Below are 144179 nucleotides of genomic sequence, written 5' to 3' on the forward strand. Positions count from 1 at the left end.
AATACTCTGGTCAACTGGTGATGAATTCTTTGGCAATGGCCATCCATGAAACAAAGAAATTACAAAATGGATCTCAGTCTGGTGTAGTTTTATCCCCCTTTGCAGTGACAATGGCAGAATGGTCAAAAAAAAGGCAAGGGTGGCAAGGATAGTATAATTTTTATTAACATTAACTTGGCCATTGGATCCTTGGCCAAAGACCAACAAGCATATACGCTACTGGAGAAATGGATTATATCAATCTTGGCATTGTTGCTATAAATAAAATGAGACCACAACTCTAAACTATCCTCCTCTTTTGAATTCCTACCCCCCCTTATCATATTACTGACTATGCCCAGTCAAGCCTCAGATCACTCCCATCATTCATTGCCTTTGTGCTTACACTGAACAAAGGTGGAGAAAATCAAGGCACCATTCTGACTGGGTCCACTACAAATTTATGCTACATAACCACAACTGGGCTTTCACTACTGCTCAGTAATCCTACTATACCTCTTTTATCAACTCATTATCCCCTTTCCACAGTGGCTCTTCCAAACCTTTTCATCCATACTTAAACCTCCCATTCCTTCTCTTCCCTCCATTCTCTCAGCTGAGAACCTGGCTTTATATTTTACAGAAAAAAATGGAGGCCATTCACTGTGAACTCCCTTTTCTCTCCTCTTCCTCATCTTCTACCATGTTACTTTTTCCTCCTTCACCCTTGTTTCACATGATGAAGTGGCCTCACTTCTTACCAAGTGTAAGCCCTCTACTTGTTCAAGTGATTCCATTCCATCTCATCTACTCCAGTTGGTTGCCTTCTGTGTTATCCTCACGCTTTCCTTGACTTTCAGCTCTCCTTCTCTACTGATTCATTTCCTACTGCCTATGAACATGCCCATGTCTCCCCCATTCTGAAAAAACCCTCGCTTGATCCTTCTACCCCTGCTAAGTATTGTCCTATATCTCGTCTGCCTTTTGTAGGTAAATTCCTTGAAAAAGCCACTTGCGATAGGTGTCTCTACATTCTGTCCTCTCACTCTCTTCTTAATTCCTTACAATCTGGCTTCTGACCCTATCATCCCACTGAAACTGCTCTCTCCAAAGTTACTAATGGTCTCTTAGTTGCCAGACCCAGTGGCTTTTTCTCAATCCCCATTCTCTTTGACTTCTCTGCAGCCTTTGACCCTGTTGATCACTCTCTTCTCCCTTGATACTTTCTCCTCTCAAGTTTTTTGGGACATTCCCTCTCTCCTGGTTCTTTTCTTACCTCTCTGACTGCTCCTTTTCTGCCTCCTTTGCTGGGTTCTCCTCTAGATCATGCACTCTGAGGTGTCCCTTGGGGTTCTGTCCTGGGCTCTCTTTTCTTCCTCTATGCTACTTCATTTCATGATCTCTAGCTCCCATGGATTTAGTTACCATCTCTGTGCTGATAATCCTCAGATCTACCTATCCTGCCCCAATCTCTGCTGACTGCCAGTCTCGCATCTCCAACTGCCTTTTAGATGTCTTGAACTGGATGTCCAGTAGATATCTTAAACCCATGTCCAAAACAAAGCTCATTATCGTCCCCCCTAAAGCTCCTCCCGCCACTCTCCCTATTACTGTTGAGGGCAATGCCATCCTTCCAATCCCTCAGGCTTGTAGCCTAGGAATCATCTTGGATTCCTCACTATCTCTCACCTCCCCATGTCCAAGCTATTGCTAAGGCCTATTGATTTCACCTTTGCAACATCTCTCAAATATGCCTCCTCTCCTCTGACACTACTACTGCTCCAGTGCAGACCCTCATCACCTCACTCTTGTATTATCACAATAGCCCGCTGGAGGCTTTGCCTACCTTAAGTCTCTCCCTATTCCAATCCATCCTCCACTACAGTGATTTCCCTAAAACACAGGTTCAATCATGTCACCCTCTGACTCAATAAACTCCAGTGGTTTCCTATTGCCCCCAGGAGCAAAAAGAAAATGCTCTATTTAATATTGAAAGCCCTTCATAACCTAGCCCCCTCCTATCTTTCCAGTTTTCTTACACCTTATTCCCTAACAGGTACTCTTCAGTCCAGTGACAGTGGCTTCCTGGCTGTTCCATGGACAAGACTTTCCATCTCTTGGTTCTAGGCATTGTCTCTGGCTGTCCCTCAAGCCTGGACCACTCTCTCTCATCCACTCTGACTACTTACCTTCATGCTTACTTTAAGTCCCAACTAAAATCCCACCTTCTACCGGAAGCCTTTTCCAACTCCTCTTAATTCCAGTGCCTTCCTTCTTTCAATTATTTCCTATTTATTCTGTATATGGCTTGAGACATGTGTATATATGTACACACACACACACACATACACACATATTTGTTTTTATGTCTCCCCCATTAGATTGTAGGCTCCTCGAGGTAAAGAACTGTCTTTGCCTCTTTTTGTATCTCTAGTATGTAGCACAGTGTCTAGCACATAGTAGGCACTTAATTAATGTTAATTGATTTATTGATTGATAAATGGAAAGATGGCACTTACTTCTTGATGAGACAAATAAAGGAGTTGGTGGAATTGCCTTTATTGTGCATACAAAGACAATAAGAAATATCATTTCATGGGACATTTGGTCATCTCATATTGCAAAGCTCATTATAATTATTTGCAAAAAGACCAGTCAATCAACCAAAAAGCATTCATTAAGGGCTTACTAGGCATCAGGCACTGTGCTAAGCCCTGGGGATACAAACAAAACAAAACAAAACCTGGCAAAAACAGTCCATCTCCTCAAGGAGCTCACATTCAAATGGGAAAGAGACAACATTTAAATAAGTTGTTGTCTGGATGACATATACAGATTATAAATGGGAGGTAATTTCAGAGAGAAAGGTGCTCATAGCTAGGTCACTGGCAAAAGGTCTCCTGCAGCAGGTTGTATTCCAGCAGTGACTTGATTCTTGAATTTCACTAGGCAGTGAAACCTAGAGACAAAGCTAAGGAAGGAAAGAACTCCAGGCATGAGGGACAGCCGGTCCAAAGGCACAGGCGTATCATGTTCAAGAAACACCGAATAGGCCACTGTAGCTGGATCACAGAGTGCATAGAGGGTTGTGAAGTTTAGGAAGGGGCCAGATTGTGAAGAGCTGTGAGTGCCCATGGATGGTGATTGAACTCATATGAGCTAATAAGATCACTATCTTACTGAAGACCTAGGAAGGTCCAGAATACCAAAGTTTCTCATGAGGAAACATTGAACTCACAACCAAGCAGTAAAGCAAGCTAGCTTTATTGAGGGGACATGCATACAATATGAAGTCAGGGAAGATGAAGGAAACTGGTAAGTTCCACTAGACCTCTGGGTAGAATTGAGCACCATGGTGAGCCCTGGAGAAAGTGGAGGCATTATCTCTCTCCCCAACCAGTAAAAACTCTGGTGGGTTTTTATTGGGTTCTTATCTGGGTCTAGTAGGACCAAGCATTGGGGGAAGGGAGCAAGGATTCTGGACCTTGAAGCTGTGTGTTGACTTGTGTTAATGAGAGGAAGGAAGACTCTTGAGGAACTGCAGGCTAGTTTATATTCAAACTATCCACCAGTGGAAAGTAGATTTGGGCCATTAGTGGGTTGAGAAGGTGACTATTTCCCTTGTACTAAGTAAAATAGTAGAGGAAAAAGAGAAAAAGGCTCAGGACAGAATGCTGGAGGAGACCCAAGGTTAGTGCCCCATTATATGGATGAAGAATAAGCAAAGGACCCTGAGGAGTGGTCAAAGAGATAGAAGGGGAAGCAGAAGAGAGAGAGAGACAGAGAGAGAGAGACACACACACACACACAGAGAGAGAGAGAGAGACAGAGAGAGAGAGAGAGAGAGAGAGAGAGAGAGAGACAGAAGCAGAGAGACAGAGAGAGAGACAGAGAGAGAGACAGAAAGACAGAGAGAGACAGAGACAGAGAGAGACAGAGAGAGAGACAGAGAGACAGAGAGAGACAGAGAGACAGAGAGAGACAGAGACAGAGACAGAGAGACAGAAACAGAGAGACAGAGACAGAGACAGAGACGGAGAGCAGTGTCATGAAAACTACATAGTATCTAAAATGAGAGGGTGCTCAACTGTCAAATGGTTGAGAGAAGGCAAGTAGGATAAAATTGAGAAAGGCCGTTAGACTTGGCAATGGAGAGATCATTGGTAACTTTTCAGAGAACAGTTTCAGTTGAAAGACAAAGTTGGAATCCAGATTGCCAGGAGTTTAGAGGACAATGAAAGGAGGGGAAGCAGAAGCACCTAGTATAGATGGCTCTCTCAAGGGGCTTATCTGAGAAGGGAAGGAGAGACATGGGATGATAGCTACCAAGAATGATAGGTGAAATGATGATTATTTTTTAAGAGTGAGGGGAAGCATGGATGTATTTGGTAGATAGTAGAAAAGAAGCTAATAGGTGGGGAGAGATTGATGATAAGTAAGTGGAGATGATCGAGGAAATAATCTTTTGTAAAAAGTAGGAATATAATTGCAATTTATGTGCAGAACCAAGGTTACAGAAAAACTATCAATCTGTAAAGATTTCTAAAACAAACTTTTCTATCAATAGCAAAGAACCTTTTCCTTTTTCTTATAATAATAATGTCATAAAGAAATTTATTTTAAAACAATTCTGTGGTATACATATAATTTTACCATTTATTTTTTTCTTTTCTTTCTTTTTTTTGATATTTTAAAAATTTATTTAATATATTTAGTTTTCAGCATTGATTTTCACAAGAGTTTGAATTACAAATTTTCTCCCCATTTCTACCCTTGCCCTCACTCCCAGATGGCGTATATTCTGGTTGCCCTGTTCCCCAGTCAGCCCTCCCTTCTGTCACCCCACTCCTCTCCCATCCCCTTTTCCCTTCCTTTCTTGTAGGGCAAGATAAATTTCTATACCCCATTGCCTGTGTATCTTATTTTCTAGTTGCATGCAAAAACTTTTTGAACATCTGTTTTTAAAACTTTGAGTTCCAATTCTCGCCCCTCTTTCCTTCCCACCCACCCTCCCAAAGAAGTCAAGCAATTCAACATAGGCCACATGTGTATCATTATGTATAACCCTTCCACAATATTCATGTTGTGAAAGACTAACTATATTTTGCTCCTTCCTAACCTATCCCCCTTTATTGAATTTTCTCCCTTGACCCTGTCCCCTTTCGAAAGTGTTTGTTTTTGATTACCTCCACCCCCATCTGCCCTCCCTTCTATCATCCACCCCCCCCTTTTTAATCTTCTTCCTTCTTTCCTGTGGGGTAAGATACCCAATTGAGTATGTGTGGTATTCCCTCCTCAGGTCAAATCTGATGAGAGCAAGATTCATTCATTCCCCCCTTACCTGCCTTCTCTTCTCTTCCTACAGAACTGCTTTTTCTTGCCACTTTTATGTGAGATAATTTACCCCATTCTATCTCTCCCTATCTCCCTCTCTCAATATATTCCTCTCTTATCCCTTAATTTGATTTTATTTCTTTTAGATATCTTCCCTTCATCTTCAACTCACCCTGTGTCCACTCTCTCTCCATATATCTATATATCTATACACACACATACATATATACATACATACACACTCACTTATATATATATATATACACATAAACATATATATATATATATATATATATATATATATATATATATATATATGCATATTCCCTTCAGCTACCCTAATATTGAGGTCTCATGAATCATACACATCATCTTTCCATGTAGGAATGTAAACAAAACAGTTCAACTTTAGTTAAGCCCCTTGCAATTTCTTTTTCTTGATTACCTTTTCATGCTTCTCTTGATTCTTGTGTTTGAAAGTCAAATTTTCTATTCAGCTCTGGTCTTTTCACTGAGAAAGCTTGAAAGTCCTCTATTTTATTGAAAATCCATATTTTGCCTTGGAGCATGATACTCAGTTTGCTGGGTAGGTGATTCTTGGTTTTAATCCTAGCTCCATTGACCTCCGGAATATTGTATTCCAAGCCCTTTGATCTCTTAATGTAGAAGCTGCCAGCTCTTGGGTTATTCTGATTGGGTTTCCACAATACTCAAATTGTTTCTTTCTGGCTGCTTGCAGTATTTTCTCCTTGATCTGGGAGCTCTGGAACTTGGCGACAATATTCCTAGGAGATTTCTTTTTGGGATCTATTTGAGGAGGCGATCTGTGCTTTCTTTCAATTTCTATTTTGCCCTGTGGCTCTAGAATATCAGGGCAGTTCTCTTTGATAATTTCTTGAAAGATGATATCTAGGCTCTTTTTTTGATCATGGCTTTCAGGTAGTCCAATAATTTTTAAATTATCTCTCCTGGATCTATTTTCCAGGTCAGTGATTTTTCCAATGAGATATTTCACGTTGTCTTCCATTTTTTCATTCCTTTGATTCTGTTTTATAATATCTTGATTTCTCATAAAGTCACTAGCTTCCACTTGCTCCAATCTAATTTTTAAGGTAGTATTTTCTTCAGTGGTCTTTTGGACCTCCTTTTCCATTTTGCTAATTCTGCCTTTCAAGGCATTCTTCTCCTCATTGGCTTTTTGGAGCTCTTTTGCCATTTGAGTTAGTCTATTTTTTAAGGTGTTGTTTTCTTCAGTATATTTTTCGGTATTTTTTTTGGGTCTCCTTTAGCAAGTCATTGACTTGTTTTTCATGGTTTTCTTGCATCCTTCTCATTTCTCTTCCCAATTTTTCCTCTACTTCTCTAACTTGCTTTTCCAAATCCTTTTTGAGCTCTTCCATGGCCTGGGACCAGTTCATGTTTTACTTGGAGGCTTTTGAAGTAGGCTCTTTGACTTTGTTAACTTCTTCTGTCTGTATGTTTTGGTCTCCTTTGTCACCAAAGAAAGAATCCAAAGTCTGAGACTGAATCTGGGTGCGTTTTCGCTACCTGGCCATATTCCCAGCCAACTAACTTGACCCTTGAGTTTTTCAGTGGGGTATGACTGCTTGTAGAGTTTAGAGAACTATGTTCCACGCTTGGGGGGATGCACCAGCTCTGCCACACAAGCACTCCTCCTTCCCCAAGAACCCCCAACCCGGACTGGACTTAGATCTTCAGCAGGCTCTGCACTCCTGCTCTGATCCACCACTTAATTCCTCCCACCAGGTGGGCCTGGGGCCGGAAGCAACTGCAGCTGTACTTCTGTAGCTGCCACATCTTCACTGCCCCCGGGGTGGTAGCCTAACCACGAACTCTTTCCACTCCTGCAGCTTTTCCCACTAACCTTCCCTGTTGTATTTGGTGTTTGTGGGTTGAGAAGTCTGGTAACTGCTGCAGCTCACTGATTTAGGGTGCTAGGGCACACTCCGCCCAGCTCATGTTCTCGTAGGTCTGTGCCGCTCACGCTGGGCTCTGCTCTGCTCTGCTCTGCTCCCAGCTCCCTGCCGGATAGACCTCGCCCAGAGACCATTCAGGCTGTCCTGGGCTGGAGCCCTGCTTCCCTCTGTTCTTTTGTGGGTTCTGCAGTTCTAGAATTGGTTCAGAGCCATTTTTATAGGTTTTTGGAGGAACTCAGCGGGGAGCTCATGCTAGTCCCTGCTTTCCAGCTGCCATCTTTCCAAAGAACCCTTTCCATTTGGACCTTAACCTCAAAGTACCCAATATGCTGCATGAAGAAATAGAAAAGGCATGCATATGCATACACACATACTCACATATACCCACATGCACAGACAAAGATGCTAATAGCATCTAGACTAGATCAGGTAGAGGAAGTCTATGCTGGAGATGACATAATTTTTAAGGCATTGAAGGATCAGTTCTCAAGGCATCTGAAAGAAGAGTGGGATTTTTAGGGGAAAAAATCTCAGCTCTGACTATTATCAAAACAAGACAAATAAGAAAATATAACCAACTACTGATGCATGTATCTACTTTCCCAGCTTTACACATTTTTAATAATAATCATCCATGTGCATATTGAGGGCATACTTAAGAGGCAGACCTTTAAAAATTGTATTCTTTAGAAGATTGCCTATTCAAATTCACATAGTTGACTGGAAGGTACGGAGTATCTAAGACCCCACCAACAGTACCTATTAATGAACAAACACAAAAAGCATTCACGTTATTAGAGCAAAATGTTATCTTAAAAGCTTTCCTCTTACAAGGTCTTTCCATGTGTCAAAATTATGTAAGATTCCTTGAAAGAAGTAACAACAGAAGCAACTTTGTTGAGCCATCTGATGACATATCAAACAAGACATAAAACAGGATGTGTTTGTTAACAGTGTTTGCAATAGGTGTGGAATACATCTAGTGTAAAGACCAAATGAGAGAGGATCCCTAGAGATGGTGATGTCCTCCTGATGCTTCTGTGTATGACATTGTGTATACTTACTGCATAGAGCCCCAGAACATCATAGGACTTCCCAATCAGGGATGGGTAACCTTCGGCTTTGAGGCCCCTGTGACCTAGACTATATCCATAATCTCTCAAAGGAGTTCAACTATCCAAAAAGGAAAAACCAAATGGATGAAGAATGTTTTTTGCATATTTTGTATTGCAAATCGTATTATGAAGTTTGATGGACAGCCCGTATAGGTCAGCACGTTTATCTTGGTCAGATATTGTTGTGAGACAATGAACTAGACCCAGAATTGAACAGCAAAAAAAGATTAAGTTGGATTGCTTAGGGGGAATTGTTCAGCGCTTTTAATGGCCCTCACTTGTCCCTGAAGCAAAGGCCCACCTTTCTAAGAATAATACTTTTCTGGGTATGTTGTAAGATGTGGAAAACAACAATTTTTGAAAAATTAAAGTTTTGTTTTAGAAAATAACTTATGGAAATTATATTAAACATTTATATAAATAATGATACTTGCTTAATAATTATTTATATTTCAATTGATTTCAATGCTTAAAGTACCATTTATTTTCAGTTTCTCCAACTAAGTCCATGTTATGAACCTTTGTCCAATCACTTTCTCATTTAATGGTAGTGTGTTATCTATCTACCTGATTTTGTTTTCATATTATTTCATAATGTTTTCCCCCCAATTTTCTTAATAATCTGTATATTTGTCATCTTAATCACTTTATATGTTATGCTTTTATGTTACTATACCACGGTGGAATTAGGCATTCTCTTATTGTTGGACATTTGGTTGCTTCAAGTTATTTACAGGTACACCTATTGAAAATACTTTACTTTTTTATTGTTTTTGATGCTGTTGGAATGTGACTGACAAAGGAATTTTTGGGTCAAAGGGCATAATTATTGGTAACTTTTACTGTATCATTGTACAGTATTACTCCTCATAAATATTCTACAAGTTTAAAATATCACCGGTATTAGTTTTACTACAACATTGCCAATATCGAGGGTTTTTTATTTTTAATTATTCTTGCCAATTTGATGAATGGAATGTCAAAGTTATTTTGAGGTTCACATTTCTTTGGTTACTAGTGAGGATAAGCATTTTTCAAGTGGCTATTAACAATTTGTTTTCTTTTTTTGAAAATTATCTTCATGTCCTTTGATTATTTATCTTGTATGGACTAAATGACTTACGATTTTTAAAAATAGTTCCTTATAGATGATGGACATCACATTCTTGTTATTTATATTTTCTATAATCCTTTTCTCCAGCTTCTTGTTTTTCTTTCGTTTAATGGTTATTTTTAGTTCTATGGAAGTTTTTATTTTACTATAGTCTAAAACATCATCTTGTCCCCAGAAATTTTTCTCATCTGTTGAATTGAAAGAAATTCATCTCCTTTGCATGACTGACAAAAATATTTCATTCCATTTTCTTCCATCTCTTTAAGAGCTGGCTTTCTTAAGTTTGATTCTTTCATCCAGCTGGAATTCATAGGGGCATATGGTGTTAGATGGGGGTCCAACTTCCTTCTCCACCAAATTGACAAGCATTTTTATCAAGAATATTTGTTAAATAATCAACTCGTTCCACCACTTTTTATTTTGGAAGGGGTTGTAAAACACTATTTCTTTGTATAAAATAGGTTGGATATCTATTGTGAACATTATATTCAATTGAGCCATTGCAATTTTTTTTTTTTTGCTAGCATCAGACAGCTTTGATAGTAACTGATTTGTAATGTTTTAAATTCTGAGTGTGCAAGATCCTCTTCATTAGCTCTTCTTTTTAGTATGTTACTTAATAATCCTTCCTGATTGTTTTTCCATATAAATTTAATTATTATTTGTCAGGTTCTTTAAAGAAGTTTCTTATATTTTGATGGGCATTACACTAAATATGCAATTAATTTGGGCATCATTGTTGTTTTTACTATTTTAGCCTGACCCATCTATGAACACTAATATGAACATGAACTGAGAGACAGACACACACACATACAGACAGAGAGACAGAGACAGAGAGAGACAGAGACAGACAGACAGACACATGCACACACAGAAAGAGAGAGAGAGAGAGAGAGAGAGAGAGAGAGAGAGAGAGAGAAGCATCAATAAAATAATAATAGTAAGAAATATACCTAGATGAAACAAAAAATTTTAGAAGGGGAATCAAAGTGGGCAGTTTTGTTACTATCTTATTAAACTTAATATAAACTTTAAAAAGTTACATATATATTACATACACACATACATGCCATTTCTTGATGATTTGTCTTATTTCTTCTCTGGAAATCAGGCTATTTAAATGATCAATTTCTCATGATGTAAGTTTTGGCAATTAATACTATTGGAGATAATTATCTCCAATATTTCTTTAAATTCTCTGATTTGTCAGAATATATCTCTGTAAAGTAATCCCTAATTATATTTTAAATTTCTTTTTTGTGTTTTTTTTTGTTGCTTGTTTGTTTCCACTTGTAATTTTAATGATCTGAATTTCTTTCTCTTTTTCTCTCGATTAAATTTGCTAATGGTTTGTCAATTTGGTGGCTTTTTCAAACAGCTAATTCTTGGGTTTATTTGACATTTTAGTTGTTCCTCCCTTTTCTATTCTATTAATTTCAGTTCTTACATTAATAATCTCTCTCTTTCCTTTGGCTTATTGCTTTATTCCTTTCTAGTGTCATTAGGTACAAACCTAATTCATTTATTTTCTCCTTTTATATAGGCATTAAGTGATATAAATTCATCTCCAAAACTGTTTTGACTAAATTTCTTAGTTTTGAACATATTATTGTTATTGTCATTGTCTTTTAAAGAACCCATTATTTTTATTTTTTATTTAACCCAATAATTATTTAATAAATTGTTTTTCCTATATTTTGTCTAATGTTATTGTTATTTGATTCTAATTTTATTGCATTCCAATCTGAAAATACAACCTGGATAATTTTTGCCTTGGGTTTTCCTAGGATTTGATATGAAATCAGTTTTTGTGAGCATTCCATGTTATACTTTAAAAAATGTATATTCCTTGGCTCACCCATTTAATTTTATCCATTTATCTGTTCCAATTACGTAAGCAATTAAAATCTGTGATTTCTTTATTATTAACTTTTAAACAAGTTGTCATATTCTGATAAGAATGTTGAGGTCTCTTATGATTTATTATTGTTTCTATTTCCTCTCATATAGCTCATAATATTTTATTGATTTAACTATCAAGTTCTTTGGTGCATATCAATTGAAAATTGTCAAAAATTTGTTAGCTATTTTTCCATTCACTGTTCTAGAATGTCCTTATTTGTGCCTTTTGATAATTTCTAATTTTAATTCTATATTTTCAGATATCATTACGGCTACTCCTGCTCTTTTGAACTTTAATTGACCTGAGGGTTTTAGATCACCTTTTTAATTTTAATTTAGGTATTTTTAGAAATTTTTTGATTAAATGTCTTTCTGGCAAGCAACATATTGATGGATTTTGTTTCTTGGTTCATTTTGTAATTCTTTTTTCTCAATGTAAAATTTATACCATTTGTATTTAATGTAATAAGTGATGTGGTTTTGGTCATTTTCTTCTTATTGTTAAAGATGTAGTTCAGAGAAAGTGAAGCCTACCTTAATCTTCTATAATTGTTTCAACTGTTTAATGCTAGCAAGTAAACAAGTAATATTTATGGTTTTTAGATATATTTAAATCTTCCTTGAGGTTTAATTTGATTATTATAGACAGAGGAGTTTTACCTTTGGCATTGCCAGATGTTTTTTCCTCTTCCCCCTCTCCTCCTTTTAAAATTGTTTTTTGTTTGTTATCTCTGTTAAATATCCATTTTGGTAAATATGTATGTATTTTAGTTTTCTTTAAAAATTTAGTTACCCATATACTTTAAAAATTAACCATATATTTTTGTCCAAAACAGTAGCTTGCTTTGTTTCTACTGCAATTAATAGATTTTGCATGCCTTAGTCTTACAGCTCTCTATATAGGAAATACACATGCAAAATCTTAATTTGAAGGAATTGTATAATGAAAAGATAATTGGATTTGGAAATATAGGACCTGGGTTCAAATATTAGTTCTGCCACTTACTACTTATGTAACTTTGGACAAAAGCTCCTTGAATATCAATTCTTCATCCTTTAAAGGGAGGGCTCTGGACTAGGTGGTCTCTAAGGTCTCTTCCATTTCTAAATCAATCACCCTTTATGGATATAGGGATATCCTTTATGGCTTTATGGATACAATCAGTTTTGTTGATCACTTATCATTTAGTCAGGTTGGATTTCCTTTCATGGTGCTTATAGGTGTCTCTTTAGTCATCAATTTTTATTAATGAATTCAATTAGGCTTACAGTTGAAAAATTAAAATTGAGGGTCACCCAAAGAGAAATGGAAATAAATGGTTATGATGGTCATAGATGGGCTAAAATACACTATCTAGGAAGAATTGTGTAAGAGAAGTGCCATGATGTAGGGTATCAGCAGAGAGATTTGTGTTGGAAAAGAAGGTGGGCTGATCATGTAGTGAGATTGAGGGATGATCAGTGGACAGCCTGAATCCCGTACAATGTCAAGGGCAGTTGCATAGACTATCAGTGAAGGATTATAAGAGTGTGTTGATAAGAGTTGCATAGGGTGAGCAGGCATGAATGTAGCTTTGATCCTCATTGATGGATGGGGTATCCATGTAAATGACATTACAGATTCACTACAGATGAAAACATAGATTATTGAAATATCAATGTATTTAGAAAGATAGAACATTAGATTTCCTAATTCTTTAATTTCAAATAGTGCTTTTAACATCTTCACAGGTCTTTTTATTATCTTAATTGATCACACAACAACCTTCTAAGGTAGTTATGATAACTCCCATTTAAATGAACTTTACAATTTACAAAACATTTTCTTCATAACTAGGAACATATGTGGTATAACATGTAGTATGTTTTACATATGTAGTATAAATATTTTTATATTTAACATTTGTAGTATAAATATTATTACCCCCATTTAAAGATGTGAAAACTGAGGCTTGGAGAGGTTAAGTAACTTGCCCAAGGTCTCATGGTCACCAAGTGGCAGATATGCCTCAGCTAACCCTTTTGTAATATTGGGGTAATAATACATTATCTATCTCAGAGTTACTATGAGGAAAGCTCTTTAAGGAACTCAAACTCTGAATAATTGGTTAACCAATACTGGTCCTGGAGAGCAGGCAATGAACATATCTCCCTCCTCTCAGGAGTGAGATGGGAAGCTATGAGGGCAACATTTTTCATACCTTGTCGGAGATGGTTAATGTATATTTTTTCAATAATTTTTGTTTGTTTGTTAGAGAGGAAGGCTCTTCAGTTTTGGTTAGGGGCTTATGGGGGCACATCCAAAATAACTGACTTGAAAAATCAAAGTGATCAAGAAACCTTTTTGTTTTTTTAAAGAAAGCACTTCACAATTTAGAAAGAATTGTAGAAATGAGTTATCATCATGAGTCAAAGAGCAGTGTCCTTATCCCTATGCCATAATTTATCCCATTTCCAAATGAGGGGAGGGAGTTAAATGGCCTGAGGTTAAATAGCCAAAAGAGAAGAACATTTTGGAACTGGAAGGATCATCTGTTCCTTAATGACCATCTCTGTCAACTTCTTATTTTTTAAGAGGGGTACCTTGATGCTCAGGGAGGTTACAGAACTTACCAAATATCTCACAACTAATTAGTGGGAGAGTCTGATTCTTAGTTCAACACTCTTTGCATTGCTTCATCTCACAGGGTTCCATGATTTCCATTAGTCTTCCTCTCTATTCTGGCTGTGAGACTTTGGTCAAGTCATTTCATTTTTTTTTTTTAACGCTTTGGTTACCTCATCTTTCAAATGAAGGGTTTAGACTAGATGATGATCTCTTGGGTCCCATCCAGCTCCGGTTTTAGACTGCTTGTGAGGAAAGCACTTTGTAAACCTGACAAGCACTATATCAAATATGAATTGTTTTTATAGCACGCTGCTAATCAGTGTTGCTATAGCATCTCTACACTAGCATTCTAGCCTCCTTCCTCCAAGCCCCAAACTTGTCAGTATGTTGGTAATGGAATGTCATTTTTGTTGGCAAGATGAAAGATGCAAATTCTCTGAACCATACATCACTCCAAAGGTAAGCAAAAATGAACCAAAAGCACATTATTTATCATGATGCTGAGAATATCGAAAAATTTTCATTTTCCTTCTGGGGAAGAAATCCCAGGATCTGACAAACATCAGTATGAATCTTGGTTATCTCTGAAATGACTTTACTCTTGGAAGCCGCCAAGTGTTTGGAGTCAGCTTAAGACTCAAACATCTTCTCAAAACAGTACAAAGCACCAGACCAGTGGAGTTGGGGATGGGGGAGGAAACACCTCTGGGCATTACTCTCTCAGAAATTCTTACATAAATAATTGCTGTACTGCCTTCAGGATAAGAGAATCATAGATTTAAAACTGGAAGGGATCTGACAGAACATCTAGTCTATTTTATTTACATTTAGGAAACTGAGATCTGGAGTTTATTTGGTTTGCCCAAGGCCACATAGGCAGTAAGTGGCAGAATCACAATTTGAACTTAGGTTTTAGGATTATAGTTCTGGACTAGGATGGCCATCAGAAGCCATCTCCAGGGGTTCTTACACTGGGCTTTGTGAACTTTTTCTTTTTTAAAATTACCCTATTTCAATAGAATGATTTTCTTTGTACTCCTATGTGATTTATTTGATGCATTTAAGAACATTATTCTGAGAAGGGTGGGGTCTATAGACCAGGCTGCCAAAGGCATTGACATACAAGAAGATTAAGAACCATGATCTAGCCCAACTCATCAATTTATAGATGGGGATGCCAAGGCCTGGGGAGGGTCACATGATTTGCCCAAGGTCACATAGGTACTGTTAGAGGTAGGATGTGAACCTAGATCCATTCACTCCAGAGCCTCTTTCTACTGTACCAGAGACAGCTGTTTAGTGCAGTTGACAGAGGAGTACTGGGCCTGGAGTCAGGAAGACAGCAGCTCAAATGATCTCAGGTGAGATATTTGTAAAAAGCACTTAGCGCATAGTAGGCATCATATAACTACTTATTCCCTTCCTTTCTCCTTACCATACTATATCCCCAATTTCATACTCTTAAGGATGGTTCCTTGTGCCCTTACTTTCTCCAGTCTGAAAGCTTAGGGCTTGTTTGAAAGGCTCCTTTTGATAACTGCTACCAGCAGAACTATCTGACCCTGGGTTTCTCTCACAAAGGCAGTGAGACATTGTGTATTTACCATCAGAAGATATAGATTTGAACCCTAGTAACTATCCATTTGATATTAAGCAATCCATTCCCCTGTCTGGCTCTCATTTTCTTCATTTATAAAATGAGAGGTTTAGACTAGATCAAACCACTACTAGCACTTTGGTACTGGGGAAAGAAGAATTGATCATGCCCTTCAGTCAATTTGTTATTTATGATGTGAAAACTCAAGAAGCAACTATGACAAATTTAGATGAGCAGAGGGGAAATTGGTCACTATAATGGTGTCTATGTTGCTGAAATAGTGCACATGTTAAATTTTGCACGCTTTAAATTTTGGTGCCCTGGATAAAGCCTCCAACTGTTTCACCCTAGTTATGGCTCTGGGATTAGATATTTTCTAAGGTCCCTTCCAACTCAAATCTGTGATCCTTTGACCTGGCTCTTTCCTGTGGAGAAAGGGAAACCACATAGGTCTTTCCAACATGTCTCTTATCCTGCTGACTTGAAATAAGCACACAACCTCTTTAGGTTTTAGAAGTGTTTTTACTGCTAGGAACTACAGGAAACCATGCAGGGATGTAAAATAAACAAAAAGGAAAAGTTACAAAGTCTTAACAGTTAGCTCTGCACTTTCATGCAAATGTAAGGAAGTTAAGCCTCGACTTTTTTTTTCCCCTTTAGCTTTCTCTGCTTTACTGGTTGAGTATTTCACTGAGCTCTGAAGTAATAGGGGAAAAAAGCATTGAACTTAAAATCAGAGAAGTGGATTTAAATGACAGCTCTGTTACTTACTACCTATATGTGACCCTTGGCAGAACACTGCATCTTTCTACAACTCAAGTTTTCTCAACTTGAAAACGAAGGGATTGAGTTAGATCACCTCTAAAACCCCTTTTAGCCTTGAATCTATGACCAGAGCTCTCCTTGAAGACTGCTGGCCGCAGTCCTGTCTGGGTTGAGTGCTGGATCTCAGGATCTCAGCCTGAAGGAAGATTTGGTTTGGCAAGGCTATTAGGTTTCTCAGTTCTTTCCAAAACTGCTCCCAATCTTATGCCTGGGTGTGTGGCATTGGCTTTGCCCAGGTACCCCTTATCTATTGCTCTCTCTGCCCTACTTGGTTCACCAAGATTCTTCCCGTGTATTGAGGACAATTGAAGTTGTCCCTCTCTCTCTTTTTGAAAATCTCAATAACTCTGGAGCCCCTTTTGAAACCCTGCCCTCACCTTTATCTCCTTAGACCCTTCCTTTCTGGCCTCCACATTTTCCTCAAATGGGTTTCTGCTTCACTTTCCAGTCACCCTCTTCATCCTTATTGGAGATCTCTGTGGCTGTGGCTCTTTTCAAGTCCTATCTCTTCCTTGCCTCATTCTTCTCTCTCCTGGTTAGAAAAGCAACATATACAGGGAACAGAGCACTAGATTGGAATCAGGAAGATGTGGATTTGAATCCTGACTCAGGTACTTATTAGCTATGGGAATCTAGGCAAGCAATTTCATTTTTCTGAGCCCCATCTGCAAAGCTGGGACAATAATTGCTCCAAACTTACGGGGTTGTTGTGAGGATCAAGTGAGATGATGTCTACAAGCCACTTTGCAGATTTGAGAGTAGTATATACACCCAGATCAGCTTTTTTTTTTTAACCAAGAAAATGCAGTAACTGACTCTTATGGTTATTTCTAGCCTTCAGGTAAAACTTGTTTCCTTCCCCTTTTATTTGTAGCTTTTGTTTCTCAACCCAAACTATGTCGTGAATGGCTAAACTATCTAAATTCTTTATTCCAGACCACTCTCCTCTCAGTGGCCTTAGCAAGCATCTCTTGGCAGGGCCAGGGGCAGAGGCAGAATGCCAGAGAGAAGGAGACCTTTAGTTGAGAGGAACAGGCTGTAAGGGTCTCCTACTTTTTTTGTTTTAAAGTTTATAGGTCTTAAGAAATAAAGATCTTTGGTAACAAAAGCTTTGTGAATCAGTGAATATTTGTCCTGGACTGTTTCTGGGCTATGGATTGGCAGTTAGGAAACAGTACTGTTTTAAGCTAACCCTTAAGCCTGTCTCCACTTGGATTGTTGGTGTTTCATTAGATGCCATTCTTTAATGTAAGCTTCTTTTATGTTTTCAAACCTATCTTCCCTGGGATCACTTTTTTATAGTAGGGACTGAATAAATGTTGATTGATTGACTGATAGATTGGTTCTCCACTAGGGGCAGCTAAGTTGTCTGGTGAATAGAACACTGGCATTGGAGTCAGGGAAAGCTACGTTACCTTGAGCAAACTTAAGCTCTTATCCTCATTTTCCTAATCTGTAAAATTAAGTATATTAATAGTGCCTCTCATCAGATAGTTGTGGGGAGCAAATTGGATAAGATTTATAACATGTTTTGCAAACCTTAACTAGCAACATAAACGTTAGCTATTCCCAGTTCTCATCTGAGGGACCCCTCTTCCTCTCAGCTCATTTGCAGACCAAAAATGATCGACAGGTCTTAGGTTCAGCATGTTTGTGTGGCTAAAGTCACCAGTTCTACACATTTGCCAGGCTTCATTGAAAGACTTCACTGAGGTGATCTTCCTTCTTCCACTCCTCTCCTCTCCTTTTTTCCTTCCTCTTTTTTCACCCATCCTCAGCATGAGACAGAATTCTCCGAGTTTCAACAGCACAAGTTTATGTGAGAAAAAATGTAATGGTCAGAGTAATAATAGGTGTTTCCCATTGATGGCAAAAGAAGGTCCATTTTCCCACTCACCATATTTGCCAAACCATCTAGGAGCTCTGACACTAGAATCCAGAGAGAGACTTGGATTGTGATATCAGTCGATAGCTCTGAAATCCACTACCCTTTCTCTTTTGAAAAAGCCCAGCTTTATGACTCTTTCAGGAACTATGGTAGAGGAGGTAATAGAACTTAACTGGGGGATGATTGAGGAAAGTTCTTATGTTTTTGGTTCTTGACTCCAAGTCAATGTGTTTTTGTAATTGTGTCTTTAAGCTTTTCCACATGTGCCCCAAGGCCTATCGGTGAGTGCATTTTATAAACTGGAAAAATGAATAAAAAAGACCCAGAAGGGAAACACCAGAAGTAGTGTGAAGGGAAAAGTGTTAGTTCCCCTGTACCTCCCAGCTAGACCTGACCTCCATTTGTGGGGGTCCCAGGGTCAGGTTTATTTGACTTTATGGGTAAAACATGAAATCTTCTGTCATAGAAGGTTTGATTGGATTCATATTTATGCTGCTCCATTCAGCATTAATTAACTTCAGGAAGGTAAAAAGTGTTCTTTTTCCTCCTCAGCTATCCGGCTCCGCAAACCCCGTCTTTGACATGCTGACCTGTAGGTGCTGGATTGATGAAGCTGAGAATGTGTAAGGTCTCATGCACAAAGGCCTCATCAGCCGTTTCAAAAATACTTTTTGCCAGAAACAGTGCCGTAACAAGTACAGGGTGCTGGGGCCAGCCTTGTTGGGTTTGCAAAGCGAGGAGTATGGACCCTGGACTCCATATTTTAGTTTATAATGTAGGGCATGAATCCTGAAGCAAGGCTCCATTTTCGTCTCTTCATGGTTTTGTGCCAAGCCAAATGATTTCGGGGGAATGGCGCTAATGGAAAAACAATCACTCCAAATTGTTTTAAAATCATCATAGCAGAGATGCAAAAATATGAAAGGTGACATATATAGGAAGGATTTCTTCCAGGAAATGATCACGCGGGCTGATTTAGGTGAGAGGAAGGGAAATGGGGTCTGATGGAGTTTTCCAAGTGCATGGGAACATTTATGCTTGTAAGGTTCTCAGACTTTACAGACCCTCTATAGGCAGCACCTGTAGACAAATGGTCAGCCTGGCGAAAGGATGCCCACTCTCCTGGCTCCACTGAGTGGGAATGTAGATGGCTCTTAGGGATGAAGCTGTAGCTGTGGATGATAGAGCTGGACTAATGGACTGTCTCTCCTACCAATACAATCTTGAACGGCGATGTCTGGTCATTCCCCTCGGGTTGAGGACAACATGAGCCCACAGGTGGGTTCCTCTTATTTTGTGGTTAGCATGGTTGCATGACTCCAGCCATCTCCTTGAAGAGATCCAGTGTTTGGATGCCAAGCCTGGTTTGTGGTCATGGTGTGATTATTTTGAGGACCCCAGACCCTTTATAACTTTCTCACTCCTTCCTGATCAGACAGCTGAACGGCACGCTGGAGCCAACTTGAGCCAGCTTATGAGAGCCAATTGTTCAATTTTTAGTGTGAGCATTTACACTTCGGAAACACTACAAATTGGGGTTTGATTTTGTTTTGTTGATTGTCTAGATTTAGAAAATGATGGAGAAAGCTTTAATGGGCTGATTCAACTTAAAAGTGGAATGTGCCATATTGCTCACCCTCCCCCAGATGGTTGTTAATGTTAGCCACCATCACACCCTGCTGAAGGCACCTTGGAGACCAGAGGATCTCTCTAGAGGTCTCAGAGAGCTCTCCAATTCAGGGCTGTTTCCTCCATACCATTCCATTTGTCATCTACTCCAGTCTTTTCAGAGAAGGGTGATGAAGCCTAGAAGGAGAGAGAGGATTTGTTTAAGACATAAGTAGCAGAATGAGCACTGAAAGCTAGGTTCTCCTGATGGCAATCTAGCTCTCTTTCCTCTAACCCACTTTACCCACTTTATCCTTTCTGTCCAGTGAACAATGGAAACAAGTGGCCGGGGAAGTGAGGTGCAAGGCAAGGACCAGCTAGCATTAAGCAGACAATCCAGGAAGACTTCCCAAAAAGAGTGAGCCTTGATTGGATTTGGCAGGCAGGGAGATGAGGGCATGCCCATGTAAAGCTGAGGTTTACGCATAGAAACAGTCAGTTCAGATTAAGGGTGTCCCTGAATCTGGTGGAGGCTCTGATCTTGCAGGGTATCTAAACTCTGCTCAGAGGGGTGTGAGAAAGTTCCCATAAGGAAAAAGGAATAATATCCATTGAAAGTTCTTGAGAGGGTCTGAGAAAAGTGGGAGTGGGAGCCCAAATCAGGATTTATCCTCTCTCATAGGATCCAGATTTGGATGAAATCTGAAAGATCACCTTGCCTGACCTGAAACTCAGAGAAAGGATTTGCTCAGAATCACAAAGGCATAGAGTGAGAGGCTTAATACTAAGTAAATGGGAGTTGTTATCCTGAGGTCACTGACTTACAACAGGGAATTTTCCTGGGATCCCTGGAATATGAGGTTTTATTGTGGGGCCCCTTTATGTCTCCAGAACCAGAATTACCATCGGAACATCAGAAATTTGCCCCAAGGCACCAAAATATGATAAGCATGCTACCTCTTCCCGGGGCTAACATGTGATTGTGGGAAGAAACAAATACTTCCTCCCCATGGTGGTTACCCTGAGAGGTCTATGGAAGACTGAGTTGCAGAAGACTGGGAAACGTGCCATTTGAAAGTCTGAGAACTAGGAGGAGAAAATGCAGCCATCAGCCCTCATCCAGCCTGGCCTGTCACCTCTCCTTGCCCATCAGGGTCGGGTCACTGTCATTCCTCTTTCCCTGGGGCCAGGCTTTCCTCACTGCTACATTGGTATAACTATACCAGACAGGGCAGACTGCTGGTATATTTCCTGGCCTGGGGATTGCATCAGGCAAGATCCCTTGGACCAGAGGCAGTGGTGATCTAGGACTTCTCTCTTCCTCCACTCTGCTTCTCACTGAACTGAATTTTCCCCTGGTGCTAGAATTCCTAGTTATAGCTCTGTGCATCTGCAGGCTTGGGGCCTGTGACTCTCACCAGCTATTTTGTAGCTATCAGAGGGAGGAAGGGCAACATTCTGTGATGAGCTATGACTCCCCAAGTTTTGTCTGAAATGGAGCGATCTGAATCCTTACCTTAACTTGAGAACAGGTGGGTGTACAATGGAGAACTAGAAAATTAGCAAGCTATTTAGCTCTTCTCACTCCTTTCTTGTTCCTTACATTCCTTATCTTTTTCTTGTCTTGTGACCTGGAAGACACTGTCAATATTTAGGACCTTGGCACCAGCTTGGAAGCCCCTCTCACCATAACTTACAGCATTGTTACTGACCTCTCAGGAGGTGACTTGCCTTAGGGAATACCACATGCCAATAGGTTCTAGCCTTCCTAGGTAGGTTTCCAAAGCCTGTCTGACTTCAATGATTTTTTTTCTTAATTAAACTTTAATAAGAAGTTTACATTCAGTAGGATGTAAACTTCTTCCTTTAGGGAAGATATGATTTTTTTCATTGTGTTCCTAGCATCTACTGGTTCTTGCCTGTAGTAAATGCTTAAGAAGTGTTTGTTGAGTTGAGTTGAATGTCCCTTCCTCAGACCCACATTTTCTATTGCCAAGCAGTAAGAATTCCATTTCCCAGTTTATGGAATTCCTTTCTTGCCCATATCTGGTCTAATTCCTTTTAAACTCTGGGCATGAAGTTGGTGCTGTGTTGCTTGTGTTCTAAATGGGTATTAATGATGAAACTTCTCTTTAGCAGAATGAGAGGCTTCTGAAAAAAGGGGGACAGAAGGAGTGTGGCAGGACCTCAACACTGGATTCACTTCTCTGGCATCAGTAGAGGTTAGGGATAAGGAGAAATACTAGTCAGGTGGAGGGATATCTACAGGTTGGGTTTAGTGCCTTATCTCACATCAGGATTAACTACTTAACCTTGGAGTATGTTGAATTATGGAGATGAAGAGAATATAGTTTAAAGAGCACTGTGCCTGAAGTTAGAGATATGGGTCCAGATCTAAGCTCATGCTTCTTTGGTCTTGGTTTCTTCATCTGTTGAATAGGGTTAAATTATACCCTCACTATTTATTTCACTAGTGTGTTGGGAGGAAAAAGAAGGAATGTGTGAAAAGCATTGTGTAATTCTTGAAGTGCTATATAGTAACGATAATTGCCATTTCTAAAGTGAGTAAAGCTTGCAAAGGGCTTTACATATGTCATCTGAACTTCATGGAAATCTTACAGGTATTACTGGCCCCATTGTATAGTTGAGGAAGCTGAGGTTGAGAGGCCTCAGACTTGGCCAAAGGCAGCCAATAAGTGTCAGAAGTAGGATTCTAGCCCAAGTCTTCCTAACTTCAAAAACATTACTCATCCTTTCTGTTCTGCTGCCTTTCTCTCTGCCTATCCAATCTTTGCCCTCCTTCATGGGCCAGTTCAGCCAATTCATCTTCTCTGGGGTGCCTTCCCCAACACTTCCAACCCATGTTAACCTCCTTCACTAGAACTCTCACAACATTTATTACCTATATCATTCATCTTAGTACTTGTGTTGTTAATTCAATGTTTTATGGGTACCTTTTGCCTTCTCAATTCCAGGGTGAGCCCATATCTTGAATTTCTTTGTATTTTGCATAGTGCCTAATTGGGCAATTTGTACACGGCTGGAACTCAATAATATGTATTTTTTAGTGAAAGTAGTTATGCCCTGGTGTTTCTTTCTCTTTTTTCTCTTCCCTCTCCTCTCTCCTCTCACCTCTCACCTGTCTCCTCTCTCTCTCTCTCTCTCTTCTCTCTCTCTCTCTCTTCCTCTTCTCTCTCTCTCTCCTCTCTCTCTCTCTCTCTCTCCTCCTCTCTCTTCTTCCCCTCTCTCTCTCGCTCTCCTCTCCTCTCTCCTCTCCTCCATCTCTCTCTCCTCTCTCCTCTCCGCTTTCCTCTCTCTCTCTCTCCTCTCTCTCTGCTCTCACTCTCCCCCTACTTTCTCTTTCTCTCCAAGTCCACTTCTTTCTCTTCCCCCCCCATCCTCTGTCCCTTGCTTTTTCTATCTCTTGCCCCCTCTCTTCTTGTCTCCATATCTATCTCCATCTCTATTTCTCTATTCTCTTCTCAAAATTATTTTTTAGACAGAACTTGTGACTTCATTCACTGATATAGGTCACTCCTATAGGGAGAATCCCTCTACCAATGCAGGTCAACAGGTACACTACAATTGATAGTGTTAGCGAACTGTCTGGGGCATTGACAAGGGAAATGATTCTGGATCATAGGTTACCATTTTAGAGCTACAAGAGACCCCAGAGGCCATTTAGTCCAATCCTCTCATTTTACCGAGGAGGAAACTGAGACCCAAAGAGGTTAAGTGGCTTACTTGCCCAAGGTCACCCACCACTATGTGTCAGAGTTGGGACCTGAGGGAGGTGATCTTGACTCTGAGGCTGGATCTCCGCCCATTATGATATGTGGCCTCTTTGTTGCCAACAAAAGTCACCATTTTGCTTTTCTTCCACATTCACATGGAAAGCATAAACCTCCAAATATATTAATAATGATATACCTATTTCCCCTGAACCAGAAGTGTTTATATTAGTAAAAATGTACAAAGTAAGCCCAGCAGCCCCAAACTGCAGCTTAGCTGGAGCCATTCACCCTCAGAAGAGAGGCAGTAATTCTCCTGCTAAGCCTGGCTTTAGGCAACAGCTTTCTTTTTTCTCCTCTTTCAGCCAAGACCCAATATGCTAGTTATCTCCAAGGAGGAGCTGTCTGCCTTGTATGTTATATATGCAAGACCTCCAATGTAATCTCCTCAGGGTCCCAGCTGACTATGGAGGGAGGGGTGGACTGGAGGTTGCATGAACTATCTTTCCTCTGACAGGATGACCAGGGAGGATCATGGGATGCCTCCAGGGGTTTCTGACTTCTTACCATAGTAAGAAGGAGGGTGGTGCTGCTGGTGGGTTATCTCACTCACTCACTAGTTATTTTCTCTCTCCTTTCTTTTGGATCTGCAGTATCTTCCTTCATCCAGAGGCCCTGCCAATATTGGCCAGGTCAGTAATTTCTGAATGGAGTTCATACTTTGATTAAAGATAACAAGCAAAACTGGTGCTTTCCTTGTTAGCACCTAGACACTCATTACCTATCAGATTAAGTCCAAATTTCTCCATGGAAATTCAAGGCCCTTTGTAGGTTGGCACCACTCAACTCATGCAACATTATTTGCCATTTCTCCTCTGCCAGCTAAGCTGTTCTCCTTTCTTGCCCACTTACCATTTGAAAAATATCAGTTTATTCTTGATGTGGCCTCTTTGTTCCTGTTTCCCTCATTTGAAGTGCCTCTCTTTCTCTATCCATTCCAATTATTGAAATCCTATCTATGCATTAATGTCCAGCTTAAGTCTTTCCTGTTCCATGAAACTTTCTTCAACCTCTAGACCCAGTCTGGTCCTCTTGGCCTCCTTTATTACGTGTCTCTATCATACATTCTGATCCTTGGTTATATCATTCTTTTCTTTTCTTTTTTAAAGGGTGAAGACTAATTTTATTTATTTAACCATGTTATTTATAATAACCATATTATTTATTTATTTAACCATAACCATAACTCAAAAACCTACCTCTTTCAGCTTTGGTTTTCCATCTGTAAAGATTTGGACCAGAGGACCACTAAGGTCACCCAGTGCCTTGGTTTCTTTCTTTTTAAAATTCTAAACTTCATAGAAATAGCATTTTCACATACACAGCAGAATGAAAAAAGGATTGTATGCGAAACATTGAATCTCCATTTAATTAAAGAAAAAAGTATATATTAAATTCCAAACTATGTTACTTTCCAAACTTTGCTGCTTATGTGTCCTTCTGAACTTCCTCCTGTTCTCTTCTTTGCATTAAAAACAAATGTTCCGATGGCTCTTTTGGGGGGCACCACTATTGCTACTTTGGTTTATTTTCAATTCAGTCCAATTCCAAATCATGTATTTTTTATGCCCATAATATATGTCCAGGATTGTGCTAGGAAGTATGTGGTATACAAAAGACACATGATGTGGTTTCTCTCTTAAGAGGATCATGAGCTCCAGTTGGGGAAATATTTAGGTAAGGGAAATCCTGTATTTAGCTTTTCTTTACATGTCACAGTTAATTAATAAAAACCTCCAATTTTTATAAGAAAGGGTAGGCTACTCTCGGAAACACCGCCTTGTACTATAAAGCTTGCCTAAGTATTTCAAAGATTTAAGATTTCATTTGTGTCAATTGCCCCTACCCTTTGAGTTACCTTGTCTTCCAAATTTCTCAATCATCAAAAGGCAACAAGCCTTTATAAACGCAGCTAAGCTGATCCTAGGTGACAGACATATAGCCATTTAAGACCCAGACTCTAAGCTTCTCTGCGGAAGCTTGGGTTTGGCTGGCATTTGAGAACCTAGGGCTATCTCTATGCCAAGATGAGACTTTGGCAGAAGGTGTTAGTGAGAAATCCTTATAGCACTTTGTACTTTTCAAAGCTTTTCCTTTCTATTATTTTGGTATATCGTCACAGCAACCCTGTCAGGTATTAATTAGCTCCATTTTTACCAGATGAGAAAAATAAATTTGGGATTCAAACTGAGGGCTTCTGACCTCCACAGGCCTCTAACACCTGATCTTTGCAAACTTTTCAGTTTTTTAGAATCTTCCTGCTTAAGTGGACTTTTAGATCATCCTCTAATCAACCCCACCCTCCATCAAGCCCTAATGGGCATTCTTACCTTTTTGGGGTTAGAGACCCCTTTTGGTAGGCTTTGGTCAACCCTGTGACCCCTTCTCAGAATAATGGCTTTTAAAAAAATAATAAATGAAATGCTAAGTAGAATCTTTCCACGGGGTGGGGGGTGGGGGTTCTGTGGATCCCAAGTTAAGAACTCCTGACCTAGTTAAACTCTCTTGATTTTATAGAAGAGGCCAAGTCATTCAGGCAAGGTCAGGCAGAGACAGGATTTGAACCCAACTTGTACCTCCAAATTTCCTTTCACTGATTTTTTTGTGGGTACTTGGTTTAAGGAATCCTTAAAATAGCCCTGGGGATAGTTAAGAATGAATGATCCCTATCCTACAGCTGAGGAAACTGAAGCCTCAAGAGGCAAAGTCCACAGTGTGTATGGGTGATGGGATGAATAGGGTCCAGGGGAAGGATGGCAGGGGAGTGGGTCACAGCCCCTGGGATTTCAGCCAGTCGCTGGGGGCCCCAGACCCCTACTGCTTGTCTCTGTAAACAATGGGAGCTCAGAGTGCTCCAACGAGTTGGGAGAATCATTATCAAGGAGGAGTTTCAGGGTATTTAACTTTGCTGGGGATGTGGTGTTTCCTTTCGTTTGGCTCAGACTACTTCTAGAAGCTATTGTTCCCAGGGCTTTGCTTTGCTTTCCTCTCCTTTGTCAGCCACCTGTGACAAAGGGCTTGGGGGGTGAGAAGCAGGAGCCTGGCTGGGGCTGGGTGGGAGGGATTGGCTAGGGTCAGAAGGCTGGCTGGCTAGACCAGGTGGGGGGAGTTTTCAATTACTGGCTTGCATGTAGGGGAAGGGGGAGGGAGGTGTTGGGGCTTGGCCCAGGCCCTAGAAAGAAGCTGAGGAGGCATTTGACTGCCTGAAAAATGGAAGAACAACAAAAAAAACCTCAGAGTAAGGGGTCAGACGTAGAGCTAGTTTAATCCTTGGCTCAGCATCAGACTGGCCAAGATTTTCCTTCTGGGCCAGTGGCAATCTTCCCTAGAGTAAGGACACCTACCCCTTTCCCCCTAGGATTCAATAGTTTCTGAATCTTTGTCCCACTCTGCCTTCCCACTGTTCAGGGTATAGGATGGACGCTTTGGCCTTCCTGTCTCTTGGAAAACATACCCAAGAAAAAAGACTACCCAACACTCAGGCACAAGTTGGGGACCAGGCTCTCTTCCTCTAGTCTGCTTAATAGAGTTGCCCTTCACTAACCAGCTTTTGGGAGTAAGGCTCTTCCCCTTGTGATTTTTAGTCCTAGTTTTGTGTGAATATAAATTACCTCTAAATCTTGCTTCTGTGTGTGTGTGTGGGAGGTTGGTCACAAAGTAGGGGTGCCAAAGGGAGTCTGGGTGCCTGTTGGGACCTAGAAAATATATGGTTTTCTTCAGTCAAGAACCAGGTCCTCTGGGGACAGATAAGCTGCCCCGAGTACTGCCGGAGGAACTAGCAACTTCCATTTGGCCCATGTGAAGGGGCCCACTGCAGGAAAAGCTGGCTTTGGTGGCCAGCCTGTAGTAAATCTTCTCACTTCTTTTTTTTCCCCCTCTTCCCCTACCACAAGTATTCTTTCCCCTGGGCTGGGGGAGGGAGCTGGGGCTTTTCACTTAATTTTATTAACATGAAAGGTGTTAAATTAGACCCTGAGAACCGGACTTTGTTGTGGGGGAGGGTGCCTCATGTAACAGAAGCTGGTGATTTTGCCCAGATCTTTTAAAGACTTCCTTACTTTTTTTCTCCCGCATTCATAGAATCAAAGAATGTTAAAGCTTGAAGGGCGGTTAGATTGGATGTAATCTTGTCCAATTCTCTCTCTCTCTTTCTCTCAACAGATGGAAGAGGCTGAAACGTAGACAGGTCCAAAATCACACAGTTGATAAATGCCTGGGCTGGGATTTGAACCCAGTTTTCTTGCTGCTTCTCTCCAGAGAACCCAGGTAAATGGACTTGTTTTTGAACTTGTTTTGCTTAGCCTTGGTGTATACTTGCTTTGAGAACCATTGAGAAGCTCTTCCTTGGTCTTTCAAAGACTAGCCGGATGGGACCTTTTTTTTTTTTTCTTAATGGAGGTAATTTCACTGGGACAGGCTTTAACCGATTTGGAAGCCTGCTTAAATGACAGCCCATAAAGCCTTATCATCTCAACTTTTGATTGTTAAGGTAACTCTCTCCTTCCCCCAAAGTCAGCTAATAATTTCTAAGCTCAGTCATTTTCCCTCTAACCCTTCCCTCCCTGCCCCAATTCCGTCCCTTCTGAGGAAAGCCTTTGCTTCTTTGTTTGGTCTAACCAAATTCTATCCATTCTTGGGTGCACAGATCAAGTCTATCTCATCTAGGAGGCTTCTTCTCATTATATTTACCCTCATGGATCTCTCTATAAAAATCTTTGTGAATGGTCTATGCAAGCATTAAAGATACCCTTCATGAGACACAAGAAAGGAATAGGCAGGCTTTTCCAGACAACTTTCTCCACGTATCACATCTTCAAAACTGACTGTGAAGTGCAGAGAGTCCATTGAATTCGTCGTTGATTTCAAAGACGCATTTGACTTGGTGGAATAAAATGCAGCCTTAAAGACTCTTCCAACATGCATACATTGAAATCACGTGAAATCATATGACTATTATGACCATGGGAATAACTGTTCAACTGGAGATCAACATCAAGGGAAGAAGAAGGAGTATTTATTGAGTGCCTACTGGGGCATCTAGGTGGCTAAGTGGGTAGAGCACTGGGCCTGGAGTCGGGAAGACCTGACTTCAAATCCAGCCAATTGTGTGATCCTGGGCAAGTCATCCAACCCTCAGTTTCCTCATCTGTCCAACGAGCTAGAGGAGAAAATGACATCTTTCAGGATCTTTGCCAAGAAAACCTCAGACAGAGTCATGAAGAGTAGAACATAACTGAAACAAACGACCAACAACAATACCATGTGCCAGGTATTTTTCTATGTAAGTACTTTACTTATGTTATCTCATTTGCTCCTCACAACAATGTAGCTGCTGTTACGGCCGTTTATAGTGAAGGAAACTGACATTAAGTGACTTGCCCACAGTCATGTAGCTAGTAAGTGTCCGAGGCTGGATCAGGTCTCCTTAATTCCAGGCTCAGGACTCTCTTCACTGTGTCACACCTAGTTGCCTCTAGGCAGGAAGAAAGGGAGGCATAAAACAAGAAATCACACATTCACCTTACCATTGTCATAGAGGATGTAACCTCTTTCATGTAACTTTCTCAGATTTCCTTGGCTAAATATATTCTTTCCTTCCTCAAATTTCTTAGGGAATTTTGTTGAGATGTTTCTTGTGTTCTTAGCACCTGCTACCTAAACATAGACTTTTCTGCACGTGTGTCTTATTTTCTTTAAATTTTATTTATTGTTATTAGTTTTCAACATTCACTCCTATAATTTTGAGTTCTACATTTTCTTCCCCTCCCTCTGCTCCCCCCTCTCCAAGATGGTGTGCAATCTGATATAGGGTCTACATATACATCATATTAAACACATTTCCACATTAGTAATGTTGCAAAGAGGAATTAGAACCAATGGGAGAAACCATAAGAAAAAAGAAACAAAAAAAATAGTGTGCTTCAATCTGCATTCAGACTCCATAGTTCTTTCTCCAGATGTGGATAGCATTTTTCCTGAGTCTTTTGGAATTGTCTTACATCCTTGTGTTGCTGAGAAGCGTTAAATCTATCAAAGCTGGTCATCGCACAATGTTGCTGTTACTGTGTACAATGTCCTCCTGGTTCTGCTCACTTCACTCAGCATCAGTTCATGCAAGTCTTTCCAAGGTTTTTCTGAAGTCCACCTGCTCATCATTTCTTATAGCACAATAGTATTCTATTACATTCATATACCACAACTTGTTCAGCCATTCCCCAATTAATGGACATCTTCTCAATTTCCAATTTTTGGGCACCATGAAAACAACTGCTATAAATATTCTTATACATGTGGGTCCTTTTCCCATTTTTATGATCTCTTTGGGATACAGACCTAGAATATGTCTTATTTTCCTGAGTATACTAGATGCTCCTTGAGGGTAGGAATAGCATCATTTCCAATCTTCTAATCCCCAGTGATTAGCACAAAATAAACACTTAATAAATGCTTGTTGAATAAGAAGAAAAGCTTAGGCTGCATGGGAAACCAAACTCTTACTGCCCCTAAAGCCCATCTTTTTTTCTTTTTTAAACAAAAACAGCCTTCTGATGATGCTATATGACTGTGAATCGTGAACCATTACAGTTTCAGAAGAATCACAATTGTAGGTGACTCAAAGATATGGAAAGATGGATAGTGAGTAAGCTGTGGTATAGTACCATGACAATGACTTGGGCTAGAAAAAGTGCCATAAAAGGCATGAGCAAGGACACATATAACTAGGAAAAACCCACACACATTTAACAATAATGAATGATAAGAGATGGACACCTGTGTTTCATTGGTATCCTTCCAGGAGGAGGGCTTCTAGAGCTTCGGGTGGATCATTGATGGGAAATTAATGGAAAGATAAGAACTGGAATGACAGAGGTTGAGAGAATATGGAGGAGTAGGCTGCATTCTCCACTAGTGGATGGACTGCCCGTAGCCATAAGATCACCCATTCATTAACATATCAAAGCACTGGGACTTTATGCATGTGGACCATAGCATACAGTAGACAAATTGTTTCCCTGCTTCCCAATTTCTTTCCAAGATTGTTAGTGAATAAGGAATAGGAGTAGGCACTGGAACTGTAATTTCATTGATCTAGGGAACTCCCAGGTGAGGAAATTCTTTCTTTCTATCAATGCAGGTTGGCACCCTCTCTATAATTTATAGTCTTAAGAAAGTTCCCTAGAGCCCTGAGAAATTAAATGACTTGTCTGGGATTACAGAACTAGTATAGATAGTATGTGGGAACTTAGGTCATCCTAACTGTGAGGTCTGTTCTTTGCCCCTACAAGATTCCACATGACAGGAAAAGAAAAAAGAATTGAGTTAAAAGCTTCGTATGGCCCTCATTCAAGCAAAGGGTATTTAAACTAAGCTACCACCACTATAATGCCTGTGCTCTCATATTCCTTCCTTGAAGAATTCATGCCAAGAATCTGTTGAAATCAAAGTAAATGCAAACTGAACAAATTAATTCAATTTCTTCCCCTTTCCCTGCTCTTTATAACCACCAATGGGTATTTGTACAATCAGACATGATATTCTAGTTCTCATTGGACAATTCTGAAAGTCTAATAATTCAGTAAAAATGAAGAAGCCACTGGATAGTCTTTTCACAAGATGGTTTCATTTTCACCTCCATTTTTGTAGATTAATTGAATCAAATTCTTCTCACCTATGCACCAGATGATGCTTCCTATTTGTTCTCTCTTTCTCATGCTGTTGCTGAAATGGAAGCAAAATGACCTGGAAATAGATGTAGATGTCCTCTTGAGTTGCTATTTAAGGTGGTAGTCAATTGAACCAACTGGCACTTGCACATATCTTTTTTACAACTAATTGTAGGATGGTTGGGCAAAGTGCCAGGTTTAGGAGGGTCTGATTTACCTGTAAAATTAATTGCCTTTGGTCATAGCCTAGTTGCATAGCAGGTGGCTATGCCTTTAGCCACTATCTTCTCCTTTACCCTTGCCTCACATGATGAGGTGATCCTTCTCTTCTCCAGGCTAAACCTTATACATGCAGAAGTGATCCCATTCTAGCCTGTCTTCTCCAACAGATTGCCCCTTCTATCATCCCCACTTTCTCATTTATCTTCAAGTTTTCTCTGTCTACTGTCTGCTTCCCTACTCTCTACAAACATATTCAAAAATGAATTAAAAAATTCACCTATCTTCAAAAAACCCTTACTTGATCCATTTATCTTCTCTCTCTCTCTCTCTCTCTCTCTCTTTCTCTCTCTCTCTTTCTCTCTCTCTCTTGCTCTTGCTTGTGTGTGACTAAACTCCTTAAGATGGCCATCTATAATAGGAGCCTCCATTTCCTTCCCTATCACTCTCTTATCTCTTTGTAGTCTGGCTTCTGACCTCATCATTAAATTGAAACTACTCCAAAGTTACTAATGATGTCTTAATTACCAAATCTAATGGCCTTTTCCCAATCCTCATCCTTCTTGATCTCTCTGCTGGCTTTGATACTGTTGATCACTCTCTTGTCTTTGATACTCTCTTCTCTCTAGGTTTTCACTATATTGCTCCTTCCTGGTTCTTCTTCTACCTATCTGACTGGTCCTTTTTAGCTTCCTTTGCTAGATCTTCATTCAGGTCATGTCCACAAATCATGGCTGATCCACAGAGATTTGTTGTGGGTCCTCTTCACTTCTCTCTATGTACTATTTTACATCATGATCTCATCAGCTCCCATGGATTCAATTGTCATCTCTATGCTGATGATTCTCATTTATTTATTCAGTCTTAATTTCTCTCCTTACCCACAGTATCACATCTCCCAATTACTGACCTGTTAGATACCTTGAACTGCATGTCCTCTAGACATCTTACAATGTCCAAAACTGAACTCATCCTTTTACACCTCCCTCAGTCTCTTACCCTTCTAAACTTCCCTCTTAGTATCAAGGAAACCACCATTCTCCCATTCCCCAGGCTGATAACTTAGATGGACATCATGTCATTATCAGATGCCCTTATTCTCTTTCACTGTTGATGTCCAATCTGTTGCCAAGGTCTGTTGATTTTTACCTCTGTAATCTCTATTGCATATACCCCCTTCTCTCTTCTGATACCAACACCATGATGGTGTAGGCCCTCATCACCCCATACCTGGTATGTTGGAACAGCCTGTTAATTGCTTGGCCTGCCACGAATCTCTCCCCACAGCAGTTCATCTTCTACTCTATTGTCAAAATAATTCTTTACTCATAAAACTCCCTTGGCTCCCTTTTGCCTCCAGGATCAAACATAAACCTCTACCATTCAAAGGCCTTCATAACCAGACTTCCCCTCCCTCTGCCTCTCTAGGCTTCTTACACAGCTCCCCTCCCCATCTACTCTTTGATCTAGTGACACTATCTTCTTTGCTCTTTCTTGAACAAGACACTCCATCTCTTGACTACAGGCATTTTCACTGGCTTATCCCCATGCCTGGAATGCTCTCCCTCCTCATCTCTGTCTCCTTGTTTCCATGGCTTCTTGCAAGTCCTAGCTAAGATCCCACCTTCTATAGTAAGCCTTTCCCAATGCCTCTTAATTCTAGTGTCATCCTTCTGTTGATTATTTCTAATTTATCCTGTACATAGCTTTTTGTGCATAATTGTTTGCTTTTTGTCTCTCCCATTAGATTGTGAGCTCCTCAAGAACAGAGATTGTCTTTTTCCTTTCTTTATATTGCTGGTACTCAGCACAGTGTCTGGCACATAGTAGGTGCTTAATAAATGATTATTGACTGACTGATTTCAGTGGTGATGAGTATAACCTACTATTCTTGGCCAGTTCAGATTAACTATATCCAGTGATTTGGGCAATGTCCCCTGAGTCCCAAGGCATATCTTTTATTATGATTAGAAATAAAATAAAATAGATCACAGTTGAATTTATATTCATCACCATCACCAAATAGCTCTCTGGAACTCCTTATCCTAGATCCTTTCCTTTGGCATTGTGGTTTATGGAAATGTAGAGGAAAGATGGTAGAGGCTTGCTTATTACGTCCTAAGAGCCCATCACTGACTGGCATAGCCAACAAATACTCAGTTGATGAAGTGTCCATGGTCTTCATAAGCTATGACCATCTGAGAATCTGTTACTTCATCTAAAGAGCCAACAGGGCTCTGAAGGCCCTATTGGCACGGTGCCCAAGTATGTCTTCTGACACAAGCTTCAAGCCCTTTCCATAGCACAGAAGATACTTCCCATGTTCCTCCCACTCTCAGATCTCCTGAGTTGGATGAGAATTGAGCCCCTTTTCAAGGGACTTAAATGGTGGATTCTAAAGCAAAAAAGGAACATGATGTATTGTGCAAGGAATACTGAAATTAGAGTCGTAACCTGGGTTTGAATCCTGGCTACCCTATGTACCATGTGGTATCATAGTCAAGTGTGAGATGGAAGGCTAGCCATTCCACTTTTCTAGGTCTCAGTTTCCTCATCTGTAAAATGGGAGAGTTGGTCTAGATTACTGCTAAGGCTCATTCCCGCTCTAAGTCCCATATGAAAAATTTTAGTAAGGTCCCCTCTCCCCCCACACCTTTGACTGGACTTCAAACCCTTAGATCTATATAAAATAAATCCATCTCTTGACTGGGAGAAGGGGGTGCTGTATGTGCGTACCTGGGAGAATTGCCCCTATTTGTTTCATTTGACAAACATTTATTAAGTGCTTACCTATTACATATATAGCACCATTTGGCAGGCTGGGGTGGATGCAAAGTTTAGCTAAGACATCACTGCCTTCATAGAGTTTGTAGTCTCATATGTCTTCAGAGAGAAGGAAAGGAAGACTTTGGGACTTTTTGAGGCAGCTAAATGTCCCGATGGATGGAGTTCTGGGCCTGGAATCAGGAAGACCTGAGTTCAAATCTGGATTCAGACACATACTAGCTGTGTGACCCTTGGCAAGTCACTGTTTGCCTCAGTTTCTTTAATTGTAAAATGAAGAAAATAATAGCACCTAGCTCCCAGGGTTGTTGTAAGGATCAAATCAGATAATACTTATAAAGTATTTACTTAGTACGGCACCTGGCACATAGTAGGTGCCATAGAAACGCTTATTCCCTTCCTCTTCTCCCTTCCCCAGATATATGAGAACATCCCTTCCTATTTTGTTTCCTCTATTGAGTTTAGAGCAGAGTTTCTCAACCTGGGGCCCAGGAACTTAAAAAAATGTTGATAACTGTGTTTCTAGAAATTGGTTTCCTTTTTAATCCTATACATTTTATCTCATGCATTTAAAAGCATTATTCAGAGAAGGGGAGTGTCGTTCTGGTTGTTTCTGAAGAGGACTAATGATATCATGGGGTGATGTCTTGACTTGCACGTTAATTAGATTTGAGTGAGGCAGATTTTCACAAAGTCATCAGCCTCACTCTCCTAGTCATTGAAATCAAATGGGAAGATGACAGGCAATGGACTGGGAGGCAGTGGATGACCAGGCTCTAAATGCTCTACAGAGCCTACTTCAGCCTCCTTGGAACAAATTGTTCTCATCTGCCCAGTCCATAGGCTTTACCAGATAGACGACCCAAGGGATCCATGACACAAAAAAGGCTGAGAGCTCCTGCTCTGGAGGGTTTAGCTCATGTGGTGGCTCTATGTAGATGCAGTTTGATGGAGACTGAGAAGTTGCCATTAGCTATCTGCAATCATCCTCTGATGAATGAACAGAATCCTACGTGACCAGAGAGTAGGCAGCTCCTACAGCAACTACTGGGCTTGTGTTTTAAAGCCACTTGAGTGGTAGCTGAGTGGGTAATTTGCGTGCTTGCAGAAGACTTGATCATTGCTGAATTATGAATATAGTGGCCAGTAGAACATTAGTGGAGGACCTCTAGGCTTCAGTATAACCTCCTTTTCTCCTATGTTGTCACAAAGTTGTAGGCTGTTGCCCTGATCTGACTGTGTGATAGACTACTATGCTATATGGTTTTGTTTTATTTCTGGTTGTGCATTTTGCTTATTTTGTACATGTATCTGAAGACCTCACAAAAATGATGAATGTGTTTTCATAAATACATAAAAAGAGAGAAAGCAAATAACAATAGAAAGTCCAGTCTGGAATTTGATATTTGAGGCTAGAAGGCACTCCTGGTTATGTCTGGGTGAAGATCCATTGTTTGCTTTAGCAAGGTCAGGTCTCAGCTGATTTTTTGGTTTGCTCTTCTTGAAACCTTTTCTGTTGCTTAGTCCTGAGAAATCATGGAGTTGCTATCTGATGGTTTTTCCACATTCGGCTCTTCAGGGTCAAGAAGAGGTCGAGGAGGCCTATCATCTGCTGCCTTGGTGAGGGACGTAGACAGGGAAGATCTAGTCTGGTCTCTTGTTTGCCCAGGTGTCCTAGGATGCCAGAATGTGACAGTGCTGCCAAAAGGGTCATGGATGTCATCACTCCAAAATATTTCTAGGCTAGGTCACCGGCTTGAGGCTTTGTATGGTAAGCCTTCCTATGTCCCTCTAGTCCAGCTTTTGGTGAAGGGACGGGTTGGGATGTGTGAAATCTCATAAATTGCTTCTTGTTTATTTTAGATCTCCTTATTCTATAGTTAAATCCTAGAAGTATATTCACAAGGTCATAGATTTAGGGCTGGAAAGGAACTTACAGGTCAGCTAATCCCTCACCCTATAATCAAGTCAAAGCAACAAGCCTGTAACAGGCAGCTGCTGGGGCAGTGAGGTGGTGCAGTGGATAGAGCATTGGGCTGGGAGTCAAAGACAGCTCAGTTCAAATCCACCTCAGAGGCTTACCAACTGCATAGTCCTGGGCAAGTCACTTAACCCTGGTTGCCTCAGTTTCCTCATCTGTAAAATGAGCTGGAGAAGGAAATAGCAAATGGCTTCAGGGTCTTTGCTGAGAAAAATCCCAAATGGGGTCATGAAGTCTAGGACATGACTGAAATAACTGAACAACAAACGTACCAGACACTATGCTAAACACCGGAATACAAAAAAAGGCAAAAAATAGTTCCAGAGAGATTTAATATAATAATCATGATGATGATGATGATGGTAATACAGCACTTACTATGTGTGAGGCACTGTTCTAAGCACTTTATGATTATTGTCTCATCTCATCCTCACAATAACCCTGGGAGGTGATATTACCCCCTCTTTATAGATGAGGAAACTGAGAGGTTATGTGACTTGCCCAGGGTCACTCCGCTAATAAGTGTCTGAGGTCACATTTGAACTCAGGTCTTCCTGACTCCAAGTATGGCACTTTTCCACCTACATGACTTGCCCAAGGTCACCCAGCTAGGAAGTAGGAGAGGGCAGTTTCAAGCCCAAGTTTATTTGTCCTCCATGGATGTGTTTCTCTTCCCCTTACTCCTCTCATTTCCTTCTGGGTCTTCTGAGTTGGGTGAGAATTAAGAATCTTTTCTAGGGGATAGAAATTTGGGGCTGTGAAGCAAAAAGGTAGCCAGATGTAGTGGGAAGAACATTGGATTTGAGTCTTGGACCTGCCACTTCTCAACCCATTCTCCTGTCTTTGTTATTTAAGCCAAAGGAGTGACTCTAAGGTGGAGTATTTCAGGCAAAGGAGGAGGAAGGGCTATGCCATGATGGGTTTGTGATTGGAGGTGGGAGGAAGGAGATAGTCATAATACTAATAATACCTAGTATTTAAATAACACTTAAAGGTTTGCGAAGTACTTTGCACAGGAGTTCATTGGATCCTCACAACAGCCCTCTTTTTATTATCTTCATTTTACAGGGAAAGAAACTGAGTCTAAAAGAGGTTAAATGACTTGCCCAAGGTCACAACAGCAAGTAAGTGTCTGAAGCAATATCCCACTCAGCTCTTCCTTAATCTCTTTCTCTTTCCATTCTTCCACTTAGATAATTGGGGTCAGCCCTCATGATGATCCTCCATTTAGGGACAACATCCTACTCTGCCTCTGTGCTTGCTGGGCCAGCCCTGTAATCAATGATTTTAGAGCTTGGTCCTTTAATCAAATGTGCTCCTTCTCCTTGGCCATCTGTATATAGGGGAGGGGTGGGATAGGGTCCATGAGCACCAGCAGGAGGGAGAAGGGAAGAGCCTCACAGCCTAATTCTTCTGTCAATGTGAGGGGAGAGGGTTGCCCTTCTGATCAGAACTAACCCTTAGCTTCAGATTGGGTATCTGGAGTGGTGTCTAAGGGTTTTGTATGGAGGATCTCCTATTGAGAGCTGGCCAGGACTGCTCTTTTCCATTCCCCAGCCTTTTACCTGTAAATGTGAATAGGATATGAGTTTAATCTCCTCCAATGCTGGGCTCTAAATCTGGTTTTTGACAAAGCAATACAGTTTGTTAAAAGAAAAAAAAAGTTCTTTCACAGTTTGTGTGTGTGTGTGTGTGTGTGTGTGTGTACTCAGAGAAGCTAATTAGTCAAATTGCTTGTTGCTTCTTCATGTGTGGCAGACAGCTCAGTAACTCAAACAGCGTGACAGGCCTGAGGAACCCTATAGGAAGGAAACAGGGCTAAGCCCACCCCAAGGGTCAGCTCTGGCTGGTCTGTTTCAGTCATCGGCTTAGGGAATTGCAGGCTTGAGCTGCAGCCTGGATGACCCCTTTCTTCTTCTCATAGGGAGAAGGATAGAAGGGAGGCAAGAGATCTTTTGACATGTTTTCATAGAAGACACAATGATTTTCTGTGGCATTGTCACAGAAGTGACAATGAGAGAGTGATTAATTTGGAGCGGGGGGATGCGTCTGGGCAAGTTTTGGGGCCTCAGTCTTCTCATCTTTAAAATCAGGGGGTCAGGCTTAGAAGACCTTTAAGCTGCCTTTTCAGCTCTAAGTCTAAGGTCTTATGGTCCTTGGCGAAGTAGCTGACATACAGTAAGTGCATAATAAATGCTTGTTGAGTGACTGATTCCTTGAACAGTAGTTCTCCACCTTCACTGTGAGTGGTGACCCCCACACCTTGCTTTCTTCTCTGGCAATTCTGTTGAATCTAAGTCTGTCAGCTCCCATCTGTAAAGGAGCTGCATTTCAGGAACTTGGTCCAATACTGTTGTATATTGTTCTCAGATGGTTTTGGTAATAGCTTGAGACTGTGAACTCACGGAGAGCAGAGATAATGTCTGATATGTGCCTTCCACATTCCCTGCTCCTGAAATGCTTTCCCTCCTCACCTTCACCTCCTGTGTTAATCCTATGGGCACATGGTTGTTTACATGTTGACACCTTAACTCCCCTAATTAGATCATGAGTTCCTTGAGAGCCAGAATTGCCTTTTGCCTTTCTTTCTCTCCCTAGCTCTTAGCATAGTGTGTGGCACATAGTAGGTGCTTGATAAATGCTTACTGACTGATGGACAGACTGGCTTTTCTGGCTTCTTTGAGCTCAAATCTCACTTACTACAGAAGGCCTTTCTAGTCCTCTACCTACCAGTGCTTTCCTCTGAGATGAACTTTCACCTGCTCTGTATATGTGTTTTATGTGCCTGGTTGTTTACATGTTGTCTTCTGATTAGAATAGAAGGTCCTTGAGGATAGGTACTGATTTTGTTTTTCTTTGCATCCCCAGCACATATCATAGTACATAAAACATTTAATAAACATTTGTTACCTGACTGTCTGCTTGGCATGTAGTAGGGGTTGTGAAAATGATTTTTTGAATGAGTAAATGAAATGATTTCTGGAATGTGTGTGTGTGTGTGTGTGTGTGTGTGTGTGTGTGGAGAGAGAGAGAGAGAGAGAGAAGAGAGAGAGGAGAGAGAGAGAAGAGTTATCTATTTAAGATACTCTTAGAATCAGAAGACCTGGTTCAGTTCTGGTTCTGACACTGCTTAGCTATATAATTTGAAGCATATCACCTTCCCCAGCAGAATGCGAGCTTCCTGAGGGCAGGGAATCACTTTTTGGTCTTTGTATACCCACAGTGCCTAGCATGCATGGTGCCTCATACACATTAGGAACTAAATATATGCTTATTAAATCAAATTGGATTGAATTTGCTTTTCTGGGCCTCAGCATTGGACAAGATGATCTCCAAGTCCCATGCAGCTCTAATGTCCCATCATTCTGATTTTATGAGCCCGGTTGTCCTATGCAAAGTATTATACCTGAGACAGACAGACAGTATCACCACATAGGGGTATTGCTGCACCTTTGAAGCTGTGTCCTCCCTGACATTTCCAGTACCTTTGTCCCTCTATTGGCAGATCAATGAGAATTCTGAACTTCACATTTAGAAAGTCTATAGTGATAGGAGCTATCATTTGCATGGGATAAGTCTGAGGCCAAACGGTTCTGGCACTAAGTGGAAGGCTTTTTATGAGGAAGTTATTTAGCAAAGGACAGTCACGTGCGTGACCTGTTATTGTGAACTCCCCTAACCAAGTTTCAGCCTTGGGTATATGGATATGTGTGTATATACAGGCATGTATATATACATGTACACACACAAATGTACTAACAAATGCATACACAACATACATGTGGTCACAGGTGCATGTATGAACATTGTATATTTATACATGTGTATGTGCATATAGGTGTATTTATTCCACATGAGCAAAGTATACACAATATATGCACAATACATATACACACAGGTCAGTATATGCTTATAAGCATATGTATGCATGCACCTATATATACGTGTTTGTACACGCACACACACAAAAACACATACATTCTCTCTAGTGGAAGGCAGCCTTGCATAGCAGCTAGATGGCCAACTTTAGAGTGAGGGAGAATTGTACTCCTGTCCTATCTCTGAGACATGCTGGTTTTGTGACTATGGGGGAGTAACTTAGCCCCTCTAGCCCTTAAGCAATTTACAAACGGGTTGCCAATTTCTGTTACTGAAGTAAGTTCCATACTAGCTGTATGGCAGCTAGGTGGTGCAGTGGATAGAACCTGGGATCTGGAGTCAGGAAAAGCTGAGCAAATCTAGCCTTAGACACTCTGTAGCCCTATGACCCCGGGCAAGAAACTTAACCTCTATTGGCCTCAGTTTCCTCATCTGCAAAGTAGAGAAAATAATACCATCTAACTCCAGGGTTGTCGTGAGGATCAAATGAGATGACATCTCGCAACATGCTAATGGTAACATCTTTGCCACATAAATGCTGGTTATCATCGTCATCATGAATAAACATTTATCAGGCACCTAATGGTGCCAGGCACTGTAAGTTCTGGGGATATAAATACAATTAAAAAAATAGACAGTGCCTGCCCTCAAGGAATTTACAATCTAACAGGAGGAAGGCAGTTCACAAAAGGAAGGAGATGATGGTGATGATCTTCCTTACCAATCAATTCACAGGTCCAGAAGAAATGCCTATGTTTATAATTATCCTCTCTCCTGCTTCTGCTTCTTGGAATTCCAGGTTCCCTTCAAGGTTCAGCTCAGGCACCATCTTGTGAACTAGACCTCATTTGATCCTTCTAGTCATTGAGACTCCTCACCTTCACCACCTCACCTCTTCCAAAAATTACTTTGTGTTGGTATATATTTTGTCTAGATGTATGCTATATTCCTCCAGTAGAAATAAGCTCCTTGAGGATTAAGAACTATTTTATTTTTGTTATTGTGTGACCAGCACCTAGTATGTGCATGTGTGTGTATGAATATATCTACATCTATATATCTATATACACATGTACATATGTATATACATACATACAGACACATAGACATGTATTTACACGTACATATACCTCCCTCTTTCCTCTTCCCCCTTTTCTCTCCTTCTGTCTCTTTCCCTCCTTCCCTCTCTGCCAATCCCTCTTCGCTCCTCTCCTTTCTCTCTCCTTCTGTTCCTTTCCTTCCTTCCCTCTTTGTCTCTCCCCCTTCCTCTCCCTTCTCTCTCCTTCTGTCCCTTTCCCTCCTTCCCTCTTTGTCTCTCCCCCCTTCCTCTCCCTTCTCTCCCCTTCTGTCTCTTTCCTTCCTTCCCTCTCTGCCAATCCCTCTTCCCTCCTCTCCCTTCTGTCCCTTTTCCTCCCTCCCTCTTTGCTTCTCCCCCTTCCCTCTCATCAGGGAAGATATTTCTATCAACAGTGACGCCTTCTAGTTTCTTCTGACAAGTCTGAACATTTTCACTGATTTTGTTGTGTGAATATTACCATGTGTTCCTCCAAGCAAACAAAATGGCAGTTATGTTAAAGACCAGGGGACGGAATGGAAGGAGAGTATAGCATCACTGTGTGGCATGGCCTTTTAAGACAGGCAGGCAAAGGAAAGGGAAGTAAGTGTGAGTATCTGACAATTCTCTTCTGATAATTTCTTGCCCTAGTTGCCTGCTTTGGCAAATCAACCAGGACAAGTTAATTCGTGTGTGTGTGTGTGTGTGTGTATGTGTATATGCATGTGCACTCATGCTCCTGGGTTCAGACTTTGTTTGAAATTTTATAACAACAGAACTAGAGTAAATATGATCAACCTATGTGTAATTATGATGGTATTTCAACTTTGCCCTGTAGAGTCTGGGCTCACTCTGGTTAACCAGAGGCCCCATCTTGCTCAGAACAAGACCTCCTGCAGGGCCCAGAAGAGGACAGACCCAGAGCTCCACATTTGAATGGAGTAAACGAGTCCATAATTATGCTCATTGTTTAAACCAGGAGGGTTTACATTAAAGGTCTCAGTTGGCATACACAAAGTTCCTATGGAAAAAATTAAGTTTTTTTTTTCTTCTTCTCCTGTTGCATTGTCCTCTATGCCGGCCAAGGGCTTTGGGTTTCAGAGACGCCTCCTATGACTCTGCTCTCTGACCACTCATGATTAGTAGCTTAAATTTCCCTAGCTTCAAGTGGCATCTCAGTTCAGGAGTTTGGAATGTAAGCCATGTGCTGCTTTTTGGAGGATTGTAGAATTATGTAGGGATTTCAGAACTAGAGAGGATTGTAGAGATTATTTCATTCACTGTGGCCCCAAGTCCCACAGGTAATGGTAGAGCTAAGGTTAATCCAATCTGGGTTCTATCTCATGTCCCAAGATGTAGAATTTATAATAACTAAATAAAAGAAATGCTGGGCATGAGTAGGCAGGTTCCCAAGATTTTAAGAAAGAAGATTTTCAAACATGTAGAGAAGAGAGTTATGCCCTCCCTCAGAGGGAAAATAGTTTAAGATAGCTCTCAAATGAATTTCTGATGATACACTTGTGAATTACCCTAATGGGGGAGAAAAGGGAGCTGTATCTAAAGACAGCAATGTGGCTGCATAGGGAGCTCAGATGTAAAAAGTAACGTGTATAGAAAGTGGCATAAAGGGCATTTAAACAAGGATACGGAATATACTTGTTGATTGGAATAGAAAGAATATTATCGGGAAGGTTAAAGTACAGAATGAATTAAGGCTTGCAAAAAACATGGTAGGGGGATTAAAGGAGATTTTAAAGGTATATTTGGAGTAAAAAGAAAAAAGAAGGGAAAGACTAATTGCTTAGGGAAGGCAGCACAATATTTAGAGATAACAAGGGAAAGGGAAAAGAGAGCTATTTCCTTCCTTCCTTCTACCTGCTTTATCAAGAAGGATTCCATTTAGACTGGAAAGAGCAGAACTCCTATAATGGAGGGAATTGAAACCTCAGATAGCTGGGAAAACACATTGGATGAGAAGTCAGACCTGAGTTCTTATCCCAGTTCTGCTTATTATCTGTGTGACCTTGGGCAAGTCGCTTATCCAGGTTCCTAATCTGTAAAGTGAAAGGGTTTGGATTGGATTGTCTCTAAGGTCCCTTTGAAGTCTAAATCTTTGTACCCATGATCTTAAGCATTCAGGTTAGATGAATGACATCCTGGGGTATTAAAAGAACTCACAGCAACTGGTTCCACTATTCTGGGAAACAATTTGGAATTATGCTAAGAAAGTGGACAAAATCCAGACCTTTTACCTAGAGATCTTTTTACTAGGAGTATACCCCCAAAGAGGTCAGATTGAAAGAGAAAGTTCCCATATTCACCCAAATATTCACTCTGTGGTAGCAAAGAGTTGGAAACAAATTAGATGCCCACTGATTAGGGAATGGTTGAACAAACTGTGGTCTAAGGACATAGAGAAATATTCCTGTACCATAAGAATTCAGAGAACCGCAGTGAGGATTGATAATAATAAAGATGATAACAACAATGCTAGCATTTACATAATGCTAAGTACATTACAAATATTGCCTCCTTTTATCCTTTAGCTTATGCAAAGTAAAAGGAACAGAACCAGGAAAACAATAATTACCATAACAATGTAAATGGAAGGAACAAAAAAGACCAAGTGTGGCCTGAGAGACCTGGAGGAGAAAATGTACTTCCTTCCCTTCTTTGCAAAGGAGGAGGACTAGGGGTGCTGACTATTACATATGCTGCCAGGGTCAGTGAATATGTTGGCTTGTTTTGTTGAATTGCTTTTCTTTTCATCTTTTTATTTATTTTGTTACAAAGAAAGGATGGCTCATTGTGTGGGGGGTGGGAAGATTATGTTAAAAAATGAAAGTGATATAAAAATGAAAAACATAATAATAAATTAAGAAAGAGAATACACAGCAACTGTGCAGTTGTCAATAGTCTCTACAGAACTGTGGCAGACTAAAATGGTAGGAAATACCTTGATTTTTTCTTTGAAAGGGAGAAGAGGTGAATTTTGGGAACTACTGATAGTGAGCTTGGCTTTGGTACTTGACAAGATTCTGGAATGAATTTTTAAAAAAATGGCTTCTGAGCCCTTAGGAAAAGGTGATCACTAGGTCCTGGTCTCTGAATTGACTAAGAAAACATCATGCCATACTTCCCCCCACCCCACTTTTTTTTTCCAATAGGGTTCCTAGACAGACGAATTAGGGGAATGCTGACATCTTGACTTCAGCAAGGCATTTGACAAATGATATTCTTGTGGACAGGATGGAGAAATGTGGTGGAATGATAGCATAGTTAGATGGACTTGTAGCTGTTTGAACACCAATACCTACAGAGAATTGGTGAATGGTTTAATGTCAACCTGGAGGGACATCTCTACCGATGTAAAACAGCTTGATTTGGGTCCCTATCTTGTTCAAAGTGTTTTCAGTTCAACTGGCATTTAAATACTTACTCTGTTCCAGGCACTGAGGGATGCAAAGCTGAGATAAGACATAGTTCCTATCCCCAAGGAGTTTACAATCTAATAGAAAAGGAAGAGGCATGCACATAAATAATTATAACAAAAGAGAATGTGAAAAGTGCAAGGGAGAAACAAACAGACAGAGAAATTGTCATGAGAGATCATTTTCAGTTGGGGGAATCAGGGAAGATAAGCAGCAGAAATAGAGAAGTTAGGAAAATGAAGATTTAGGGTGAGAGGATGATGAATTTCGTTTTGTACAATGTGAGTTTGAGGTTCCATCACGGATCAAGAAGGTGATAGTTACCAGGTAGTTGGAAATATGGGGCTGGAGCTCCGGATGGAGAGCTTGGATCCAGAGATGGAGATCGGAGGGTCATTTTCATGTAGATAATTGAAGTTATACAATGGATGAAATCACTACGGGAGAGGGTATAGGAAGAGGAGAAGTGTCAGGGCAGATACTTAGAGGATTTCCATGAATAAGGGATGGCAGGATGAAGAGGAATAAGGGAGACAGAGTGGTTGTCAGAGAGGTAGAGGAAGAACCATGAGAGCAAAGGCAAAGAAAGAGAGACTACCAAGAGGGAGGGGGTAGATACCAGCGTGGAAGAGATGTCTTGGTGAAGGATTAAAAAAAACAAAAACAAACAAAAAAACACACCTGGTGATAAGGAAATTGTCTGTGATCTTTGAGGGAAAACTTTCATCAGAGGAATGGGAATGGAAACCAGATTGCAAGGGACTGAGGAATGAATGGATGGAGAGGAAGTTTGGCAGTGAAGGGGAGTGGAAGGATAGGAAGATAGTTGCAAAAGGCAGCACTTCACAAAGAAGGCATGCTTATCAGATCCGTGGATGGAACAAAACTATGAGCCACAACTAATACATTGGGTTAACAGACTCAATATTTGAAAAAATATCCCAAGAAATTGAAACAAGGGACTGAAGAAGGTGAAATGTAATAGCAATAAATCTAAAGCCCTGCATGTAAGTTCACAAAATTAACTGCATGAGTACAGCATGGGGGAGACCCGGCTTAACAGCAAGTTCATGGGAAGAAGGCTTAAAGGTTTTTAGTTGGCTGCAAGCTCAGTATGAGCCAACAGTGTGACATGAGTTTTAAAATGCTAATATAATTTTAGGCTGCATTAATAGAAGTTTATTTTTCCAGAAAAAAAAAGGTAATAGTCTCTATGGACTTTGTACTGGTCAGATCATATCTGGAGTGTTCAGGAGGCTCAGTGAATAGAGGGCTGTACCTGGAGTAGGGAAGACCTGAGTTCAAATGTGACCTCAGATGATTAATCTCTGTGTAACCCTGGCCAAGTCACTTAATCTTATTCTGCCTCAGTTTCATCTACTGTAAACCCCCAACCTCACAACCACCCACGTTGCAGGGTGGTTGTGAGGATCAAATGAGATCGTATTTGTAAAAAAGCACAGTGCCAGACACAGAGTAGGCTCTATATAAACATTTATTCCCTTTTCCCCTTCTCTGTCCCTTTCAGGTATAGATAATAACAATAATAGTAAAAGCTATCATTTATTTATAAAAGGCAGCTAGGTGGTGCAGTGGGTAGAATACCAAGCCTGGATTCAGGAAGAACAGAGTTCAAATCAAAGGGACACTTATAGCTGTGGGACTCTGGGCATGTCACATAACTTGGTTTGCCTCAGTTCCCTCATCTGTAAAATGAGCTGGAGAAAGAATGGTAAACTACTCCAGCATCTTTGCCAAGAAAACTCCAAAATGGGGTCATGAAGAGTCAGTGATGACTGAAAAATGACTGAACACAAGCATTTATATAGCACTTTAAAGTTTGCAAAGCACTTTACAAATATTATCTCATTTGTTCCTTATAACAGTCCTCTGAGGTAGGTGCTACTATTGTGTTCATTTTTCAGATGAGGGAGCTGGGGCGGAGAGAGCTTAGTGACTTGCCTAGGGTCAGGTAGCAAGTTAATATCTGAGATAGGGTTTGAACTCAGGTCTTTCTAACACTAAGTCAGCATTCTAGAGTATGACACTCTATCTAGTGCTGAGCTTGGCTCTGGGTGCCCGAATATAGGAGCGGTTATTGACAAACTACCACGTTTCCAGAGGAGAGCCATGTTCAGTTGTTTTCGCTTGTGTCTGACTCTTCATGACCCCATCTGGAGTTTTCTTGGCAAAGATAGTGCAGTGGTTTGTCATTTCCTTCTCTAGCTCATTTTACAGATGAGGAAACTGAGGCACATAAGGTTAAGTGACCTGCCCAGGGTCACACAGCTAGTGTCTGAGGCCAGATTTGAACTCGGGAAGATGAATCTTCCTAACTCCAGACCCAGCACTCTATCCAGTGACCAGGATGATGAAGGGTATTGAAACTATATTCATATGAGAAGTCAAAGTTTCTCCTGGAGAACAGAAAAAATGGGGGGTGGGGTTGGGGTAGATATAATAAAAGTCTTCAGATATTTAAACACTGTCATGTGGAAGAAGGAAGTATAAAGAAGGCAGATTATGGCTCAAGAAAGAGCTTTCTAATGATTAGAACCATCCCCAAATGGAATGTACTGTCTTGTGAGTCAGTGAGTTTCTCATCACTGTTAACATTCAGGCAGAGGCTGGTACATTGCAGAGAGAACACTTGTATTGGGTGAGGGATTATATATCCCAACGGACCAGGTTCATGGAGTATTCAGCCAGTAGACTATCATAATCTGAGGCAATAGGCATTCTTCATCCACTTGGTTTTTCCTGAGTGGATAGTTAGACTGAACTCTTAGAGTGATTATGATTCTTGTTCTGAGGCTTATTTCAATCAGCACAATTTCATCTGTAAATAGCAATATCTGGAAGACCTCATAATTGATAGGAAATCTCTCTTCTATTTGTATTCTTCATTAGGCATTCTCTATAATATTGGCAAACAGCTTGCATTTTACTCCTCTTCCTCCACTCTTCTTTTTGGTCCAGTCTTGCATTTTCTTCTGTGTGGGGGACTCTCTAGAATAGAACCTCTTTCTACTAGTCTACATCAGTGGCATGATTGTTTCTTAGAGCCTTTGTGTTTGCTTGGGAAATGAGATGGCAAGTGACTTGGTCACACAGCCAGTATATTTCAGAAAGTAGAACTTGAACCCAGGGCTTTCTATCTCCAAGGAGCCCTCTGTTTACTATACTAGAGTCCCTTTCTCATGCTTTCTATTTCTGTTAATTCCTATTAAAGTGTTAATGGCTAACTAAGGCATTGTCTGATAATAGGCAGCTAAATGGTATAAAGGACAGAGTGCTAAGCTGGGAATCAGGAAGACCTTTGTTCAGATCTTGCCTTAGTTACTAGCTGTGTGATCTTGAATAAGTCACTTGACACCTCTCAACCCTAACCCTAAAAAATGGGGATAGCACCAACCTCAGAGCCTTGAAGAGTGAAATGAGATTATATAAACACATACGTATATGTATGCATACACACATGTATGTTTTATATAGATACAAAGTGTTTTGAAAACTCAAAGCTAAGACATAATGATGTAAAATATAACATACAGTGATATAGAAATACAATATATAACATAATACAATAAAAATGCTAGATATCATTATTGTTGTCATCATTGTCATCTCCTTAGGGGGTTCTTTAAGACTCAGCAGAATAAAACTAGTTTAAACAACAGGCAGTGGCGTAGGATGTTTTTTTAGATAGGGATCCCTGCTCAAAACTCCCTTAATTCATAGATTGATATCCTGGAGTGATGTATCTCTTCCCCTCTGTTCACTGAAATGTCGTATCTCAATCCCCAGTGAGCTAAAACTGAATCTTAGAGGGAAACACCAGATTGCAAACCACTTGTGACTCCCAGGATTGGAAATAGGCAGTTCCATTTCAGCAAGTGTCTAATGAGTGTCCTCCATGAGCCCAGGTCATCCAAAGGCAATGCCTGATCTGATGGATAGTGGATAGTGGTCATTCAAAGCAGAACCAAAAAGCAAACCAACAACTCCCCCTCCTGCCAACCCAAGTCAACTCAATGTGGGTAGTTTATACCTTTAAATGTAACATGCCTGGATTTCAGAAATGAGCAACAAGCATCTTAGGTCCCTTGAAGTTTAGCCCTGGCTGCGAGTTTGTGGAGAGCAGATGAAGTCCTTTAGTGACTTACCATGTTTGATTGCAAGCGCAGCCTTGGAATGTGTATGGCATGGATCCTTGTTTGGTTAAATAATCTGAACCAACAGTCTCCGTCATGTGGAAATGATAAACTTGGATGTATTAGACAGAAATCAGCTACTGGTCTCATTCATGCTCCCAGACACAAGTTTATCCTACATTTCATCTGCTGCCTTTGGAGGGTCTTGTTTGTGTCTTCCTCAGAAACATATTGGAAAAGCTCAGTAAATGTGTTCCTGAAATGCAGAGGCTGATTCATTTAGGCTCCTAGAAATGCTAGAATTGGAAGGGAGCTCAGCAGCCATCTAGTCAAGCCCTCTTGTTTACAAAAAAGGAAATTAAGAGCTAGAGAAGGTAAAGACTTACCCAAGGTCCTATAGCCAGTGATTGATAGAGCCAGATCCAAACTCACAACCCAGCACCGTTTCCACTATATTGTAATACCTTTGGGCAGCTAAGTGGCACAGTGGGAAGAGTGCTGGGCCTGTAGTCAGGAAGACCTGAGTTCAAATCCAGCCTTAGGTACTTAATAGCTGTGTGACCTTGTGTGACAAGTCATTTAACCTTGTTTGCCTCAGTTTCCTCATCTGTAAAATGACCTGGAGAAGGAAATGGCAAACCACTCCAGTATCATTGCTAAGAAAACCCCAAAGGGGGTCAGGAAGAGTTGGATATGACTGAAACACAACAGTGATACCTTTCTTAAGAACAAAGATTTTACCGAGTTAAACATGACTGTGATTCACTTCCAACCTGTCTGACATTTCAGGCCAGTCAGGGAATGACTTGATTTTTATGACTTCAGTTTATTTAAGAGTTCATTAAACACATGTCATTAATAGAGAGGGCAGTTAACCTGGAATACTCAAGTTCCAATCTTGTCTCTGATGCGTCCTGGCTGTGTGTCTCATCAGCAAATCCTTCCAGCTTGCTGCGCCCATTTCCTCATCTGTAAGCTAGGGGTGATAACATTTGTCACACTTGCCTCACCGGGCTGTTGGGAGGCTCAAGTGAAATAATGTCTCTTATTTTGCAGACTTTGAAATGTCACATAAATGGCACTTATTATTATCATAGCCGTGGCCCTATCACTGACTTGTGATCTTAGGGAAATGTTTTGCCCCAAACTCCTCATCTATAAAAATGAATGAAGAGTTTCTATCCTCCTATCACTCTCTGAGATAGAGCAAAGTGAACCTGAGGGTAGGAGAGCGTGTGGAAATAAAAGTATTCACTCTAAGAGATTACCTTTTTGGTCACGAATAGCTTAGCTGGGAGGTCTAGTGGATAGGCAGCTAGACTGGGAGTCAGGAAGACTGGAGTTCAAATCCTGCTACAGACACTTAGCTAGCTGGGTAACCCTGCGAGTCACTAACTACTTTCATTTTTAGCCTCCTCATCTGTAGAGATAATAATGGCACCTCCTTTGCAAGGTTGTTGTGATGATCATATGGGGTAATATAAGTAAAGTGCTTTGCAAACCTTGACGTGCTATATAAATGCGAGTCATGGTTGCTGTTGTTGTTTGATCTCGTTTGAAGATAGGGTTTTTGGCGACAAGATTAGTATGGAAGTTACCTGGGTCCTTTCCATCTCTATTTCTGGGTACAAATGTTCAATAGTTAATTTGGAAAGGAGACGACAGGTCAAATTTGGTATTGGCATGCTACAAATAAGCTGCCAAAGAATAAAGGAAAACTTTGGATAATATTTTCTCTAAGTAATTACCTTTCCCTTTTTCTACCTTGCCCACATACTGAAAAGAAAAATTCTCCCAGTATGAATTTACACATTTATTGAATAAAATAAAAGGAGATGTGACAGAGTAGGTAGAGCACTGGTCTTAGAATCGTGGAGACCTGAGTTCTGGGCCTGTTTCTGACACATATTGACCATATGGCTGTAAGCAAGCCATCTAAACTCTCAGGGACTATAAATTACAGATGAATTGCTGATTGTGGGTGCGAAAGGACTTTTGCCGCTGGGAGTTCCCCCAAACTGATGAAATTTGAGGTCTCGACTCCTCCCCTCCCAGAAGTAAAAAGAATAAGATCTTTTTCTTTTTTTCCAGTTACTGAATAAGAAAGGGCATACCCATTAACTCAATGACAGTTGTACTGACATATCTTCCCTTGTACTTCAGAACTGAGGGGTAAAGTAGGATTTATAAGGTCATCACTGTCTGGACCCACAGCCTTGCTGGTGTGGGTAAATCACATGCCCCTGTAACCATGGAGCATGATAGACCTGCCATAGCTGTTTGGACGCAGGTTGGGAGCAGGGCACATACACAGCAATCGGTATAACAAGTGTGCTTCCTGACACTCCTTGTATCTTGCCTCCTGATTCAGAACTGAACTCCTGGCCTATATCTCTACTCTGGCAACTGATTTCCTCATTGGATTTTGTTAGAATATCAAATCCTTGAGAGCAGAGACTTGTATTGTTGTCTTTGTATTCTCAATACTAGCATAGAACCTTGTCACGTAGTAGTTGGCACTCAAGAAATGCTTATTAGTTGATTTTGGTGTTCTGAAGAAAATCTGGCACCAATCTGGCCTGGTCTTTTGACTTAACTGGCTTAGATATTGACTTAGAGATGTCTGCACCTATATCCTATGGACTCTCAGCCTCCCTTCACACTTAATGATTGCTCTAATCACTGGTATACACTGGCCCAGAAGATCAGATAGTACCACAGGATAATCCGACCTTGTATTTACGATCTGTTTTCTGAAGAGTTTAAAATGCTCTCATCTTCCCTCACTTATCCTCACTCAGAGATGAAGGTGAGGATTCATCTCCTCATTTACATGTTGGCATTCAGAAGTAAAGTGACTTACCCAAGGTCACATATCTAAGTACTCCATTTTCCCCATCAGTATTGGTCACCACTGACCTATGATGATAACATTGGTTCCTTATTTTTCCAGTTTTGTGCCTCCAGATCTCTGTACTAGAGGAGAAATTCCTTTGATGGAGATATTAGAAATGATCATAGAGGGGAAAAAAGTTTTGAGTCCCTGAAATTCTGGTTTGAAATGATTCATTGTAGTTTTTAGGAAAATGCAAAAAAAATTCCAAACATCATACTTCACCTCTTCCCTTGACTGCCCTTCCTCTTGCCCCCAAGGTAATGCCACCCGATGAATACAAATATTTACATGGATTGGGAAGGCTCCAATTTGGTTGGTCTGGAAGGAATATTGATTGTTGCTGGATTGAGCTTAAAAATAGGGAGGCTTAGAAGACCGGTTCCTAGGCCTTGAGGGAAGGAAAACAGTGCTATGTGAGCAGGGCACCACAGACTATTGGATTGTGTATGAGCAAAAGGTGCCATTGGCATGGGTTTGTTTAAGGGTTTTAGTCGTGTGCCCTGAAGGTTTTATTCCTGTTATGGCAGTCAAGTTTCCACGAAAGCCATGCAATGTTCACCTTTTCTTCATAGAACTCTCTATATGTGTATTTTTTTAAACATTGTTCTCTGCAGACACACAGGTGAAATTTGTCAAGTAGAATTCAAAATTTTAGGCCAGAGGGGAGGGAAGTTTCACCTCTTGACCTCATCTGGTTGGCCATGGCAGCTTCAGGGCAGTAATTGCTGGGGTTCAGGGTATGAGAAGGCTGTGCAACATTCTAGGAAACCTCAAGAACACAGAACATTGATGGATATTTCAAAGGCAGAGATTTTGCATGGGTTATAGCAGCCAAAAAAAACTTCTGACCCAAATGCCCATGCAGAAATTTCCTTTCGGAAAGACCTAGGATATATGCTCTTTGATCTGTCCATCTGATGAAACATCTCTACCTTCTTCTCAAGGAAGATTCTGAAGAGACTGACATTAGGATTTCTTGGATTTGCAGCCAGGGATAAAAAGAATAAAGCTGGCTCTAACGTCTTGATACCTATTTTTCCCAAGAATGGGTCTGGATTGTTTTTTTTTCACACTATGCTCTTGGAGCGATGGGACTTTTAGTTCCTGCTGCTGAGAGCAGTATCATGCTCTACGATTAGTGCAGGTGATTGGAGATGATGACCACCAGTCAAGGTTAGAGTCAGATGCTGTATCTCACTTTTCAATTGAGGCCTAGGTCACTGCTGCCTCTCAACGGTTTCTTTCATTGCTGGGTAGTGGGAAGAATGCTTTGAAATAATAACAGCCAACATTTATATGGTGCTTTTGAAGTCTACAAAGTACTTTGTGAACATCATCTCATTTGCTCCTCTCAACAACCATGTGAGGCAAGTTCTATTATGATCCCCATTTTGTAGATGTGAAAAAGAGGCTTAAAGGGGCTTGCCCATAGTTACATAGAGATGGGGATTTGAATTCAGAACTCTCCTGACTTCAAAGTCTAAGTGCCCCTTCTACTATTCCAAAAGGACTCTCAATCGCAGTAACCGTTTCCTTCCATTTTACATGTCAAGGAGAATTGAGATACAGGAAAAATCTGAAGCCTGTCTCCATTGATGAGTGAACGAGTGAATTCTTAGCTTTTGGTGTTTGAAGAAGTCCAGAGCGACTTTAGCCTTTACCAGGAAACAAAGCATGCCCCAGAGGTATTCTCTGCTGCTGTTGGAATGCCAACCAGAAGCATAAAATTTTTGGATAAGAGAGAGATATGACATTTGACTCATTGCTCAAAGCCAAACATGAGAGAGATTTCACACTCTAATCCTCTCAGAAAGGTAGAGTTTTACCATCCCTCCAACTCCATTTTTATTTCTCACCATTGGATAAAGGACCTCTTGGAGAAGGGCACGCAGGGGGCTTTCTGCTCTCCCTGACAGAGAGGGATTGTGAGGTTATTGTCTTAGCCATGAAACTGATTTATTAAGAGAGAGGCCCAAGACTTTTTGGTATTTCTTTTCCTTCTTTCATTCTTTCTCTTTCTTTTTTTTTTTTCTTTCTCTTTCTCTTCTTCTTCCTTCCTTCCTGCTTTCTTTCTTTCTTTCTTTTCTTTCTTTCTTTTTCTTCTTTCTTTTTCTTTCTTTCTTTTCTTCTTTCTTTCTTTCTTCCTTTCTTTTTTCTTTCTTTCTTTCTTTCTTCTTTCTTTTCCTTCTTCCTTCTCCTTCCTTCCTTTCCTTCTTTCTTTCTTTTCTTTCTTTTCCTTCCTTCCTTCCTCCTTCCCTTCCTCCCTCCCTCCCTTTCTTTCTTCCTCCTTCCTTCCCTCCCTCCCTTCTTTCTTCCTTCCTTCCTTCCTTTCTCTGGGACCATTACCAATGGATCCCCCCTCAGGCAAGGCGGAGGGAGAGAAAACTTTCCATCTCCCCCCTTTTTGTTCCCTTCATACACGAACTCCTAGATTTCTGAGCCCCAACTGTAAGAAGGGCTAATCGTGCTATATGCAACATGACTAATGGGCAAAGCACAGGGAAGAGGATGTAGAAAGAACTTATTAGAACAATAGGAAAAGAGACTGGTATAGAAGAAGGAAGGAAAGAATGAAAGGCGGTACAATCATTCATTAAATGCCTACTATGTGCTAGGCACATTTTCCAAATATTATCTCATTTGATTCCTACTACAACCTTGAGACACAAGGGCTATTATTGTCCCATTTTATAGCTGAGAAAACCAAGGCAGGCCGAGACTAAGAGACTTGTCCAAAGTCACACGGGGCATCTGAGGTCACATTTGAATTCAGATCTTCCTGGCCTACCAGTCTCTCCACTGCACCACCTAGAGAGGCACCATTATGGTAGAATGAGGATGGAACTTGGAATCCGTTTGAGGCAGGATCTGAGTCTCTGCCTCATCACCTACCAGGTGTGTGGCCTTGAAGAAGTTTTGAAGCTTCTGTGTTATCATCTGTAAATTGAGACTATACTTATACTAACTACCTCTTAGGGTTATTACTTGTGACCAGTATCTGATGAGGATAGGGGAGCAGTTTGCAAAGTATGGGGCACTATCTAAGTAGAAGATATGATACTATCATCTCTCTGCCTTAGACATAATAATGAATGTACATTTTTCATTTTCTTTTTTTGATACCCTTTCAAATACATCTCCTGAGGATCAGGTATGAGAGAAATGCTTAACCATCACCATGGTATACTCCATTCTCTTGGTGTGATCTCCACCCTGGTGACTAGTGATCTATTTGTCCCTTGTCTTTCTGCGTCAAGCCTGGAGGTTCATATGCTTATTGCTTGGGAAAGTGCCAGAGGCATGTCATGAAGCAACCAGAGTCCAATAGTCGCTCACTCAACAGGTTGCTTTATAGAAAGGTGATGCCTCCACACCCTTTATCCTTTCCCTCACCACTCACCCCTACCAGGGGCCAGAGCAAGGAAAGGAGACTCCCTTTAGGAAAAACAAAAGTCAGAATCTTTTGGAACTTTGCCGATTCCTGGGATAATTTTGAAATTTATTCAGTGCTGCTGAATATCCAATGAGCCAAGATATTGTTGGAAGTACTGGCTTTACTAATATCCCTAAGGCAAGTACTCAGTTTCATTTAGACTCTAAACTCCCTGAAGGCAGGGTCCATATTTTCTCTGTGTTTCTCCCAGTGTCTGTCACGATGCTTTGCATGTAGGAAGATTTATTAAATATTTAATGTTTGATTTAATTAGATTTTACCTTCCTTCATGAGACCAGGCCGTGAAACTAGAGCAGGGTGATGTCATTCTCCTGTTATAGTTGTACCTTTTGACTCCCTGATTGGTGGATACCAAGACCTGGCTGCTGTTCAGAAGGAATGAGCCATGGTTCTGATTTCTATTCATTTGCCATGTCAGCAGGTTTTGGGGGCTGGTGATCTAGTGTCAGCCCTCAGTTGACTGATCTCTTGTGAGTCGAGAAGCTGGGATGTTGCCTTTAGAACTGACAGTCAGTGGGTTCTCCAAAGTGGTGGAGCAGGGTTAAGAAAAGAGCAAAAGTCATAACTGTCCCCCATGAGACTACAGACATCTATGCCAAAGGCTGCTAGCCTATAGTGAATAAGATCTCTTCCTAGGGAAACTAAAAAACATGATGGAAATGAGTTTTCAGGCAGCTAGGTGGTGCAGGGGATAGAGTGCTGGGCCTGGAAGTTAGGAAGACCCGAGTTCAAATCCAGCCTCAGACACTAGTTGTGTGACCCTGGGCAGATCTCTTACCTTGTTCGCCTGTTCCTCACCTGTAAGATGGGGATAATATAGCACCCACCTTGGGTGGTTGTGAAGACCAAATGAGATAATAATTATAAAGCACTTAGCACACTGCCTGGCACATGAAAGCACCATATAAATGTTTATTATTATTCACCAGAATCAATAATAGCAGATTGATTAAATTCAATAAACAAGCTTCTAGTGCTGGAGAAGGTGCAAAGTTGAGATTTGGCATCATTCCTTCCTTGGTGAGATTTCTGGTCTTGTGCGTATGAGATGACTGGAAGAGAGAAGGAGGCGCAACTCTGCTTCACTTAAGTCCAATTCACATCCAAGTCAAGATATCACCCTATGAGGTCATTGCTCTGCTTTGAAAATGGAACAACACGCATACGCAGTTAGCTATAACATACAGGCAAACAGAAATCTCTCAGAGAAGCACGAAACAGAGTTCTTTGTGAGGTTGGAGAGAAAAGATTGTTACTGACCAAAATAGACTTACAGAGGAAGGGGCACTGGAGTTGGGCTTTGGGAGATGAGTTTGCGATTCAATAGTCAGGGGAAGGGAGGATATTCCAGGCACAGTAAATACCATGAGCAAAAGTGTGGTGAGAGTTGAGGGGATAGTTTGGCTGACGTATGAGAGTCAGTGGACTCAAGGGAATATATGAAGTGAGTTGGAAAGTAGAATTCAGGAAGTCCCATTCACGCTCATAGCTTGCACTAATCGAGGCGGCAGGCCTCTATGTGTCAATGTTCTAACTGCCTGATGGGAGTGGGCCCTGATGGACATGTTACGGCCATAGCCAGTATGAAGAATACCTTAGAATTGTGTTGATCTAGAGTAGTGGCTGTACATATACTATGGATAACCATTGGAGAGAGCTCTCTGACCTGGTCATCATCCCCATGATATCTGTGCCCTCCATTTGCAATTTTTTCCCCCCAGAGGGCTAGTGTTCTGAACCTTGATCTCCTTCTCATGGTGTTTACATCCTCCATGCTCACTCTAGCTTCTACCAACTGGCTTCCCCCCTTAGAGGTGTTTGATGCTGTAATCTGCCTTCTACCTGTATGTGATTCTGTAGGTCCTGCTTGTGACTTGGACATCCAGGCCCATGGAGGGTTGTGTTGTTTTTGTTTCTGAGGAAGCTTGCTTTCCTTGTAGATACCTGAAAGAAGACTGTATTGTTAAGCCAGGTAGGTAAATGACTTTGTAAACTGTGTGGTCTTGTAGAGATTGCTTTCCCTCTATATCTCATTTTCCTCGTGTAAAATGAAGGTATTAAAATGGATTCCAGCTCTAGAATTTTAAGATTCTATGACTACTGTGGCCAGCTAGCAAAGGTGGTCAATGATGAAGCTTGCCCTGTTGACTGGTGCCTGAGACATTACTGGTATTGAGAATCTACCCTACCTAGAGGTCTTAGAGAATGAGTGGTAATGGGATAAATTAGCACTCTGTGACAGTGTAGACTGGGACAAGAACCCACATTTTGGCATAGAAATAGGGTAGTAATCAGTTTCATAACTTGTCTACAGCAAAAGACTACAGGTGAGCCTCTGGGTCAGTGGAAAGATCAATCTTGATATCTGTTTTGGTTAAGCATTATGGCAGCAGATGCTACTGCTCCTTTATTGAATGGTGGAGTGGTCCACATGAGACCATATCCTGAGCTGTTTCTCTGTGACTCACAGCTCACAGTTGAGAAGGAAGAAGCAGCATGTGTTTGCAGAAAGGCCAGCTGGGGTCCTAAGGAAAAGCATCTCGTTCCATCCAACTAGATAGTGATGGCAGGTCTATTTTGGTAAGTACCTGCTGCTACCCAACTGGGTCCCTGAATGTCTGTCAATAGCCTAAATAAAGTCCCAACTGATCATATGCTTCTAACTAAATTTTCCATTGGGAATGCATTTGAAGAGAATGAAGCTGAATCTAGGTATTCTTTTTCTTGTTACAAATTGAATAGAAAATAGAGGCTAAAAAGTTTTAACTTCCCAGCATTAAAATCTTATAAATTCTGACAAAAAATAATTATCCATACAGCTCTAGTTGTTGATGTGTATTAGGATAGAACGTATGGAATGTAGAGAAACATAGTTTTATTCAAAATGATTAAGACCAGTATCTCAGGCTCCAGTTGAGTGGGATGGACAAAGCCTCACCCCTACGCCTTTACCCTCTGATAGAGAGTGGGCAGAGGCTGCTGTGGTGGGTACATGGTGGAACTGGTTCGGACAGCAATGAGCCGTCAAAGTGTGTGGCTGCCCCAGATCACAACCTGGCAGGAGAAGAAGACCAAGGAGGAATCAGAGTGTGTTAGCATGAAAATGTGCCTAAGGGAGAGAGGATGTGCACATCCCTGGAGTATGTATGGACATGCATGAGAAAGAGAAGAAGAGGAGTAAATTTTAAAATGGTGACACCCGTCCCCCCCCCCCCCAAACTAAGTAAAAACCCATCAGAAAGGCTTTCAGGTTCTGTTAATTGTGAAATGAAAAGTTCTTCAGGGGACAGAAAATCTCTCTCTTTGTTTTCTTCCTCTTCTTTCCTGTTCACCCTGTGCCCCTCACCCCAATCTCCCTTACTGTTTCATCCAGGGCGGGAGTAGGGGGAGGGGGAAGGACACAACAGCACACTTACATCTTTGCAAATTCAATTTCTCTAAAAAATAGACTAGGCAAAACCACTTATTTGTCAAAGTTCTGGAGTCTGAAAGACATTGATGAATATAACAGGTGGTACAGCGGATAGTGTACCCGGCCCTAGAGTAAGGAAGACCTGAGTTCAAATGTGACCTCAGATACATAATAGCTGTGTGACCTTGGGCAAGTCACTTAACCCTGTTTGCCTCAGTTCCTCATTTGTAAATGAGCTGGAGAAGGAAATGGCAAACCACTACAGTATCTTTGCAAAGAAAACCCCAAACTTGGTCATGAAGAGTTGGACATGACTGAAATGGCTAAGCGACAAACAAAATAATCATATCATATCAACTCCTATCAACCCCTCTACTCAGTAAACTCCAGTGGCTTCCTATTGCCTCTGGAATCCAACACAAAATGCTCTGATATTCAAAGCCCTTCACAACCTTGGCCCCTCCTTGTTGCTACTATTATAATCCTGTTTTTCAGGCGAGGAACACTTAGAGATCCAAACTTCTGAACAGACTCACCAAAGATGCTTAGACAGTTTCATGCTTATAAGCATGAGTTGGGATATTTTAATGCGCTGAAGTTAATCACATCATCGGGGATGTTATGGCAGGAAGCCAGATGCAAATAGAGGCTACTTACTTTTTAAAAATTCCTGATTTGTATAAGAATATGAATTCAACAGAAAAGGGGTTTATTATCATGACCTCCTAAGTATAGAAATATAGCAGTGTGAGATTTTCATGTTACAGACTTTGGCACAAAGTATAAAGTATTGTAGGTTGCAAATATTTTGTGAACAAAGTCACTTTCAATTCAAATCTGCAAGCATTTATTAAATGCCTACTAAGTGCAAAAGGATAGAGCCCTAGACTTGGAGTATAGAAAGTCTGGGCTCAAATCAGCTTAGACCTTGCTTGGTAAGCCTGGGCAAGTCACTGCCTTTGAGCCATGTTTCCTGGCCTGAAAAAAATGGGATTATAGTAGCATCCACCTATCTCAAAGAGTCATCATGAGGCTCATGTGACAAAATGTATGTCAAGCAGTTCACAAACCTTAAACAGCTATAGATATGTCAGCTATCATTCTGATTATTCGTTCAATACCTTCACATTTTGCCTTTTGTCACCTGTTCAGATTCCACCAGCTTTCTTAAGAAGTAGGCCCATTGCTTCCTTCTTCTTTTAGCTCTGAGCAACAAAAAGGACTTATTATTTCAACCTTTTCCTTGGCTGACTTTCTGGATTCTTTTATTCATTCAAGAAATATTTATTGAACAGTGTATAAAACAAGTATTACAGGAGAGTTTCAAAGAAATCTCACCCAGTCAGTCAATAAATATTTAATAGATTGCCTACCAGACTGAAGGTCTACGGAGCCGTTTGTGCCGACCTCATTGTTGTATGCCTGTGAAACCTAGACAGGATACCAGTGCCATGCCAGGAAACTGAATCGCTTCCATTTGAATTGTCTTAGGAAGATTCTGAAGATAAGGTACTGGGCACTAGGGTCCTTTCTTGAGCTGAACTGTCAAACATTTGAACTCTACTACTGAGGGCACAGCTCCAAAGGGCTGGCCATGTTGTTCAAATGCCAAATGCATGCTTGCCTAAAAGACTATTTTACGGAGAATTTACATGGTCAAGTACTTGCATGGAGGTCAGAAGAAGTGATACAAGGACACTCTCAAAGATCTCTCTGAAGAGCTCTGGAATCCATTGTGAGACATGGGAGACACTGGCATGGGACCACCCAGCATGGCATGCCTGCATCAAAGAAGGTGCTGTGTTCTATGAGCAAAGCAGAATTGTAGTAGCTCAAAAGAAATGCGAGATGCATAAATTTAGAGCCATCTTCACTCCAAATGTTCATATGGACTGACCTGTGGTAGAGCCTTCTGAGCTTCTATTGGTCTGATCAGCCACAGTTGGACATACTGTTCCTTGACCCCAGCATAGCAATGTCATTTTGGTCCTCTTCAAGAATGAAGGACAACAACTAAGTGCCTACTATGTCCCAAGCACTTAGATAAGTTCTGGGGATACAGAGAAAGGAAAGGTCAGTCCCTGCTTCCAAGGAGTTCACAGTCTCACGGGGGAGACAACATGTAAACAGCTATGTATAAACAAGTTATATATGGGATTATAACACAATATCTCTAAGAAGAAATTGATTTAATAGAATTCTAGGCTTAAGCAGTAGAAAAATTAGAGATTTACTTTCTTTTTGCCCCAAGCTCACTTCCAAAGTCTATCTATCAGGATGCCTTTAGTCTTAAAGGAACAATTCCATTGTAGCAGACGCTGAGAACAATCTTGTTTCAGTCCTCACTTTTCTTGATGTGTTGCTAATTCCTCCTGCTCAGGGATGCCATAACAATGTGTACCAATGAGACAGAGATGTTTGGAAAGAGGCCAATAAGTTTGCAGAAGGTAAAGGAATTATCTAAGATGTTAGTTGGGTCATAGCTGACTGAAGATGGGGAGAAACGTAGCTCAATTAATTACAATTTAAAAGCTTCCTATTTGAACAGGTGAGCAGTGAACATTTATACTGTCAGGGTCCTATTGTTTTTACCCTCATTACTTTTATTTTGTGATTGATTTTAAGCATTTTACAAATCATTGAATCTCTCAGCAAGCATAAGCACCTACTATGTGCCAGGAAGCATGCCAAAGAGAAAACCAAAAAAGTTCTTGCCTTCAGGGAACTTACATTCTAGATGGGAAAGACAACATGTATATGTATAGAAATGTAGAAAATAGATAGAAGATGATTTGGGGGAAAGTACTAGCATATGGGGAAGCAGAAAAGGCTTCATGTAGAAGACGGTGATTGAGCTGAACCTCGAAGGAAATTAGGAATTCTGATAGATGAACACGAGGAGGGAGTATATTCCAGGTCTGGGGATCAGCTAATGCAAAGACTTGGAGGGGAATGATGAAGTAAGCTGTGTAAGCAACAATAATGAACAGAAGTCCAGTTATATGGAGGGGAGTAATGTGCAGTAAGGCTGGGAAGGTACTGTGGGGCTAGGTTGTGAGGGGTTTTAAATGCCAAACGAAGAGATAATATTTGGTCCTAGAGGTAATGAAGAGGCATTGTAGTTTATTGAGTAGATGTGTGAGATGGTCTGCAGCTTTGTGAAGTATGGATTGGAGAGAAGAGACACGAGATTAGGAGTCTTAACTCTATGCCAGAGGTGATGATAGTAGAGGCTGTGTGAATGAAGAGAAAGTAATGGATCTGAGATATGTAATGGAGATAGAAACAAGATTTGGTAATTGAGTAGGTATTTGGGATGGATGAAAGTGAGGGGTAAGGATAAAACTGGGTGACTAAAAGGTATCCATTACAGATTAGTGAAGCTCAGAATAGGAGTGAGTTGGAGAGAAAGAATTCAGTGTAGGACTTACTGAGGGTTCCTTGTTCAAAATATCCAGTGTTGGTGATGTGGGATTAGAGCTGAGAAAAGACAGTGGGGTTGAAAACTTAGATCTGGGAGTCATTAGCATAGAGATGATAATTAAACCCATGTGTGTTGATGAGCTCACTGAGAGATCTTATAAAGTGAGGGGAAAATAGGGTTGAGAATAGTTGAGGATGTTGCAGTGGATGACCCAGGAAAGGAGACCGAGAGAAATGAATGGTCAGACAAATAAGAAGAAAACTATGAGAGAACAGTGTCATGGAAATTCAGAGAAGGCAGAACATCCAGGAAGAGAGGGTGATCAACAGTGGCAAATGCTACAGAGAGGTCAAGAAGGACGAGGAGTGAGAAAAGGCCATCAGATTTGGTAATTAAGAGACCACTTACAACTTTGGAAAGGGCAGCCTCAGTTGAGTGATGAGGTTGGAAGCTAGATTTGAAAAGGAAGTGAAGGCAATGAACATAGGCAGCTTTTTCAAGGAGTTTGCCTGAGGAAGGGAAGAGAGAAATAGAATGTTCACTTGATAGGATGACAGTCGATTGAAAGGTTTTTTTAAGGGTAGGGGAGATATATGTTTGTAGGTGGCAGGGAATGAGCCAGTAGATAGGGAGAGACTGAAGGTTGTGGAGGCAGCCTGCTGGAAAACATGGGAAGGAATCAAGGAGGTACGCATAGAAATGCCGGCTTTAGTGAGGGGACAAGACTCTATTAGAGACTGGAGTAATGGAAGAGAGACTTGGGGGATCTGGAGGGATTGTGAGATGAAGTTGAAGGGGAAAATAATGATTAGTATCCATATTTTTAGCACGAGCAATATTTTGCACTGTTTCCTTAAAAAGTTATAAATGGTTCTTTTAAAAAAAAAAGATGTACATGCTTTAAAAAGTTTTTCTGTCTTCTCAAGTGAGATCCTGGGACGATTTATTTATTTATGGTAAAAAAAATATGGTCAGCCTTACAATTGAAGTCAATGGGAAACGAGCACTTAGTCCAAAATCAAACTTTGCTGGGACCCAAGGGTTTCTCAAAGTTAGGACTACCTGTAGGGCTATGAGATGGTCCAGTATTGATGCTCTGAAATCTTCAAAGAGCAGCTGGCTCTTTAAGAGGCCTTGAGGCACCTCTCCAGCCTCTCTCCTACCCACTTGGTCCTTATCTACATGATTAAGAACTACTATGCCAGTCCTTATGGCTTAATCAATAGCTCGATACCATATGCAGATGTACAATACACTCCATGCTGCATTGTGGAACAAAATCTCAGCATTTTCTTCTTGCAAACACCCTAAGTGCAGTGTGATTCTCAAGGAGATAGTCAGCTATGCCCTAATCATTTGAACTCTGCAGAAATGTGCCCGATAATAGCAATGCCATTATTTTAAAGATACTAATGTTTAATGTACAGTAATGAGGCCCCTAATGAGCGTCCAAGTGAATGATGTGAACTTCAGCATTCCATCCCCAGAGGCACAGAAAGTATTGGTCACTCTGACACCAAATACAGACACAGAATTACAATGACATACAGCATACGTCTTTAATTTTTAAAATAAAATATGTTTAAGAAGAACTGAGAACCCACTAGCCTTCCTCTCTGTCACTTTGTTTTCATTTTGTCTTGAAAGCCATTCATTGAGTGTGAGTATGTGTGCACAGGTGCTTGTTGGGGGAAGCCAGAAGCCAGGGTTCATGGTGGGTCTCTGTGAACTCATGACAGTGTAGAAAAACAAGCATCGAATTTTTAAATGGGGGAAAAAATCAGAAAAAAAGGCATGCATAAAGGATTTATCCTTTCCATGAAAAAATTGATTAATGAAATCTACTATGAAGGGGGTGTCATGCCCTTTAAATATTAGATTTCATTACTAAGTAGATAGTAGGCTTCTGTAAGGGGATATATCACCTCTCCCTGCTCTTATGGACACAAATATTTCATGCCCTTGCAATGATCAAAGATGCAAATGCCTTAGGTAAGAGAATCAGTGGGCAGGTGAAACATTTTGCTGGGCAGATCTATTGTCAAGAAAGGGCTTTTGCTGACAAAGGGGATAATTGCCCTTGAGGAAGATGGAAGTGAAAGGGGAGAGAAAAGAAGTGTATGTATGTATGTATGAGTGTACGTGTGTGGTGTGTGTGTGTGCACACGTGTGCATACCATGTGACCTAACTTCACATTAAACAAGACAGATCCTTTTCATGAAAGGTCAGTATCAGTTTTCTCTTTCTATATATTATATTGGCACTAGCTGGACATTTTGGGGACACAGTTCACATTTGAGTGCGCAGCCAATCAATTGCTTAAGATACAAGAGAGAAAGAACAAAAAAAAAAATCTCTGGCTATAAGGCCTTATACTCACCAAGAGTAAGACTTTGTTGCATTATGGGTTTTTTATATTAATTTATTCATTTTCAGTTTTCAACATTTACTTCCATAATTTTTAAATTTTCTTCCCCTCCCTCCCCAAGATGGCATGCTATCCAATATGTGCTCTACACATACGTTCCTATTAAACACATTTTCACATTAGTCATGTTGCATAGAAGAACTATAATGAATGGAAGAAGCCATGAGAAAGAAAATACAACAAAACAAAAGAAAAGAGAAAATAGTCTCCTTTGCTCTGCATTCCGACTCCAGTTCTTTCTTTAGATGTGCATGGCATTTTCTATCATGAGTCCTTTGGAAAAGTTTTAGGTCTTTGCATTGCTGAGAAGGCTAAGTCTATTAAAATCAGTCCTTGAACACTGTGGCTGTTACTGTGTACAGTGTTCTGGTTCTGCTCACTTCACTCAGCATTAGTTCATAGAAGTCTTTCCAGGTTTTTCTGAAGTCCATCTGCTCCTCATTTCTTATAGCACAATAGTATTCCATTACATTCATGTACCACAACTTGTTCAGCCATTCCCCAATTGATGGGCATCCCCTCGATTTCCAGTTCTTGGCCACCACAAAAAGAGCTGCTATAATATTTTATACATGTGGGTCCTTTTCCCATTTTTATGATCACTCTGGGATACAGACCTAGAAGCGGTATTGCTGGGTCAAAGGGTATGTGCATTTTTAGGCCCTTTGGGCATAGTTCCAAATGCTCTCCAGAATGGTTGTAGCAGCTGACAGCTCCACCAATAATGCGTACTGTTCCAACTTTCCACATTCTTCTCCAACTTTTATCACTTTCCTGTTCTGTCATGTTAGCCAATCTGATAGGTGTGACGTGGTACCTCAGAGTTGTTTTGATTTGCATGTTTCTAATCTGCATCATAATTTCTTTCCCCCAGAGGGCAACTCCAGTTGGTTCTGAATTTCAGAGTTGTTGTTTTTCTCTCACTTCAGTTGTGTCCGACGCTTTGTGACTGGACTTTAGGTTTTTCATGGCAAAGAGAGTGGAATGGTTTACCATTTCCTTCTCTGGCTCATTTTACAGATGAGGAAACTGAGGCATACAGGGTTTAATTACTTGCCCTGAGGCCTGCCAACTACTAAGTGTCTGAGGCCAAATTGAACTCAGGTCTTACTGACTACAGGCCTAGGGCTCTGTCTCTCCACTGGGCCACGTGGTAAACACCAGCTGTGTGCAGAACACTGTCCTAGGGGGCTGGAAATACAAAGATGAAAACTAACAATAACACCTCAACTGACAATAACCCAATAGTCTAATGAAGGTGGTGGCAATGCTACTTAACAGGCATAAGTAAGATATGATGTGGGATCAGAGATCTGGGCCTGAGAGTTCTGGGGCCATCTGTTTACGTGTTAGGGCCAAAAAGAGATCTGGGAATTTCTGAGGAGGCAAAGAATGCTTTTACCTGGATGCAGAAGAAGAGGAGAAGCTTCCAGTTGCCTGACCTGGACCTTCAAGAAAACCCTCAAGGCAGCAAGTGAAACCTTGAAGCAGCAGTGTGAAAGGAGAAGTATAATCTCTAAGTGGGTTTTCCATTTTTTCCTGTGTTTATGGGTGACAAGTCAATAATTATAGAGCCCCAGAATGACTGTGATTTATAAGATGTCTTATTATGTCTCAGGCACTATGGCACCCGATGCACGAGGCCCGGCTCAGACTCAGGGAGTGAGGTGCTTGGGCCATTCACCTGAATGAGGCCGTCAGAGAGTTTCCATCTTGACTTAGTGGCATCTATTTAGGCTTCACTCACGGCAAATGGAAACTACTTCTAATTGGGAGTAATTAAACCTTGAACCTATACAGTTTATCTCCTCTTAGGCACTTAACTTGAACTTGGTCAGCAGCATTGGCAGTACATGAAATGAGGGCTTCCCATATCCTTGTAAATGAGACTGTGGAATCCTGCCCGCTTAACCATTTCCTTTCCCTCCTGTTTTTCCCTTAGCTTGTCTATTGTAACCCTTTTCTAAACTGGTAGACTTTGCCTGTGATCATAAAAATTCCTGGTTTTATCTTTATTACTGAAGGCTAAAATGATTTGCTATGTATATTTTATATAAAAATGTGTTTTGTTTATAGCTCCCACAGTCAGGGCCTTTTTTCCCCCTAATAAGCTCATGTCAGAACTCCAAAGTGAGTTTCCCTTAATGGTAGCCTAAAGGACATATTTTGTAAAAATGAAAAATGAACATATTATTTATATATCGATAGTGCAAAAAGCATTGATCAATGCAAAACAGGAATGGTTTTGTTTCCTGCTCTTCCCCTTCTTTCCTCCCTCCCCCCTCCTCCACACTCAACCCTTACTCCAACTATTCCGAAAGGGAGAGCTAGCTTGCCCTGGTCAGGCGGTGCTGGGATTCTGTCTTTAATATGGAGCCTTCAACGGCTGAGCCTACAAAATGACTCTCTGACAGCCAGCCATTAATTACCATCATCTGAGTCTAATTCATTCATCCCTTTCCCTCTCATGTAGAGGGACAGCTAGGGCTGAGGGCACTCAGGGAAATGTAGGCATGATTCCATATTCTTTATGCAGAGAGGGCTGCCTGCGACTTTGTTGGATGCAGGGGCTTTAATTGAATTGGCTTGCCAATAAAGCTGTTGTCATTCAGTAAGTGAATTTGTTGTACTACTCGAACTGCAGCTGCTGCAGACAGCCCGGAATTTCCTGAAGGCAAGCCAGCCCCTCAGCTAGCCCAGCTTTAGCCTTTTGGATTGATCCTGAAGGCCTTAGAGGATGCTCCCTTTTGGGGGCTGGACTTGGCCCTCATTCAGATTCCAGGAGTAGATGGTGGACCCAATAGAGTCTGGCAGTGGGCAATTGTGTAGAACAGGGAAGGCCCCAAGGGTGGGGAGTGCCCAGCCCACTAAGATGGTGTGTTATTTCAATCAACAGACAGACGCTGACCTTGGTTACTGCAGAGACAGTCATGATATAGAACTCTTTTACTTCCTGTTGTAAAAAAAAGAAAGAGAAAATATCACAGTTCATATATTTGCAGAATCCTGTTTAAGAAGTCCGATATTTAGTGAGAAAACAGGGCAGCATTAGAATTGACATTTGTAACAGGGAGATTATTTGGCCTGGAATGTTCCAACTTCCCTTCTGATTATAAAACACAGGAAGATTGACAAGTGGTTTGATTTATGATGGCTCCAAAGTAACATCAAGATGAGCTAAAGGTTTTGAAGGGGCTGTAGGACCACTAAAAACAATTATTCCTTTGAGTGCATGGATTGCATGCACCTATATAGAGTGGGTACCATTGAGGGTAAGGGCTCAGCAGCAGATTTTAGGACTTTTTTGTATTTTAAAAATTTAAATCACTAAAGTATCTCTTTAAGGCACTTTAGTCAAGAAATTTCTATGCCTTGTAATTTGAAATTTTGGGGAGGAGCAGCATGGTGTAGTAGAAGGAACACCAGACCTGGAGGCAGACTTAATAGTTGGAGTCAGAGGACCTGGTTTTGAATTCTGGCTCTCTTCCTTACTACCTGTGTGACCTTGGGCAAGTCATTTACCTCCACGGACCTCATGTTCTCATCAGTAAAATGTGGGGGCTGGCTTAGATGACCTTTAAGGTTTCTTCAAGTTCCTCTAACTTGAATTTGAGTCTCTGCCCTACAATTTGTAAGCCCTGTGATCATGAGAAAGGTCACTTGACCATTCTAAACCTTGATATCTTTAACTGTGAAATGGGGATAATACTTAAGGATAATAGAGATAATAATATTTGCATTACCCACCCTAGAAGATTATTTTGAAGAAATCACTTTGTAAGTAGAAAATTATTATTGTTATTATTACGATTTCAAATTTAGTGCTTCCCAGAAATGTAACTTCATCGGTGTATTTTCTCACACAAAACGGACACGCATATGAAGACAAACATATAGAGGCACTGGAAAAGTGCTAGATTTGGAGTCAGAGGACCTGGGTTCAAGTCCTACTATTTTTTGGCCTGTGTGACCTTGGGCAAGTCACTTAACCTCATCTCCAAAGGGAGTGGGTTGAGCTAAATGACTTCTCAGGTCTCTTCAAGTTCTACATTTGTGATCCTATCACTGTATATAATAACTATTAAAAGTATTACAGTTTAGTAGAGGATCTTCAAGAGCTACTCTGAAAAATCCACTGCCCTATGATGAATTTGGTGGGTCAGACCCCCAATATAGTAGTGCGGTTAGAGCACCAGCCTTGAAGACAGGAAGTGCTGGATTCAGATCCTGCCTCTGACATATACTGAACCGCTGACATTGGGCGAGTTGTTTAACTTCTCAGTGCAGCAGTAAATTGCAGCCCTACTTTGGTAGACAGTGTGTCCTTACCTAGGATTTCCCTACACCAGTGGAATCCCAGGGCCATACATACCCTAAGGAATAGGAATCCCTTACCCTCTATTTCTATGGCCAGTCTGATGACTAGTCTCTCTAAACTTAACATAGCTGGTCTTCAGAAAACAAATGCAGGATCTGTCTTGGGTCTGTGCTAGAAGACTCTCTGTTTTGGCAGCACTTGGCGGAGCCTGTGGTTCATTGGTCATCGCCTTTGAGAACCCAGATTCACCTCCATTCCATGATGAAGCATCAGAGTTGAGACTTGAGAGGATTCATTGAAGTGACCGAAACATCAGAGAACTTCACACTAGTATCTAAGCAATCAGACTACTTATGGTCAACTCTCAACCATTTAGGAAACGAATATTGTTAAGTTCTTTTACTTCTCTTTGTCCCCCTGGGTACCTTACACTGAGGCCATTCTTTTGTTCATTAGCAACTCAACCAGAGTATATGCTTTTTGTTGGCACTTTGAAATCCCAGTGATCCATAAATCTTTTAAATTATTGATATCCTTCCTTTTCTTTATCGTCAGAAAAAAGAGAGAACTAACTTGACTGATAAATCACCAAGAAGAACTGAGGGTTAGAAGAAGAAATCACTGAGGGTAGGAATGCCTGATGAAAGTCACTTTTCTGATTGCTTGTTAGAGTCTGAATTTTTTTCTTTTGATTCAGACAAATACCTCCACAGAATCAAAGTTTTCAGAGTTGCAATGATTATTTTTATAACTTTGATTGTATATTGCCAGCTATCTCTACAAAAGATTCTGTAAGTTGGTAATTTTATAAGCAGTGAATATACTGAGTTTTGTTGCTTTTAATTATTTTGCCAATCTGATAAGTGTGAGGTGACACCTTAGTTATTTTATTTGCATTTCTTTCATTATTTATTTATCAAGTTTTCTTTTCTTGAAAATTGTTAATATCTTTTGACCATTTATTCATTTTAGACCAGGGCTGGTGGGGGAAGGTTGCATCTGTGACTTTTAAAAATACTAGCTCCTTCTATATTTTAAAAGTTGGATATTTTTGGCATATTTGCCATAAATATTTCCCCTGATTTGTTATTTTTCTTTTCTTTTGTTTTTTTGATATGTAGAAATTTTTATTTTAGTGCAATCAAGCACATATATCTTATCCATAATAATTCCTTTCAAGTTGATGTAGAAAAAATTGTCTTCCCACCACAACTGAGATAAATACTTTATTGTCTTCCATCTTTTCTAGAGTTCACTTTTTAAAATGTTTAAATCTCAATTAGCTGAAAAAAAGTTTAATATAAGTGGTATAATAATTAATGACATAAAATTATTTTCTGCCATACTGCCAACTAAAATTTCCCAAGAAAATTTATTAAATAATAAATTCTTTCTCTATTTTTATTTTCTATAAGTTTAAAAATCCTAGTATTGTGTATATACGTATGGAATTACATATACATGAACATACACGTATATAGTATATGAATATCTATTGAATATTTATTTGGATAGATGAATCTTTGATTAGAAGGATTTATACCAGGAAAGTAGAACTTAATAGATTATATTGATAACAAAAACCACGTGATTTTATCAATAGATGCTAAAAAACTTTTTTTGTTTGTTTAGTATTTTAATTTCCCCCAATTACATATAAAAACAATTTTTAACATTTGTTTTTGATTTGAGTTCCAAATTCTCTCCCTTTCTTCCTCCCCACTCTCATTGAGACAGCAAGCAATTTGGTGTAGGCTATACATGTGTAGTGATGCAAAACGTAGTTCCCTATTAGTCATATTGTGAAAGAAAACATAAACCAAAAAAACTCAAAGAAAAATAAAGAAAATAAAAAAGTTTGTTTCAATCTGTATTCAGACACAATTAGTTCTTTCTCTGGGGACGGATAGCATTTTTCATCATAAGTCCTTCAGAGTTGTTTTGGATCATTGTATTGCTTACAGTAGCTAAGTCATTCACAGCTGACTTAGAATATTGCTGTTACTTTGCACACAGTACATGCCACATTGCATCGTTCTGTAAGTCCAGGTTTTTCTGAGAGCACCCTGCTCATCAATTCTGATAGCACAATAACATTCCATCACAATCACATACCACAATTTGTTCAGCTATTCCCCAAATGATGAACATCCCCTCAATTTCTAATTCTTTGCCGCCAGAAAAGGTGCATACACAGGTACTTTTCCTTTTTTTTTTCTCTCTTTTGGGATACAGAACTAGTAGTGGTATTGCTAGGTCAAAGGGTATGCATGATTTTTATAGCCCTTTGGGCATAATTCCCAACTGCTCTAAAGAATGATTGAATCATTTCACAACTCTACTAGCAATGCATTCATATCCCATTGGTCCCATATATCCTCCAACATTTATCATTTTCCTTTTCTGTCCTATTAGCCAATCTAATAGGTATGAGGCAGTATCTCAGAATTGTTTAAATTTGCATTTCTCCAATCAATAGTGATTTAGAGATAGCTTTGATTACTTCATCTGAAAACTGTTCATATCTTTTGATCATTTGTCAATTGGGGAATGGCTCTTATTTTTATAAATTTGACTCAGTTCTCTATATGTTTGGGAAATGAGGGCTTTATCAGAGAAAATTGCTGCTGATTTTTTCCACAGTTGTGATTATTAACTGTATTTCCCTCCATCCCATTTTCTCCTCTGTTTATTCTATTCTCTCTTTCTTTCCCCCATCCCCCCTCAAAAGGGTTTTTCTTCTGACAACCCCCTCCCTCAATCTTCCTTCCCTTCTATCATTACCTCTCCCCTTGTCCCCCCCCTCCTATTTTCCTGTAGGGTAAGATAGATTTCTATACCCAATTAGGTGTGTATGTTATCCTCTTTTTGAGTCAATTCTGATGAAAGTAAGATTCACTTACACCCCTTCTTGTCCCATTTTCTCCTCCACTGTAGAAGCTTTTTCTTGACTCCTTCATGTGAGACATTTTGCCCCATTCTACCTTTCATTTTCTCCCAGTGTATTCCTCTCTCACCTCTTAATTTTATTTTTTTAGATTTCATCCTGTCATATTCAACTTATATTTGTACCCTCTGTTTATATATACTCCTTCTAACTGCCCTAATAATTAGAAAGTTCTTGTGGGTTACTATGTAGAAATATAAACAGTTTAACCTTATTAAGTCCCTTATGATTTCTCTTTCTCATTTATCTTTTTATGCTTCTCTTGAATCTTATATTTGAAAGTCAAATTTTCTATTCAGCCCTGGTCTTTTCATCAAGAATGCTTGAAACCCCTCTATTTCATTGAATATTCATTTTTCCCTCTGAAGGATTATGCCTAGTTTTGTTGGATGAATGATTTTTGATTTCAATCCTACCTCCTTTGCCCTCCAGAATAACATATTCGAAGCCCTCCAGTCCTTTAATGTAGAAGCTGCTAAATCTTGTGCCATACTGACTGTGGCTCCATCATACTTGAATTGTTCCTTTCTGGCTGCTTGTGATATTTTCTTCTTGACCTGGGAGCTCTGAAATTTGGCTATAACATTCCTGGGAGATTTCATTTTGGGATCTCTTTCAGGAGGTGATTGGTGGATTCTTTCAATTTCTGTTTTCCCCTCTGGTTCTAAAATACCAGGACAGTTTTCCTTGATAATTTCTTGAATGATGATGCCTAGGCTCTTTTTTTTGTCTTTTTTTTTGCAGAAAGGAATTTATTTTATTTTTTTAAATTTAATTTATTTAATATTTTAGTTTTCATCACTGATTTTCACAAGAGTTTGAATTACAAATTTTCTCCCCATTTCTACCCTCTCCCCCACTCCAAGATGGCATATATTCTGGTTGCCCCATTCCCCAGTCAACCCTCCCTTCTGTCACCACACTCCCCCCCCCATCCCCTTTTCCCTTACTTTTTTGTAGGGCAAGATAGATTTCTATGCTCCATTGCCTGTATATCTTATTTTGTAGTTGCATGCAAAAACTTTTTTTTTGAACATCTGTTTCTAAAACTTTGAGTTCCAAATTCTCTCCCCTCCCACCCACCCTCCCTAAGAAGGCAAGCAATTCAACATAGGCCACATGTGTATCTTTATGTAAAACTATTCCACAATACTCATGTTGTGAAAGATTAACTATATTTTGTTCCTTCCTATCCTATCCCCCTTTATTCAATTTTCTCCCTTGACCCTGTTCCTTTTTGAAAGTGTTTGTTTTTGATTACCTCCTCCCCCATCTGCCCTCCCTTCTATTGTCCCCCCTTTTTTATCTCCTTCTTCCTTCTTTCCTGTGGGGTAAGATACCTAATTGAGTGTGTATGTTATTCCTCCTCAGGTCAAATCCGACGAGAGCAAGATTCACTCATTCCCCCTCACCTGCCCCCTCTTCCCTTCCTACAGAACTGCTTTTTCTTGACACTTTTATGTGAGATAATTTACCCCATTCTATCTATCCCTTTCTCCCTCTCTCAATATATTCCTCTCTCATCCCTTAATTTTATTTTTTGTTTTAGATATCATCCCTTCCTATTCAACTCACTCTGTGCCCTCTGTCTCTGTCTCTGTCTCTCTGTCTCTCTCTCTCTCTGTCTCTGTCTCTCTCTCTCTCTCCATATATATATATATATATATATATATATATATACATATATATACGTATATATATGTATATATTTTCCCTTCAGCTACTCTAATACTGAGGTCTCATGAATTATACACATCATCTTTCCATATAGGAATGTAAACAAAACAGTTCAACTTTAGTAAGTCCCTTATGATTTCTCTTTCTTGTTTACCTTTTCATGCTTCTCTTGATTCTTGTGTTTGAAAGTCAAATTTTCTATTCAGCTCTGGTCTTTTCACTGAGAAAGTTTTCAAGTCCTCTATTTTATTGAAAATCCGTATTTTGCCTTGGAGCATGATACTCAGTTTTGCTGGGTAGGTGATTCTTGGTTTTAATCCTAGCTCCATTGACGTCTGGAATATCATATTCCAAGCCCTTCAATCAGGCTCTTTTTTTGATCATGTCTTTCAGGTAGTCCAATAATTTTCAAATGATCTCTCCTGGATCTATTTTCCAGGTCAGTTATTTTTCCAATAAGATATTTCACAGTCTTCTATCTTTTTCATTCTTTTGGTTTTGTTTTGTTGTTTTTTTTTATTTCTCATACAGTTATTAGCTTCCATTTGCTCAATTCTAATTTTTGAAGAATTATTTTCTTTGGTGAGTTTTTGTATTTCCTTTTCCATTTGGCCAATTCTACTTTTTAAAAAGTGTTTTTCTTCAGTGGACTTCTGTGCCTCTTTTTCCATTTGGTCAATTCTGCTTTTCAATGCATTCTTCTCTTTGTTGCTTTTTTATACCTCTTTCACTATTTGGCTTGGTCTGTTTTTTAAGGTGTTATTTTCTTCAGTATTTTTTTGTGTCTCCTTTACTAAGCTATTGACTCTTTTTTCATGATTTTCTTGCAGCACTCTCATTTGTCTTCCCAATTTTTCCTCTACTTCTTTTACTTGATTTTCAACATCTTTTTTTGAGCCCTTCCATGACCTGAGACCAATTCATATTTTTCTTGGAGGCTTTGGTTGTAGGAGCTCTGACTTTGTCATCTTCTGAGTGTATGTGTTTTGATCTGCCTTGTCACCATAGTAACTTTCTATGGTCATAATTTTTTCTGTTGTTTGCTCATTCTTTTTCAATCAATTTCTTGACTTTTAACTCTTTGTTAAAGTGGGCTCTGCTTCCAGGGTGGAGGGTACACTCTCCCAACCTTTAGGGTTTTTGTGTAGCTGTTTTCAGAGATACTTCTAAGGACCTGTAAGTTTTCAGTTTTTCCAGGGTGGTATGATCTAAGGAGAGATGTGTTTACTACTCTCCTCTCTTGTGCCCTGGTCTAGGAATGACCATAAGTACTCCTTCTGCTATGGGGAAGTGTGATAAAGGTCCCTACTCCACTAAAGCTGCAAACTCTGGTGTGCTAGTGCTCCTCCTTGCCCTGGGACTGCTGGCCAGGACTGTGACCCAGATCCAAGCATGGGCAAAGCAACAGAGTCCTGTCTTAGTGCTAACAAAGAGACTCTTATAATCTCCTTCTGATCAGTTGTTTGACCCCCTCAGCTGTTCTACTACCTTCCCATCTGTGGGCTGAGAGCTCTAGAAGCAGCCACTGCATCTGCAGATTCAGAGGCTCCCAAGGCCTGCTCCTGGTTTCTTGGGGCTGGGTCTGTGTGGGTGCAACCTGTGCTGGACTGTGCTCTACTCCCACCCAGTTGTGACAGACCTTTACTGCCAACCTTCTAAGTTGTTTTTGGCTGCAAAATTATTTCACCCTGTTCTTTTGTGGGTTCTACCACTCTGGGAATTGTTTTATGGCATTATTTAAAGGTGTTCAGAGAACTTTGGGGGGAGAGCTCAGGTAAGTTGCTGCCTTTTCTCTGCCATCATGACTCTGCTGCCTTGCTAAAAAACTTTTAACAAAATTCCATACCTCTTTTTGTTAAAAACATTACAGGTCATAGAAGTAAGTGGGGGATGAACAAGGATGTCCAATATCATAGATGTTATTTATTACTATGCTTGAAATACTACCTGTAGCAGTAAAACAAGATGATAGGACTAAGGAACTATGCATAGGCCAAGAAGAAATAAAGCTATCATTTTTTTGTAGACAATAACATCCTCCATTTACAGAACCCTGAAGAATTAACTGAAAATTAATTGAAACAATTCATAACTGCAACAAAGTTGCAGGATAGAAAATAAAGCTGCATGAGTCATCAACTTTTTTATGTATTACTTACAAAACTCAGCAAGAAAAGAGAAAAATTGAAATTCTATTCAAAATAATGATAGATGCATAAAATATTTGGGAGTCTGTCTACCAGCACACTCATAGAAACCATATGAATATAAGTCTAAAGCAGTCTCCACAGAAATATAGATAGCTATAAATAACTGGAGAAATGTTCATTGTTCTTGGTTAGGTTGTGCCAATATAATGCAAATGAACATATTACCTAAATTTATTTATTCACTGCTATAACAAATAGCCAAAGGATTACTTTATGAAGCTAGAAAAAATAAATTCATCTGAAGTAACTAAAGGTTGAGAATCCCAGTGGGGAGATGGAAAAAAAAATGGAAAGAAAGGAGGGCCTAGCAGCACCAGATCTCAAACTGTATTACAAAATAGTAATCATCAAAACTATTTTGTATTGGTTAAAATACAAAAAAGTTAATCAGTGGAATTGATTAGGTACATAGCATACAGAAGCAAATGAATGTAGAAACCTATTGTTCAATAAACTCTAAATACTTGGGCAAGGACTCATTATTCAACAAACAATGGCAAAAACTGGAAATCAGTCTGGCAGAAATTAAGCTTAGAATAGCATTTCACTCCATATGCCAAGACAAGTTCCACAGGAACATATGAGTTATTTACAAAAGGTCACATCATAAACAAATTATAGGAGCAAGGAAAGAAATAACTTTCCTAACTATGGACAGTGGAAGATTTCATAGCCAAACAAAGGATAAAATCACAGAAAATGAAATGAATCATTTTGATTACCCAAAATTGCAAAGGTTTTGCACAAACAAAATCAATAAAGCTAAAATGAGAGGGGAAACAGTTGGAGAAAAGTCTTTGCAGAAAGTTTCTCTGATAAAGATTTGTAATCCAAGATACATTAGAAAATGATTCAAATATTTGAGAACAAGAGCCATTCCTCAATAGATAAAGGACATGAATAGGCACTTCTCAAAGGAAGAAGTCTAAGCTATAATTAACCATATTAAAAGATGTTCCAAATCATTAGTAATTTGAGAAATGTCAAATAAAATGGCATTAGACTCATACCCCTCACCTTCTGTTCTACTTTGAATGTGGCCATGCCATTTTTATTTGGTGTTTAAGTTCAGAATTTTAAAAGCCCCTTAGTATTTTGATTGGTATGCCATTTAATAAATAAATTATTTTGGGGGAGTATTGTCATTTTTACTATATCAATCCAGTCCATTCCTGAACATTGATTGTCCTTGCAATTGTTTGTGTTTTCCTTTGTTTTGGCCATTTTAATTTTACAATTGTCCTTAAACAGGTTTTGTGTATTTTGTGGAGGGCTAATTCACAAATATTTTAACACTTTTGTTGTCATTATAAATGATGTTTTTATTTTGCTTTCCTGATTTTAATTACTAGTAAGTAAGAATGGAAATCATACTTGTGGTTTAGTCTTGTGTCCCATGACTGTTAAACTAATTTATTTTATCCATTAATTTTTTAGTTGAGACAATTGGATTTTCTAGATATATTCTTATGTCATATGCAAATAATGATGATTTGATGGGAAACCATTTTCAAGGTCAGTCCTAATTTTTTTAAAGCTATCTTATGGTAACTATTGGAATTTCCCATATCGAGTAAAAAACACTGATAGTGGGTATTCTTGTTCTGCACCTGTTTTTAGTGTGAATGCTCCTAGCGTATTTCCAAAGCCTCTTCTGTTGGCTTCTGGCTTAAGATGAGATACTTTTTCTTGTCATGAGAAAAACTTCTATGTAGCTCCTCTTTTTTAGTGTTTGTCTTTTATAAAAACCATGAATGAAGGCTTAATTTTATGTCAGGCTTTTCCTACATCTATTGAGATCATTTTGGGGGGAGTTTTTTTTTGCTTAATATATTTCATGATAATTGACAAACTTTCTGATGATGAAATAGCTTTGCTTGCCCTGTATAAACCTTACTTGATCATAATAAATAGCTGTTTTTTGGGGGAGAAATGTATTTCTATGCTCTAAGAATATTATTTTATTTAGTATTTTTTGAATAATAATTTCTGAATAGAGAACATTCTCTTCATTAATGAAATTATTTTATAATTTTCTTTTTTAGTGTTATCTTCACCTAGTTGTTAAAAATCAACACCCTCTTGTGTCATGAAAGACATTGGGAAATGGTCCACATTTTCCTATATTTATAAATAATCTGTGGAACCAGGATTATTTGATCTTGAAAAACTTATAAGAATTCTACTGTACAGCCAGCCACCTGAAGCAATTTTAAAAAATGTGCTAATTCATTGATGATATCATCCTATTTCCTCCAATATTGGTCTACTTAGGTTGTTAATTTCCTACTATTTCAATTTTGAGATTTTATATTTTTCTAGATAATCATTAAACATGACACTTTTTATTGACCCTAAGCTTTCCATATCAGCACAATCCCATCTTTTCAATGTGAATATTTTATTGATATTCCATCCACCTCTATTTTTTGAAGTTGTAGTTGCAGTATATATTTTATACCATTTTCAATTTTAATTTAGCTATATCATTTTGCATCAAATATGCTTCTTGTAAATAATGTATTGAAGAGTTTTGTTTCTTGATCCTATTGGTGATACCTTTTTAAGAAATTAGATGACTTGAGATGATTTGTGTTTGCTATCATTTGCCTTTCATTTTCTTTTCATTATTTATGGTGTTGTCAAAAGAGAATGAGGTAGATTTTGATCTTTTAAAACTAGTGCAATTACTAGAATTCCTAATTAAAATAAATTGTATTTCTGATGTTTAGGTTCTTCAATCTTACATGTCCTTGAGGCTTAACCCTTTTTGTATTATAGACAGAGGAGTTTTACCTGTGAGATTGCTATTTTTTTCCTTTTTTCCTTTATTTTTGGTTTTCTTCTCTGTTTAATATCCTTTTGTTAATAAATATACATACATTTTAGTGCACATTCTCTTTTTGTGCTTATCACAACATACATATTTATTTCAAATACTAGTTTCATTTCTATTACAATTTTAAAAATGTATGTACTTTATTCTTCTTTCTATTCTCAAATGGTTATATGATCTCATCAATTTGGATGTTCTCTCCAATGATGTAGATTATGACCCCCATCCATCCCTGCTCATCTAGCATAATGTCCTCTAATAAGTTTTCATTAGAGGCTCCAATCCAACTTATATCTATTCAAATCATATAATATATGCAATCTTAACAACACAGGGCTCTTAGTACATTATTATTATTTGAGTGCATTATCTACATAGCTTTCAACTCAAAATTTTCTATCAGTACTTTTATGTCTTTTTACTTGTGATTTCTGTTGACATATTATTTCAAGTCTTGTCTGTCATTGAAATAGATGCTTGTTTTAAAACCTTATGATCATGTATGCAAGGCATGCAATTTTTTGAGTTCAAATTTAAGATGTGGATTTTGGTATAACTTTGTTGTAATTGAAAAGTATCATATTTTAAAATGCATTTAAATATATAGTTTCTTTTTTCTTTCTCAAAGAAGGTAGAATTTTTTCTTTTCTTTACAACATTGTAGTTCCTCAATTATTTTCTTCAGTGAATCACATTTTGGCTTTCTCATTGCTGATGTTCTTGTCCTATGTATTGTCTCCACTTGCCCAGTGTTACTTTGTCTTGTGCACTGTGGAAAATTTTTTTAAATTAAATTTTTGAATACATAATAAATCTTTTATTTTTTGTATCTTTTTGATATCCCAAACAATCTAATGTTTTTGCTTCTTGCATTGTCATCCAAATATATTATTTTTTGTTATATCATTTAATTTCTGTTAATTTGTTATAATTTTCACTTATTTTTCAGTTTTGTCTCTGGTATTACTTGACTTTGTTTATTATGTTATGTGAAACTTCCATGGATATCCTCAGTATTTAGATAAAATTTTGTGATTTCCCAAGCTTTTCCTTCATCTCTTTTTGCTTATGTTTTTAAGAACTGAAAGAATATCACTTTAATTCTTTTAATATATTTCTGATCCCATTTAATTTGCCCTTTGGAATTTTTCCCTTCCTTCCATTGATATTTCAACTTGAATGTTTAAAAAAATTGTCCCTTAAGTTTTTAATATTGCAAGATTTCTCTACTGAGTTATTATCTTAATAAAACATTTAAATTCATTCTACTACTCTGGTTTGGGAGTGGTGGAAGAGGCAAATTTCAAGGTTATAAACTGGATGAGAGCTGAAGATTCAGAAACCCCTGAGGAATCTGTTAGTTGTGGTATTGGGAATATAGGCAATCTGTCCAGGACTGCAGCAGGAGATGAATGATTATCTCAGTCCCAGGTTCTTTGCCAAGGTAAGAAATTTTCTAGGAGGCCTGGGCAACCTGGGTAGTGGAAGAGTGGCCCAGGGGAGTCTGAACCCTTTGTTTGCTTTCTTGAGAGAGGAAAAAGCTTGCAGGAAGGTAGAAGTATTTCCTTCTGGTCTTGTGAAGGGAGCAGTCTAGAGCATCCTAAGTCTTTCCTGAGGGTGAGTGCCCTACTCAGAGCAAACTAAATCTTTCTCAAGGGAATGCATAGAAAATACAGGCCTGAAAAATCCCAAGAGTAAGCAACAGAAGACTCAACAGCTTTCAGCCCTTTCTGGGGACTACTTTAGGGTGGGGATAAGAATGATAGGTGGAAGAATAGAATTCCCATATAATATGGGGGTCTTAAGAATAGAAAGGCAGGCAAATAATTCCTCAGACTTTGGTCATCTCCACTTGAGGTGAAGAAGGGTGGGGGATGAACCTCTTTACAATCTGAAATTGAGGTGAGGGAGAGAGACTTCCCTACCTGGGGGCATTCATGATGCAGGGTGTTGTTTTTAGACCTGCACGGCCATGCTTAAGGCCTGCATGTATGTCAGGAGTTGAGGTGAGAAAAGACCTTAAACTTATAGCCCATCAACCCACACTGGGAGGGAGATAAACATTTTGGATGATTTCCACCTAGGGTGTTGAGATGGGGTAATATGTGTGAATCAGTGCAGGCTTACACAGAGGCATTGTTAGGTAGCAGGATCAGGCTGTTTGATGATAATATTTACAGTCATAAGCTTACTCAGTCCTTCAGCTGGTATTTTTTTTTCCTCAAGGGATTTTATTTTTTTAATTCTGTATGTTCCTCCTCCCTTTTTGGTGGAACAGGAAGGTTAGGTAGTAATTTTTGAATCAGTGAGAGGATTAGGGCAGAACTAATCACCCTATCTTCTCTCTACATCACTAGTGTCAAACTCAAATAGACATGGATCTTTGCAGGCAGCATATTGACTTAGAAAACCACAAATTCACATTATTTATATTTAATTGTATTTATATTAATTTTGTTAAACATTTTCCAATTACATTTTAATTACATTGGGCTGGGTGCATTCTGGAGTGGGTTGTGAATTTGATACTTCTGCTCTACTCCGTCATTTTCTAGGAAGACCCTTAGTTACACATTGAAGGCTACTGTGAGACAGTCTGGTTTGAGGAATAGAATATTGGACTGTTGTCTCCATCATTAGATTGTAAGCTCCTTGAGGGTATGGATTGTATTTGCCTCTTTTTGCATCCCCAGTGCTTAGCACAGTGCCTGGGACATAGCAGGCACTTAATAAATGTATTGATTGATTAATTTTGTGATTCTGGATGAGTCAATTCTCTTGTCTCAGCCTCAGATTTCTCATTTTTAAAATGGAGGTAATACCTTTAGTACCTATCTCACAGGGTTATTGTGAAAATCGCAGGAGATTATGTATGTGTTTAAAGCATTTTGCCAACCTTGAAGTACCATTTAAATGTGAACTATTATTATTACATTATATATTTCTGACCTATTGCCATCTTGAGTCTGCGCTGAAGGACTACAAGGGCCATTGGGAAGGAAGGGAGACCACATGTCATTTTGATAGCTTTCTTCTTTTGGGAACTTCCTGTTCATGTCTTTTGATTGTTCTTACTTTATGTATAGACATCTGAGCATGTGGAATTTATTCCTTGATCTCTACTTGTTTATTTTCTCTTCTGAATTATTGGTCTTTTCTACAGAAACTCTTCTTCCTTTATGATGTCTGATAGTCTCCATGGTATCAAGTTTGGAAGCTATATATAGGCAGTTTTCTCTTTCCCCCTTCATTTTTAGTTCGAAGACCTCTTGGTCTGAATCTGGGAAACTTTTGTTTTCTTTTCTCACTTGAATTAGGTGCATTTCATTTCTGCTCAAGGGCCCATCATTCCTATATTTTAAGCCATGGGGCTCAGAAATACAAATCACATTCTTAGAGGCCAGCTTAACTAGTTATTTACTTCTCTAATTCTCCTTAGTTTTTTTTGAAGCTCCTGCCTTCAAAGAGAAGCTGGGATGAAAATACCACCTTCTTGACTTCTGAAGTTTTGTTGAGAATTTCGTCATCTATAGTCCTACCTTGTAGATTACTTTGGGCAGAATCAGTAATGGCTTCAGTCACATAAATCACAGGGGGTTTGTAAAGGTTTTCATCTTTGGTATCTCTCAGGAATTTCATTGTCATGTCCTGAATATAAACTCAGAGTGGACAACATACTTCTCAGTCGTTCATGTTCATAATATGAAGCCATGGTATCAGATAGCGAGTGGTGGAACATCAAATGATGTTCCTCATCATAACTGTGCTTCTGTGACCTGTAGTTCTTCCTCAGAGCTACCACATAGCTCTATGGCTTTTACTTGTGGACTTAATCTATTAAAATTCATGAAAAATTCTAAAAGTGATGGCCTAGATGAGAATGCTACCATTTTGTTTCAAAATGGTAGATGGACACATAAATCCAATGTAAAGTTTGTCTCCAGTTCCTTATAGATAACAAAATGATTTTCCTAAAGCACAGGTCTGACCATGGTGTTTCCTCCCCCACTTTCACTCAATAAACTCTATTGGTTCCCTATAGCTTTTAGGATCAAACATAAACTTCTCTGTCTGGCATTTAAAGCCTTCTCTCTTTCTGGCCCCTATTCCCTTAATGTTCTCCCTCCTGGTTTCCTTTAGGACTCAGCTCAAACCCTGTCTTGGAAAGCGGCCTTTTCCATTTCCCCTTCTTCTCCCCCTATTTCCCTTCCCCTTCCCCCTTTTTACATTGTATATATCTTGTATGTACATAGTTATTTGCATGTTGTCTTCTCCATTACAATGTGAGCTCTATGACAGCAGGGACTGTTTTTTTGTCTTTATTTGTATCTCCAGCACCTAGCATAGTGACTGGCACATAGTAAGAATTTCATAAATGCTTGTTGACTGACAGATTATATTCCTCAATTCCTAAACCCCAGATCTTGTTCAAAATTATTTCAAAATTTCTGAAACTACACTACTTTTTATTTTTTTTCCCTTCCAGGACAGTCCTGGAAAATGGATTTTTTTTAAAAGTCCCTTAGAATGAGGAAGCTCTCTGGGTGTTCTCTGTTGAGTCCCAAGTCTTGTTCTTTTGAGGACTAAAGGTTCTTTCGCACGCAATATGAATATTCTTCAGTGTCAAAATCAGTTAACGAGACAGTTAATTGTCATCCTAAGCAAAGTTAAAAATGATGAAATCTTTTGACATGTCATAGCAACACACCGAACAATTATAGGGCATTGCACAGTTGGCTTTTAATTTGTGACTCTTTGGGGTGACCTGGGTCTTTTCCTATTCTGACTCAGTCTCTGGACTCCTTTGATAGAGAATGTTGCAATGTGTCTTCCTGAGATCTAGAATTTCCACTTTGTTTCCCACACTTGGCAAACACAATCCACAAACTAGTTACTAAACCTCTAATGATCCTTTTCTCCTAGCCAAAGTTCTTATCCAAGTTGTTCCTAGGTATTGAAGCTGATTGATAGTATATCCCAACATGTCCTGTGCTCTCCGATTACATGTATGTAGCCCTTCTCAGCTGCAGACCTTCATGGTGTTTCTACCTTTATTATCTTTGCCTACCACATATCCACAGTTGTGTTGCAGATAGGTGCTGAAAGTACATAAGAAGTTTTTTTTCACAAGTCTCAACTTTCTTTTTTGTACCAAAACATATTGAGATGTGTTGATTCTTAATTTTACAGATTTTTTTCTTCAAGTGCCTACTTTGTACAGCACACTATGTTTAGTGCTGTAGGGGACATAGTCCTTGCTCTCAAAAGAGCTTTCTACCCAGTGTGGCAGATAAGAAAATCCACATAAATAACAGGAGGAGAAGGTACGTGTATATGACCAACCACTAAAGAGGTATGAGCAAAGCACTGTGGTCGTGGGGGCAAGAGGAAGAAATTGATCAAGCAAGTGGCTTTTATGGAGATGGGTTTCATGGAGCATAGAAATAGCTAACATTTATGTAGTGCCTACTGTGTGCTGGACACTGTGCTAAGTGCCTTGTAATTATTATCTTGTCTGATCCTCACAACAACCCTGGGAGGTAGGTGTGTTGTTATCCTCATTTTACAGATGAGGAAACTGAGGCAAACTGAGGTAAGCGACTTGCCCAGGGTCACACAGCTAATAAGTGTCTGAGGTCCTATCTCCTAGGCCTGGTGTTTTATCCACTGTACCATTTTGAATTGGGCCTTGACAGATGGGTAGCAATTTGACAGGAAATATAAGGGAGGGCATTCCTTTGGAGAGAAGAACATGGGCAAAAGGTGTGGAGGTGGGAAACTGAGACATAGTGAGAAAATACTGAGTAGTTCAGTTTGGTTGGAGTTTAGGGCACATGTAGAGGAGTAGTGAATGAGAAGTATAGAAAGACCAGGGGACACATTGTGGCTAAGCTGGGGCCCTATTGTACAAGGCTTCTCATGCCATGCTGAAGAGTATTTATTTAATAGGCAATGGGAAGTCATTGAAGGTTTTTTTTTTAAGCAGAGAAAGGACAGGATTAAAACTATTCATTAAGAAGATAAATCTGGTGGTAGTTTGGGGGTGAGAGAGAAGAGTTAGAAGACTATTGTAGATACTGAGGCCAGGTGAGGGACTAAATTAGGGTGGGCACAGGAGAGGAAGAGAAAGCAGAGTTAAAGTCAATAGGATTTGGCAACTGATAAGTGTAGGTGTCCAGGAAGAGAAAGAGAATCAAGGGGGAGTGTGATGTTTCAAAGCTGGTTACCTCTGGTTATTAGTCATTTAGGGATGGTTATTCGGTAATGAATGAACCTCTTGTCTAAACAACTACCATTTACCTAGCTTTCACCTTCTCATTGCCACCAAAGGAAAGCTAGGTCTGGGAGAGGAGGCAATATTCAAATGATGAAAGACGGCTGCTTTGGAGATCTGATCCAAAGGAGTAGTCAATGAAAGAGATGGAAGAATGTCAAAAAGTGGGTGTCGGATGACACCTTATGAACCTGGTGACCTTAGCCTTCTACTGCTTATTTGCAAAACAAGCTAGTAGGGTAAACAAGACTGTTTTCTATTTGAGAGTCAATTATTTTCCAGTACTAGGATAGTGAATGGAGAGCTCCAGTCTTGGGATCAAGAATACCTCTTTTACCTACTGGTTGTGTGACTCTGGGTAAATCACTGAACCTCTCAGTTCCCAAGTAACTCTAAAATTAAGTTTCAGAGCAGGTGCCAATGAAGTTTCTTATACCAATGAAATCAGAGGACGAGACCAGAAAAAAAGAAAGAAAGAAATATAACAAATCTACCAATTGTAAAGAATCCTTAACCAATTATTATATCTACTTGAAAATAATAATAAAAAAGATATGTAAAAACAATTCAGTTTAGGTTTCTTACTGAGTCAAGTTGGCTTTCCCTAAATAAGGTCTGGCTGATTTGCAGTCTATTTTGCGGAAGAGGTATGGAGGAGTGTAGTACATGCAAACATCCACTTTCTATGTACAAACTCTGGAAAGTGAGGGACTGGACCTCGATATCTTTAAAGCCCCTTCTTTTTTTGGCATACAGTGAGTCTGTGATTCTTCAGAAGAAGCTGGGTCTCCCACCTTCTCTTCTGGAGTCTCATGTGACCCCAAACCTATGACCTGATGTTTAATGAAAGGAAGAAGGCTAAAAGAAGATAGCATTCGAGGGATAGAACAATGCTGTCTCAGTTGACTGTGGACTTGAAACCTCTTTGTGCTTGTGCTCGGATACCTTCAACATAACCAAATTTCCCATTTACTAGAAAAATGTTCATCCATTCCTTTCTCTTTCCTTTGCAATATGGATTGTGGTCATTGAACAGATTTGTGTTAAGCCATATTGATTCGGGAAATTTAAATGGGATCGTACAGGAACGTTTTCAAAGAATTATATGGAATTTTAGCCAACAGAATGGCTCTCTTTTTAGGGTCAGCTAGAGTGCCGATGTTAAAATGTAGCATGGTGCTTGGGAAATGGTCCTTTTAATGCCTTCCTCCCTGCCATTCCCAGGCTTGTGCAGGAAATGTAAACCAACATACGATATGTGTTTTTATTCTCAAGCTCCATTTTGTGGGAAATTGAATGGGGTACTCCATCTAGTTGGTGCGGGGCTACAATCAGCAACTCATATGGGGGGGTAGATGAGGTCATCATTAAAAGGTCTTATAAAGGTAGGGGGCTTCCTGAACTTGTGAGGGCTACTGGCAACAAGGCCTGTAAGAGTTCAAATGCTCAAGAGGTGATGAAGGAGGCATTTCATAACAAAACTGGTTGGTAGGTTCCTCATGGAGCCATGAAGGAAGCCTCTTCCCATAGCCCTTTCTGTCCACTTTCTAGTCCAGTGGGTTAGTTTGTACTATACCTTGTCTTGGGGAATGTTTTGTCTGCTGTGATGTGGTTTTCCTGTCTCTCTTTGCTGGACATGGGAAGTTCTGAATGCAAAAAGGCAAAGGACAGTTCAGAATCCTGAGGAGGCATGGACTGTGCCAGTGAGACTAGTCTGGCTATCCTTGGGAACTCTGTACTAACTATAAGGCGTGTGGTTTGCTACCGGTCTTGTGCTTACTCAATGTATGCATGCAATAGTAAAATGGAGCCCTATGCTGGCTATGCTGGGATGTTTCTGGAAATACATTCATTCAACTTTCTGGGTAGCTTGTGTCCTGAGGGGTGTGTGTGTGTGTGTGTGTGTGTGTGTGTGTGTGTGTGTGTGTTTCTTCTGTGGTATGTTTGAAATCTCAGCACTGGTCCCATCTGTAAGTCAGCAGTAAGTGTCAGTGAGGATGGAAGGTTTTCCCAAAGAAGTGTTGGGTATGTTTGCGTTTGCATCTCATAAACAGTTGCAGTCTGGACGGTCGTCACAGCCACGTTCGGGCTGGAGGCTCTAAGTGCCTTAGTTTGCCAGCACGCTGTAACTATTTCCAAGATGAAATTAAAATATTTTGTAAACTTCCCATTGGATTAGGTCCTTTTAAAAATTTAAACAAGGGATTGAAGGATGGGAAATTAATCTGGGGGCATTGCTGGTCATTTTTTAATTCTACCTAAGTCAGACTGAGTTTGTGCAAACAGTGATTCTAGGAATAAGTTGGAGTACATGAAGTTTGTAAATAAATGTGTTTACTCAACAAATGGATTCAAGATGAAACACTCAGCACTTCTCCAGGGCATTTCCTTTCCTGCCTGTTCATTTTAGCAGCTTGACCAAACTAATTCCCGTCTCTGAGCCTAATATTTAAATGAACTTCTGGCATCTGCTGCATTGTCTGCTTTTCTGGTTCCTTAGGACAGTCATTTACATAGATTCTGTCTAGCCTTCACACTAAGGGCTGATGAAAATCAGCTGAAGATCCCCATGACTTTTCTGTCTCCAATTTGAGTCAAACTATAAGAGAGTTTAGGAAGGCGCTTCTCATCAGATAAAAACTAGATCTCCAAGTTTGTTTTTGTTTTTCCTGGAGAGAAAAAAATGAAAATAACTTGATGATGTAAATGATGCTCTGACAAATTAGCAATGCTGCCACTGGTTGTTAAATTGTATTTATGCTTATGTTTCTTGGGAAGATTTTTTTTCAATCAGTTTCCAAGTTCTCAATAACCTACTAAGAAAGAGAAAGGTATCATGGGGAGATAGATAGTCCTTATTCAGTTATTTTGCAGGTCTGTTTGACTCTGTGACCCCATTTGGGGTTTTCTTGGCAGAGATACTGGAGTAGTTTACCATTTCCTTCTCCAGCTTATTTTACAGATGAGGAAACTGAGGCAAACAGACACAAGTGACTTGCCCAGCTAGGGTCCCACAGCTAATAAGTATCTGAAGACACATCTGAGCTCAGGAAGATGAGTCTTCCTGACTCCAGGCCTGACAGTCTACCTGCCCACTGGGAAGGGACCCAAAGGGGTGCATACAAGGTTTCTGCCCTTAAACAGCTTGTAATCTAGTTGGCAAAGCAGACTATAGATGTAGACATATAGATAGCTACATGTAGATGCAGGGTGTCCCAAAAGTCTAAATGTGGTTTTAAGCTATTAAAGCTTAAAATATTAAAGCATATGCCTCCTGGATGTGATCCTGGGGAAGTAACGCCTTCCTTTAGTAACTCAAGCAACTCTCTAGGACTATATAAGTTGAAGAGCAGGTGATGATCTTTGTTAGTAGAGTGTGTTTCCTCACTAGGAATACCCTCCAGGGGTAGGGAACCTGCGGCCTCGAGGCCACATGTGGCCCTCTAGGTCTTCAAGTGTGGCCCTTTGACTGAATCCAAAGTAAAAGAGCTGCACTTGAGGAACTAGAGGACCACATATGGCCTCAAGGCCGCAGGTTCCCCACCCCTACATACACCAAGAAATCCCCAGGCCTAGTGCTAAATACAAGGTACCCCCAAAGTGTTAGTGCAGTTTTAAAATTTAGAGTTATCACCCTAAGTTCCCGGGGTCTGTTCCTCTCTATAACTTGACTCATCATTAGGGGTAACGCTTCTTGAAGTTGCTTCTTTCCTTGGGTGATTATCTCTCTGTGGCTTTGTCTGGAGTATGCAGTTTTAAAAGTATACCAAGATCTTGGGGACAGCCTACATTTCGGATTAGACCTGGGTGTCATTGGTGTAAGGCATAGGTATCAATCTCACTGCCCACAAAGCTCTGGGTGCACTCTGGTGCAGCTCAAACCAGATTAAATTTAGTGTAATTGGAAATACTTAACGAGATAAATAGAAATACAATAGAATATGATGTTAACATGTGGTTTTTGAAGCTAATGTGTAGCCTGTAAGGATCCTTATATAGGGTTTGGTGGATTCAGTTTGATGCTTTTGGTGTAGGGAATTCTTGGTATGAAAACGCGTGCTGCCAGTCACCATCTACTCTTTGAGTTCCAGTCTTAGAGAATTGTTTTGAATACTGAGGAAATGAGAGCCTTAACCAGGAGGCATCAGGAGGAGAAATTGAACTCAGGTCTTGTGTCTCCTTGGTTGTCTCCCAATCTATTATGGGACACAAGCTCTCACAATATATATATATATAGATGTGAAAAGGTAATTCAGAATATAAGGTAGTCCATGAGTTCCAAATGAATGACATGGTTACAGAGAAACTGAATACATGAGCATTCAGGTATGGGGAAAATCACTGTGATTTGGAATGGTAAGGGAAAGCTTCAAGAAAAGGTATGACTTGAGTTAGATAGAGACTTGAGTTGATATAGGCAGAATTCAGCTATGTAGACGGTAGGGTAGAGGGTCCAAATTGGGGAGTGGTGGCTGATAATGTCAGAATCATAGTTTGGGTGAATATTGAGTTGGGGGAGGACCTTCAATTCTAGGTCAAAGGTGTTTAAATTTTTGTCCTTTGGGTAATGGTAACCAAAAGATGGAAGTAGTACAGAGTGAATGGGGATTTGCTCCAAGATATCAACCTTCAGGAGAGCATGTTTCCTCCCTCAGAAAGCATACTACAATGCCATTGCAATACTGTCCCCATGCTTCATCTCATGGCCAACTTGTGCTCTTATATGGGACAGTTGCCCCCAAACTCCCTGTCTCAGAATTCCATTACCAGGGCGTTTCTCTCCTAGATGCACTTTTCTCTCAACTACTACAGAAGTAAGGGCTAGACTCTTTGGGGGTGAGGCTTCCCCTTTCAGTTGTACTTTCTTTTCCGATGACAATGTTGCCTTCCTCAGGTCCCACCTGAATTCTTCCCAGTTGCAAGAATGTCTTTTGCAATGCAAAGGGGAGCTACTTGAGGGCACACACCACCTAGCACTCTTGTGTTCTCTGTAATCTAGTTTGAAGACTGTAATGCATCTGAGTTGTGGAATTAAATTTCTCTTTCAGAATATTCCTCTATGCCATGGGGATTGGCCCCTTAGACTGAGAGAGACAGATGTTAAGCTGCTGTTTTAAGATGATGAAATAAGCAAGGACTTATTGAGGGCCTATTGTACAAGGTAGTATTCTCACCCAATGTTGGGGAGGTGGGATTCAGGAGTTTACAGTCTAGTTGGGCAGAAAAAGTATAAATAAATGTGTGGGAAGCAAAAGTCAGTAACAGTAGGGGAGGCATTGGGGCATAGGGGGAAGCATATTGACTCTGAAGTCAAAGGACCTGTATTCAAATCTTGCCTCTGATGTTTACTATTTGTGTTACCTTGGGTAAATAACTTTACCTCCTTGGTCTTCAGTTTCTTCATGTATAAATGAAGGGGTTGAACTACATGGACTCTGAGTTCCCTTCTAGGTCTAGTCTCTTTCATGATCCTATGATTAAGTTCCATCAATGTCAAAGACGTGATGCAAGACAATGCATGAGTAATGCCATGAATTTGAAAAAGGAAGAGAGATCACTGTGGGCTGTGGTGATCTGTGAAAGCTCCATGGAGGAAGAATTTGAGCTAAACCTCAAACAATGGGAAGGGGGGTGGCTAGGTGGTGCAGTGAATAGAGCACTGGCCCTGGAGTCAGGAGGACCTGAGTTCAAATCCAGCCTCAGACATTTGACACTTACTATCTGTGTGACCTTAGGCAAGTCACTTAACCCCAATTGCCTTTCCCAGCCTCCAAAAAAAATGGGAAGGATTTGAATAGGTAAAGAGGGAGGAATGAGGAGGTTGTGGAGCTAAAACTAGGCAGATACATTTTTTTATCTAGGTAAGGGGATAGGTGAAGTCAGAAGTTAATACTGTGAATACATACACACCAATGAAATGAGCTCTATTTGGACTCTTCCCGGGGTATCAGCCTCCCATCCCATTTAACATCCCCAACTCACTCCCACACTGGATGGTTGGGCCCCCACAGGATAGGTGCTATCTTGGATTCTATGAGCAACTCCTATTACTTCGGTGTCTGAGCCTCATTGGGTGCCCTTCTCATTAACAATTCTCCAGTAGGCTCAATTAGTGCTTATCAAAGGCATTTTTTCAAATAGCATAGCAAGAGTAGTAGTTAGAAAACATTACTCCCATAAATCTGGGAGCACAGTCTCCCACCGTATACAGCACCCATGGGAAGAGTGAAATCAAATTTAGAGTACAATGGCAGTGACATAGGATTCACCTGTGGTAAAGGTAAATCATAACCACGCTGCAGGACCCAGAAATCCTGTCTTCTAAAGAAGTCCCTTCTTCAGAGGAAGTTGGTATCACAGTGGATAGAGCACTGGGCCTGGAGTCAGGAAGACCTGAGTTTAAATATGGCCTTAGAGACTTACCAGCTGTGTGACCCTGGGCAAGTCATTTAACCTTATTTACCTGTTTCCTCTTTTATAAAATGAGCTGGAGAAAGAAATGGCAGACCACTCTCTATCTCTGCCAAGAAATGGGGTCAGAAAGTGTCAGACCTGGCTGGAAGGACCGAACAAAAAAATCAGAGCTTGGATTCAGAGCCACGTCCCCTGGCTCCAAATTGAGCATTCTATTAAGAATGGGAGCTCCGGGCCTTGGTTGGTTGAGCTCCCCTGCTGGTGCCTCCAGACCCAGGCATGTGCTGGCCTGCCCTGGCCCCTAGCTGACCCGGCCTGCAGCCTTGAACCTCTTCTCATTTCTGGAAGACCTCTCCCACCTCCTGGTCCTTATCCTGCTGCTCCTCAAGATCTGGAAGTCCTGCTCTTGTGCCAGAATCTCAGGGAAGAGTCAGGTTCTGTTCCTAGTGATCTTCACTGCCCACTACCTAGATCTGTTCACCAATTACATTGACCTCTACAATACATCTGTGAAGGTGGTCTACATAGCCTTCTCCTTCACCACTGTTTAGCAAGCTTAAGGCTATCTATATCAGCAACCATGATACTTCTGAGTAGAATTTCTTGTGGTCCCCACACCATCTTGGCCTTTCTAGTCAACTATGGCTTCACCCCACTGGAGAACCAATGGACTGTCTCCATTCACCTAGGGTCTGTGGCCATCCTGCCACAGCTGTTCATGGTGAATAAGACGGGAGAAGCTGAGACCATCTGTGGTGATAATGTGATTAAACATCTTTCCCACCAATTCAATAGGCCTCAGGTGGAGCTAGTTAAAGGAAGTTTCTCAAGTGGAGCCAGTTAAGGGAAACTTGATTAGGAGGGGATTGATTGTAGGTAGGCTTACACCCTTTACTTACTGCGGGCATGCTAGGCCCCAGGCCCATACCCTTTTGCTATCTAGGTCACAAGAGGTATGAAACCCTCAGGGCCCTAAGGAGAGGGGCTAAGACCAGAGCCAATTGCATGTGAGCTCAGTTTTAGCCAATCAGATGCTGGCAAGGACTGTATACAAAGAGAGCCCAGAACTGAGAGCAGCAACCGAGAAACAGACATCAAGAAGACATTGAGGCAGCAGACATCAAGAAGGCATTTAAGAGCAGACATTGAGAGAGCCAGCATTGAGAGAAACTGCAGAGTGGAGAGTGCAGACCAGAGAGTTGCAGAGATCAAAGAGCTGAGAATCTACAACATTGAGAGATTAGAGAATGAGAATCCAGAGAACCCAGGAGACTGCAACGACTCTGAGAACTACAAGTGTTTTCAGAACTGTGGGAGAGGATGCAGGCAAGCAGACAGTTAGGATTCATGAGTGATTGTTTATGGGAATGCCCTAGCAGGAGGGAAGGTTACAGGATAACTTGGTTCCTTGCTATAATACTGTGTTATAATTTCCTTGTTGCTACATTGAGATGGGCTTACTGGTTTTGGGATATAATTACTGCTATATTGAATTGGAGTTATTGGTCTTGGGATTGGATCCTCTGGTGTCTAAATAAATGTTATACTTCCTTTGCCTTCTACCTAGAGAGTTTTCCATACTTTGCGATTCCAAACCGTACAGGTATGTTCATGGTCATCCTCGAGGTTATGAATCTTTGCCTTACTGATACACCATTGCCAGCTTGCCCTGGGTGTCTACAGGACATTCTACCTGCTCAACTGGATCTGGCGCTAGCAGTCTGAAGTCACCATTGTGGTTAGTGTGGTGTAGAATGTTCTCTACTGAGACGCCTTCTACCTCTATATCACCTAAGTCTTCAAGGGGAAGAAGCTAAGCCTGTCTGCATAGTGGTGGTTCCTAAGGGTATCTCTGCAGCAGAAGCAGTGGTGGCAAGAGGAGATAGGCCACAGCAGCATGAGTGGGGTGAGGCAGGGGAGGCTCAGGAGCTGCCAGCCCAAGGGGTAACTTTTTAAAAGAATCAGTGAATTCCCACGGGCCTCCTCTTTTCCAGGGCTGAAGGGAGGGGAGGAGGGCCCTCCAGTTTTGGAGAGCAAAAGCTCAGGACCTCGGGCTCTTCGTAGTGTTTTTCCTTTAAGAGAAACAAGGATGAAATCTTTTTTTTTTATTTGCTTGGGATTTAGAGAACTCCATGTTTTTCCTTCTATCATCTTGTCAGCCTTCAGACACTGGGGTTTTTATAAACCATCTGGGGGGTGGATGGGGACCCCTCCACCACCCCCACGGCCCTGTTGTCTGTTTCCTCCTCCCTCCAGACTTTGCCAAACACTCAACCTCTTCTATGGCCAACAGGACCCCTCCTCCAGCTTTTTTTTTTTCTGGAGAATAGGAGGGGCCAGTGAGGTAACTTCTCCCTTCCATTTTTTATCTTTTTTTGTCAGTTTTTTTTTGTCTGGGGTCATGGGAAGGGAGGGAAGGGGCCATGCCCCATTTTTGTACAGAATTGATGGTTAACTCCTTGTTCACTTGAAATAAAGAAAAAAGAATGGAAGGCTGCTTGGGGTAGTATAGAGAGTGTTGGTTAGGAGACAAGATGATATAGGTTCAAATCCTCTCTCAGATGTGAGCTATGTGACCCTGAGTAAGTCATTTAGCATCTACTAGCCTCAGATTCTGCATCTGTAAAATTGGGGATAATAATAGCACCTCTGGCATAGTTATAAATGAGAACCAAACAAGATAATACATGTAACATGCTTACAAACCTGAAAGGGATATATAATTATTAAAGCGCTCTTTAATTATAACAATAATATTTTTGTTGTCATAACTGTACCACATTGTCTTACTTAACATATATGGAAAGTGAGCCTCTAAGAGGTGAAGTGGCAGAGTCAGAATGAGCTGTCTTCAAGTGTCTGAAGTTTTGTCTTGTGTTGAAGGGATCAGATTTGTTCACTTTGGCCCCAAAGCAGGTGGAAGTTACAGAGAGGCAGCTTCAGGTAAGTGAAAATGTTCTAAGAATTAGCACTGTCCAACTGGTAGAAAGGGTTGTTGAGGGAGGGAGAAAATTCTGTTCTTCTTTACTGGAGGTCTTCAAGCAAAGGCTGGCTCATATCATGTTGACTTCTGAGATCCCTTCCAACTCTTGCATTCTGTGGTGACCTCTGGTCTATGATATGGCATCAGGGGAAGGAAACAAGCATTTAGATAGTGTCTACTATGTGCCAGGTACTTTGTTAAGCACTTTACAAATGTTCTCTCATTTTTGAAGCTCACAACAACCCTTCAAGGTAATGCTATTATTATCCCTACTTTACATATGAAGAAATGGAGGCAGATAGAAGTTAAGTGACTTGCCCAGGATTATACCACTTGTAAGTGTCTGAGGCTGGATTTGAACCCAGGTCTTCTGAACACCAGGTCCAGCACTCTATTTAGGGAGCCTCAACGGGAAAACTGAGTAGTGACTTTTAAGGGGAAGTATAGAGCTCAGCAACAAGAAGGCCAGGTTGGGGAGTGGGCCAGTGACGGTGAGGGGACAGGAAGCAAAGCCAGCTGAACCAATGATATAGTTCCCTATGGAGAAGTTATGGTTTGACGCTCACCCCCAAGAGGACTATGGTTCCTACTATTTGGTCTCCCTGCCTTAATTTTCTCCCTACTACCATCCAGTCTTCTCTCAGATGTCAAAGTAATTTTCCTATAATTCAGGTCCTGATCATGTCAGCCACCTACCCAATAAATCTGAGCTGTTTCCTTCTACCTTCAGGATCAACCGTAAACTCAGTCTGGCATTTAAAGTTCTCTGCAACCTGGCCCCCTTCTATCTTTCCAGTCTTCCCCACATACACTGTGGGATCCAGTCATACCCACCTACTTGTCTTCCTCACTCATGATACCCCATCTCCCATCTCAGGCAATGGGCAGCTAGATGGCATAGTAACTAGACACTTGATTTGGAGTCAGGAGGACCACAGTTTAGGAGTAAAGGTGATTTTGACTTTGGATCGGACATATCTTGCCATCGCCTCAATCTCAACCAATAAGCATGTCCAGCAGATAATAGGAAATAGAGACGGCGGATCAGCTGAGAAGACAAGCCTGGGAATTAACAGTAGAAAAGATGCCCCGGATGGAATGGTAAAATAAACGATTTCTCTTCATTCCTTTTAATTATTCTCCTCCTCAAGATATTCTCCTTTCCTCCTCTTGTCCTCACACTCCTCTGAGTTGCGTTCACTTTCTCTACACTTCCTCCTAAGAACCTTCTTGAAGACCTTTTATTCACCCCAAAGTAAATAGCTGATAATAGCTTTTAAGTTACCTTTCATAAAGGGATTTGCAGGTTTTTTTTTCTAGAAATCTGCAATGTTAGGACAAAAGAATAAAGCTCTAACATCAGAATTTTAGGCGCCATTCAGATGGCTGTGGGGAGGGGAGATGTTTTTTAATAGGATCTTCCCAAAGACCTTGAAACATTACATGGGGGGAGGGGTGCTGTTGCTACCTATGTATAAAATTGATGTTGATGATAATAATAACTGATATGTGGAAAGTGTTTTTAAATTGCAAAAAGCTTCGGTTGTTTCATTTTATACTCATAAGAGCCTAATAAGGGGTGTGTGTGTAGAGTGTGTGCTATTATTTTGTCCATTTTCTTGTTGAGGAAACTGAGGCTTAACTAGCTACATGACTTACCTAGATTCACACAGGTAATATGTATCTGAATTGGGATTTGAACCCAGGCCTTCCTTATTCCAAGTCCAGTACTCTATCTGATATCATGCCTCTCCTTCAAACATGGGTTCTTAAGCTGGGGCTCATGAACTTTAAAATACATACATACATGCATATATATATATATGTACATTCATACATACATGTATGTATCTATATCTGTCTCTCCATCCTCATCTTCTAGGGCAGAGGTTCTTAGCTGTTTTGTAACCTTTGTCAGTCTGGTGAAACTTGTGAACCCTTTGTTACAATAACATTCTTAAATACATAAGATAAAATATGTAGGATCACAGATGAAACCAAATAGTGACATGTATGTATATATACATATACCAAATATATATATATATCTATACATGCAATATATATGTATATACATATGCAATACACCAAATAGTTACACATATATCTACATGCACATGCATACATATAACCACACACATATATGTATAAAATATTTATAATATTTTTGTGTATATGCATATATACATATATATGTATAAATGTAACCAGTCATACACATATGGGTGTAACTCTTTGGCGTATATTTGTATATGTATATTTTAATATATAGTTAAATATTATATACACTTTCTATGCATATATGTATGTATAATATACATACACACATTTGTAATGATTTGATTTCCTTTGTGATGCTATATATTTTATCTCCTCCATCTAAGGATGTTTTTCTGACAAAGGGTCCATAAGATTCACCAGACTGCCAAAAGGGCCCATTACATAAAAAAGCTAAGAATCCCTGCCCTAGAAGATGAGACCATAAGAAGAGATGAATTCTTCAAGGGAGACAAACAGGGATGAATGGAATGGGGGGGAGGATCAATGCATTGAATAGGGGACAAGGTTAATTCAGGAGTTCAAGCTGGATGGCTTCTGTTTGCCAAATAGCATCTGAAGGCCTAGGTGGAGACAGTTGGAGACAATGTATTTGTAGCAGGCCAGGCCTCCTTGCTTCTGTATCTTTTTCCAAATAATGCTCTGTGATCTAGGGGCAGAGCAGGAATGGACAAAGCAGATGGTGGGAGTGGTCCAGGCCTGGATATTAGCAAGGTTGAAGCTTAAGGAAATATGGGAATGTAGGGTGTGATGTGGGCCGCTTTTAAGTGGCTGATGAGTTCTTGTTGAGCAGAGTCAGAAGGTGCCTAATTGCCTTTGTCTCCACATAGACCTGGGAGAGGTTAGGTCAGGGGTGGGGAACCTGGGACTTTGAGGCCACATGTGACCTTTTAGGTCCACAAGTGCGGCCCTTTGACTGAATCCCCTTAGGGGTTCTGTTCTTTGAAGTTTGGATTCAGTTAAAGGGCCACACTTGAGGACCTAGAGGACCCACATGTGGCCTTGAGGTCACAGGTTCCTCACCCCTGGGTTAGGTGATTAGGTAATGGGAGGTCTCACCATGATTATACAGTGAGCTAGTTCTATTTAATTATGATTTGGTTTTCTGATATTGAAAGTAATGGACAAACATTTTAAAATCTCCAAATGTGAGGGACTGAAGAGATTTGTGAAGGGTATAGCTTATGTGATACTGTAAGATTTAGCTGAGATTCCTGGACTCTTGCCTCTCTGTTTCCTGAAGGGTTAGTAGTTGTGAATGGCCTGGTCTCAAAGCCAAGTGTCACATTGGTGCCTAGCCTGTGAGTGAGTGATCACAATACTTACTTTATCTATTTGTTGGCAACCTTGTGGAATATTCTTATTAGGGTCAGGCAGCTGGGTGAACTCCTGGGGAGAGGTCTGGGTCACTCCCTGCAGCTGAGGGCTCTCTGGGTGAGTTCCTGCTTTTGGTGGCAAAGGTCTCTCCAAATGAGTGATTATCTGGTAACTGAACATCTGTATGAGGTAGAGTAAAGAAGCAGGAAGCCTCATATACAAGATTTACATTTACAAAAAGATTTATTAAAGGATGTTCTATCCAGTTAACCAAGGTTTTAGGAGGGCCAGAGTGTTTAATTGGGACTCTGGTGATATGGCAGTTCTTTTAAGGATGGCTTCCCAACTGAAAAGCCCTATCTCTGATGTGTGTTAGAGATTCTCCCTCCTTTTGGGGGGCTCCAGCTTGGAGATTGGTGGGGAGCAGGTATTATCTGATACTTCCTCTTACATATTGGTGCTTTGAGATCTCTAAGAGTACACAGTTAATACTTGAGAGTAGTAAGAATATGATAGTGAAACATTTCTGTCAAGGTTAACTGAGAAGGGGGATATAGAGGATCTCTCCATAATACCAAGTGTTATGGGCTCATTTGGACCTAGATCAACACTTATCTACGGAGTTATTACTGAGAAAAGAAGAGTAGACGTTGGATGGTTTTAGGAGTGAAAACAGGAAATAATTAATACTTATAGGATACTAGCCTGGGTATGGGCATGAATCTTCCCAGGGATTTCAAATGTGTTAGGAGGATAGTCCTGGAATGTTTTTTGTAGTAAAGCTTTATAAAGGTGTTTCTAGCTTTCTCCCCTCCTTCCCCCACCTTCCTTCGTGGTTCTACATAGGAATGATAACTTAGACCTGTAAGGGGAGGGAGAATAAAATCCTAACACAAAAAGATACTAATGAGAGGAGAAAGGCCTTGGTTATGAATATAACTACATGTAAATGTTTGTAGGCACATCTACAGCCTATAGAAGGCAATATTGATTCATGTACATTCCTCAGAGTATGGAAAGAATGCTTATAGTCACACAACTCTAAGAAGAAAAAACAAACCTACACACACACACACACACTCACACACACACACTCACACACACTCACACACACTCACACACTCATACATACTTGTGCATACTCACATCTAAGAAGAAAAAACAAACCTACACACACACACACACTCACACACACACACTCACACACATACACTCACACACACACTCACACACACTCACACTCACACACACACTCACACACACACACACACACACACACACACACACACACACTCATACATACTCGTACATACTCACATACATCATAGAAAGGTCAGAGAAACCACGGACCAGACATTAAGCAATGAAATGAGGCAGTCATAGTTTGAGGAGAGGGACCCACAATAACCAACCAATCAAGCAAGGAGGGCCAGGGAATGTGGAGTGGGATTCCCCCATGGTCCAAACTGAATATTTGCATATTACAAGTACAACACTGTCAAGCTTTGACTATTCCTTTAGTTTATCTTCCCAATATCCAGGTTTACTGGTAATTTCTTCCCTTTGCCTAATGTTTTAGGAACCCTATTGTTCTTGAGCATGGCTTGGCTAGATGGGAAATAGATTGGGAAGTTAGACCTTTCTTTCCTCTTGGAGCAGGTTCCTGTCTCTATATGTTTTTTTTGAGGTAGGGTAACACTGTACCTAAGTCATGAGCAGCCCACTGTTTAACACAATTATAAACCATTTCAAGTATAGATAATACTTACAAGAAATTGAGAGGATCTTATCTTCCGAAATACCATTCCAATTTATTCAACATCTGAACAAATTAGAAACCAGACTTCTTGGACCAATTTTTTTTGGGGGGGGGGCAGAATTCTTCAGTCTCCTGTTTTGAGATTGGAGTTTTTTTAGGTGGGGGAAGGGATGGGAGTGGGGACGGGGGAATGGGTGGGGGGGTGGTAGAAGGTGGGGGTGAGGGGGAGGATCAAGAGTGAATTTTCTTTTCAGATTAATCCAATTCAAGGAGAGAACTGGAGTGTATTTGCTACTGTCACTTCCATTAATCTCTTAAATCATCTTTTTGACCTTTATTGTTGCTTCAAGGATTGTTTTACAATCCCATCAGATTACAAACTCCTTGGAGGCAGAGATTATTTTTTGCTTCTTTTCGTATCCCCAGAGTTTAGCATAGTGCCTAGAATATAGTAGGCACTTCATAAATGTTTTTTTAATTCAATTGAATTTGGAGATGAGGAAATTCTGGCCAGAGAGGGTGAATGGCTTACTTTTGTCCTCTAGCAAATTTGAACAGCCCCCCACCCCCAAACCTTCCCCAAGTTTATCTGAACCTCATCTGCATTTAAATATGATATGCTGGAATAGAGGCCTCCCTATTTCTCTCTTCCCTCTCTGCCTCCTTCCTCCCTTCTCTCTAACAAAGAAAGAGATGCAGGTGCTTGTCTAGAACTTTCTGTTCTGCAAGAAAATGGCTTCACCGTATTTTTGTTTCACAAATACAATTACAGTCTGATTCAAATGTTACAATAGGGAAGCGATGCCTGTGGTAAATAACTGAGAGTGACACACAGATGCAAATGATTGAGCTGTTTTTAATTTGTTCATGGTAATCAGGTAGGGGGAATTCTATATTTAAATATAGCCCACCATTTTGAACTAAAGTAATGTATGGTAATGCATTACTGAAGTTATAAATTTGTACCTCCCAAAGCAAGCAAATGCAAAAGTTAAGATTCTTACAGTAATGTTAACATATCCACATTGTGTTGCCCAGACTGTATAATTCTGCATCATAAATAATGGATTTACAAGCTTAACCACTATTCAGGAATATTACATATGTGGAATGTAGCTGAGTTAATGCCACTAGGAGACCCTTAACTTTTGTTGAGGTGGTTTCTTCAGCCCCTGGCTCGGCCCCATTGTGGCTGGCTTGGGGAAGTTGGTGTTGCTTGGGCCTGCTGTTGTTTCAAGGAAGGGAAAGTATTTTCATCCCAAGTTTTTTTCAAGCTTCGTGAGATCATGGAGAAAACATTTTCAAGGTAGCACCTAGAGCCATCTGATTGTTACTAACCTGGATGCCCTAGAAAGCATAGGATCTTTCAGGTGTGAGGACAGATTTCCATGAAGTCCAACAACAAGGCTGACTTGGCTTTTGTTCCTACCATACCTCTAATGTTTGAATTTTTCCCATTTCTCTCTTCTTCTTTTCCATATGCAGCCTATATGTGGAAGAGATATGTGATTCTGGCTCTAATTTCCACTGGAGGTAGGAAGGAGAGGTGAGATCTTTGTGATGGGGTTGGCTACATGTGGCAGATGGTAGATGATGTTGGATATTGTTGAATATTCAATCCCACACATTATGATTTTCTATCCTTCCTAAGATTTATGGCCTATTCTTAGGTGAATGATCTTACAAGGTTTTCTTACCCATTGCATTCCTCAAACTGTATCTCCCTGGTAGAAAATAAGCTTCTTGAAGGCAGGGGCTTTTTCATTTTTATATCTCCAGCACCCTACGTATTGCCTCCCACATATGACATTCTTCATAAATAATTGCTGAATTTTTCCGAATTAATGCAGAGCCTAGAGTAAATCACATTGGATGGAGATGCCCCTCCCCAAGATTTTTTTATACAGGTATGATCTGGTTAAAATGAACCTCTGGAGCAGTTGGAGGCAAAAGTGGTGGGAGGTGGTGGTTACCGGTGTAGAAACGGGTTGGAGGCTGCCTGCTTTGCCCTCTGTGGGGAAGTGGAAGGGGCAGAGAGTCAGAATTGACATGCTCATACCACCACCTGCAAGGCTGCTTCCTTCTCCTTTTGCCTCTGAGTCACAGAGAAGCTTTGATGGGCTGGTCCCTGAGGCAGTAAATGGCCTTCCAAATGGAGGGGCCCTGGGGCCATCTCTTCTGGATTCACTGAAGGCCTCAGCTTGACTTTTATTTCCTCATACCTCAGTCTAACTGTCACACGGATGTTCACACAAAGGGAGAGAGGTTGTTGGCCCAGGGGAAGTGAGCACTTCAAACCCTATCCTGTTGGGCTCCAGCATTTCTCCAACAAGAAGCAAAGTAGCTAATCAACCCACAAATATTTGTTAAGCATCTCTTATGTATTTAGGCCTGTGGTTGTTGCTGAGAAAGACACAAACTAAGTGGGAAGGACATTCTCCACTAAAGAAGTTTATCGTTTCATGGAAGTCATGACGTATGTAACTCCAAAATTGTGCCTTTTAGAAGTTCATTTTCTAAATGGTGTAGAGACTAGATCACTAGACTTGGAGTCAAGATGATTTAGGTTCAAATATCACCTCTAATACTTAGTTGTGTGACCCTAGGCAAGTCACTCAGACTCTCATGGCCCCCTAAGCCTTCAAGTTGCCAGAGAAGGTACTAATCCGCATTGGTAAAGGACAGTTTCTCATTGGAAATGCCCTATGCTTATGAACTTAAGGTCTGTCTCTGTCTTTTTTAATTAATTTTTTTTCAAATTTCACTAACTCACTATGTGACAGGGCAAATCACTTTACTTCTTTTGAAACTCCATTTCCTCATCTGCAAAATGAGTGGGTTGTATTTGTTGTCGTTCAGTAGTTTTTCAGTTGTGTCTGAGTCTTATTGACCCCATGTGGGATTTTTTTTTGGGGGGGGGAAAGATACTCCAGTGGTTTTCTATTTGCTTGATGAGCTAGAGCTCATTTTACAGATGAGGAAACTGAGGCAGACAGGGTGAAGTGACTTGCCTGGGGTCACACAGCTAGCAAGTATCTGAGGACAGATTTGAACTGAAAAAGATGAGTTTTCCTGACTCCAGACCTGGCACCACCTAGGTAACCACTAAGATCCTTTCCTGCTCTACAACTCTGTGATTATGTAATTCTAAAGAAAGGAAAGCAAGGGGAGTTGGTAAATACTTTGAAGTTTTCATGAGGAGGAATTCCCCCAGTAGAATCTCTTCAGAGGGACCCAGTTCCCCATTCTGGTGCCACCTGTTTAGATGAGAGCAAGCAAGAGAGGACCCATGATTTACAGTGACATGGAGGAGTAGCCTGGCCACAAAGAAAACCAGATGTGTCTTTTTGAGTCCTCTGGGGACTCAAGTCTGGACAACTGGGCAGCCCCTTTCTGAGGCCTCTTCCAGCTTGAGAGGAAACTCTAAATCTTGCTTCATGTTGATGGCTTCCTTGGTACCTCCTGGTCTATTCATCCTAAAGGGGAGGGAACCTTTGTTCTTACACGCTCACATGCCTGCAACCAAGGTCACAAGCTAACTTGGGCTTGGGACTTTTGGTCATAGCACATATAGCTGTGTGTAGGACAGGGCAAATCCTGTGGAAAGTTAGAAAATAAGAACATGCATTTTCATAGTAACTTCTCTGTCGCTTACTCCCACTCATTCAGAGAGAATTCAAGAGAGAGAGAGAGAGAGAGAGAGAGAGAGAGAGAGAGAAGGAGGGAGGGAGAGAGAGAAGGAAGGGAGAAATAGATACAGATGGGGGAGAGAGAAAGCTGAGGACAGACAGGAAGAGAGAAAGGAAGAAGCTGAATATCTAATTTAGGTAGAATCATTGAATCTTAGAGATGAAAAAAAAATCTAACCTCTTAAGAGATTATCTACTCGATTTCCCTCATTTTACAGAGGAAGAAATGATTCACACAAAGTTATATAGCCTGTTGGTGGCTGAGCCAGTGTTAGAATATAGGTGTTTTGTCTCTAAGTCAGGAAGATTGGTATCTAGCAACATGATATGGTATAATGACTAGGCAGAGAATAAGGAGACTGAATTCTCATCCCTTTTTTGCTGTTGGCATGTGGTATGATTTTGGGTCCCTGTTTCTTCATCCATACAATGAAGAGGGTGGTCTGGATGATCCAAGGTCCCTTCCAGTTCTAACACGCTGATTCTTTTGACAGTAACACACTGAATGGAACATCATGAGCATCCTTGTAACTGTGTATCATTGTATAGCCTAAAAATGTCAGGAGGTGTGTGTGTGTGTGTGTGTGTGTGTGTGTGTGTGTGTGTGTAGAGATCACTCATTGATTCATGGTTAATCTGTATATTGAAACTTCAGATAAAACCCCTGAATTTTCTAAAAATATACCTCAGGAAGTGAGACTATAAGCTTCTGCATATGAATCACGTGGTCAAGAGACCATAGGTGGGGTCCAAGTTGAAAGCCATGCACTGTACAATGTCCACCCTGTTGTTTTCAAAAGATGCAAAGTGACAGTCAGTCAACCAAACACAGGTTTTTTTGAGCTTATCCATTATTACATTGGTAGACTGAGATTTCTCAAAGGTTGTTAACTCTTAGGATGTTAGTAGTTGGGGACTTTAGGTTTAGAGATTTTACCATTTTTAAGAAGCTCTAAGGGACAGAAAAGAGAATGGAATCCAGGGCTCTTTCTACCCACACTCTACCACTAAGAACCTAGGATTTTGTGGTTAGGATTACCAGGCAAACCAAGCAAAGGGGCTTATTTTTCTCCTCCATGGAAGGAGGTTATGAAGTGTCCTTCTAAAGGCACCTGAAGGAGCTTTGCCCTTGACTTCCCTCTCTTAACTTGTGCTGGATTGCTTGGGTTTTATGCTGCCAAGGTTACTTAATTACATTACTTCTAATATCTAGCCAACACTTTGCTGGGCACTGTGAGAAATGCAAAGCAAGTGCATGAGATAGTTCTTACCTTTAAGGAGTTTATAATCTATCGGGGTAGATAAAGCTGGAAGGAATGAAACAAGGCAAAATTTTGGGTTCAGCTGTGATGCTGACTTGAAAGTTCAGAGAAGGAAGAGAGCAGCAAGGCTTAGAATAATGAGTCATAGAATTTCAGGATGTTAGAATTTGAAGGGAGAGAAGCTGTCTAGTTGTTCTAGTACAGCCCAAAGCAGGAACTTTCCTTGCAGCATTCCTGATGAAGACTCTGCCTCTGCTCAAATACTTCCAGTGAATGGGGAGCTCACTATCTTTCAAAGTGAACCATTGTGGAAGGTTTTAGAAAAGAAAGGCTTGAATTGAGACTCGAAGGATGGGTGGATATTGAGTTGACAAAGGAAAAATGGCAGGGGGGTTGGGGGGAGAGAGAGAGAGAGAGGGGGAGAGAGAGAGAGAGAGAGAGAGAGAGAGAGAGAGAGAGAGAGAACATGAGCAAAGGTATGGTGGGGCATGGTGACTTTGGGGGATAGTAATATGTGCCTGGTTGAAATGAAAAGTGTATTCAAGACTAGAGAGAAATAAGTTTGGAGAGTCAGAGAGAGAATGAATGGTATGGGGGAAGACCAGTTAATTCCAGAGTCTGAATTTATTTAAAATTTTAAAGATAATGTAAATGGTGTCAGGTCAGATCAGACAATGGAGGTGAATGTCACCTTCTCTGTCAAATCTGAGTTTTATTAACCCAGCCTAGACATTGGTACCAAAAAAGAAAAGGGTGGGGGGGAGTCCAATTAGACTCTGGGAAAATGTCTTCGGGCTGGTCACAGATGTATAAGCAACAGACCGGGATCATTTGTCATATTGTGCAGCAAGGTTGAAAGGGAAATTATTTCCATAAATTATTGTACAGCAGAAAAAAATAATTTCAGGATCTCTCATGAAGATTAAGCTAATCAGACTGGCTTTTCAGGGCAGAAGGAGGTCCTCTAAGTCAATGTGCAAATAGGAATATGTCTCTCTCGTATTCATTTTGGGTCAGGTTTTTGAAAAATCCCTTATTCTCTCTAGGTACTACTCAAAAGGTTACTGCTGACTTTCTGTTGGGACTGGAGTGTGGGCCTGTCCATCATGAGGTACAACACCCTCTCTGTAAATGAGTAATATAAAAGCTCCCTGAGAGTAAGAACTGTTTTTGTAACCCCAAACACCTAGTGTAATGCCTTGCGCATAGTTGGTGCCTAATAAATATTTGTTAAATTATTGAATCAAAAAAGTTCATTCACTATGAGTTGATGCAGGGATCAGAGTATTGATCAGACCTCACTACTGAAGCCTTAATGTAATCCAAACTTGAGGGTTTTATTGGTTTTTACAAGCAATCTCTCATGAATGCCTAGACTTCCTACTGAAGTCATTTGTGGATTGAGTCAGATTTGCCTTGGAAGCCTTCCTATCTTCTAGTACTCTTGAAATTGCCATCTGGCTTGCTTTCAGAGGTCATTGCTCCATAATTAGGACATTTCACTTCCTTGGTTTAGCAAAAAGTTAGTGAAGATCTATTGTCTTCAGAGCACTGTGCTAGGTGCTAGCATTGATAAGAGATGGACCCTAGCTCGTGGGGCTTACAGTCTAATAAAGATTTAAGACCTAAATACAGATAACTCTAATACATAAATGTAGACTGGAGAGATGATGCAGAGCAACATGAAATGTGAAATGGAGGTTGTCAACCAGGGAGATCAGGGAAGTTTTCATGGAAAAGGTGACCTTTGAGTTGGGCACTAAAGGATAGGAGATATTCAGTCATTGGAAAAGGAGTTGGAATGGATTCCAGGTATAGGTACAATGTCAAGTAAAGGCATGGAAAAAGGAGAACCCAGCATGTTTTAGTAGACTAGAATAGTCCAACTTAGCTAGAATTTAAGATACTTTGAAAGGATTTCTATGAAATAAATCTGGAATGGTAGACTGGCTCCTGATGTTCAACAGGTCTTGACTATCCAGCAAAGGAACTTACATTGTAATCTATCTACAATAGAGAATTGTTGAAGATTTGTTAGCAGAGGAGTAATATGCATAAGATTTGTCTGATGGCAATATATAGGAGAGATTGGAATGGGGAGAGAAAAGAGGCAGGGTAATCTGTTAGGAGGCTCTCGTGACTCCAAACTTCTCTCAAGTCTCTAGACTTCTTCTTCACCTCCTCTCCTTCATCTCTAACCATCTTCCCATCCTAAGGAACCCTCTGCCCTGAGATCTTGCTCTCTTCATTACTTAACTGCCTACCTCCATCACTATTTCAGAAGAGCTTCTGACCATGCTGCACTTCACTCACATTTCCACTCTTTGGACTTTTTCACTTTACTAGCCTCTCCCTTTCTAGCTTTCCTTCATGAATGTAAGTCCCTTGGTGCACTTGCTTGCTTATATTATATCCCTAATGCTTAGCATGGTGTCTGGCACACAATAAGTACTTAATAAATGCTTTATATCTCATCTATCTATTCATCTATTTCTCCTTCTCTCTTTTTCTCTCCTTCCTTCCTTTCATCCCTTTTCCCTTCCTTCCCTCCCTCTCTCTCTCATCTATCATGATAGTTCCTGTGCTTGGGTGGTAGGTGTGGGAACAGAGGGGAGAGATAGATTTGAGAGACATTGTGGAATGGAATCAACAAGAACTTAGTTGCCTGCATATAAAGGAGGAAGGAGAGGGAAGACTTAAAAGTCCTCATCTTTTGATAGAGTCTTTCTCCTATCCAAAATTTATTAGATACCTACTGTGTGTGTGGTAGTCTGCTAGGCATGGGAGGAAAGGGGAAGTAGTGAAAGGTGGGGCAAAAATAAGATGGATCCCTTGTGTCTAACAAATTCGATCCATGCTCCTTCATCTAGAATTTCAGGTCCCTATCTCTCAGTCATTTCTTTGAGTTTCAGTTTCCTCCATTACAAATAAAGTTTGAGTAAATAGTCCTTTGAGCTCCCTTCCAGTTCTATGATTCTATCTCTATTAAGTCTTGTCATAGACTTTTACACCTTGAAGGGACCTTAGAAGCCATCTAGTCTGACTTGTGCCAAAAAGGAATCTCCATTTTAACCTAACCAACCAAAAATCAACAAAAAGTCCTTTAGCCTCTGCTTGAAGACTGCCATGTGAAGGGAAACCAATGCTTCCTTAAGTACCCTATTTCACTTTTTAGACATCTCTAATTGTTAAGAATTTTTTTTCCCATCAGCAAGCCTAAATCTGACTTTTTGAAATTTTCACCCTATTTTGCCTGGTTCTTCTCTTCACCAGGCTAAATATCCTAGGCTCCTTCAATTGGTCAAAATCAATCTTAATGAATTCAAGACTATTCAGTGTCCTTGTTGCCTTCCTCTGGATATTTTCCAGCTTATCAATGTCTTTCCCAAACTGTGATATCCAGAAGTGAACTCAATACTCCAGATGCAGTCTGTCAAGGTCAGGGTACAGTGTATAGACTATCTTCTTATTCTAGAAGCTATGCATCTCTTAATGAAACCACAAAACACATGGCATTTTTGGCTAGCATATCTCACAATTGACTAAACCCAATGTTCTAGCCCAAGGGTTGGCAAGCTACAGCCTGAGGGCCCAATCCAGCCAGCTGCATGTTTTTGTATGGCAAAAACTAAGAATGGTTTTTAAATTTTAAGATGCAAAAACCTTTTTAAAAACCCCACATTCTTAACTTGTAGGTCATACAAAAACAAGCATTGTCCTGTGGGCCATAGTTTGCTGGCCCCTGCCCATCAGATTCTTTTTGTATGCTGACTCTTTCTTCTAGTATGTTAGTCATCCCTCCTAGATATGTGTCAGTTGAGAATTTGTTAAGCCCATCATCTATGCATTTATCCAAGTTGTTGATTAAAATGTCTCCACTGTAGAATTCCTTCAAGGTTGATTTTCCTGAACAGTTTGGATTTTTCCATTCTCTTAAACTGTGAATCACTCTGTACTTATGAATTTTATCTTATCCTGTAGTTTATATACATGTCTTATATAACAAGTACTACTAGATTATTAGCTCCTTGAGGGCAGGAATTACATTTTACTCACTTTGTCCCCCTTCCCCCATTGCCAGAGGGTAAATAGGGAGGACTAGCACCTCAGGAATGAGGACTTACTGAGCCCTTTCCAGAGCTGCTCATCCACCTTTGGTGTCCACCTGTCACCCAACTCTCCCCTGTGACTCCAAGAAGCTGTAGCATGTTGTGCACAGTAACAGCCACAATGTGCAATGACTTACCTTGCTAGACTTAGCTCTTCTCAGCAATGCAAGGATCTAAGACAACTCCAAAAGATTCACAATGGAAAATGCTGTTCACATCCAGAGAAAGAACTTTGGAGTCTAAATGTAGGTAGAAGCATACTATTTGCTCTCCTTTTCTTTGGTTGTTTTGTTCTTTCTTCCTTGTGGCTCCTCCCATTAGTTCTAACTCTTTCTTTTTTACATCGTGACTTAAGTGAAAATATGTTTAATATGAATGTATACGTAGAGTCTGTATCATATTACACACTGTCTTGGTGAGGGGGGTTTAGAGAGTGGTGAAGAAAATTCAAAACTCAAAATTTTATGGAAGTGAATGTTGAAAACTAAAAATAAATAAATTAATTATAAAAATAAAACAAAATAATTGTAAACAGTATAAAATACCTGGGAATACACCTACCAAAACAAACCCAGGATTTATATGAACAAAACCATAAAAAACTTTGTACACAAATAAAATCAGATTTAAATAAATGGAGAAATATTAATTTTTCATGGGTATGCAGGACCAATATAATAAAAATGACAATTTAACTGAAAAAAAAAACCCAACCAAATAAAAAAAGAAGCTGTAGCATGTGCAGCAGTCACATTTCAATAAAATTGTCTCTGCAAATGGGTTAAACCAGGTTGAGGGTAACCAATGGGCCTCAAACCCATCAGTGAGTTAGAGGGGTGTCTACCCTAAGCATGTGAATACATCCCCCTGTGGAATGGGTGGATGAGAACAACTTGTTCCAACAGCCATGAAGGCTGAAGCTCTGTGGAGCACTTAGAGCTTGTTCAGGCATTGTCATCCACTGCATCCCAGGTCATCACCAATTGTTGACTTTTGTCCTGCTGTTGGACATCAATGACTGGAAAAGAGAGTGAGGCTGATGATTATGTGCAACTCTGCCTCACTTAAATCCAATTTACTCACAAATCAAGATACCTCTTCAAATATGAAGGATGAATGACAACAGGTATTAAATATGAATCAATGAAAAAAGTATTTATTAAATGCTTACTCAGTTCCAGGAACACTATAGAAATACAAAAATGAAAATAGTCCCTGTCCTCAAGGAGCTTACATTCTAATAAGAGAAGACCACACATAAAAAAGAGTGATGGCCTAGGAGGAATGTTTTAGCAAAGAAAGTCAGAGGAATGGTGATTGGAATCATTGAGTAATTAAATCACATGTCCTTTCCAGGAATGGTAGGTAGCGCTGATTTGATTCCTCTTCTTAGAGTGAGAGTTGAGAAGCAAGAGAGAGGAGGTTGATAATCACACTGTGGCATGGAGGTTTCTGGGAAGTTATGTTCTGGGAATGGGCAAATGTTCACTATTCAGAAGCTCAGGGTCACAGGGGTAGAAATTTGAATTCCAGATCAAAGGTAAAGACTGCAATTCAGGGGATAAGGTATAGAGATGATTAGGAAGTGTATGGTGGATTTAGTTCTATCAAGACAGGAAGAATGCTTACCAGTTAGAAGCCTGTGGTCCCCAGGTGTGAGGTGGAAGCTAGAGTGTATGAGATATCATAGAGATGACTAGGAAGTAGTATGTTAGGTCTGGGTTTAGGCAAGAAAGAAAATGCTCATCGATCAGAAGCCTGTAGTCCCAGGGTAGGGGCTGGAGCAAGGGAGCACATGGCCTTCATCTTCCACATGTGGAGATGTGGTCCTTGCGAAAGATCTAGTAGAACCTCCTCTGTGTCCATAATCATTTGTTAACAATATGCTATTTATACCACCAACTTTGCTATGACAAATAGCTTCTTGATAGCAAATTGAACACCATGCAGTTTATCAAATGGCTCACTTAAAACCCCTCTAAACAGACAAAAAGGCTTGGATTTTTGGTGGGCATAGAATAGGGGTCCCCACTCAAGCTTCTTTTCCAAGCACCTTGACTTAGCCCATTGTCCAGAGAGTCTCCTTTTTTTTTCAGTGTTTGTGTAAAGACAAACCACATTGGGACTTGACAAGTGACCTGTGACTCCATGCTGTAGTATCCTATCGACAGTTTTTGACAAACCCTACGGTATCACGTTTGCATAAGTAAGCTTGAAATGCCCTTTCCATTAACAGAGGAGCTCTGTTATTAACTAATTACACTTTGCCTTTTCCACTACTTTGGCGGCTGTGCTGATGAAGGAGCTATAGCAGACATGGCGGCACTTGACTCACAAAAGCAAGACTACTCTACTGCTTGTGCTGTTCTTTTCTGATATATATATATATATATATATATATATATAACTTTAAAAATCAAGTTATTTGGCAAAGAAAGTTGGCATCATCTTTATTTTAGGGTACTTGCTGATGGACTCTCCCTATATTTTTTCAGGACCATGTGGTGAGAGAGGAATAGGTCCACCTTATGGACCTTAATTTCCATATCTGTAAAGTGAGGGGTGTTGTCCTAGATCCCTTCCCAAGGTCTTTTCCAGCTCTTTAGGCCACGGGTAAGTGAACCTATAAGTTTTTGGAGCTAGACCTTGGGTGTGTTTTTGTTTATTTGTTTGTTTGCTTGTTTTATTTTGTTTGTCTTGGTTTTAATTTTTAGAGAGGATGACAGGCTGATTAGAAAGAGCATAGTTCTCTGGCAATGACCCAAATGCAAACTCATTGCCAGGTTGGTCCTCAAAATTTTTGGTCTTTAGCATTCTGTACATTCAGCTTTCTTTCTAGCCCCAGGGCTTAGCAATTTCCCCCCTTCTCTTGGAAGATAGCCTCTATCCCCTACCCCATTTCTATAAGAACTTGATCTCTGAACTTCTTTCTTCACTAGTCCTGCCCGCCCCTTCCAGTCAAAACAAAAGTTACCTATTAAAGGCTTAAGGGGATTACTCTTCCTAACAGTATTTTCTCTTTAAGATGAAGACCCAGGAAGACTCAGAACACTTTGACAATCACTCTCGGTGAATCTAGTCCTCAGTGTATTCCCATGTGTCATTGGCCTGTGCTACTGCCCTTCTCTCTGATTAGTATCCACTGTTTTCTTATCTCCCTATCCATAACTTCCCTCTCCTCCAAGGCCAAGTTCAAGTCAAGATTACTTGTTCTTGAATTATTTCATCTGCTTCATCTTGCTTCCAACTAGTTTGCAAGTTCCTGTATATAGCTTATTTGTACATATTTGTTTCCTCATTGTCCCCCTGACCAGATTGTGCACTCCTTGAAGGCAAGGACTGTCTTTTGCCTCTTTTTGTATTCCAAGGCTTAGCATAATGCCTTGGCTGAATAAATGCTTAATGGCTGAACAAATTGTGTATATAGGATTGTGATGAAATACAATTGGGCTACAAGAAATAGTAACAGAATGGTTTCAGAAAAAGGGAAGATTTATATGAACTGATGCAAAGGGAATTGAGCAGAACCAGGAGACCATTGTAAGCAGTAACAGCAATATTCTAAGGATGATCCCCTGTGAAAGACTTAGCTACCCTGATCAAGGCAATGATCCAAGGCATTTCCAAAGATTTGTGATGAAAAAATGCTATCCACCTCCAGAGAGAGAACTGATGAACTCTGAGTGTAGATTGAAGCATACTTTGTAAAACTTTTTCTTGTTTTTGTGTTTGTTTTCTTTTGCAACATGACTAATATGGAAATATATTTTTACATGACTTCGCATGTCTGGTTGATATCAAGTTGCTTGCCATTTCAATGGGTGGGGAAGAGGTGGGAAGGAGGGAGTGAATTTGGAACTCAAAATTGTAAACAATGAATGTTTACAAAATTTTTTATATGTAGTGGGGAAATATTTAACGAAATAAATAAAAATATATTAAAGACAACAAAAACATCAAAAGTTATTGGCTGATTAATTTGAGAGTAGGTATTATTTCTTGCTGTAGGAAAAAGAGCATTGAATTTGGAGTCCAGAGATCTAAGTTCAAGTCCTGGCTTTGCCATTTGCTGGCTCTGTGACTGTGGGCAAGTCATTTTACTTTTCTGGTCCTCGGTTTCTTTATCTATAAAAAGGGAATAATAATCCTTTTACTATCTACCTCAAAGGCAAGTTACGAAAGAAGTGCTTTATAAACTATAAAACTCTATGTAAATATGTGCCATTATTCTTGGAAGTACCTAGATAAACAATTAATAGACATTCAATAAATAGCTGTGGATTGACTTGAACCCCAAAGAAATTAATCTCTATGGGAGAATTTGATAGACTGGCAGGGGAGAATTTTTGGACAAGGAGGTCCTACTGGCGTCCCTCAGATTACACTAAGAAGCAGCCTTCTACTCGTGACTGTGTTTCTGACTCTCTGGACTATACTACCAGGCCCCTAGGCCCTCCTGGGTACCTTCAAGTCCCTACCACATGCTTGCCTCCTTCAGCTATCTTTTATTTGTTGGCTTCCCTTGTTACAATAAAAAAGCTCCCTGAGGGCAGGGATTATTATTATTTTTACTTGTTTTTGTATCCCTAGCCATTAGTTTAGCGCCTGGCACAAAATAAGAAGAAACATTTAAGAAATGCTTATTGCCTGCCTACTTATCAGAGGTCAACTCTTATGGCCACCTATTTTAGAAAAGAGGTGAGAGGTGGACTGACTTCCTTAATTATTTGACCTCGGGTAAATCACTATACTTTGGTGTGTTTCACTTTCCCAGTCTATAAAATGTGGGTGAAACTTGCTCTATCTCATTTCCCAGGGATATAATGAGGATGTGTGAAGATAGCAGAACGGAAAGTGTTTGGGGAAGTAAGAATGTCACATCACCACTAGCTAAAATCTTCTATTAAATGCATTGGCACCTTGAGTGAGCTACAGGGCATCGAGATGCTTTGGTGAAGGTGAGCACTCAGAGTTCCCAGTCAGTATCCCTAGAGTGATAACGAGGGTAGGACATCTAGGGCTTTGTCCCTGGCACCAGTCTTGGTGGGGAGAGCACACTTTCTCCTTGTAATGGAAAAGAAACAGTCATCTCCTGTGCCTTGCAACTTGCTATCATAATGTACTCTTGAGGAGTTTGGGGGAGAAGATAAATCCTAAGAAAGAGGGCAAGTGAGTGGGGTAGTGGGCTGCAAGAGGTTGGGGAAGGGAGAAGCCACCTTCTCTCTTAGTACCACTGTAACTACAATCCGATGGACTTTAGTTTCCTTAGCTATAAAATGGGTTTAAGTGTGGGGTATGAATTAGATTTTTTTTTTCCAAGGCCCCTTCCAGGTCTAAGTCTCATGATCCCTCGAAGGTCAACAGAGGCATTAGGAGATTAGGGAAGACTCTAGAGTTAATTAAGGGAAGCAAGGAGGGATTACGGTGTAATGTGGTATAAAGATGACTTGTGGGTTCTACATAAGACTCTGCCACCAACTGTGGAACTGGAGACAAATCACCTAATTTCTCGGGACTCACTTTTTGTGTCTGTGAAGTGAATGTGGTTAGACCAAAAGTTCTCTTAAGTCTCTTCCTCAATTCCACAGTTCTATTTTCATAGCTCATTTTTCTGGAAGTGGGTTGTCCAAGTTGCTGATCACATAGACTGAATTTGTTTAAGCCCAGGCTGGCTCCTGGCTACCATCCAGCACCTGCCTCCACTGTCTCTTGGAATGTCATTTCAATGTTGTTATTAGCCTACCCCGAAGTCCAACAGAATCAGGAAGTCACAACTGCTGTAACAGAGTCTGAGAGGCCAAGGAATGATAGGTTTGGGATTATTCCTGTCACTGCTTCCTGCAGGTAGCACAGATTATTGAGAGATGGCTCTATTCCCACTGTTGAATGAAGGAGGAAGTTGGAGCTGTTTAGGAGTTCAGCCTGGATTTTTTACTCAGCCTCATATGAGCTCTCTTGATGAGCATTGCAGACCCAGCCACACCTAATAAGACTAAAGCACTGATAGGTAGAAAGGGCAAGTTGCAAATGTAAAAACTAAATAAGCATGTTGTGTGTCTTCAGCTCCAGAGAGAGGACCTGGGATGGCAGGTCCCTGAGCCACAGGAGAGAGATGAAGAAGTTGAGTGAATCAGGCACATTCTTAGCTTTCTTTGCACACGTGTCCTTTGTCTTATTATTAGTAAGATGCATGGCCCAGCTGAGTTATCTTCTGATCAAGTGATGTGTGAGCTTCTACAGTGTAGCTATGCTACAACGTAGACGTGCTACAATGTAGGCATGCATACTCCCAGAACCAGTACTTTGAACACTGTTGGCTTGGCGTAACTGGAGGACTACTGAGGAGGTCACTTCTATAAAGTAAGAAAGCAAAAGAACAAAAGTTTCCATCCCAGCCTGAAATTCTACCATTAAATACTGATTTAGGGGGGCTCACTGATTTTGCCACTATTATAATGCAAGTGAGAGGCATTAACAGGAGGGATAGAGAGCTAGCTTCTGAGTTGGAACACCTGAGTTCAAATCTCAGCTCTGACACATAAGGGCTGTGTGACCTTGGGAACACTATATAACCTTTTAGTGTCCAGCCAGAGGGCTTTTTAAGACCATAAGCTGCTGGGCAGCAATGGCTAATGTGCAATGTTAGAGGGAATTCCTTGAGCCAAGGAAATCACAAATCAGTCCAAAAAAAATCTGTAAACAACTCTGAGATACCATTTTGAGCTATTCTCATTCATACTTTAAAAGTCAACCTGTGGGTAAAATGCCATGTTGAGTTAATCTCATCCATATGTATGTATGTATGAAGAAGCACTTGGATTAGGTACTGTAGTGGATAAAGGTGCTGGGTTTGGAGCCAGGAAGACCTGTGTTCAAATTCTACCTCTGAAACTAGCTGTTCAAACATGGGCAAGTAAATTAACCTCTCTGAGCCCTTTAGGACTAGGTCAAGGTTGAGATTTTTAGTGGCTTAAGTTCCTAATGTTAAAAACACTCTCCTTCCCACCCCCCCACTCCAATTTGGGTGAATGAGTTTTTTGGCCCCTTTCTTGAGAGCAGGTTTAAGCTAAAATAGATATCATAACAGGAGCACTGGACATTTGGGTGAGAAAGATATCAACAGGATTATAGAATTGTAGATTTTGAGCTGGAAGGTTATCTTAGAGGTCATTTAGTCTAACCCCTCATTTTACAGATGAAGAAACTGAGGCTGAGGTTTGCTTCGGGTTGCACAGCTAGTTAAGTGGCAGAAGCATGATCAGAACTTGGGTCCTACGGCTCAGGGTGGTCCTCTTCCCACTGAACTACTGGAGACAAAGAAGGCAGAGAGGGGGGTGCTGAAGGCTAGGCTTGGGGTGGGTCTATACACATGCACCCTTTATGTAGCCAGGTGTGTGTGGTTGTGTATCGCTTTACACGTTTGGGTAGAATCTCTTTTGAAATCCATTGAACCTCTTAGTTTAAGTCTTTCCGGAAGCTCTGTCCTAACTCCTTAGGGAGATCTCATGCAAATGGGGGCAGAGAAGGAGGCAAAAGGAATATCTGAGCTTTTGGTCACAGGGTTCCTACAGAGCTGGATTTCTGAAGAGGACAAGTTCTCTTGTTTGGCCCTTGGGCCAGGTCTGAATTCACATACACTTTACCTTGAGTAGTCATGACTCTGCTCTTCCTGCTAAGTTTCTTTTCTTCAGCAACATATAACCCCCTTTTTCTAGTTCGCTAACCTCAGTGGTAGCTCTCACCATGTTAAACAACGGTCTGATTTGGCATGGAAAAAAGCAGTCAATTGTTTCCTTTAAATCTTAATGTTTTAGGCCCCGGGAACATTGCAAGTAACTCTCTATTTAATGAGAAGACTTCTGGTGAAATGTAGGTAAGATCTTAAAGACTTTAATTGCTCCCTGGGGAAAGCTGTCAGGGTTAAATAACCACATTCCAGTTGTGTACTGAAAGCAGAGTGCAAAAACAAAGCCAAAAGTGAACAGCAGACTCTGGACCAGAAGAAGTCACAAAATCGGATGGATGAAACTTCTGAGAATTTGGAGAACAGTTTGCTCTGAAAGGAAGAGCCATCCATTTCCTATTCTGCTTGGCATTCCACACAAGAGCAATGCCCCCCAAACCCTCAAATCAATGACTTGTTTTCCAGATCCCATTGGCTTTCCCTTCAGTGTCCAGATTGTAGCTCTCTTTCTCTCCCACTTCTTTTTTTCTGTCTATTCCCCTTCCTGAATCCCTAAATTCTCTTCTCCTCCCTTCCTTCCATTGGACTCTGCTACTGTTAAATAAAGGGAAAACCTTTCCTGCTACTTTCCCTTACCCATTCTTCATTCCAGTCAACTGGGGCCACCTGTTCTTCCCCAGTTACATGATGTTACAGCTCCTGACTCACACATTGTTCTTGGCTGGGATCTTGTCCAACCATTTTATTTTCCTGATGAAGAAAAGGGAGCCCAGAGAGGTTTAGTTACTTATCTGAAGTCTGGGAGATAGAATGGAGTGGAAATAAAATTTGAACCACTGTCCTCTGATTCCAGAGCCACCTGTCCTTTTTTCCTCTTAGAATTCCTAGCTTCCTTCAAAGTTTAGCTCAAGTACTATCTCCTATAGGAATCTTTCCCTGACTCTACCCTCCTCCCCCTTAATAATGCCTTCTATAAGAAATTACTCTTTATTTACCTTGTATATATTTTAAATTTACTTCTATGTACATACGCTGTTTCCCTCCAATAAAATTTAAGCTCTTTGGGTTAGGAGGAAGGAAGGAAGGATGGAAACAATCATTTATTAAGCACCTACTATATACAAAGGACCATACAAATATCTCATTTGATCCTCACAACAACCCTGGGAGAGAGATTATCCCCATTTTATAGGTAAAGAAACTGAAGCAGACAGAGGTTTAGTAATTTGCCCAGTGTCATGCAGCTAGTAAGTGTCTGAGGCAGGATTTGAACTCAGGTCTTCCTGATTCCAGGCCCAGAAGTCTATCCTTTCAATTTTTGAACCTGTATCTCCAGAGCCTAGCCCAGTGACTGGTGGGGCTTAATGAATGCTTGTTGAGTAAATGAAAAGGATAACACACCCATCGTGAGTTCTTCCTATCATGTAGTAAGGGAGAGCTATCATACATTGCCAAGAACACCAAGTATTTAATTTGCCTCTAGGCTGTAATCACAGTAGCACAGATTTACAGATGAAAAGTATTTGAAAGACCATTTAGTCCACTGTTTCAACAATCCAGCTAGCAGCTCTTGTGGGGGTGAAAACCCAACAACAAGAACGCTACCAGCATGCTGCAAAAGCACAGGTTCTTTTGATCTGCCTAACTAAGGAAAGCTAGTTGAGGGGTTGACAAGCTTACTGTAATTCAGTATACAAATATCATTCACTTAGTTCTGGGGGAAAAGCCAGTACCCTGAACTTCAGAATAAAATACAAACAAAGTACAAACACCAACAGACAGACCTTGTCTGATTCAAATCCCAATACATAGTTACCAGAGTTTAACAAAGTCTCAGCATCCAGGTTACAAGCTGGAGGGCCCTTAGCTACAGCTGCCCAGGGTGTCTGCATCAACACCACCATGAGTGAGAGCCCTGCACAAATGGCTCTGTCTTCTCTTCTTATAGGGTTTCAGACGTCATCAAACATCATCTGAATGACCAGAACTTAGGCTGCTATGATTGGCTCTTGAGTTAGCCCCTCCCCTTAGGACCCTGGGAGGTTCACATCCACATAGGTTAGGTTAACACCTAATAGGGGTTAGAGCCTGGGGCTTAGCACTTAGTAAGACTCAATGAAACACACTGAATTACTCAAAGCAAACAAAAGCCAAACTCTTCAAGGGCACTTGTTGAACTAAGTGCTAAGAGCCCATTTTGCTTACCAACACATCCACTTTATAGATGAGAAAACTGAGGATCCAGGGAGTGGAATGGCTTGCCCAATGTCACACAGCTAGTAAGTATCTGAGGCAGAATTTGAACCCAGGTCCTTTGACTCCAAATTCAACATCATAATAAAAGTGCAGAATAAAACCAAATTGGGTATTTATTTCAAAGTTGCACAATTTTGAAAGTAACTCAAATTGTAAAAAAAAAATCTAAAAAGCTTAGAAATCATGACAAATATTACCAGTTGAATGGAAAACTGATCGGGGGCACGTCAATGTTATTAAACATATAAAAGAAATTTCGAGTGAACGTAGAACAGTCACTGTCACAAGTTCAAGAACATCCCTAAAAAATGACTTAAAACTAGTCCCACTTAGAATTCTCCCTGTAGTACATACACCACGCTGTCTCTGGGATGAAGAGGTGTCTCAGGAAAGAGGCCACTCATTTTCTGTGACCCAAGGCCTTCCTATTTCTCCTCCCTCCTCCTCTTCTCCTAAGGAGTCATCTTCAGTCAGACTTGCTGCCACTTCTGATTCAGGGCCTGCAGGAGCTTCTCAAGGTTGACATCTGCCTCCCTCCAATAGGGCCAGCTGTCTGTGACCCAGCATAACTGGGTTTGGAAGGGCGTGCCCTGAGAATAAAGTGAGAAAAATAGAGACAATGACAGGCCACAGTTGAGCCCAAGACAATTCCGTTTTCTCTTAATGTGACTTAGGCCTGAATTGGGAAGTATTTGGTTGACGGAGAGGGCAGATAAACGTTAAGGATTTGATGTAATCCCAGACCTCACACTTGTAACTTAGCTTGACCTTTCCATCAGGTTCTTTTATGCAATACCGCTGGACATTCAGTAACGAGAAAGGAAATGGAGGGAGCATATCAGTTCAACCATATGTCAACTCTGGGATATAAAATGACAGGAAAGGAGGAACGGAGACATGCATCCAGGCGGGGACTGGAAGAACAACAAAACGTTTTCTAAACCTAAAGCACGTGTGTGCCTTATAGGGCTGATGCGGGTGATCACATTCCACTGTAGGACAGAAAGGGGGTAAGTGTGTGCATATGGAAATGGGGAAATAGCTGGGGCTGAGGAAGTGATTTGACTGATTAGAGGTCTAAGCGGAGTCACTACAGTATAACCATGAAGATCAAAATTCAATTTGCAATAATCACAACGGTCCCTTGGATTATTTCCGCCCCCAAAGGACACAAAGTACTCTCAATTCTACTGACCTTATTTATCCTCAGGGACATTGCTGATTTCAAAATACTTTCAAATCCATTTTTGTAACGATACTTTCAACTAGGCAAGGTACCCTGTAACATTCTGCCCCTCTCCTTCCCCCCCACCCCCAAAGATAAGATTCCTGGGGCACTGAGAAATGACTTTCCTGACCATATCCCTCACTTCCTGTGGCTCCCTCTTGCTTCTAGGATAATTAGGCCATCTTTTGCCTCTATTATTAACTTAGCTTTTAATTGCCCAATGGGCTTTGCCTCACAAATACAGACCTGGAAAAGACCTTAGCTTTAAAAGGCCAGGGTCTCCTGCTGCATCCGGGGTCATCTCTAGTCATCCTGACCTATGTCTTGTCACTGGACTCTGATGACTCTGGAGGAGAGAGTAAGGCTGATGACTTCACACAGCTCTGCCTCACTTAAATCCAACTCAGTTGCAAGTCAAGACATCACCCTCTTGATGTCTTTGGTCCTCTTTGAGAATGAAAGACCAACAACAACAAACACCAATTGCCTCTAGGATAAGATATGAATTCCTTGGCTGGTCATAGAAGACCTTTCCCAATATGGTTCTTATCTATCTTCCCAATCTTATTTCATTCTATTTCCCTTCACAAACATTACATTCCCATCAAATGAGACTACTTAACACTTGACCTTATACCTCTTTGCGTTGGCACCTGTAGTTCCCACGCCTGGAAGACACTCTCCCCTCATTTCTACCTTTTACTACAATTTTCTTCCTTCAAGGCTCAGCTCAGGGAGCACTTGCCCCATGAAGGTCTCCCTAATTTTGCTAGTTGTCAGTGCTGTCTTCCTCCTCCATGCATGCATCGTATGTTGACTCATCTATGTACTTCCATCTCCTCAATAGAATGAAAGTTTCTATTTTTGTCTTCCCAGTGCAGTATTACAGCAGTAAGTACATATAAGATGTTTGTTAAACTGGTGAAATTAATTGACTGAGGTCACTCAGCTAGGAAGTAGAAGGACCAAGACCAGAACTCTCTTGCTTCCAGCACCATGCTCTTGTTACTGGGTCACATTAAGTCTAGCACAACAGGAGAGGAAGTAATGAGACTAGAGAGATTGGTGGGGGTCAGGTTATAAAGGGCTTTAAAATCCAAACAAAGAATTTTACATTTGATGCTAGAAGTAATAAAAACTGGAGTTGATTGAATAGGAGGTTGGCATGGTCAAATATACACTTAGTGGTAATCACTTTAGCAATTCTGGAAGATAGACTGGAGTAGGAAGAGATTTGAGACAGGGAGAAAAATTAGGAGGCTGTTACAGTCATCCGGGTAAGAGGTGGTACACTAAGGTGGTATCTGTGGGAAAAGAGAGGAGTTACATGTGAGAGGTGTTGTGGAGACAGAAATGGCAAGATTTGGCAACTGATTAAATATATGAGGTAAGGAAGAATGAGGAGTTGAGGATTATGCCAGAGCAGCTAGGGGGCTTCATAGTGCGTGGAGCACCAGGCCTGTAGTGAGGAAGCCTCATCTTCCTGAGCTCAAGCCCAGCCTCAGACACTTAACCAGCTGTGTGACCCTAGGCAAGTCACTTAATCCTGTTTGCCTCAGTTTCCTATAAAATGATCCAGAGAAGGAAACCACTTTCTTCACCAAGAAAAGACTAAATGGAGTCACAAAGAGTGAAAGTCAGGCATGACTGAACCTGGGAGATTGGAAGGATGGTGATGCCTTTGATAGAGATAGGGAAGTTTGGGAGAGGGGACTGTTTGGGGTTAAAGAGTTCAGTTTTGGATATGTTGAGTTTGAGATATCCCTGGGACATCTAGTGCGAAATGTCTAATAGGCAGTTAGTGATGTAGCACTGAAGCCTTGGAGAAAGACGGAGGCTAGATATCTAAATCTGTGACTCAAGAGGGCGATGATGATAATTATACTGATGAGGTAAGCAAGAGGGAATGTGTAGAGAGAGAAGACAAGGGGACCTAGGATAGACTGAGGACCCGCTTCCCCCCCATCCCCACACCCTAGTTAGGAGATAAGATATAGATGATGAACTAGCAAAGGAGACAGAAGCAGGAGGAGGTCCAGGGTATGGGAGTGCCATGAAACGAATACTATAAAAGGGGCTTTTAGACCAGAAAGAGGTTTCTATAGACCTTGGTGGTAAGAAAAGGCTTCATGGAGGAGATACGTCTGAATAGAGTCTTGATGGGCAGTAGGATTCAGTGGAGACAAAGAGAGCGTTCCAGGTCAGGGAAAAACATGAGCAAGAGGTGCTTGAAGTGTGTTCAGTGGGCAGTGAGCAAGTTGGTCTTACTGGACTATTGTGACAATACAGCATACGTAGATATGCACACACATACACACGTAGCCACTATTCGTTTTCTTTGTTCTTTTCACCATAGTTACCACCACCTTCGCTATATTCATCCAAAATTGACAGAGGAAACCCAAGGACACTGTGATGTGTCATAGTATCCTTTCTGGCTATCTGGGAAGCAGTGACCTAGTGCCTGTGTATCACAGAGCCGTAACTATAAATGGTTATGCTTGGGGCAAGATGCACAAAAAGAACCCTCAGTTCAGTGGGGGGGGGGGGCGGGCAAGGCTAGAAGCAGAGACCTTAGTCTACTATAAGGCAGCTGCTGAGGAGCTTGCCAATGCTGAAAGCAAGGGAGCAGAATGGGACCAGGCTGGAGAATTCATCTGAGTCATGAACTCTGGAGGAGTTACCACCTTGTAGCTTCCCGTTTTAAGTAATTATTCTTGGAAACTAAATGCTAATTTTATTTGTTTCTGTGCAGTTAAAGAAACTAAAAGTATTATCTGTGCTCCTCTAAATTTTAGAGCCCTAGGGCAAAGCCCTGTTGGCATCACCCTAGTTGCTACTCTGGTGGACAGAAACCTGCTTTCTTCCATTGTGATACCAGATTCTTTCCCTACCAGTTAACTGCTTTGGAAGCAGGACTCCAATCTCCAGCCCTCTGTGACTCATTCCCTAACAAACTGAGACTGTGGATTGAAGGTGGGCTTGCCCTGTGCGGAGAGCTTTGCATGCCACGTTCCCGTCTATTTTCACCCCAAAAAGCTGTAATTAGTACTCAGTCTTGGTTTTCCCTATAGACACAAAGACCTGAGTAAGTGTTAATTTGAACATTTGCAACTAATAAATGGCTTCCCATTGGTCTATATGCAATGTGGTGGGTTTGAGAGACACTGGGTCCCTTGTGGTAGGTATTAGGACAGAGGTTGAGAGTTTACAGTGAAGCAGGATCTGACTCTGGCTCTGCTTTGGAAGAGGAAAAGATTATACTAAGGCCAGGTTAGAGGCAGTTGTGGCCATTAGTAAAGAGCAGGATGAAAAGAAATAGTATGAGTTGGAAATTCAAAGCCAAAGGTAAAGCTCCCATTTCAGAGGAGCTTCAGGCACATCTGGATGAGCTTTCCATTTCCACAGAAGTAAAAACTTACTAGCTCTGAAAGAAAAGAGTTTTAAAAATAATAATAATGAAACAGGCAATGTGGTTTCTCCATAAGAAATCCTTTCATACAGCATTAGCTTTCCAGCCTGGCATCCTGACTCAGACAAAATTTGCCAGCCTATATTCCTACACTTTCACCTGGAGCTTACTCTAGTTTGATTTTTTTTTTAGGCTTGAGAGAATAAATGATGGACGAGGGACAAAGGGAAAAAATAGCAAGTGGAAATCAGATTTGTGAATGTATCACAATTTGATTGCAAAGCAAACTTTCACAGGCAGTTTACAATCCATTCCGTCCCCCAAGCCCACCCCGGTCTGGTTATCTTTTCTCACTCTACATTTTTTCAGCTCTCTGTAGACAATTTAAAAATTGGACAGAGCGAAGACATCCTCAGCTTTCTCTCCTTTCAAAGAAAAAAAAAGTTTCCAGTCACATCATCTATTGCTTAGCTCACCCTCACTGACCGTGGTTTATTCATTTTGGTCTTATTTTACAATCCTTGGGAACATTAAAGATGAAAAAAGAGTAGGGTAAAACCCTTTGTCCTCTCTGACTCTGTCCTTTTGTCTCCATGAAGTTCCCTCTTCCTCTCTTCCTCCTTCTCTCCTTCTGTGCCTTCCTCCCCCGCTAGACTCACTGAATACCCACTCAGCACCCAATCCATCTGTGTGGTATTCAGCACCCTGGGCAAGCCACACTCCAATATCACACACAGCAGTCACGCCCCGGATTCCATTTGGAGCCTTGTTTCAGTACCCTTGGGCAGTGTGTGCACACAGAGCACCTGGGGTTCTTTCAGCTCCTTGGATGATCTTTTATTTTAGCAACCCTGGGCAAGACCACAAACAGAGTACAGGCTGCAGAGCCAGACCTGACCTCTTTTTCTTTAGTTATTTGGAAAGGGGCATCTGTGTGATAGTCAAGTTTCCAGGCCAATAGTTTAGGGACTTGTTTTTCCTTTCCTTTCCTTTTCTTTTCCTTTCCTTTTCCTTTTCTTTTCCTTTCCTTTTCTTTTCCTTCTCTTTTTCCCTTCCCTTTTCCTTTTCCCTTCCCTTTTCCTTTTCCCTTCCCTTTTCCTTTTCCCTTCCCTTCCCTTCCCTTCCCTTCCCTTCCCTTCCCTTCCCTTCCCTTCCCTTTCCTTCCCTTCCCTTTTCCCTTCCCTTCCCTTCCCTTTCCTTCCCTTCCCTTTCCTTCCCTTCCCTTTTCCCTTCCCTTCCCTTTTCCCTTCCCTTCCCATCCCTTCCCTTCCCTTCCCTTCCCTTCCCTTCCCTTCCCTTCCCTTCCCTTCCCTTTCCCCTTCCCTTCCCTTCCCTTCCCTTTCCCCTTCCCTTCCCTTCCCTTCCCTTCCCTTCCCTTCCCTTCCCTTCCCTTCCCTTCCCTTCCCTTCCCTTCCCTTCCCTTCCCTTCCCTTCCCTTCCCTTTCCTCCCTCCCTCCCTTCCTTCCTTCCTTCCTTCCTTCCTTCCTTCCTTCCTTCCTTCCTTCCTTCCTTCCTTCCTTCCTTCCTTCCTTCTCTCCTTCCTTCCTCTATACTATGAACATCCTTATTTTTTCCTAATGGTATTTGGGTGAAATGTTTGACCAGAGATATTTCCATTTTTTAAGGGGAAAGGCAACTGTGATATATATCTCCAACTCTTGTGGGTGGAGTTATGGGTTAAAGAAGGTTGTTTAGCTTGCTGGTATCCAGTAAGTTGTACTGTGATACAAAACAATGCTGGAAATTCAGTTAAGAAAACCAAGGCCAGAAAGAGGATCATGATTTGTCTACTGCAAGGACTCAGTGTCCAGGCTCTAAACAGCACAAAGGCCTCTGGGTCACTAGTCCCACTTCTCTAGCAGTTGGATACCACTGATAGGATGATCACCTCTACATAAGACTTCTGCCAAGCCCTAGAGCATCAGAAGCCCTTGAATATGGATGGTTTTGGCCAATGGGAAGGGGTGTGTGTGTGTGTGTGTCTGTCTGTCTGTCTGTCTGTCTGTCTCTCTGTCTGTCTCTCTGTCTGTCTGTCTGGGGTGGGGAATGTTTGTTGCCCTCTTGAATGCCAGGCAGTATAAGGGGGAGGAGGTTTCCATAAAAGAGTATTGTCTAGGTGGAAAGACTGTACTCCAGCTATGGGAAAGACTGATCACTCAAAGCTGAAAAGGGGGTCAACATTAAGGGTTAAAGGGGTGTTGAATGCTGGTGGAAGTACTTGTGTTACTCCAGTTATTTGACAGGCCTTAGAGACTTGTGGTTAATATAGGAATATTAAGTGTGAGGTTATGCCTCGAACTTGTGGTAGGTTTCTCAAGCAACCTAAACATTGCTGCTTCTAAAACTTGGATTTCCCTGGCTAAGATCTTCTGTCAACTCATTAGAATAGAGGAAGATATTTGCTTGCCCTCACCACCCACTCCTGAATAAACTTGATCCCGTGTTCTGATTTGGGGGATTTAGCTACACGGATAGTTGGGTGAGTAGACCCAAGTGGCCAAAGCTAGAGATGAGAATTTTGAAGGAGGCAAAGTTTGCCATTGGTGATTTGGACTTCTGATTTTTGTGCTTTTTCCTCTTTCCTGCTTCCAGTGTCTAGTGCCCTTTTTGGGTTCTCCATCAATCAAACCCTGCTTTCAGAAGAGGATTTGAGAGATAATATGGAAAAAGTACTTAGACTCTTTGCATGCTTTGTTGTTGTTTGTCCTTCATTCTCAAAGAGGACCATGACATCAGAAAGGTGATGCCATGACTTGCAAGTGAATTGGATTTGAGTGAGGGAGGGTTGTGCATAGTGACCAGCCTCACTTTCTGCTCTGCAGACACCTGGGTCCAGTGGCAAGATACAGATCAAGATGGCTGGAGATGGCCCCCCCTTGCATTCTTTAAACCCAGTCAAGAAACCTGGGTTCAAGTTCGGGCTTGGGTACTTCCTAACTCTATGACTATGAGCAACTCCAATCGTCTTTGATCTTCAGTTTTATCTGATGGGTAAGATGGGGAAATCATAGTACTTGTACCTCTCAGGATTGTTTAAGGAAAATACTTAAAGTACTAAAAAAAATGCCAATTGTTATTAGACTTTAATGGTGTGGTAGATAAAGAGCTGGGTTTAGCATCAAGAAGACCCAGATTCAAATCCTGCCCCTGAAAGATTTCAGTAATGTGACTCTGTAGAAAATCACTTAACCTTCAGGTGTCTTATGTCGTTCCCCACAAATTTCAGTTTTGTAAAAGAGAGGGAGTTCCCATACCAGGAGTTCCCCACACTAGATGAAGTAAAAGATCCTTCAAGTATTTACGTGTGAATTTATTCTTTTACCTCTCCTGGGAGTATTTTATTTGAAGTATTACCTCCCATTATGAAATAAAAAGATTTTGTCCTTTGGAAAAACAATCATGAATGAGTAAATCGGGGAGATTTTTTTTTTGAGGTCGGGGTTGCAAGGAGGGTCAGAGCCAAGACAAGGCATTTGTGCATCATAGGCAAGGTTTTTAAAATCATGCTGCTGTGCATTTGAAAACTTTGCCTCTCCTTTGTATTGCTAGCCACTGGAGGGTTAGAACCTTCACTGTAACATGTGACTTGGCTTGTCATAAAATAAATAGTTTATGCATCATGGAGAAAAGAATTTTCTGGCATTAAAATACATTTTTTCTTAGAAAGCATTATCAAAAGCCGTCTCTAGTTGTGTTGAGCTCGAGGTACTTGCCTACCTTGCTTATTCCTAGTCCAACTTAGGTGGGATTCCTTTCCTCAGTCCTCTTGAAATTATCCTCATAGGTGGCCAGGCCACTGCATAGGTGGCCAGCCCTGTAAATAGCTTTAGATTATATTTAGCTTGTTTTATTCAACCACTCTGGGATCCTAAACCCATTCTTTAGTTCCTGGCAAACTTTTCACTACTTTCAGGGCAAACATCTTTCTTTCTCCCTGGCACTGTTTCATTATTGTGACCTTTTTAATGACTGGTCAGTGCCTAAGGTTCATTTATCCCCTGGGGATAGCTAACCTTTATACCAATATCCACCTCTGACTACTTTAAAGTTGTGAATTGAAAAGTATCTTCCATTTTTGCAAACTACTGGGTGGCCTCCCAAAGTCTCCTTCCACTTTGGATGACTTTGCTTAATAACAAAATTGATCTGCTTTTGTACAGGGCTGGGTACATGATATTTGAGGACCTTGATCTGAACCAAAGTGATGCCAAGTGAAGGAGAAATTCCATATGGGGTTATTTCTCTCTGGGGATTGACTCTTGCTTGAGGCACTTGAGGGAAAGTGGACAATGGAATTCAAAAACACACACATACACACATGACAACAATTGGGGGGGTGTGGTAGTGGTGATTGTGGGGAGAGATGTTTATAGGGCATTTTAAAAAGATGCTCAAGAGAGGTGGGAATTCCTTGTTTAGACTGCCCTCAATCTGCCAGGGATCTCCATAGCTGGAAAATGTTAACAAACGGCTTGAGGTAGAACGAGGGAATGTAAGACTCTGGGGGATCTGGAAATTTACTGTTGCTGTTCCAGAAGGCTGTGGCTTTGGGTTGTGTGTGTGTGTGTGTGTGTGTGTGTGTGTATGTGTGTGGGTGGCTCTCCTTTTATTTCCAGACAGTCTCTCTCCCACATTTCAGTCAGCATATAAATACCCATCAGCACCCCAGTCTCAGGGACTGTCCCAGACAGCTGTACTGTCCCCTGTGTATTGTATACGTAATGTAATACCATTAACCATAATGCTGTCACATGGTAGGAAAAGCACTACAGAACTACTGTACCAGGAGGAAGGAGAGAAGTGGCCAGCCTGGCCAGCTCTCTTTTATATAATCACTAACCCAAACCTGCATTTCTCTAAAAGCAAGAAAAATAACCCAGCCACCTTTTGATTACACTTTTACACAAATTAATGGAATTTTCTTTTATAACAGTATTTGCTGTGGGGTTCAATTTGGTCCGGCAGGCACTGGGTAGTGGAAATCATGTTAACAACATCCCTATTGGAAAAGCATACTCAAAGAGGAGGGGGAGGGAAAAAAACCTAACAAAACTCCACACCTCACACCTATACATCCTTGTATGCTGCTGCTGCTGCTGCTGCTGCTGCTGCTGCTGCTGCTGGGATTGGTTTAAGATGGCACCTTGGTGCCCTGCCACATTCTGTCTCCTTGGTACCGAAGCAGCGCTCTGTTTCTTGTCACTGAGTGGATGATGATTATCTGTACCAGGGTCTCAAGGGTGCTCAAGCTTTGCTGGCAATTGGAGCTGAGCTGCTTCAGCTGAAGGATTTTAAAAGCTGTACAAGGCCAAGGCACCATTACCGGTCACTTGCTGCGTGATGCTTGTTGGAGAGGGGGTGGAGGGTGGCAAAAAGGGGCATTGGGGAGAAGGGGGAGAGGAGATGGGAGGGCATATGATAGCTGTATCCCCTCCCTTGTGCTCTCTCTTCTATTACCAACTCTCCTCTCCTCCCCTCCCCACCTTCCGGTGCCTTTTTAGCCACTGTACCCTTGCGGAGGAATGACAAGGTTATGTCAGTGTGGTCTGAGAATCTATTGATCACTACCATCAAAGATCTGTGCAGGAGTTTAGGGATTTGGTGCTTTGCATAACACCCCACTCATCTCTGTTAACTCCTCCAGTCCCAGGCTTGTGTCACCTCCAAGGCTAGCTGTTTGCAAAACTTGGTAATTTCTGTGACAGCTGCTTTCCGAACTCTAGTCATAAGGCTGTCAAAACCATTGTAATTACGATTGTAACAGAGCTCAGGTGCGTGACCCTGCCAGCTAAGTAGGTGAAGGAAATGGGTAACATGCAGGGAGGGGGAAAAGGGCACATAACCCCCACCCCCAGCACACAAACACCTGGACAAGTTTGTACTGTCCCCTGGAGGGACAAGGAACGAAAGGACCAAATCCGTAGAAAGTTCTTGTTGCCCTTCACCCCCCAACCTTGGGTTACTTCTCTTTCAGCCACTGGAAAATGGAAAGGCACCCTTGCACCATATACTTGGATTCTGACAGGTATAACAAGTGTCTGTGTATGCATGCATACACCCACAACAGTCTTCCCCAAGGATTCTTGAGCAACTGATACATCTCTAAAACCAAATGACGACTGATTGAGTTTTTCCCTTGGCATAATTTAAAGTCACACACATACAGGATATTAGGATTACTGTGGTCACTCTGGGCCTTAATAGTGTGAGGACAGGGGAATTCTTAGGATATAGCTTGTAGTCTCCAAATTCCAAACAAAACAAGCGATTCGAATTTATTTCTCTATCTTTCATTATGAAGGTACGAAGGATGCATAAGTGAAGTTTCTGTTTTGGAGCCAGACAATCAGTTTAGAAAGTAGCTGCCTTGAAGTCCGCCGTCCACACAGCTGCTGAAGTGATATTCCTAAATCACAAGTCAGACGACGCCACTCCCCTGGTCCAGATGTTCCAGGGGCCCCCTTGTACACAAACCTTCGGTTTGGCATTTAAAGCTCTTTACAATCTGACTCCAGCCTCCCCTTCCAGACTTATTACCAATTACTCCCCTTCATACACTCTATAGACCAGCCACATTGGCCTATATGCTTTTCCTCACAGGAGATTCCAGCTCCTGTTTCCATGCTTTCGTCCGGGCTGACCCTCAATGCCTGGAATGAGCTTCCTCCTTCCCCAGAACTTCCACATGAGGCTTTTGATTCTTCCAGCTGCTGTTGTCTCCTCTCCACCTTGAATCTACTTTGTAACTATCCTGTATTCCCTTAAATGTGTGTATGTCGCTTCCCCACAATAGAGCCTAAGCTCCTATTTGGTTTCTGGTTTGGTATCTCTGTTACTTAGTACAGTTCCTGGCATGAGGTAGATGCTTAACAAAAGTGCTTGTTGATTGAATGATTACGCTGATCATGGAGAGTTGCAACTTTTTCAAAGCTTGTTGGTTTTTTTTTTTTTTTTTGTAGTCAAAAACTGGAAGCCAACAGCATGCGACAGATCTCCCGGAACAGGGCCAAGAGAATCACTGAACTGGAACTGAGGATCCAGTCTATGTCGAAGTAGAAATTTGAGTGTTGCCTTGATGTTGAGGCCCAAATCAATGGAAGAAGGGTAGCAGTCTCTGGCAGAGAAGGGAAGAGGAGGAGAGCCATATACCAGGCAGGAGAGAATGGCGTAAATGAAGGAAGCAGGCACATTCATTCATTCACTCCTTTATCCAGTCATACGGTCATAGACCTAGACCTACAAGGGATCTCAGAGCCATTCAGTCCAATCTTTTCACTAAATCTTTTATTATTAAGTGCCTATAGCATAAGCAAAACACTGTATTAAGCACTAGGGGAGGGATGCAAAGATAATTAAGACAGGTAGGTGCCAGTCCCGTGTTGCACAGAAGGCTGTTTGGAGAACTCTTCTGGAATCCAGTGAAATTTTGCAAAGGGCAAAACATGTTTTTGAAGACAGAATGACGGGCTTAGTTTGCGGTTCTCTACAATATTATCTCTCTACTCCCTTCTCCATGCACTTTTGGATAGCTTTGTGCATGGAGGGAGGCACGGGTTGCCATGTATTTCCGTTCATAGGGCTGAATGAAAATGAAGTTTGGCCAGCGCCAAGCTGAAATGATTACCCAGGAGGAGAGCAAGTTATCTGCTAAGTTCAGCAGCAGGAGAGGGCTGCCAGTGGCTGAGCTGTACCCTCCTCTCTGGGTGTCACTACAGCTAATGTACATCACTTTAGCAGCCCTCAAGGGGACAGGGAATCAATCACCTGGCTGGAGAGGAGGAGAGAGGTAGAGGCTTCAAGGGAGAGAGTCAAGATCATAAAAGAAGAGGTTGGGGAAGAGGAGGGGAGGTGAGGGGAGGAAAGAAAAGGGAAGGGGAGGGGAGGAGAGGAGAGGAGAAGAGAGGGGAGGAAAACTTCCAGCCAGATGACTGCCAACCCCTCTCGGAATCCTAGCTCTTCATTCCCTGCTGTCCTAAAAGCCTCATTTGCTGAGGCTGACGAGACCCCTCTGCTGAGCCACACATGTTTCCCGTATTAGAGCATCAACTTTCAACACTTTGGGGGCTTAAAGTTTGGATTCTAGACACTTATGTTTACAGTGTGACTCCAGCTCCCTCTCCTAACAGCTTTGAGGGACATTCGTGTTAGTGTTAAGGAGAACGGCTGCCTCAGGAGAGAGGGGAAAGCGGTATCTGGGCTGTATATTTGTAATGGGTAGTACTTGGCTCTCTTACTGTCTGACCCATGGCCCTCAAATCCCAGAACTCTTATTTGAAACTGAACCAGCAGAGGGTCAGTGCTGGCTTACTTCCCAATCCTGACTGTATTCGCAGCCTACAGCAAAGGTGGAGAAAAGGCAGTGGGGTTTTTTACATTTTTTTTTCCAATTTTTATACTGTTTTCAGAGTTCTGGGGAAGAAATTTTGGGTGATTCTCCCGGACTTACTTTGTCCAAACATGGGAGCCTCTTTTCCTCTAGTATCTTTCCATTACATAATGACTTTATTCATACCATCACTTCTTTCTAGACAACAGATTAGGGATTGAAGGGGCCAAGGAGACAGGGAAGTCATTATCAGCCAAGCTGAAATCAGGGGCGAGAGAAAGAAGGAGAAGCAAAATGAAGTCGACATTTCCAAATAAAGGGATTTCTTTTCCAAGTAATGGAGATAAGACAAGAAATATGTAGCCCTCTGTGTGCAGATTTAGGCAATGAAATATTACACACATGTACGCCTATTGCTCATGGGAGGCAAGCAGGTGTGTGCAGGGTTGTGAGATATTACACACATGTATGCCTGTTGCTCATGGGGTACAAGCAGGGGTGTGCAGGGTTATGAGATATTACACACATGTATACCTATTGCTCATGGGGTGCAAACAGGCGTGTGCAGGGTTGAGAGATATTACACACATGTATGCCTATTGCTCATGGGGTACAAGCACCTGTGTACAGGCCTGTGAGATATTACACACGTGTAAGCACATGCCTGCTTGTACCCCATGAGCTATAGGCATATATGTGTGTAATACACACAGCCCAGAATAGGGAGAAGGAAGAACTTGACAGTAACTTCAAGTTTTTCTACAAACAAACAAACAAAAACCTGAAAACAAACCCCCAAACCTCAGCGATGCCGCCTGGCGTCAGAGTTTCACTTCTGTCAAATATTTTCATTTCCCCTTCACCTTCTTGTTGCTTGTCAGAACACCTTAGGAGTGAGGGGCTATTTCTCCTTGGCTGCCTCCCTCCTCTGCCAGTTCTGCCACTGGTTTATGATCTCACCGTTTTAATGAGAGCACAATCAATAACCATGGAGAGGTGCTGAAGACATTACAAAGGAACTAACCTTTAACGAGTCAAATCCAGATGAGGTGCAAACTGGACGGACAAGAGGATTAAAGTATTTATGGCAAAATATTAGAAACACGGGTAGAATTAGTTCTCATGGTGTTAAATATTTTACTTTTGGCAAGTCAGTATTTAAAGATCTTTCATCCTTGTTTTGCTTAAAGTATTACAATAAGCCCTGGATTTTTCACAGTTATACTTGTATATTTTCACAGCTGTTTTAATCAGAAAAATTAATGTGCTTTTGATAGCTTGGAAATCTATCATTGGCAAATGCTTTACAAAAATGTGTTACACAGAAGAGTGGAAATCCTCAACATTATATATTTTGCCTATTTGAAATTCACAGAATTTCCCCTAAATATTTTCTTTTGCAGTTCTTGAGTAAATTAATCTAACAACTCTGGGCCATCTTCTTGGATAATCTCTTTTGTTCCAGATGCAGAGATTGCTATTGTTAACACTCTTTGGGATCCAGACTTGGACTGTCTGTTACTGGGGGAAACACAATTGCGATTTTTTGTTTGTATTAGATTTATTTGTCCAAGTAAAATATACAACACAAACGGTTGGGCTGGGACAGACACTTTTCTGAATGGTTTTAAGACAACTGTCTCAGGTCCAGTGTTCTCTCTATTTCCACAGACAGCATGTAAAATGATAACTTTCCTTAATCCACGTGTTCATCCTCACACACACACACACAGGAGTACTAAGGTGTTTGGGGGTGCGGGTTGAGTACCCACTGATGCAGGGCAGAGAAAACTCCTACCAGCCAATGTCGAGTTATGCCTCCCATCACATCAGCCAAAATCTCTCACAATGAGGGTAGACGACTACGGAGGAGCAGAAACAAAAGAGATTAACGAAAGTCTTGGCTTGCCACTGTTTGCCTTGCAAAGACAGAGGCTGATTTAAAAGGGGGGTGGGGGGGGAATCTGTGGATTAATGTGAACTTTAATACTGAAGCGGTGTGTGTTTATTGCTGGTGACCACAAGACATAAATCTTGCCAGCACAATGTACAATGGAAGGCAGCCCCCAGGTTTTTTTTTTTCAGTCTCAATTTGTGTGTAAGTGTGTGTTAAGTGCCGTTGAAAAATAGTGACCTTTAATAAAGGATTGTATCCTGAGACTCTTTTCCCAGACACACAGTGACCTTTCAAACCAGACTGGGGTGAGGGGGTGTGGAGCCTGGACTTTGAACCGGCCAGTTCCTGCTGGGTTCCTCTGTTAGCCTGGCTACTACTTATTGTGACACAAGGGAACGTTCTGTATGCAAAGCAGGCTGGCCTGCCAGCCTGAACCTTTGCAAATCAATTTGTCTGTGAAGGCGAGTCCACTGGAGTGAAAGATGGTCTAGCAGGACACACTGCGCCCCTCTCTTTGTGACATCATCGCTTGTGGCACTCTTGTCAGGCACATCAACCCGAAAGGGACTGTTGGAAAGGGAGGGGTGGGGGGTTGCGACTGGGGACGGGGGATGGGAGAGGTTAATCCTTCCTGACCAACTGTGGCCAGAGAGACAGACAAGGGGCGTTCTTCTTTAGGAGACAAAGCAGGGTGTTCTTGAGGGGGTGAGCTAAGGGGAGGAGGAGGTGGTGCTCCCTCCCTTCAATATGCCCATTCATACCCCTGGCAGGACTATGGTGCCTTGCTTAACCCCCTCTCCCAACTGTCCCATGGATCTGTCAGGTATCTGACTCCCAGGGACCAAAGGAGATTTAGCGCCCAGGGTAATGGTTAAAGGACATGGGGGAGGAGAGAGGGAGACAGACTGGATGGGTGTGCCTGGAGAATAGAATAGAGATACTGTGAGTGAGGGTCTTGGGTGTCCCCTTTCCGTTTTAGAGACCCTCAGCTTCAATTCTCTCTTACAGTAAACCTTTTCATAAGGGTTAATATTATTATTGATTTCCCTAGGTCTCTTCAACACCTAGGCCTCTACATTAATCAGTATCTTAAAATGCCGGGAAAGACAGAGAAATTCAATTACTTTGTTCCCTAAATTCAAACTTCTCTGTGCAGCCCTCTTAAAGATATGGAAATCCTGCATTTTTCATAAAACAGTGGTTAGATCAATTTCTATGTAAGCAATTAATCATTTTTATACTCCACAAAAGATGGGGAGCAAAGTTCGGCCTACTAGAGCAACACTGACTGATTAGTCTCTCTGTGCGCAGCCTTGTGGGGAAGACCCAAAACTCTTGACTAGCATACAAAGATGGCCCATGATGGCATAACCTCTGAGCCTCTAGAAGAGGTGTCTCCTGGCAGTGGTAGGGCATCTGCTGGCCACCCTGAAGGTTCTCAGGAAATGTGGAGGGTCTGGAAAAATGTAATGAACATTCTGAGAGCATAAGTTCCATGAATGAATGGCTCAGTCCTGAAGGGTGTAAAAGATCGGGGAACATTTTTTTAAGGGTCATGGGGGAGAGGTGGAGGGGGAAAGTAGAATAGAAACAATATTTTCAAACACCTGTTTCACTTTATAGACTGATATCAAAGGCTGATTTAGATGCATTTGCGTCTATGTATAAATATACACACATGCGTTTGCATATTATTTTGGGGGGACTAGTGATCATTTTTTCCATCATAACCCCCAAATACAGAAAACCAATACTTTATTTGTGTACCATGTCCTTTCTTGACAGGATTAGAGAATGACTTTTAATGTTATCTATAAATGGATAGAGAGAAGAAATTAAGGGGAGAGGAGAGGAGTAAGTAGGTATTTAAAGTAGAAGTAATTGAAAGGTGCATTTGATCTCTCAACTTTTAAGAATAAAAGCAAAGGGGTTAGTATAGACCAGAATGCCAGAGGAGAATTTCTGGGAACATGAACATTTTATTTGAAGTTAATTTTTTTTTTATTCTTTAGGGTGTTTTTTTTTAAGATTAGTTGTGTAAAATGATGGCAGGTAATTGAGATGTCTTATTCTGATGTGTAGGATGTTGATGTCCCTTCTGTTTTCAGCAAATGACAGATAGGGTTGGCAATATTTGAATCACAGAATGGAAAGCCAGGAGGGATGACATCTACATTTCTCATTTTATAAGTGAGGTTATTGAGGCTCGGTAAGGTTAAGTCACTAGTATGGCTAGTAAGGGGTCAGCTGGAACTTGAACCCAGACCTTCTAATTCCTAGTCTAGGCTTCTTTCAACTCTATGCTAGAGGTTTAATGTGGACAGAGGTAGGAAATATAGTTTGATTCTAGCGATCTCGGAGTCTTCTACAGCAATGAAAAGGAAATGGAAGGAAGAAAAGTCAAAGTCAAGAATGCAGTAAAAGCAACAGGTCCTGGAGCCGAGGATGGTGACTGTCAAAAATCCTTTCAACTACGAGCTTGTCTTTGACTATACATATGACTCTGTCTGAGTAGGGAACTCTTAGGGAGGAAACTCATACAGCAACCATCATGCAATTCAATGTTTTAGAGAATTGTCTGGAGTCCAATGTCATCAGGAAAAGTATGTGGGGAAAGTGAGGATCGAACCCAGGTCCTCCTGACTCCCAGGTTGGCTCACTATCACATTTCACCGGCTCTCAAATAGGAGTTAGAGGTATAAAATTAAAAACAAGCTAATATTTATGAGATGGGCTAGCAAACTCCAAAAGAATCCAAAAATCTTCACTGGCTTGGAGACAATGGTAATAATTAGGCCTACAGGTGATTGTTGAGATATTCCACAAAGAGGAGAGAAGATGGTTAAAAAGAGCATATAAAATAAATAACTCTTTGTTGTATTTATTACTAGTTGTACTTAGTTATAATTTGGGTCAAATCCTATCTCCTAAAAGATAAAAGCTACATCCAGCAAAAGCCTAATGAGACCTGATTAGCCTATACGGTGGCTGTTGGTTCTGTCCCTGACATGATGGTTAAAAGATATCCCATTGTATTTACCAAAGATATGAACCAAGCCCAGAGCCTGAAAAATAAGAGTAGAATGAGGAATTTCTTGCTGGAATAATATAAATGAGAACCATTGGTATTAAGCATCACTGTATCCTTATATAATTATATAGTTGTAAAGTGTATTCTGATCTTATTTATCTTCATATGGCATGGCTGGCCAACAGGTTATCTAGTGGTATCTTAATTTTCCAAATCGGGACAAAGCAATTCAGTGACTTGGACAAAGTCACACCTTAGAAGTTGGAGCTAGAGAACTGACCTCATGGAATTGGCTGTCTTCTGGGTCTCTGCCTGGCTACATGTTTTCCTACTTGAATTTGTGCTATTATAGAGTTATAGAGTGGATTACATTATCTCAGAATGTTTCTCTTACCAAGAGAGAAAGTGGATTATTATTATCAATAGGAACTCTGAAAGAAATGGAGAAGAGATAGGGAATCCATAAAGAGCTGAAGAAAGGAAAGGGGTCATTAGCCAGCCAGGCCCATCATGCTGGTGGCACAAGAATGAAAGCCTTCTTGAAAATGATCCAAGAGGCAGGAGCAGGCCATGATGGAAAGAGGCAAGACATTTGCTAGTAAAAGAAAGGTCTAACACTGTTTTTCTTTGCTTCCTCTCATTAGAAGGGACAGCAGTGTCCTTTTTGCCTCTGCCCTGGTTGTGCCCAACAGAGAGGAAATGACTTTGTAGACAATGTGAAAGATAAACAAAGTAGGCTATGACAACTGCTGAGTTTGTCCATTTAGGTGCGTGGAGATGTGATTACTAGTGAAAGGAAGGTGTGAAGAAGGAGACACTTGAAAAAGATCAATGGCTTCTATGAATCAAACAGGTAATTTTTCTTAATGTGAAGTCTTTCCTACAGGAAGACAATGCTACTTACTGGTTCATTATTCAATTCACTAAAAAGTATTCATTATGTGTCTACCACGTGCCAGTGGAGATAGACAAAAAAAAACGATGACAAAAAACAAGAGATAGTCCTAACTCTCAAGAAGCTTATATCCTACCAGAGCCTTTATAATAGGCTACATACATTAAGATTTTATGGAATCATGAGTTCCAGGGGCAGCTTGAGTCCCTAGAATGGATCTCAGAGGCCATCTAGTCTAACTGGAGCCTCTACAATATTTGTGACAAGTGGATGTTAAGCCTCCACTTGAAAGACTTCAGGGAAGGGGAGATCCACTGCTTTCTGGGAAAGGCCATCTTAATTTTTGGCCATCTTAAAGTGTTAGGAATTTTTTCTTACACTAAGCTTAAATAACTCTGTAACTTCTACCCAGTCCTTCTTATTCTGCTATGTAAGGCCAAGCTGAACAAATCCAGTCTCTCTTCCACCCATCAAATACTTAAATAGACTGCATGAGAACAGGGAATGGGCTCACTGGGTTCATTCACTGGTGATATTGATGATGGGGAAATACGACACGCTATTGATAAGGCCCATGACAGGATAGGAAAGAAAAGGAATAAGGTCTTAGAAGTGGAAGAATGCATTAGAACTTTTAGAAAGACATGTTATTAACTATGAGCCTAGGGTATGAGGGAGGGGGCAGAATTATAGAGAGCATTTGGATGAAGATCAATGGAGGGAGAAATAGAAGCAATATTGTGGCAGATGTATATTACAGAGCACTTGTTCAAAAGGAGAAAGTGAATGATGAGTTACAGAAATAGGTCACAAAAGTCATGCAGAAGCAGTCTTTGATGGTGATGGAGGATTTCAGCTATACAAACATAGGGTTGTAGTATTTAGGGTTCCAAAGGGTCTTAGGAATAATCAAATCCAGCCCTGTCAGTTTACAGATGGACAAAATTCAGATCCTAAAAGGTTACAATGACTTGCCCAAGGTCACCTAGATGGCAAATGTCATAACCTTAGATTACAATCCATGTTTTATGACTCCTGATCTAATCTTTTTTCATTTTTTGGTATTATGGTACATACAGAGGTCTCTCTCTGATTAAAGTAGAGCAGTTAAGAAATTATTTCCTTGATGATAATTTCATTCTTCCACTGAAAATAACAATATTTAACATTGATACAATCAATTAAACTTTTCTCAGTAATTGCTGACATTCACATTAATTTAAGTGTATGATGTATCATAACACTTTTCAACTACTCCCTCTAATTCCCCATCAGGACTCTTTACCCATGCATTATCATTAGCTTTTTCTCTTAGATCACAGTCTCTTACCCCCCGCCCCCCCTTTTTTTGGTGACATGGACCTATTTGGCAGTATGGGATCCCTTTCAGAATAACATTTTTAAATTATTGAAACACCAAATTTTAGGTAGAGGTTAATGAAAATAAAGGTGTAATTCTCCTCCCTTTCCGTGCCCAGTTTATGGACTCTTTGAAATCTATCCATGGACTCCTTGGTTGTCCATGGATCCCAGGTGAGGAACCTTTGTCTCAGATGGTTTTAATATGCACTCTGTTCTTCTAGTTCTGCTTCACCCCTTTTCCATTGCTTCATAAAAGTCTTTGCATATTTCACTGTATTCTTGATACTTGTCAGTCTTAATTGCTTTATAGTATTCCATCATGTTAATGGAATTAATTTAATCATTTCCCTATTCTTGGGCATTTAGGCTGCTTCTGCCTTTTTGTCATCACATATGTAACCTGAGTCTCAAAGTCCATTGGTATGGGACTCTTTCCTCATTGTTGGAAATCAATCTGCTGACCTTGTGTGATGGGTTCAGTTGGAGTTGGTGAGAGCGGGAGAGAGGAGAGCAGCAGTGGCCTCTTCACTTGCAATGATCTCTTCAAGCTCTACAAGCTCATTGACTCTCTTCAGTTTCTTCAGGATCTCTGGACTTGGGGCACTTCTGGCTTCCATTTTCAAGAGAGATTATGGAAGATGCCAACTCCACTTCAAGCAGCTGAAGGGAGACTGTGAAAAAGCCAGCCAGAGAGGAACTGGCAGTCTTCATCATTTCCCTATCCCCAACTTGCTACCCTAGAGACTTTGAAGAACTCCCCCTTGGGGAAGATCACTCTCTCTCTCTCTTTCTCTCTCTCTCCCTCCCTCCCTCTCTCTCTCTCTGTCTCTCTCTCTCTGTTACTCACTTTCAATAGGAGAGCATCTCCCCTCTGTATTATCTGGTATGTGTTGTCTTATGCATACCTTCTTTGATTTCTGTTTTGCTACTGTTGTGGCTAAAAGGCTTTCTTGGCTGCCTACTATGCGTATTCATTGTGGAACTGGTATTTGGTGGGCACACAATCAAGCCTTGGCTCTAAAGCTTGGTGTCCTGCTCCCCCCCAATTAATGAAACAGCTGTCAAGTTTGATCAAACCTTAGAGCTGCATTCCCTAGACTACTACTATTTAAGGAAGCAGACAGATATAATTCCGACCTAGTAGCCCCTTTCTCTGAAGAGAGCCTAGTGACCAAGCTTCTGGCCCAACCTCCTGTTTCCCCCACTCCTGCAAGGAAATAAAGTCTCCTCAGAAAAGAAGCTAGACATGTCTACTCTGTCTCCTTTCGAGCTGAATAACTACTTCCCTGCACTGTATGTGTGGGCAACAGTTCTTACTACTTAAATCTTTGAAAAAGTTAACTTATTTTTTTTTTGGATAACACTTTCGGAGTATATTTTTATGCAAACTTTTGAGTGGGAGGAGGTTCTAGGGGCAGAGAGAAGAAGGAAGGCCACAGCTTAGTCCCAGCTTTATCACACACGTTTCATTTTTCCAGATACGCAGTTTCACCTTCTAAGAACTCCATTTAAGCCATTCACATTTTGTGGAAACATAACCCTCCTCTTCCACCTAGTTCCTACCGTACAGTTACATCATGAGCTATTAAGATGGAAAGCATCAGTACCATATATGTTTATTGATTGATCATTATGCAAAACATGTATGTGAACAGGGGGCAGCCAGAGTAGAGGGAGGGATATGGAAGATCCACATAAATTAGAGGGAAGTAGGAGAGAGTTTTGTCTCTTTTTTTAAAGCAACAACAACAACAACATAGAACAAGTGAGGCTGTAGGAGATGGGAAGTTATTTGTTCATCGTTTGTATCAGGTTACTCTGATGCTGTAACAATCCCACAATAGCCACTGGAAGATGCTTTCTGGGTCTTGGGCCTGGGTTAATTCTGGCTCTGGTGCTGGGGTAGCCTTTGCTTTCCTGCCTCCAGGTTTGTGTGCTAAACATGTGCCTGCCCATTTCCTCTCTTCCTCTTGCCCCCGTTGTTTAAACATACCAGTTCACCAATAGTAATTCACTCTAGGTCTTTCCTGCCTTGTGTCTGAAATGGGAACCTGATGATGATAATAGGATCCTAGTTTTAGCACTGGAAGGGACCTCAGAGGCCCAACGTCATCCTGAAGAGGTAAAACTCCTGGAAAGAAATTCCAGGCACAGTTCAGGTCAGGACCTTGACTCTAAACTACCCCATTGAGATGCCTTAGAAGGGGGCAAACATCAGGGGGTGGTAGTGAATGGAAGGAGCATCTGGCTGCTAAAGGCAAGATATGTGTGGTTGGCCTCTTCTCCAAGAATTCCAAATTCCAGAACAAGTCATCAGTGGGAGCATTTGCCCAGGTCTGACAGAGTGATAATATCTTTGTGAGCTCTGGGGAGCTTCACCAAGAACGTGTGAATTTTTTGTTCCCTTGGGTCAGTGCCTCCCCATTTGTGGAAGCTCAAGCCTGTATGGGACATGGTTGCTTTCTTCCTACCTACTCCTTCATGGTTTAAAGTGAAGACACCAGTGAGTGTAGGTGACACGTGACCTTTGTGACAATGTTCACTTCCAATTAAAACAAAGAAGTCCTGAGAACTGAGAAGTTGACTATCTTAAGAGTGTGGGGAATGGTGACTGTGGGATCAAGGAGAATTATTTAATATGAAACCATCCTGCTTTGGGCACAGACACTACACAGTGTGGACTTTCCTACTCTATATCTCCATTTCTTTTAATATCAAGTCAGACCCTCCACTACTTATTCTGGTCCCTTCTTAGTCCCTTTCTCCCTCCCTACACATTGGTTTTATTCACTGGTGAAATGTAAGAGGTCTGGTGCATACCAAATCAGTCCTCCTGTGATTTTAATTTTATTTCCAGCTCATATTTTTATTTCTTCAAAGCTAAGTGTTTTTCTCCTGTGGAACATCCTTGCCTTTGCCTGAAGTCTTGGGCTGTGTTCTTTATTTGGATGTAACCACTGGGAGTCAATTTGGAGCTTTTTATTGCATTTTAAGAAAGAGAAACTAGTTTGCCAGCATTATTTCTAGTTCTTAAAATTCAAAGCAGTTTGTTAGTTTTTCCTCCCTTTTTTTTCAAGACAGAGTTGATTTCAGTTTATAACTGGGCTTCTTCATACTTCATCTCAGTGACTAATACCATAAGATGGATTTCTTTTTTTTTTTTCTTCTTGAAGTGGGTTTCAAATCCCCAAAGAATTTACAGGAGGGGAAAAATACTTTAATTGAAAGCAACAGAAAACAAAACAAAACAAAAAGCATGAGGGTTGACAAAAATATCATGTCTAATGAAACTGAGTTCCTCTGCTGCAGATGGTTTTGGAGAGGCAGGATTACCTAAAGATAGAAAAAAACTGATTTACTTTAAGTGTCTTTGTAATATGTTTTTCTTTCTTTTAAAAAAAGGTGCTTATGATTGAACTGGCCTTTTTATTAAGTGTGTATATGGCCTTAAAGTATGCAGGGATGTACCAATAGATAGGCATTGTTATATAGTAAAAAGTATATTGGTCTGAGAATCAGAAATCTTGGTTTCAAACCCTGACTCTGCCACTTGGTAGCCTTGCTCAAAGCCACTTAATTTCTCTGAATCTGTTTTCTTATCTGTAAAATGGGAATATAATAACATTACTTCATAGGGTTGTTATAAAGAAAGCACTATATAAATATAAACTATTTTCATTGATCTAGCCATGAAGAACTGAATTAGTTTCTGATAGGTTCTCTTCAAAAGCACCTATCTCTCAGCACTGTCTTTTAAAAAAATATTCAAGTGTATCATAAAGGCATGAAGATGACCTTGGGTTCTCAATGACTGCCAGCAGAGTGGAAAATGGAAAGGTGTGACATCAGTGATGTGATCTATGTGTGTTTTCGGAAGACATCACCAGTTTGGAGAGTCTCCTCACCAGGATAGTTACAGGATCGTGAATATTTTAGTCAGATTCTCAAAGGCTGTCATGGAGGGATTGTGACTGGTGGACTGACAGAGTCGGAGAGAGTACCATGAGATCCTTGAAGTGCTAAAAATGAATGATGAAGTTGTTCATGTTTACCGATATGAAGATATTTGATCACCACAGTACACAGAACACTGGGCATAAAGTCAGGCAAGCCTGGATTCAGATCCTGCTTGAGATGTTTATTAGCTGTGTGACTTTGGGCCAATCATTTACCTCTCTATACCTCAGTTTCCTAATCTATAAAATGAAGGGACTGGAATCAATGGCTTCTAATTTTCCTTCCACATCTAGATCTCTGATCCCTATTTATGTAAAGGGATTTAAGTGCTTAAATGGCTACCATTAGAACAAATATGTGCATATATACATATGTAAATATATTAATAAATTAAATCATTAATTAATTAATTAAAAAACCATTTTAGATACCTATTTATCAGTTCTTTCTCTGGATGCAGAGAGCATCTTCCTTCGTATATCCTTTGTAGTTAATTTGGTTATTTGTAATAGCCTTAATATATACTTAGATTTATGCTCTTAAGAATATAAGCTATGGGTGTAAAAGAAATTTCTACACTGGGAGGTCCTGGCACCAATGAGATCACCAGTGAGGACTAAGGCCATGCATCTGGGACTTTAACTCTAGATGGAAAATTTGAAGCATGTCTTCAGGGAAGACACTGATGGCAGGGCAGTTTTTGCTGAGGGGCAAAGGGAAGCTGTTTGCAATACTTGCCCAAGGTGTAAAAAAAAAAAAAAAGAATTCCCAGTTGTATCTCTGGAAATTACAGATTAGGACAATCAATATTTTTAAAGGGCCTAGGGCACTGGTGGCTAGGCGCTAGAAAATGATCTATTATTTAAAGTTGGGGGAGGGACACTTGAGTAGACACCAGGGTCATCTCATCACCAGCCTGTTACCACTGACTGACCTACTTGTCCCTAACTTGACCAGCACCCTTTATACTAGATCTGAGACTTGGACCTCCATACCACAGCCTTCCTGAAACCATCTCCAGAACCTGAAGAAATTAATCCACTTATCTTTGGAGCTCCTAAGGTCCTAAATCAGCTGATGGGTAACCAGAACATGTGAAAGCTAGCCTACTTGGCTCCCTCTATTTACTTCTGGCCTTAGATGCTAGACTATGCTTCAGTTTCATATCCATCCAGCCACTGACCATCTCACCAACTGTTGGTCCTGATTTCTGCCTCCTGAGAACAAAATTCTCAACTCTAAATAACTCTCCTCTATCAGAATGTGAACTCCTTGAGGGCAGAGATTGTCTCTTTTAAAATCTTTTTAATTCCAGCATTTAGTACAGTGCTTGGTCCATAGTAAGTAGTAAGTGCTTAATAAATTTTTCCTTCCTTTTTTCCTTCCTTCCTTCCTTCCTTTATTCCTTCCTTCCTTCCTTCCTTCCTTCCTTCCTTCCTTCCTTCCTTCCTTCCTTCCTTCCTTCCTTCCTTCCTTCCTTCCTTCCTTCCTTCCTTCCTTCCTTCCTTCCTTCCTTCCTTCCATTCTTCCTTCCTTCCTTCCTTCTCTCCCTGACTCCTTCCTTCTTTTATCTTTTAGCTGTTTGGCTTTTTCTTACCCCCCTTTACTTGCTATTTTTCCTCATGGCCTCCTGTCACTCTACTCTTTCTCCCCTTGGCTTTCAGTTTTATTTAAAAAAAACCCCACCTTACAAAGTCTTTTAACAAGTTTAGCTCATGAATATAACCAAACATGTCTGGCTAGCATTCCTGGGCTCTGTTAGGGATGGGTTAAGGACTGATGAGTATGAGAGGAGT

At 40.7% G+C, this 144179-nt stretch overlaps 1 pseudogene; it reads left to right on the forward strand.

The window, feature by feature from the left end:
- Positions 1 to 19535: 19535 nt before the first annotated feature.
- LOC118842558 lies at positions 19536 to 92989 on the forward strand (annotated as a pseudogene).
- The last annotated feature ends 51190 nt before the right edge of the window (positions 92990 to 144179 follow it).

Source organism: Trichosurus vulpecula, chromosome 3, assembly GCF_011100635.1.
Source record: "Trichosurus vulpecula isolate mTriVul1 chromosome 3, mTriVul1.pri, whole genome shotgun sequence".
Lineage (NCBI taxonomy): Eukaryota > Metazoa > Chordata > Mammalia > Diprotodontia > Phalangeridae > Trichosurus > Trichosurus vulpecula.